The sequence below is a fragment of the Solea solea genome, chromosome 21 (assembly GCF_958295425.1).
Source record: "Solea solea chromosome 21, fSolSol10.1, whole genome shotgun sequence".
Taxonomy (NCBI): domain Eukaryota; kingdom Metazoa; phylum Chordata; class Actinopteri; order Pleuronectiformes; family Soleidae; genus Solea; species Solea solea.
The window spans coordinates 14,095,711-14,239,889 of record NC_081154.1 but is presented as its reverse complement, the minus strand read 5'-3'; the positions used below and the strand labels follow the sequence as shown (position 1 = coordinate 14,239,889).

Below are 144,179 nucleotides of genomic sequence, written 5' to 3'. Positions count from 1 at the left end.
GGGTAGAAATCAAATTCCACACTTTTCATAGATATTGTTCCCTCCTCCAAATGTTTAAAATATGGAGTGTTTTTCTGGCAGAGAAGTGGCTCATATATTACTTTGCATTAGAGTAACTTTTGTTTGGCCATAAAGCAGGAGAAAATGAAAAAAACAATACAGTATCTGTGTCCTTGGTTTGAGAAGGAATTGTTATCTAAGGTGTGGTTAACAACATGCTCTTATCTGTTTTTGGACAATTTATTTTTTGTTATTTCAAGGATATTGTAGACATTTTAAATTAGATTAATGTGACCCAGCAGGCCTGCATACTTATATTGATATTTACACACATGGACGTGGACAAATCGCACATTTTCTATTATTGTCTCTGGTTGTCGGAGGATTTTTTTTAGACCAAACTCCAACTTGACATCAAGGACGCTTTAAAGTAGACATTGTGAAGCGCAGTTGCTTCAATAATCGATAAATGTATGCCTTATTAATGCTGCCTTTTACGTATATAATACACTTGTGCATGCATGTTTGTTCTTAGTAGTTTGTTGTTGACATGATTGTCCAGTTGTGTTTGTGATGCTGTTAACTGTCTAGTCAGGGTCTACCTTCTAAAAGAGGCTTCATTCTCAATGTGAAAAAAAGGTAAAATAAAAAAAAATAAAAATTAAAAGGTACAGGGTGTAAAATTTAGCAACAGCTATTGTGAAGTTGCAGGTTAATATCCTGGTGTAAATACAGAGGTATTCTGGGTAGATTGTGCACGTATTATCAATTAAGTCAAATCATTTTATCGGATTAAAATAATTTCTCCTATATTCTACACACTGGACCTTTAAGCAGTTTTAAAAACATGTATTTAATTAAGCCAGAATCAGAATCCATTTTACTGCCACGTAGGTTTTAAACATCATTTCTTTCAGTGCACAACAAACAGCGTATAACAATAAAACGAGTCCCAGGATCAGTGCACATTAATGCAGATTGAGTTATCATAACAGTGACAATATAAAATAAATATTTCAACTTTAATAAATCATTTTAAATGACTTAAAACAAACACTTCTGCTGTAGCAGCTGGCCCACACCTGCTCTCTGCTAATCTCTTCATGATCTGCCTATAGAGGAAGATTTTCCTGAACACATAGACTCGAACATGTGAGAAATGAATGGATGATTAAAAAAAGACTGCGCGAGATGCACAGACTTCTCCACTCATTCCAGCTCTGAAGTCAGCCAGCCAGGTGTCGAGCGTTTGGGAGATGTCGTTTGAAAAACTTGTGAGAGACGGAGAGAAGAGGGAGTGTGACTGATTGAGACTCTTGAGCGATTATGAGCAAGAACAATAATGTGCCGCGAATAAAAACAAGCCCTCACATCTCAAAAACTGGAAGTCGGAAATGTTGAAACGTTTGAAACTCTCTTTTCTTTCTTTCTTATTTATTTATCCCCCCCCCCCCCCCCCATCAGTGTGGAGAGCATGTGTTTGCAGCATGTGTATGGGCTCAGACAGCCTACCACCGTATGCACCCTCTACCTACTCCTTTCTGTCCTGCCTTGCACAAGCGCGCCGATAGAAGCACCGCTGCTGTCTAAACAGAGGCATGCCAAGCAACTCGCTCTCCTTTTTCCGTTTCGTTTCATTTTGTGTTGGGCCAATCTGACCCCTGTCTTGCACCAGGTGTGCATTTCCTTGATCCTGCACTCCTTCAACCCTCCCCTTCATATTTACACCCCTGCCGCCCGCAATGAATGATTCACTTGGAGAGCCTCCCTTCCTCCATCAGAAAGCTTTGCAACCATACACTCCAGCCCAGCCTCCATTTCTCTGATCTTACTATGTTGTGTAACGCTTGAAAAACCCTTGCGTTCTCGTAGTTGTTTCTTTTTTTTTTTCCACGCTCCCTCTCTTGCTCTTTCTCTGAGTTACATTCAGTATTGACTGTTTATGCTTTTTAATGTTGTGGAGAGGGCCCGGGGCTTGCGGATGGGGGAAAAGCGCTCTTCTTGACACACTTACGCCCCCGTAGTGAACTCTAGCTCCCAGCACTCTAGCAAGTACACAGACCTTCTTCTTTTTCCTCTGCCTCCCTTCTCTGTCTCTCTCTCTCCTTCTTTCTTTCTACAACTGGGAGCTCCTCTGAACACAAGCACCCCGTGTTGCTCCACTCCAAAGATCACCTTATGGTAGATTAAGATGCTCAAATGCTCAAGCAAAATATTTACACAATAACCCCCCTTTTGCATCAAAGCGTAGGCAGCAGAGTTGAGTGGAGTGATCTCCGGGGGGTTGATGGAGGGCGCCAGAGAGTTCAACAGTCGCCTCTGTGCAGAGAAGGCCTCGGTCAAACCTGACAGGGAACAAAAGTGATCTCTCCATCTTTAGGTCCACCATTTGTCTTCCATCTGTCAGCCCACCTTCAGATCCCCTTTTGACTCATACTCTCTTTCACACACTTACTTTACCGATCGATGGGCTGAAATCTCGCCAACCCGCGTGTGATGAGGAACGACTACCGTAGATGATGCTTAATATGAACACGCACACTTTTATTTGTCTGCTGGTATATTTTAGTCACTTTTTCTCTTATCCGGCTGCCAGAATGTATTTCCTACTTTGTCAAGAAGCCTCATTTTGTGTGGGTATTCTCAGTAGAACATGGTAGAAATAAATCGCAGCATACGTACACACGGAGGCCAGACCAGGAAGCCATATGTTGACTGCTGTAGGCAGCATGGGTCAGCCAAGTGTCTTTTGTGAGTCTCTGGACTCCTGCACGGCTCCATAGCAAACAGGATCTCGATTCAAGGCAAACTGTCGTTGTGTGCCCGCAGCTAATACAAAGCGACAGCTAGCTGCTCGCTGAAAGGCTACTGTCTGCTCTTTGTGTTGGCACAGATGCTTGTGATGGCCATCTTAATAGTCTTCAGTGAGCGTGGGCAGCGCGTGCATCATCACTGGATTTCCTTGCGCGGCCCGCCGCTTTGATATCCGGTGATTGACTCCTTGCTGGCATTTTCAAGAAAGAAAAAGGAAAACTTCAATTCCTGTTTATCTTTCAAGTCCCGCTCATCTGCTTAAAGAGCATTTCATGGTCAAAAATTGCATTCAGGCGCCTCTTGTTCTGGAGGCAGCCACTAATAGAGTCGGTTTGAAGGCTGTTTGGAGTGTGTTTAATGAACACTGGTACACAGTCAGATCCATCAGCGCCGGCTCTTTGGCGGTGACAAGCAGATCCTGTAATGTCGATGTTTGGAGATAATGCTACAAATTAAACAGGCACATCTGTCCCATTGTGCCCACGGGGGAATATACATTACAGTTCACGAAACAATGAAACGCAACTCCATCCTAACATGTGACCAGATAGATAGCTATGATAAGAAACACTAAATGCGACTCTAATGTGAAAAAAGCTCAGGTCTGTTTCTGCTCCTTAATCATAGAGTCTAGTGACAGACCAAAGACGATACTTTCACCATCAGACAAAGGAAGAGAGAGGCTGAATCTGTGCTGGTTAGTGGAAGAGGGAGGGGAGCACTGGGCCCCATCCATCCTTTTTCAACTAAAGGAAGACATCATTATGAGTAAATGACATGAGGCGGTTGGTTCTGTTCCACTTTTGGCCCCCCAAGGACTCTCTTGCCCCACTGTGTAGCCTGCTCCCACCCCGGTTTGCTGCTGGCCACAGGCCTTTAGAAGCCTGGGCTCGGGCTGCAACTCAAAGAGATGGACGCTCGCACATTATTGATTGGACACTCGATAAAAGGTCAGGGGGGGCCCTTCTCTGCTGTGGGGTCCAGCTCTGTGAGTAAGCCCCTCTCCATCCAGCCACACACAACCACACACACACACACACACACACACACACACAGAAACTCACAGTCAGCACTGTCCCCTGCACCAGCCACCTGGGGGATAAGCAGAGCTTGCAAACAAGCTAATCATTCTGCCTCTTTCCTCACACAGCAGCTCCTGAGTGGCTAACAAATGTCAGAATGGCTTGTGTGGGATTTTTTAAGAAAATTATTTATTAATTGAACTGGTTAATTAGGTCCCTGAGGCTTGCACGCTAATTGAGAGCCACAGAGCTGGCGAGGCAAAAAAGCCAAAACAAAAGCAATGGCTCAAACAAACAGACAAGCGCTGGAGAGCTGCAAACTCTCAGACTGAAGACACACATACACAAAAAACATACACACAGTCGCCCATAAATTAACGAGAAAATAAACAAACAACTGTTTAGATTTTTTTTTTTCCTTCTTCTTCTCGGGCTTCCCCTTTCCCGTGCCTAATTTTGTGACCTGCCAAATGTTCTCCTCTTCTTGATGTTCCAGAGACGGAGAAATATGCGCAGCCACTGAAATCTGCCACATTGCACAAAGCATCTGTCTCCACACAGCACCCTGCATTCATTAAGTTTGTACCAATTAGCAGCCGCAGCTTATAGCGCAAACATCCATTTGTGTCTCCCACTTTGAAAAATCTTCCTAAAGTGAGTGTGTCCCTCAGTGTGCCCTTGTGTCACCCAACTTTATCTTCACAAAGTCTCTTCTTCTTGCATAATTAGAAGAAGAAATGGATTTCGTCTCTATCTTCTCCCAGGCTCCGTCTTTGTCCCCTTTTACACCGAGTGCACCTTGAGAGCGGGCGTGCTTTTGTCAAGAAATCACACCAAGGTTGTCTGAAAGACTTGTGAGATGGAGTCATAGGCGGAGGTTGGTTCGGGGACCAGAACACAGAGCGAGGCGCGCTGACGCTTCGACAGTTACACCTGTTTCGACAATTATCCCGCTCTCTGATAAGAGCTGAACTCCTTGGATTTGTGTTTCATGGCGTCAACTGAAAGTTTTCATTGGTGACGTGAAGTCTTGTGTATTATAACTTCCAAGCCCCAGTTTTGTAGCCTTTTTTTGAAGGTGAAGAAAAAAGTAGCTGATACTGAACATTATAAATAGATCTTTTTCGCATTTTAATTTAAAGTACAACCTCGGAATATAGGAATTTGATCTGTGTCGCTGACTTAAAAGACACAGAGCTTAATTGGTAACCTTGCAGCAGTAGTGATTCTCCGCGCCGGGTGACAGATGATTCAGTGACTTCTGGTTAACAGTCAAATTCCTGACTTTAATTGTCTTTTCTTTTTTTTTACGCCGTATATATTAATTTGGCACACAACATTGTTTCAAAATCCATTCAGTACATAAAAAAAAACATTATCTCAACACGAGTAAAAGGCAGTCAGGGGTTGTGTTCATGTTGCCATTGTCGAAATTGGCAAAAGCTCAACACATTGTAATTCTAATCATCATAGCATGTTGCGGTCTCCACAAAAGGTCAGTGTTTTATATCAGGGGTAATTTTGACGGCTTTTAAAACACTCCTCCTTAACATTCATAAGCATACATGACCCCAGCAGCTAGAGCGCTATCACATTATGATTACCGCTAAACACTATCGCGGTGTGGAAATTGCCCCCCGCCCCCTCCCCAAGTAAACTCTGCCTCTGACCTGCATTCCCTCAGTCTGGAGAGACCGCTTCTGCTCCGTCTCGGAAGGGAGAACCGGATGAAGGGGCACCAGGGGTCAGCTACTATTGAGCGGCGCTTCAAATAAATGTATGAATAAATTACTTGATAAATGAACAGTTGCACTGAAGTCACTGGAGAGAACCAAAGAATTTGTACTTCATCGAGTAGTTGTAGGGAAAAAAGGGAGAAAAAAAAAAAAAAAAAAACACAACCTGAAAGTGTTCTCTTGTCTGAGTTTGGACATTTATAACAAGTTAAGCATCTTATCAGGACAATGCAGATGTGATTGATTAATGGAAAGCTTTGCTGGGATGTGTTTTCTTGTTGTTTCATATACAAAGAATCAATACTGCAAATCTTAGCAGTATTGCAGCATTAGTGTGTGACCTCTAAGTCATGCAAGATATAATTAGGCCCATTCCACTGCTTTAATAACACGTCCAACTCCAGGAATCCAACACAGACTGATGGTGGGTTTCCCCACAGTTTTGGTAATTGTATATTTTAAAATGAGGTTTTTTTGAACCTGCAGAATGAAAATGAAAATGTTTTAAGGATGTGTTTAGTTCAAGCCAGCGTTTTGTTCCATAAAAGATCTGATGCTGACTACGGCTGCACAATTCACCGCAAAATAATCAAAAGTACATCATGACCAACGCAGTATCTAAACTGAAATACACTGAACTGAATGTGTGTCAAAAAACCATTGCTGTGTTTTAAAAGCTTGATCTTCAGATGAGGAAAAACTAGAATGCTTATAACATATAACAAATTATGAATTTTTACCATGTTATGCAGCTCTGATTCTGACCAATCTCTGTATCTTTCATTTATTATATTGAACAATTGCATATTAATTGAGTGTTCTTTGACAGATGCACAAACAATTGCAAAGGTCAAGCTCACCCTTAATTTACCTGCCACTGTTGATGATTTTGCATGGATTATAATACATGCGGAAAGTGTATAAAATAAAATCTTCAGTCCTCAAATCAAAAGATATTCAGTTTACTGTCTTAGAAGATCAAAAACAAGAGGCAATATTCACATTTAAGAATCATTAAAACAGTTAATTACTACTAAACTTATCAGTTTATTACTAATCAATGAATTATCGGGGCCCTACTTTATTTTTCATTGTATGGTTGAAATAATGATTTGATTTTAATGAATGAGCAATTTAGCAATTAGGCACCAATGTATGATTATTTTAAAAAGGTTTCAATTGTATTGTAATAAGAACTGAACGTGTCATCAAGACTTACACTGATCAGCCCTCACATTAATACTGACAACTGACTCTAATGTTGTGACCATTGGTAATGTCAAGTCAAACTGAAGTAAAGAATAAACAAAAGCACAACAGTAAAACCAGTTACTACTGCAAGTGTGTGATTGTGCTTCATCTTTAAATGATAAAATAAAAAATCCCCTGTACACAGCAAGGCCCTGCTGTCCCAATCCCCCTCAGACTGGCACCAATCGATCGCCGGTTGTTATTGACAAGTCACCCGCTGAGCTGGACCTTAAGCTATCGAAAATCGATGTGGCAGATCAAAAATAGGACGCCCGCTTTCATGTTTGTTAACAGTATCGATTTGCATAATAACCTTAAAAAAAAAATTAGTTCCCGGGATTAGGCAAGGACAAGCCAGTTTCAGCGTTTGTTATGATGCTTTGCAGCGTACGCCTAATTAGAGAAAAGAAGGCAGAGGCTGTGATCGGCCTGAAAAACAGGCTGTGATCGCCTTGACAAGTCGGTGTCATCGCTGTCAACACCTTTTGGTTCGCCACTGTTAATGAAAGCCATTTTTCCATGAAATAATAAAATAAAAGAACACCTCTAGACTCCTCGGCAGACAAAAGCGCTGATGCGATACTTTTACATGAATGCAAATTATTACTGCATGTCACAATCACTTATTCATGAGGGGGGGGGGGGGGGGGGGGCTTCTATCCTTCTATCTCTTGGCGGCTCTACCTGCGCCACAGAAGTGCACTTTCCTGCACCGTGCCACGGAGCTGAGAGAGATGTCAGCCTCGGCGAGTGACAAGGAATCACATGTACTGAGAAAACAACACGTGCGTCGCTCACTTCGCCAGACAGGTCCAGTTTAAAAGCAGTCAATTATGCATCTTAGCAGCTGACACAATCACAGAGTGACTGCTCAATGGTGAATATCTCCGTTTCCTGTCGCAGACAAACTGACCTTACAGGCGACCGAGGAGCACTGATTAGCTGCACATGCCTACAGATGTTCAACTAATGCCAATTATAATGACATTTACAGAGAGGTCTGGAACCGCTCGCGCCATCAGCTTCACGCTTGTGCCTTTAATAAGGACATTATATTCCAGTGTGTGCAATTAAACCTGGAGTTCCTACATATTTATGTATTGTTTTAGAATCCAGTGTTGCAGCACGCAGGCATCACAACAAAAGATGCTGCGAGGCAAAGATAAAGGAGCCTTCCATTTCAACTCCCAGCTGTGGACATTTTTTTTTGTATCATCCATTGCAACACCATTCCTGCAGCACAGATCCCCCAGTGGAAAATGCAAAAGATTAAATAAAAAAAAAATAGAAGAAGTTTATGGAAAAATAAAGGGCCAGTGGTATCTGACAAGCCTTTAAATCTAGGACAGGCATCCCAAAGAGAAATGCACATACTCATTGCAGGGACATAAAAGGAGATTTAACTGTGCTACAAGGGAGATGGAGATGACAGACCATTAGCTGGATGCCATTCTTATAGGTTTGTGAAGAGAACTTCAACGGCAACACTACACGTTTCAAAAATGTTGCACCACTTTTTATGAGAGACAAACACATTCATTCTGGACATGCAGATGTAGCTGGATGGTGTCAGGATCATAACCCATAATATAAAAAGTGGATGTAGTCTTCCAGAGTGTTGGGTGAAGCACTTACTTGTGTAGCGCAGAATCACAACATACATTATCTCAAGGCGCTGGATGTTACAGGTACTGGCTGGCCCCATGTAAACAGCTTATATGCTCTCTCTGGAAACAGGAGAAATAAGTGAGACAGGGCAAACTCTGCGTCCGTTTTTCATCTCACTCAGAAAGAAAGAGGGAGAGAGGATTTATTAAAACATTCACAATTTAAATCCTCCACTCAATGTTCTCTATGAAATAAACACAACTTCAAAATAAAATACAATTTGTCTTTTCTCAGCAAATACTGAGTTATAAGTTTTGTATGATTAAATAAATCAAAATGACAATAACCACTGTTACCCTGTAAGTTGTCTATTTTCAACTTAAAATAAAACAAAGCTTATGTTACGACTTACATATAAAACATAGCTTATGTTACCACTTACATATGGTTCCTAAATGCATTTTCCATTTTCAACTAAAATCATTTTACTCTTCCAAAATGCATGAGCTGACAGATTTTTAACTTTTTTTTAACCACTTTTAAAACATATAAAATGTGTTTTTAACATTAGTTTTTCACCGTTCTACAGTACATAAACTCAGTTTTTAACATTAGCTTTTCACATTTTACACAATATCATACATTTCATAACTATTAGACTTTACAAAAATGTTCAAGGAGCTAAAAATAAAACTCTGACCGGCGTGATTTGTGTAGCAACAGGTGACGTCATCAGGCGCGAAAATGCGACTACTGTTATATGTACATATATGTCCACATATTCATAAAACAGCGTTATTAGCGGACATTAAAACATTCAGCGACATGTCAATATATTACACTTCAGTTACTTAGCTTAATTTACTATTCCACCAACCTGGAAACAGGAGAAATAAGTGAGACAGGGCAAACTTTGCGTCTGTTTTTCACCTGGCTCAGCAGAAAGAGGAAAGCTGCAAAGCGGACCAAACTGACGTAAAGCCCCCGGGAGCACAAAAAACGCCACACTGCCCCCTGCTGGTGACCCCACAATTACTCCTGACATCTATATAAAATATTTTAGTGCAAGGATGGTGGAAACAGGTTGATTACCCCTGAACACATATTCAAAACATTAATTAAAATTACAGAAACTACCACAAATGTGATAACACTTTAGTGGGCATCACATGGACATAAACAACATCATCGAGAGCACGGAAAGGCAACAGTTCACACAATGAGCAAACATGACGCATTAGTGGAGAGAGAAAACAACATTTTGACAGGAAGAACCAGACTTAAACATGTGCAGCCATCTGCCTCGCCGGGTTGCGGTGAAAGGAAAAATTGAGGGCAACTCCACTGGTCGCAAAAACAACAGAATGGACTTCCCGCTTGATTTATAACCTCAGTTGACATTTTTCTCAGCAGTTAAATGTCTCGAACACTAGATTTAAGTCTTCTTTAATAGCTACATGATGTCAAGTTTGCAAATTATGTTCCAGTTTAGAGGAAATTAGATGACAAAGCACAGCATATACAGTGTGACTGACAGTTGACGTCTGTGGTAAACCTCAACGCGGTGCCTGTGAGTTCAGAATCTTATTAGTGACATCACAAACGGCCTCTTGGTCGGGACAGACTAAATCTGCATGTACAGTAGAAATATCATGGATTTGTACAGAAAGGGTTTCCTCACCATTCCTTATAAATCAAAGGTCAGCACTTGTGTGTTTTGCTTAGATAGATTCATGAAAGACAAACATGGACAGGTGTCCGCAGTGAGAGAAGAACACAATTGGACAGAAACAGCCCAATCAAGAACCTCATGGGTGGATGTGGCAGATTACTGCAACACAAATGGTTCTCCCAGACTCACCTTGAAAAACTATACCATATGTGCAAGCTTTATTTACGAAGTGCTGACACTAGGGCCTGAAAGAATTAGTATTCTGTTAGGTAAATGTTTTCCTCTGGGCTCCGACTCGGCAACAGCTTACAGATGTTTCAGCCATGCAGGGAGAGAGCACGGCTTCTCCCACCGCGGCGTGAATGAAAAAGCATGTTGAAGGTTTCGCCCCAGCCAAGCATCCGAGAGTGATCTACAACTTTCACTCGTGTGCACTTTGCTAAGTACTGCCCTCCCGCACTGGCCCCTCAGTCTCATCTGGCACAGACGCTGGTGGTTCTGCTGCTGCTGCTGCTGCTGCTGCTGCTCCTCTGAACGCCAGTGCATATTGTTCAGCGGAATCTCTGGCGACTCTCCAGCGACAGATGTACTGGCAGCAGAGCAGTAAAAACTAGCTCTTAGACTAGACTGCACAGAAGTGTTGAAAAAAAAAAAGAAAGAAGGAAAGTGTTAAGTGCATTTTAACAAGTATGTTCATAAACCTGTATATCTTCACTAATCTGTTTGGTTATAGAAGTGCTGACTGTAAAAAAAAGGCTACATGCTCTCATGCGTCCATCTCTTAACACCACTGAGGAATCGTTAAAAGCAAACAGAACCTATTCTTGTTTACAAGGAGCAGTGGAGGACCAGGTGACCACAACTGCTGCTCGGCCTCGCCTTTGACTCCCATTTAGTAGTGTAACGAAGCGCCGGGGAGAGGAGGGAGGTGGGGAAAACATTGTTATCAGCAGGCCAGATAAACCCCCTCCAGAGGTTGCGGTGATAGAAAGGCAGTCCCGCCGCTGGGCAAATAGAAAGATCCTATCTGTTCCTTGCACTGAGCCGCTCCAATCAGCCCAGCAGGAGGAACTGAGGCTTTCTCGAACAGGGGAGGCGTGTGGAGAGATGAGACCAGAGAGTGACCTGGCTCTAGCTCCTCTTTCTAGATGGACATTTTAGAGGAGAAGCTGTACCCTCTGGAAGAAGCTGTACCTCTGGAAGAGGCAGCTCAGCAGAGAGAGAGGAGAGTTTATGCTGGTGTGGGTCAGGCTGGAGTTGAAAGTGGTTGCTGTTACAAGCAAGTTTTTATGCTTCTACAACATTTCGTAGTTCATTCGGGCCATCTGCAGATCCACGACTGTACAATTTCACCCCGCTATGTTTTATTGACCGACTGTGGACGCGGGCCTCCGTAGGATCGATAATAATTGCAGGTCAACAACAAGATTTGATATTGATTTGCAGTATTTTTCAAAATCTCTGGATTTAAATAGACATCAGTGGCGATGAAGGAGAAATGGGTCCTATGTAATTATACTTAAGCGATTACAGTATTGGAGAGGAATCTTGACCTTTACCGCCAACAGGAGCCAAACCTCATACACATTGTGTGCATTATTTGATGAAATCAGTTCAAAAATCAATACTTTAGCGCACGACCTGTGGTGGATTATCAGTGCACTGCAGCGGCTCTCTCTCCTGTTAGAATACTTTTCAAGGCAGACTTTTCCCATCCTCGTTTGTCTTTTTGATAGGATTTTGACAGTGGGAATTTACTGCCCCTCAAATTTACGATGTTGTTCCTCCGTCCTTCGCTGTAATTGTCATTTTTCCAACTTCTCGCTGCTCGGTGGAATTTGTAGCGTGTATTTTTCATGTCTGAGTAATAGCTTTTGCTGATGTCCTGAAGCTTTTAATTTACCTAATATGTCTTCCCTTTCATCAGGCCTCTGTTTTTTTTAACCGAGCTAGAAAATACTTAGATTACACAGACCAACAGGGAATATCGTGGTTTTTGTTCCTGTTTATTTTTGCATCCTGTCCCCAGATTAGTCACATTTCAGAAATGTTTGTCAAAGGCAAGGCCATGTCTCCTTTATTCCTCCTTTCCTTTCCTTACGTGCCTCACTTTCCCGCTCATCCAGTGTGTATAAGACACACTCAAGACCAGAGGTATAAATTAACTACTTTCCATCTTGTTATTACGCTAGAGAGGATATATTGAGTGTAACACAACCTTTTTTTTTCTCCCCCTCAACCTTTAACTCCCTGTGATTTATTTTAAAAGCACGTTCCTGTCGTTTCGTGGCGCAGCTTCTGCTGCAAAGTCGGCTTCGCGGCACTGTCAGAGAGGGGCACTTACTGAAGTTGCAGTGATTGTACTTGAGTAAAAAAAAAAAAGATATATATTGCTGCACTCCTACCACCTCTATTCAGTGGTTTTGATATACTGTGTGTTAGCGGTGAGAGGCCGATCCTCGGCTGTGACGAGCAGGAGACACATTTCTAGAGGCAGAAAGGAGGGCTGCAGGGTGAAGAGGCTACAGCTGTCATTGCTCATCTTAATGGCATGCTGGAGTGCACACACACACACACACTCACACACACACATATATATATATATATATATATATATATATATATATATATATAGGGTAAATGAGGAAGCTTTAGATGCTTTTGTGTGTGGCCTTGCACACACAAACATTTCACACACACGTAGAATGTGCAGGAAATGAGGAGTGGATGTACACAGACAAATGTAAGCATTCACTCATGAATGCATACGACTGCAGACATTCAGATGCAGTCACATAAACGCACGCCGCACAACAGGCGAACGCGCTCTCGCACAACATGAATATGTATTCCTTCACATTCACAAGTGAGTACACACACAGCCACACACGCATGCCGTATAATGCACAGACACACCTTCACACACCCAGCGTTGCCAGTGACAGATGTTGGCAGGAATATTGCCAGGAAGAGCGCTCTTTCATTTCCTCTTCTTCTCTCTGTATTTTGGCATGCCTATCTCTGTACACAGTGTGGCCATGTCATACGAGTTGTTTATTTTCTTCCCCAGTTCCTCTCTGTGCACTGTTTCTGCCCCCCCCCCCCCCCCCACTCCTTTATGTTATCGTCACACAACTGAAGTCATTTGTGCCAAGAGAGATTAGAGGAGAGTCTGGGGAAGCGTGGGGGACATTAGCAAAGATTTTTTTTCCTTTTTTAAACTCAATGTAAATGTCATTATAATGAGCTAAGTCTTTGTTATGCACCAGGCTAAGGAGGTCTAATGATGACGTTTGTACTAAGAGGAAGAAACCGAGTCTCCAGAGTCCACACAGCCAGAAACCACAGGCTTTGGTGCAACTCTTAACTCTATTCAATTATGCAGATGAGCCCGTTGGGCGAGTGCTGGCCGTCACTTTAATGATGACGTGTATAAACACGCTGTATCCTCCTTTTTCCGTCTTTTAAAGGTCCCCCCCCCCACCCCCTCACTGCAGAACCCCTCATTTCTTATTTTGCACCTGCAAGAAAGTTAATTGTCTCAGTCATTAAAGAAGTATCAGCTGTCACGCCACTGACAAAAAGACGTAAAGAGAAGGGAAGGCAGAAGGATGAGAGGAAGTGAGAGTTGAGAGGTTTATGTTTTGCCTTCCAGGCTGATGGCAAACACTCCTCTAAGATGCAATCATGGTATCTTGATACAGCTCTGAGGATTGATCAACCTCTCCAGGCAACAACTCTTAAGAGAGGTTTCTTTGTTCTCCCCAGTGTCCACCGGGTGGCAGAAGAGCACAAGGAACACTACACACTCTTTGAGGCAGCTCAGCTTCACACTCACCAGAGACAGTACCCCTGCCTGCATGCGTACAAACAAAGTACTAAAAACTACCCCAGCAGCCTTGGATATGACTGTTAAACTTACAGCCAAATGTGCTGATATGCATCAGGATAACAGAGCGGGAGTATAGAGACGAGTGCATTAACATTCAAACCCTGTATCCCACTTAAAAGTAACATTTTGAATTGTAATAATGAACTACAATGCAAACGGAGACGATTGGGACTGAGATAATCAAAAGCATTAAGTATTTAAATCACATTCATATCCATAGCTCATTAACTTTAGGTCTACATATACAGTTCAGTACAGTATAGAGACACATGTATAGGCAGAAATACTGGGGGCTTGTAGGATTAATAAACGATATAAATCCATTAGTTAATCACATTTAAAAAAAAATAACTTTTGGACACTGAACTGTTTACATCTTAAATCCTTGACTAGATATTTTTGTTTTATATCTTAAGAGGATGTGCAAATGCTTCATATTGTATATTTTTCTGTTTTGAAAACTATACATATTATTGTTCTAACCAAAATTTGGACATGTTCTCATTGAAATACAATCTACAATCTGCTAGAATTATAGTTTATATTGACAATAAATGCAAAAACTGAAGACAGTGACATCAGTTGCCTCTCTAAAATCATTCTTATTTTGTTTGTAACTTATCCTCAGACAAAACTGACAGTAAAAATCATACTTAGTTAACAAACTGTTGCTGCTTCAAAAAACTGCTTGTTAGATTGGCGAAGTCTTCCCAAAGTTGTTCCACTGTTGTCCCCAGTGCACCTCTCTATTTTTAAATTCAGGTTATTGACAAATATTTTTCAAATCTGTTCCTTTGTATATTGAGGGAGATTCATGTGTCCATACTTGCTCAACGAGACAAACCATGAATCTTCAGGAGGTAATATTTGAAACATCTCAAAGTCGCTATCATATCAAATACTGTGGCGTGATCTTGTGGAATCAAAACCTGCAATTAATAGATTGTTTAGTGTCATTATCTGTGTACAAAGCAAGAAATGCTCCAAATATTGAGACTCCGTACAATATTGATGAGCACCAAAAGACTATTTATGTCACAATTTGTACTCCTTATATTTTATATTGTTTAATTCCATAGTTATTATATCTATAATGATTTATATATGATTTTAATTGATTATTCTGTCTATTTTTCCGAGTTTGGTTCATGTAAATTAAGCCCTATACTGCACACCCTCACTCATGCTTCTTCGTTTTTTTTAAACTTGATTTTCTTGTTATTTCACCTTGTAGTTGTGTGAAATAAATAAATAAACCGTTCCCCTTTACTGTAGACACCACTTTTATTCCGTGGTCATTTTGTGTATTCGTGTGTCCGGGAGTGCGAGAGTGCCGAGGAACGCCTGGAATAGACTGAACGATAACAGGCTCTGACTGATAAATTGTCTTTAACTTACAGTCTTGCCCTGAGGTGGTCACCAGCGTATCAAAGCAACAGAAACACTCTCTTTATTATTATTGTTTCTGTAGTATTTCTTTGTCTTGTTACTGATTGCACACTGGATGCCCTGAGCTCTGATAACTGAAGATAAATTAACTTGGGGCTGACGGTCACATCTCTCTCTCTCTCTCATATTCCTTGAAGTCGCTGAGACCAAAGTTGTGTCCCCAAAGTGAGAAAAATGGCATTAGCTCCATATTTCTGTTCCAAATATCTGTCGACTTTTATTTCTCACGGTTTGCTTTTCAAGAACTGAAGCCACAACAGTTCACCTCTTTCTCTAGTAGCCAAAGATCAACGCTCTATTGTTTTTTTTATGTGAAGGCATTGCACACTCGATGTGCTAACATGTTTCTGACACAGAGATTATGAGCATAATCAGCTCGTGAAAGAATAAAACACATGCATGTGGTTCACGCACAGGAACGCTACCTTTTATTCTATTCTTATTTTGTCGCTGTAGCGTCACACCTTCACCCGCATTTGCATGCCGCCACCACGAGTAGCCACACAACAAAAACAAACCCGCGTTTAGGGTTACATCTTCCAAATCAGAGCAACCTCCCTTCCAACTCCCTTTCATAAAAACAAGCCTCCGGGGAACAACAATACTAAGTGAAAGCGTGTCGCTAAGTGAGACAAACTGTGCAGGAGAGACGTGGCCATAGTGAGTGTTTATTGGACGCCATTTTCCTGTGATGTGACAGGGGGGTCCGAGTCTCATCTCTACATCGCGCATCTCGGTGCACACAGCGGGAGGCTCGCGCTCCCCATCTCCCCGGCGCCACTGCCAGCCGTCTCTGCCGAGGTGGTGAGCTAATCATTTAAAAAGCCCAATCAAAGGCAATGTGATGTTTCACACAAGGGAGAAAAAAGGAAAGGAGGAAAGTGATTATTAGTGTTTGGGAGAGGCAGCCAGAGTGATTGAGCTGAAGGGACTTTGATTTTGGGGCCTCTCGTTGTTTTTCACAATGACATTGGGTTTAGCCGCCAGCATTCAGGAATCTGGTGAGCTGTCAGCGTATGACGCTTAACTTTTCTTTTTTTTCTTTTTTTTTTTTCACAAACAAACTCAGAGCCACACACAAGGAGATTCACTCTTAACAGTTTATTGTCAAAAGCCAGTACCAAGTCTGTCCTTTTGAAGAGAAGAAATTAGGTTTTGTCTTTTAGGATTTTCAGTTAAAATTTGTATTTTTTTTCCCCCACTTGTTGTTGTTTGTTTTAATTCTGCACTGGTTAAGAGGAAAAGGAACATTTTGGGAACCAGTCTGAAAGAAAGGAAAGGAGTATGACAATCCCTTTTTAGAGAGTTGTTTAAACAGTGCTTTTAATGTTTGGTTTGTTGAAAAAAAAAAATGCTACTTTTAAATGAGTATATGAAATGAAGACATCCACACACTCTCTCTCTCTCTCTCTGTCTCTCTCTCTCTTCCACATGCAGCACAGTAGAGATGAATCACCTTGGCTTGTCAAGAGGTTGGCTAATAGACACATTTGATGTCATGCAAAGCCCAATGGTGTTGAAAGGGGTTTTGTTAGCACGTTGATATCACCTCCTGTGCGTAAAGCTCCACTTAAAACAATAAAATAGCAATGAGCGCATCCAAAGCCCCTGCAGTTTAAACTATATCCCTTTGATATGGGATACCTATTACTGTTGGCTTTATCTAATGGATTGGATTCCCACACCTCATCCCTTTTTTGGTTTCAAAGCTCCGAAACCTTCAAATGTAACGTGTTATCAGCACATTAGCTCTTCTAGAACGACTATCAATGGCTCGTGCTGCCGCGCGGGACCACGTAGCACATTCTACTAAAGGACGGTGACCTTTGAACGCTGCGTGGGACACTCACTGAATTCACATTATTGGTTATTTGTCCTTTATTTTGTCATTTCTAAGAACACATGCTTTTATTATTGCTCAGAGATGTTCTTAGTGCAAATGTCTCTTACATGAGATGACACAGTGCCTATTAAGCCTATAAGCTTTACGTAACTTCTCAGAGTAACTGTGTTTAGCATCGTGCATAATGCACACAGGAAGTGATTCATTTCAACGCCAAAAAAGACAGAAGCAACAGTAACATTGTGCAAGTAAAGTGAAATGACCACAAGGTTGGAGTTTGACTGAAAACACAAACGAAAGCGAGGAAAAGTTTTCAGAAGTGGATGCCCCTGCCTGCCCCTGTGCTGCTGCTGTATACACACAAACGCTCCCTGGGTCAGGTCTGATAGTAATGCTTGACAGAGTCTGTTTTTAGATGAAGGATGCAGCATACAAGTAACGTTACATCATTTCTGCTCAGGACGAAACAGAGGCAAAATCAAACAAAACAAAAACAAATCACTAGGAGTTACGCACTACAGCAGTATTTATTAGGGTAGTCATTTCATTGCTTGCATTTCTGTTCCTTTTTTCCCTAAAACAAGCCGTCTCTGTCTCATCATGTGTGGGTTGCCTCTGCCTGTTGTGCTAACCTTTTCTCCAGCTTCTCACAAAAAAAGGATGACTCTACCTGCAGGATACAGGCCATCGAAGCACACGATGTGATCAGACAGACCAAAGAGGGAAACATGTCTGAAGATAAATGCACTCCCTAAACAGCAGACTTACAAATAAACACACACATCTCACAGATGTTGCTTGCTGGCCGCTCTCTGCAGAATCGCACATACTTGGTTCGTCATTTGGAAAAAGATTGGGGCACAGTATCAGTCGATACGAGCGCCTTTGAAGCTGCACCATGAAATAGTTCATCAAATCCAGCCCTGTTTCTATAATCATATCAATTGTTTTTTCCCCTACCGCGCCCAATTAGCCAGACGCAGCTAATATGTCAGGATAATGGCACATGTTTGGACGAGAGCAGCATTCATTTAAGGAACTGACATCTGCAGGTTGTGTGTTTCCCTCACAGATCCTGTGGATTTACTGAGCAGCAGCAGTTTCTTCCGTGGTCATGTTTCTCTTTTCTCTTTGCTTGGTCAGATGGTCATTAGCCTTAACTGCACAGTTTGACAACCTGTTTAAACGCTTCTTATTTGTCAAGAGATTTTGAACATAATGTGTTTGCATAGATTTTAATTCCAACGCTGACTTAAATTTAACACGAAAATGTGGTTTGTTGTGAATCAATAGGTTTATGCATTGTGCAAACACTTTCAGACACTGTTTTACCTCAGGTTTTCTTTCAAAGTGCTTGTTGTTTTATGAGTTAATAACCACTATCAGTTGGTTTCTTCCACTTTTACTCAAGGGCAAAAATTCACAGCACATGAAACCTATTGCATTACTTAACAATAAACACAACACCTTCTTGGTTGTCTCACACAGTTTGGTTGTGTAGATTATTCCCAAATGTACACTTTTCATCTGTTATTTCAGACTGAGCGACGTGCCGACTTATCTTATTACCCCAGATTCCAGCTGTTTAAGTGCTGGGCCAATTTGAACAGTGGCGGCCGTTAATGACCATCTAAACTCCGTGTCATCTGCCGACTGCAACCTCGCTGAAGTTCCAGGGGCGCACACATCCAATAGTCCGCGTCCTGTAATTTTCCCTGCAGTGAGGCACATGTTCCGTATCTTGTCTGGTTTTGTAGCGGTGAACCACAAATATGTTCAGCGGAGGTGGCAGAGTGCTGAAATCTGGATGTGCTGCGTGTGTCACGGCGCACATTACTCTCAGTAACTTTCCCTCTCTGCATTTCATATTTAAAAATAGCGGCTGCAAACAAAAGGGCCCATGCACGCTCCGAGTTTAGCACCGCTCGGTACTTTTGGTCAGCCTCAGTGACTCGCTCATTCAATCCGAACTGTTCCAATTAAAATAAAAAAAGGGTTAACTGTTAGTTTTGATTCACAACCCCTCTCTGTGTTTGTGCCTTCTGTTTCATCAGGAAGAAAAATCCTCTCTGTCACATCCATAGGCCGTCGCTCCTGAAATTACATGTGTGTGCCTGGATGTATGGGCTCCGTATATTTATCCTCCTGCCAGAGTTGTCATTAGGAAGTATGCAGTGCATGTGAGGTCTTGCATGATAACAGGGTTAGTTGTCGTGCTGTCTGTGCAGAACACTCTATATAGATCCTGTGCTCTGATTGTGCCGGAGCGCTGCAGCGAAACAGGCAGACATCACCAGCGAGAGCCGGCAAACAGCTCCTGAAGGGCCGGTCAGGCAGCAGCTGTTTGTTTATTTAGATCTAACTTGTAATTATGTCTGCGAGAGACTGCACCGCGTAGAAAAGACATATTTGGCTCCGTTCGCCAGCCAATCATCGGAGGCCGCTCGCTCGCCGTCCCTCCTGATTACAGTTGTGCACTGTCGCTGTGCCGTGAGCCACCGGGAGCTCATTTAAGAGGCTGTTATGAGCAGTTCAACTGTTTTTGAGTGTGACAGTATTTCAAATGACAGAAGAGCACTTTTATTTCTGACCATTAAATACTCCGGCTGCTAAGTTTGTGCCTGCGAGAGAGGACGACAAAGCAGCAGAAACTAAAACAGCTTTAATGCTTTAATTTGTTTGCTAAACGGCAGAGCAGTCCGCTGATGTAACAACACTTTGTCCAAGGCGAGGAGGATTTTATTTTATTTCTTTTTTTGCTTGTGATACTAACTTTATGTAAATGTAGCTCTAGCAGCATGGATGCTCGCTGTGTTTCCTCATTTGGCATTCATAAGCAGTTGTGACGACCTCATCAGTTCGATGGAGCTGACTCCATGACAGAGACGACAAAACCGCAGACCTCAAAACGAGAGAAGCAGGAAGACAGAGACTCCACTTCACAGGAAGCATAAAAACTCAACCGAATCCTCCCTCTCTCCCTCTCTCTCTCCCTCTCCCTCTCTTCGTCTCAGCTTTTCTTCCCTCACTAGTTTAAAGTTGTCCTGGCTTTTATTTTGAGAAATATTAATTTGGTAGAAGAGTGGTGTCGTATCTGAAACACAACACAAAAGGAAGAAAAAAGAGAGAGAGAGGGAGAATGAGAAAAAAGGCTGAGGGAGAGAGGAGTGGGGAAAAAGAGGCGCACTGTGTGCACATTTCTCTCGCTTGACGTTTTGCTGAAGTTTGTACGCCACTTGAGCCCGCCGTTTCCCTCGCTAATGATACCAGCGGAGCCTCTCTGGGGAATGGCGTCCGTCGTGCGCCTGGCTTTCACATTTCCAGCACCAGGTATTTTGGGATACGCAAGCGGGGACTATGAGGCACATCATTCCAAGAGCTCATCTGGCTCTTTTTCTCTTCTCCCTCCCTCTCTTGCCTCCTCTCTCCTCTCCAATCGGCTTCACTCCTCTCTCCTCTTTCTTCTTGTTGTCGTTGTACTTCTGCATACGCAGACATTCTCTGTCTCACTCAAGTTCTTTCTTTTTCTTTCTCCCTCCCTCCCTTCTTTTTTTTCTCTCAGTTTTTTTTTTTTGATTTGGTGAGGATGATTTCAAGTGTGGAGGGGGAAAAAATGTGTGCACAGGAAAGGGAAAAAAAATCTTTTTATTAACTTATTCATTGTATGTGAAATCAAGAGAGGTTTTTTTTTCCCCCTTTCTAGGCTGCACTCCCTCTCCCCCTCTTCCTCTTGGTTAAGGCAAATTAATGTTTAAAGAGGTAATTTACTGGGCCCTGGCAGGATCCACATTGTGTATTACACAAACAGGCGGCAACAAAAGGAAATTCTAATCTAGACAGTAACATGACTGCACAGAGGATTCTCAGCAGGGGTCCAGATGAATTATACAACAATCTGTGTTCTCCCTCGTTTAATTTAAAGGTCTGTTTTCAAGGCTATTGCCAGCTCCCACTTCAGAGGAGAGACTTGGCCTGCTTAGGTCAAGCCCATATTGACAAATATCAAGAGGCAAGAGAGGATCGAGCGCTCCAAACGCAGATATGAATAAGTAAAGGCAAACAGATAAGTAAACATAAAGCAGTGAGGGAGAGGCGAGCGCACACACAACATCCCATTGGCCGTGAAGCGCGCGGGGCCTATGGCGAGGTTTTTCATGGAGACATGAAAACAAAGTATGCAAAGGCGCTTCTTTTTTGTTTTTTTGTTGTTTTTTTTTAAAAAAAAAGGGGGAAATAATCGTTTGTTTGATGGCGCTGCATAGCTGTCGGGGTCCTGCTTTTCACACAGACAACAGTTAATACGTTGTTGTGACTGACACTCCACTGCGCTCTCTGCACTTTGCCCGTGTGCTTTTATTGTTATCAGAGGTGGAACAAGGCGCGCACGTGCATACATTTGGTGAAATGATGCTTCCACAAATGGTCCAAGGCATTTAATGATTTTTTTTTTTTTTACTTTGTTACATAACAGCTATGTGATTGTGCCAGGAACCTCATGGTGCTTTTATTTTTAACTTCCACTGAAGTATTTTCAAATAACTCGGAAATGATGTCTGACGAAGTCTTTGAACTAAAATATTCCTGGAAAAACAGCCCCCTGCTGGACACATTTCCTCCTCCCTCTTTCTTTCCCATTCAGCCTTCTGTTTTTCCCTCCACACTCTGAGAAAAGAACATCAGGTGGTGATAGAAGTGCACGGCCACCCTGAGTCACCTCTTGTCGCTACTGATTTCCTTTCGAGCGCATGGGAGCCACACACTGCAGCCTCCCCCCGGTGGCCCCTCCTCTCCGCAGTCTGTCATACTTTGGACAATCAACAGGTCACAGGCCTCTGACCCCTCCCTGTGGCTCACCATCAGGCTGCTCCTGACAGGATGAGTTTGACCTCTGAGCCTTTGAGCTGACAGCTCAATCAGCTTTTTTTTTTATGGCACCGTGTCATAGCGGAGAAAGAGGGAGGATGCGCATGGATACGTGGTGTTTCTCAAAGTCAAGACAGGATGCAGGAGCGGCTGAATGTCAGCGACGTTACGTCATCAGACCTCACTGAAGAACTGATCCAGTGTGAAGGATTCTTCAAAGTCCTCCCCACTGAGATTTTACAAGGATGCACGAGGTATCCTCAGCCCAGTGTAATGTTTAAATGAGTGGACAGGTTATTGTAGAGATATGTATTGTATTATTAGGGCAATACAATTATTAATGATACCAATGATAATATATAAAATAAATATTACATTAATACATTAAATGAGAAGAAAAATATTATCCCTTTTTTGGAAGTTCATGTAGAGGTTATATATATATAAATACTATTGATTTTGATATACTTGGTCAAAAATATTGGCAGACATTTTACGATCAATTCACACCCTGCAGTCCAAGAATAATCTGAGAGTATGCAGCCACGATTTGGTTTACTGTTGCACAAATTACATTTGTTGTAAAACATATAAACATGTGAGATGCATGTTTTGCCTGGTGGAAGTGATGCACACTTCCTTGCATGTTCCAGATATTCCCAGATTCCCAGAAGTGATGGAGTTTTGCCTTGGAAGAATCTTTACCGCGGAAAGGATCCTTGACTTTGAGGAACGCCAGCTCCCTGCTTAGTCACATACGTTTGCTGTTAGTCAGACATCGCAAATCACTGTGGTTATTTACTCGATTACCCACTTTCTTAATGCGCCTGATTCATAATCATAGACCTTTAAAAATCTGAGGCTGAAAACAAACCACAGAGCTGAAGTGCAATGTGATTTAATCAAGAAAAAAAAGAGGAGAACACTGATGCAAATTTGGCCCCTGGTTCACAGCAGAACTACCAGTGATGTTTGCTCCCTAACGTCCTCCGAGTTCCACCGCTGATTTAACCTCCAGGGATGAGCACCAAGTGATCAGAACGCTCAGAGGAAGTTAGCGGCCTCCGCTCTCCAGAGGCCAGCACTTCCTCTTGATTTCTCCTGTTCTGTCAAGACAGAAAGGGAAGGTAAAGATAAAAAAACCCATCCCTGCTATGCCGTGTGTGTGTGGGCTTCACACAACTGTAAAACTGCGTCATCAGCACAAAGATGAAACTCTGAGTGAGTGTGTGTGCGCGCGTGTGTGTGTGTGTGTGTGTATTTTAGGCAAGGTGCCTGCCCTGGAGCTAGATAATGTGAACAGAAGCAGATGGGGAAACTTAAACGCACACCCACTAGGGTATAGCAGAGCTGGCACAAAGTAAGAAGAGGTCTTAGAACATCTCCCAGCCCGAGTGGATGCCAGCACACTTTCTAGCACTGAGATGGGATGACAAAGAGAGCGAGAGAAAGAAAATCTGTGTGTCAGTGTGTGCGTGTGCGTGTGTGTTTTGTACAGTACCTCAACTGTTTTGTTCTTTTTGCATATTTATTCTCGTCTGAAACTGCCGACCCGCTGTCCTTCTGTTTTGTATCTCATCTGTTGTGCTCCTCTTCCAAAGCATGTCTGCGTTTCACAAACACCACCCATTACAGTCCACACAGAATCACTCAGTGGATATTTAGTTAAAATAATTAAGATTTTTTTTTAAAAGGATCAAATAAAAACACAATGAGACCAATTTTGACTGTTCATTAAACAATTACCAAAGAATGTCTGGATAAAATGAAGTCAAATATTATATTAGCTGATGTGAACGATGTTTCAAACACATCATTCTTTGGCCTTGCTGAAAATTCACCATCTGTCATAAATTGTTTCACAATTATTCAATCAAAACATCCCCAAGCCCTTATTTCAGTGAAGAAAAACGTTGAAAAAGAAATATGTACTTCTGATTATATTTGCCCTTCAAAAGCTTAAACCTAAACCTGGCCCAGGTTTTACTGTGTAATGCGTTGGATAATTATTTATTCATCCAATTTACGTGATGATCTAAGGGTAGTGTTCTGTGTTTGCAGCTGCTGCTACAGTAGTGACATGAAACACAACACAACAATGACTTTCTCCACATTTGCTAGAATCACATCATCCCCAGTCAGACTTAAAACAGAAGAAAACTTAAATCACTCCTAACTGCCTCTTCAGCAATCATCCCCCAAAAAAAGCACTTGTGCCAGCCCTTAGTCAAGCGTCACATTTTGCAAAGCATCTGAGTCACTGGGGATCCATCTGTTAGGCCCATAAATCAGCTCTGGATCTCCACGTGAGCCAGCCGAGGCAGGCCGGGGGTTAAAGGGGGCCAATGATTCCTCCCACAATGAGATGCACATGTTGCTGCCTGGTGGGTGGGTGCTGCAGAGGTCAGAGGGGGTGTGTAGGTTAATAATGAGGTGAACTTGATCTTCTCCAGTCCCAGGGAAGACGGGTCGCTCCCCAGTGCACCCCCCACCCCCCCGCGCCCGACCCGACCCCAGAGGGAAGAAGACCATTAGCTCAACAATGTAAGAGGAGCAAAGTGATGAGGGAGAGAGTGGTGGTTGTTCAGGAAGGTCGGGTCAGATAATGATTGTGGGATTGTAAAGATAAATAGATTATCCGTAAATAACAAGTCTAGTAAGAACTGAAGTACATACTAACGTAGGGTTGCTTGTTAGGTTGCGGGTCGTTTTAAAAGGTTTTTAATAGCAGCGCCTATAGAACACAAAATATTGCAGTTTGTTACAGAAACAAACATCTGAACTGACTTCAAACTCAGTTAGGCAACACATTTTTTGAAGTGATCTAGTGACTTCTGGACTTCTGCACCTCCTCGACCGGAGCTCTCAAACACAAGGCCCACGGGCAACTTGTGGCCCTCCAATTGATTTCATGCGGCCCGCCAATTAAAATCAACGTTTGTTTCTGTATGTTTTTTATTAATAGATTAATTCGGTTTTTATTATCATTCCATTTGAACACAAAACACTTTTATTTTGGAATTCTGTATAATATCATCTCAATTATTCCCTTGTCATGGTCATGATTTAGCTCATATCTCTCGCCCCTACTGAACAGTTGCTTTTTCCGACAATGTTGGACTGTTTTTTCACTTGACTGGCCCCCGAGTGACCAGACCAGATACTCATTTGACTCATTTGAGTCCTAGGCCGTTTCTCAATATCCATACTTGTGCGTACTTGAGTGTACTTGCGTACTCCCGTACTTGTGAAAACGTCATCAGCCTCAGTCCAAGTGCTGTTCCAATTCTCAAGTAAGCGAACAGCGAGGACGGTTCTCAAACCCGGAAATGTTCTCGCTCCGCCCATTTTTACCAAGTATGCATCGGAGGTGACTTAAGCGTACTTGCGATGGCCATGTATCCCAGAATACATTTCGGCGGAGCATAGCAGCAGATAATAGAAATATAAATCTGAAATAAATATTTTTCTGTGTCCCGGAACAAAGTTTTAACATCATTTGAGGCGAGAAATAAGTCATATAGAATTCAAACATGTGGTTTGTGTATGAAGATATGACGTATTTATAGTTTGGCAGCGACGTTTGTCGGAGGTGATCAGCTCCGCCTCTGCGGGCGCTCGGCGCTCACTGTGCCCGGCACAGAGCAGCGTTACCTCGGCCTGTCCTGATGAAATGATCCGCTGGCTCAGACGTCGCTGTCATTAGATGCTCGGTGTGATCCATATATTTGTTGTTGACGTGTTATTTTGTTTTTAATGGAAACGTTTTGACCTGACAGTTTGAAGGTTTGTATATTGTTAATGTTTTATTTATTTTAACTTTGAATTTTAGATTTATATTAAAGTCGAGATTTATATTTAAATATAATATGTAAATATTAGATATGTATAGTATAATATGTAGAGTAGTATATATTTGTACACGTACATATATGTCATACATACATATATACATATATACTACTCTACAATGCTGTAATATATCTATTTTCCACATTGTATTATTTGTATTGTATATTTTAATAGAAATACATTAATAAATGAAGTTAAATATTTAAAATGTTAAAATAATAACAACATATATATGCATTTATTAAAAGTATTTCATATGTTCATTTATCAACACTGTAGGTGGCGGTAATGAGGCTGCAGCACTTGGTGCCAGCCACCATTCAAACAGCAGAACAATACATACATACTTGCATACTTGAGTATTGAGAAACAACCACATACTTGTGTACTCCCGTACTTGGCAAGTATATACTCCCAGCGTACTTCTCAAGTATATACTTCCCAAGTACGCAAGTACATACTTGCTTACTTGAGTATTGAGAAACGGCCCTAGACTCCTTTTCCAGCTTTAGGGAAAACACACCCTTGATTGCACTCTCTGACCAACCACAGAACAGTTCAGAGATGGACAATAATGACATTATGACATTATGAACCTGCACTGAGAAACTCAGCTAAAACCAAACAACAATGGAGGACAGTGTCATGCTCTAGAATCAAACTTCACCCACAAGTTTGCTGCGATAGATTCTGTTTCTGAATTTCCCCTGTGGAGGATCACCAGCAAATCTGATCCGATTCATTAATCAGATTTAATATGGAGCGGGGTAATGTGAATTTAGACTTGTATGGTGTGGATATGCTGTAAGTGAAGTACGTGCATGTTGTTTGCCCTCACATGTAGAACAGAACAGAACTGCATTGGGCTTTTCCCCAGAACCAACACCCAGAGGTCAGAGTGGAACATGATGTGGGTAACTAACAAAATATTGCCATGACACAAAAACAGTCAAAGCAAAAAAACGAAAAAAGAAAAACATGTTGGTTTTGAAAAGGTGGCAGTGAGAACAAAACTCCCCACAGACACCAACTGCTTTTATCAAGATGATAGAAGTATACAACGAGAGCCAGAACCACGTGCTCAGCAGGAGTCACTGGACTAGAGGAAACAAAAGAAACTCGCTCAACTCATCTTTCCACTCGTAACAGAAAACACAGGAGGACCAAAGGTGTTGACTCTGCAGAGACAAAAGAACAACGGAGCGCGGGGAAACTCCAACCTGCCCATGTAACCTCCCACAGCAGATAACCCTCAGCTGTGGAGAACAGCACAGTTGCAACCAATAAATCCTGATTAGAGAGGGAATCCTGTGATCCACATTCTGGATCCCTATCTATATTACGTGACTAATGAATATTTGCACTCATTTGTCACTCAACTGACAATTGTTGTCTCTGTGAATTGATTACTTTATTATTTTTGGTTCATTTAATAACAAGAGAAGGTGAAAATTGTTGATCTGTGTTCAGCAAACTACAAATTGTTTGTTTCGTCCTCAAACCAAAGATATTTAGTTGCTGTCATGAAGCAAATGCAAGAGGCTAAACTCAAATACATTATATTAATAGATGGCAGTTAATTTAGTTAATTATTCATCAAATGATTGCTGCAGCCCGAGTGTACACTCAAGTCATACTGTCACTAAACCTTTTTATATATCTGGAGTTTTCACATGTTGCTATTAAACTGAAGTGTCTCCGCCGTTTAGATCAAACTCCAGCTGCAGCGACTGTACTTGGCAAAAACACCACTGAAGCATTTTAATTCCCATATTAAAAAAACATGTTCAGTTTGAGTAAAGTTAAATGTTTTCCTCTGTGATTTCATGCTACCTGCCAATCTTTCTGTTGTCTGCTGAGATTCCCAGAGGCGTCTTTCTGCCATGATCAGCGAGGTTCCTGTTGTGAGCCAGTGGGCAAAGGTGATTCCATGGAGCTGGAGTTGCTTTTGGGAGAGCAGGCCCTGATCTCCTCGGGCACATTTGTTTCCCAGCTTAATGGTATACAGACAGAAATGACTTTTAACATCCTCGACCTTCAGTCTAGACTTTGGAATGACCAAAAGGGTCTCAGACATAAGAACTCAAACCCTGTACGTCTCAGATCAAATATCACTCTGTGATGCACAACATGAAACACAGGTTCAGTATAAAGCGCATACACATGAATAATTACACATTTAATTAACATGCAACACTTGATATCGACAAGATTTTCCACTTTGACGACTTGCTTCCAAAGATAAGACTGAAAATGTGCTGGAAATATACTTGTTAGAATCCAACATGGAATTTTAAAGGAGGAAAACGGTTAATCAGCAATTTCAGCAATCACAGAGGGAAAAAGAATAATCCAGCAATCTTAATCCCGTCTATGAACTGATTACTTATCACCTCTACATGCAAAGAGCGTCAGCCCCAAAACATTTCCATGGAGTTTCATGAGCTAATCCTTAAAAAATCGGAGTCATTTTGAAGCTTGCAGGACTTACTGATAATAACAGGATTGTGAATGAGATTCTTTTTTTTACAGCAGTCCAAATACTGCATGTCAGAAGTAGGAAACAGAAATGTGCAGAGCAGCTAAACAGCTGTTGATAATAGGTTTTTAGTTTTAGGATTTCATGTATTTAGGGAACTCTTTGGTGGAATTCAGCAGGACCAAGCAAAAGCCATGATCATACACACTCACAGAATTATATAAAATTGTCTGTTAGGGAAGACTGCCTTCTCATTTTTCGCACCTGACAAACAAAGCAATCTCCAGAATGTACTCAAACTAGACTGACTGGTCTCCACTAAAGGTAGGGTGGGAGATCAATTTCATTTTCTGGAGCATTTTTTTTTTTACTGTGTTGCTTAAAATCCTCTTCAAAACCCCCATTGTAAACAATTAATCTGTCAACGATCCCACACTCTCCTGAAGAAGACTCCGAGATACTTAAACTTCTCCACGTGGGGCGGGATCTGACTCGCCAGAGAGACATGTCTCTCTCGGTCGGCCTGGGAACGCCTTGGGATTCCCCTGGAAGAGCTGGACAATGTGGCCGGGATTCCAGGGTACACCCTGGACAGAGCGCCAGTCCATCACACATGTAGAGACAAACAATTATTCACTCTCACATTCACACCGACGGTCAATCTAGAGTGTCCAATTTACCTAATCCCCCATATTGCATGTTTTTGGACTGTGGAAGGAAGCCAGGGAACCTGGAGAATACCCACTCACACACAGGGAGGACATGCAAACTCCATGCAGACAGGCCAAGAGTGCTGACCACTACATAATACATGTATAAAGAAAGGTTAAATCAATAAAATAAAAGATAAAACCCCAAAGCCTGACTTCTTTTGCGTATAGTTTAAATGTTACTGTCTCATTTTAAACACCTGGAACTTTGCAGGGGGAAACATTTCATTCAAATTAAAGAGATTGTGAGTCTCACTCATGGATGAAGGTGCAGTGGAGCGGATTACCACACTGTGTTGATGCCACTTAATGCCCTTCAGGTAAAGGTCTGGAGATTGCCAAAGCCTCTCTGTCTCCACAAGACACACATACATAAACATGTCCCACCCCCTCATACAAATGCTCCAGTTTGATTGATGAGGAAATAGATGGTAAATTGCAGTGTCCATCCTGATGGATGACATCATTTGGCCTGATGTGCTGATCGTGTATGTCAAACCAGAACCGTGCATGCCCATCCCCCCCCTCCCTTTACAATTGATCAGCGGGAGTTTTTTTTTGTTTTTTTTTAAACGCCAACCTTGTTTGAATTTAATGCATGAGGAGGGAGAGCAGTTGACGCTGCTCTTTGCTGCCCGTCCCGGTCCCTCGGCCCCCTCCCTCCTCTCCACTCCCCCATCCATCTTCATCTAGCGGGGGTCCAAGCCATGACAGATGCAGTGGCGCTCTTGTTAGTTTACCCTTACACACAGACAATCACTCTGTGTTAAATGGCCCTTCCTGCTTGTAAATGGATTATTGTTTACACAACTTCAATTATAGCGGGTGTCTAAGCAGAGAGTTATTGAAGGAGAGACTAAGAAAGATGGACGGCGATTGTCACGCCTTGATATTCCCCCGTCAGTTTTTGTTCTCATCATCAAACCAGTGTAAACATTGTCGGGGCTTTCATGCTGAGCCACCGTGTTTGCCAAGGAATTGTGTAAAACCCCTCTCCAAACAAGGAGTTTCAACAACAGAGGCAAATACTGAAACTCATTGACTTGAAGAAAAACAAGATGATGCCATCGTGTGTAAATAAATCAGGAGAAGCACTTTTGACTGGGGTGAGAGGGTTTGTGGCAGAGCTCTGCGTGTTCCTCAATCAGAAGTCTTACACGTGTAAACAGCTATGCCAGGGCCTCTTGTTCTCCCAGAAGGCTGATTTTGAGGAAGCCATCCAAGCGCCACCTTACATTCAAATGCGCTGACAGGTGAAGAAGAGTCGGAGGAGACGGGGTGGGGAGGAGGGAGGAGGGAGGAGACGCCTTGATTGATGGGCCGACGGCACGCAGTGGCAGCCGAGTTTATGAGCCAGAGCAAATCTGAATATTGAGAATGCGGCCGTCGTGTCACACTCGCCGTATTAAGAATTATTTGACAATGCATTATGTTGGAGATGTGTCACGCAGAAAAGATGAGCGCACCGTCCCCTGTGGCTGAAATTACAACCTGTGGTAGCTGCCCCGCTCCACTTGGCCAGTTCTCTGTGGACAAATGTGACACGGGGGGCCATCGACATGGCTCCTCTGTACTTACTCATGAGTTAGTGACTGCCAAAATAAATCATAAAAAAAACATCAGTATGCATGGATTCCACTGTCATTTTTGTCTCTATTTTGTTTTCTTTCCCCCCATAAATCTGACTTTTGAACTTGAACAAGTAACGGACATGTTGGCACACACTTGGAGCCAGAAAGTGAAATGGTTCACCCCCCGGACTTCCCATTAATATTAGCGGTTGATTAATGATGCAAAAGTATTGTTGGCGCACCCTTGTTTTTGAGATTTAAACTGAGTTTCAAGTTCATTGTGCATGTGTAACATTAAGGAAGAAATTGAATATACAACCCGTAATTAAGTCCATAAACCCTTTTAATATAATTGATATAAATTTAACATATATATAGATTTAAATATGAATATAGGTCCAAATGAACTAATGCAGTGTTTCTTACCCCTGCTCCTGCATAGGGATCCACTGACCTGCATGTGTTGGATGTTTCCTGCTCCAACACACCTGATTCAGATGAGTCGTTATCAGGCGTGTGCAGACATTTGAATCAGGTGTGTTGGAGCAGGGAAACATCAACACATGCAGGCCTGTGAGTCCCTGCATGATTCAGAAACAAGGAACTAATCAGACAAAGTGTGTGTTTTGTGCAAATGAAGGTTAAACATCTTTTCTGGTAGGCAAAGGCCACCATAGTTCACTGTAAGGGCAAGAGACTTCCATTTGTTAGAACTTGCAGTGCCACCATTAGGTGTCACTAAATTTTACACATTGGACAAGTGCTTTTTTTGTAACAGTGTCCCAGAGTCATATTGGAATGAATATCATCCATCCATCCATCCATCTTCTACCCCTTTATCCTCCACATGAGGGTCGCGGGGGGTGCTCATACACCGTGGACAGATCAAAATAGGAATATTAATAATTGAATATTATGTTGTGATGAATTTGTCCACAATCTGACATTAAACTCTTTAGTCTTAGCTGGTTTGTCTGCTGCAGCCGATGCCCTCTCCCCTTACGTGCCTTACGATTCCACGGTAATTATTTGGACAATTAACGTGCCTCCCCAGGTCCATCAGCAGGTTATTATGAACGACATGGTGCTAACAAATGGCTCCCACCTGGTTCTACTGGGCTGCACCTCTCGTCTGTGGCTCTCTGTCGCCGTTAATCTGAGCCCTCTGAACAGCATGTGACTTATTTTCTTTTTTTTTTTTAACCATAAACGAGGCTTCATCTAGTTACAAGAGGCCTGCTCTAACGTGTATGTGTGTGTGTGTGGTTATCGCGTTACAAGGTGTCAACCTGTTCTGTATTTGGACGTTTTAATGAGAGAAATGAATGAACCCCGAGGCTGTTTGTTCAGTGTCCACCATACACACACACACACACACACACACACACACACATGAAAGGGAAAATAAAACTCTCTCTTTTTTTTATGATGTGTTCACCTTGTGGTGCGTGAAGTGAACATGACAATCAGGAGTGTGCTGTAATGACGTCCAGGTGTTAATCTCATTTTCATTTAGATGTGAGCCGCATTCCTCCAAACGGTGGAGGAAACAAATCATTGGCCCTTTAATAACAATAATCAATGCTTGATCCCCCCCCCACCACCACCACTGCTGTTGCTGCTGCTGTTGCTGCTGCCGCTGTTGCCGCTGCCACCCCCCCCCCCCCCTGCTTTCCCTGTGCATCATCTGGTGTGCTGTTTGTGTACGTGTAGATGGAATGGTGTGTGGTGTTTCTAGGTGTACTTTGTGAGCCAGGTTTTTTTCCTCTCGGGGTCTCTTTGGGCTGACCCCGTGACCCCTCTTTCTCTGAGGACGGCCAGCTAAGAACCAAGCAACATATCAAAGAGTGGGGGGGCACAGCCAGGCCACTGGGTTTCTGGCAAAATCATCTCAATAAATAAATATCACAAGACACCGCTGGAGGGGAGAGCTTTGATGTGAGGGGGGGGTTGAGCCCCCATTCTCTCTTTTCTCGCTCACTCTTTCTCAACCTCAATACCGGCAATTCTCCTCTGGTGTCTTCACTCACCACCAAAACCCTCAACACTTGCTCTGACAAAATGTCTTATGTGTGCTCCACTACACACATCTCAGCAGCACCAAACGTTCAGGGGCTTGTATTTTTCCTCTCTGAGGAGGTGAGATGGAGAAGCACCGTCTTGTTATCAATAGATCCAGGGCGTTGGGTTGGTTACGAGTAGTTGGCGCTGAAAGAGTTGGAGAGAAGCTTTTATTTTCTCCCACAACGCAAAGAAGCTCAGGTGAATAACAAGTGTTTTCATACTTTGAAGAGGTAAATTCAAATGCCTGGTTCACTTCAGGTTTGATTGTTTCCACAAGGTGAGATAAGAGAGGATTATTGTGTAGCAGCACACTGCATGGCTCAAAGACAAATGTGGGCACTTGGAATTGTACCGCTATGTCGTCATATCCTGGACAGAAGGCATTTTGTTGTGCTGTTATACTTTTGTGCAGATAATGAAGAATATTACATTTGTACAAAGTCAATATCCACATTTATGACGTCAGCAAAACCAAATGTTTGAATATTACATTTGACAAAATGTTTGATACTCAAGTATTATCAACCTCACAAGTATCGCCGCATCGCACATCCTCAATTTCCTGTTTTATTTTTTATATTCTGTATCTGTCTGTAGAGTGACTTCCTCTTGTGGTTCCACTCAACTAATGAAGATTACAGGCTCCATGTCTGTGGCACTTTTAAACAGCACTTTATCAAGTGAACAAACAAAAATGAAGCACAGAATCCAAATACAGAAATTGCAAATAAAATGTCATATGTATTTTATTTGTTTGAAAACACACTTTTTTGTTTGCGAAAATCAGAATTTTGTTTGCAGTCCCTCACTTGTTCTTTGTGCCGTGTTGTTTGTGATTCTGACCATGGGCGGGCCTTAGGAAGCTGTCTGCTGATTGGCTACTGAGTTGTGGAGCGACAGAAGTAGTGGACTCGCTGTCCATCTGCAACTCGTTCCCCAAGTTTTCCCCGTTCGACAAAATAATTATCTGAGTATCTAACGTTTATAATCTGACAAACAAATCGAATCACAAAAAACAAAACAAAAATTCCGATCATTGCAAACAAAAAGTGTAATTTCAAACAAATACAATACAATATTTTATTTGCAATTTGTGTATTTTGATTTTTTTTGTTATTTTGTTTATCACAGCAGATATTTCTCGAAAAAGCAGGACAAACACAGGTTTTGCCATTAATTTAGGGTTCCAGGAAAGGTCACACACTTAATACTTGACACTTTAACTTCACTTACACTAAGATGTTTGTTATTTTAAAACTGCATACATGCTTTCCCATATCTCCTGGATACACACACACACACTGGACAGAACTCTTGTGTTTTCCCTGGCAGAATTGCCTCATGCCTGTGTCTGCAAACACTGAACTTGAGCTCTGAAAATAGCTGACTACTCTCAAAACAATATCTGGTGAACTTTTCCAGCAGGAGATTTGAAACGGTGTGTAATGTCAAACACTGTCTGTGCAGTGAATGGCTTGAACGCATCGCTGACAGCAGCATTGTCAGGTGTGTGATCTGAAATGAATATACAGGAGTATAACAAGTGTTCTTAAGGACTCCAGGTCAGTGTTGTTGTTGTTTTCCTCCAGGTTTTCTGTAAGGATGACTTCTCAACAAAACTACTAACACTTCATCACTTACATTATTTATCAGCTTACAAAAGGGAAAATGAAACAGATCATACTGATCGATGAGTAATGTGTTTTTTCTCAGATTCAGAAGGTTTTGAACCATCTTGAAGCTTCAGAACTTGGGATTGATGGTGTTAATTTAATGCAAATACATATACTATATATATATATATATATATATATATATATATATATATATATATATATATATATATATATACACAATACTTGTTTCAATCCCAGTTGAAAACATTGCGTGAGACAAAAACTTCCATACTGGCATGACTGTTGCACACTCGCTCCATGCTTTTCAGTGCATCTCCACAGCAGAGGCTTGTGTTTTTCTTACACTCTGGTTGAGACATTTTTGAAAGGGGTACCAAGGTTTTTTAGGTCCAGTGTCTATTAATTGTTGTGCTTTTTTTGGGTGGGTCATGGTGGTAACAGACCAATACCGGACCGAAAATTTAATTTCCTTAATGTCTGATGGATCCATCCTATGTTTTATATCCATTTCTTACATTTAAAATCGGTTTAAATACTGTGTCGTCTGTTTTATGACACAAACCAAAGTCTAGTTAGTATCCAGCCGAAGCATTTCCTTGCAGGTTTATCTCTCGCGTTGGTCTGCTGTAAGTCAGACACATGTCACGGTCCTCAATCGCCGTCTATAGTCACCGAAAATGTCTTGTGTTGGAGCGACATGAATAAAAGACGAGATGACGAGACGATGAAAGTGTGTGGAGGAGGTGAGAGTGGATCGCTGCCCTCAGGGTGAAACGTAGGTACATTAAGCTCTGAAATTGGTCAATAATAATTTCCTTTCACTATTGAGAGGCAGCTGAGTGGAATGTGGATTTATGTGTGTGTGTGTGTGTGCGCACTCTAATACACTGAGCAGTATGGGGGTTAAACTGTGTCTCCAGGGACCGTGTTATTGACTGTTGACCAGCCCAAATTAATTTTCAACAAGCCTCTTCAGGGGAAGAATGGAGATGGATTATTGTTGCAAAAGGAGCTGCCTCGTGTGCTTTACTCCAAGGTCCTCTAAGTGGAGGACGGGCCTCTTAATAGGCCTCCACCTTAGCTGAACTACTGCTACACTTCTCCTGTTCTCAACTGCTCTCTGTTGCAGTTGCGCGCTAAGAGGCATGCACGTCTCCACTCTCTATCCAAGCACGGAGGTATGTTGACAGAAAGCAGCTTTGATTGCATCCTTTTCACCCAAATTCCTTTTTACCATGACACTGAGTGCAGTCATTATTTCCAAAGTCTCGTCCTCATACGGATTTAAATGTGCAGTTGATGTGCCACGGCTGAGGGAGTCAAGCAGCCGAGTTAACACAAGAGGCCTCATTGTTAATTTGAGCATCTTGGCTTATTAGTTTGGTTTTGATCTATCGGGAGGCGTCTGGGTGTCATCCCATCGCTACTTCTCCCCTCTCCCACTTTGAATGGTGCAAGTGACAAAAGGCCTCCCACACACAGGAGCCGGTGCAGTGTGATCAGTGCGCGCTGAGACACGGGGAGGTGTCAGCACTAATCTCCTTTAAAATGGCTCCTCTAGTCTTACATCCCGTGCTCACAGCGTATCCGCGGCTCTGTAATTGTGTCTACAACGACGAGACTCGCCGTCAGACTTTTACACCACTTTTCTTTCATGCGTCGAGCGCGCGCCACTGAAGTTACGACACATTTCACTTGACTGAGGAGTTGAAAATGTTTTTTTTTTTTTTTTTTTGCACCTGCTATTCTCAGGCACATCAGTGCGTCGTGTGCTTTCTAATCTTCTCAAAAGAGGTGATAAAAAGTAATATACAGTACAAAAACACAGTCTGCTCTCATTGTCAACCTCGGGAAGAAACAAACTTGTTAGATATACACTCAGGTAAAGTGATTGAGACTTGAATTTTACACAAACACGGGTTTATATTCAGGAGCTTGCAGGCAAATTGGATGATGTTTTATATTCGGGGCTTCTCTGGTTTTTAAGGATATTCTATAACCACCTATTCTTAATTGATTCCAGTGATTTTTATATGGTTTTTATTTGTTATTCAGGCTTCTACCCTAACCAGTGCGTCACTGAGTTACTCTCCTTACATCGATAGTCATTTGTCAGACAGCCTTTTATCTACTATGGATCTTTCATCCAATTCAACAGCCTTTATTTTGTGTAGTAATGAGTGAGTCACAAGGTTTGTCACAGTTCACCAGTATATGCCTTGAAATGATGTGCAGTGAATACGTGAACTCATCTCTCTGCCTTTTTTGTTATATGGCATGTTGTGCTCAACTATATGATTGATTAGTTTGGAATAGTTTGTGTTTGTATAGCTTTAATTCAATATAAGAATAAGTTACATACACACCTTTTTAAAGTAGTAAAATAATGACATTCAGGGAATCAACAGGTTTAGTATAACTACACTGAATACAACATAAAATAAAATTGTGCTTTATAAATGCAAGAATGACACTACATTAGTCGAATTAAATGATCTTAAATCACCGTCACTAATTATGTACCTGTTGCTCTTTCTGGTGTGACAGCATGTTTATATTTAGTGGTTATAATATGAGTTTATAATCAGATTTTAATGAATTTTGCTTACATTCCTGAATAATAATTGGTTTTAAAGCAAAGATGTCCTGGAGTTATTGTTCTGTATGTTTGCCGCGTGTCCTCTTGACCTCTCTCGTGTCTGCTTTTTGTAGATAACAGTCGATTGTTCATGTGACTGAGAACACAAAGAGGATCTTTGTGTGTCAACTTCGCTCACTGGCAGTGGCGTGTTATAGCACAGGAGTCGTCAGGGCCGGCTCGACAGCAACACGTCTCACTTAGGGAGAGGAGCGTTGCAGACAGCAGGACAAAAGCCACTCCATCAATTCAAGACTAGCAGAGGACGGAGATGCAGCCATTTGGAAAAGACGTTAGTTTCCCCTGGAATTGTCTGCTCCTAATCCCCCCGACAGTGAGTTTGGTTGCTGTGTTTCTGCACTGTTCTGTAAATATGAGAATGAGCCCACAGCTGAGGTAGATTTCCCAAGGTCACAGCCAGTGATGATGAGGAGCAGAGCTGACTTTATGCATCTGGACTTCATTATGAGAGGCTGGAACAAACTCCACTATCATTCCTGCTATCTGCCCAGGGAGACGGAAGACAGCCACAGAATCCAACTTAGCAGGGGATTGTCTTCCATCTCTCCTCATGTTTGGGGGGGTCCACCTTCCATCCTCCTCTCATTTCCCCCCCGTTTTTGTTATTGGAACAGCTTCATCTTCATTTCCACGTCTGCGTCTGAAGTGCTGTGTGTTTATGCGAAAGCCATGTTTGGCATACTTCGCCGAGACCGAAGTGAATATTGAAGCGCTTGTCAGTGCTTTAACTTCAAGTCTGCCTCACTTGGATGATACCCCCCCCCCCCCCTCCCATACCCTCACCTCCCAGCCCCCCCCCCACACACTTTCACTTTGCTCAGAAAGTTTCCTCTTCCTCCTCTCCCATGCCTCGTTGATGCCCCGAAAAAGTCAGAGCTCTGCCTGTCTCGCCCCCAGGACAGAGAGCACCTAGCCACATGCCTTGTAGGCTCGCCAGGAGCTCAGCGCCTCTGAACTGACTGATTGCCACACAGGAAAAAAAATCTCCCACACTGTTGCCATTTGCTGCCAATGCGAGGAAATATGAAGCACATCAAAGAAGCATATTCACTTACCCCCCATACACACACTCATCAAGCCATACACCCCAATCCCTGCATCCCCCCCCCTCCCACACACACACACACACACCTCCTCCTGCCTCGCTGCCGCTGTCTTTACTCTACTGCGATATTTTGCAGGTGAAATTAAATGGACTAATTTTTCATTTGTGTGTCAGAAGCAGTGCAGTGGACTGTGTGGCTGAGAGAGGGGGGAAAGGAAAAAATCAATGCAGCCTTAAGTGGGAGATCAAAGTCAATATGTAGGTTTGGATTGAGCCACATTGTGTCGACGTGTGCGAGGAAAGCATTTATTCACATTAGACGTGTGGAGAGTTACGCGTCCATTTCCATGTTCTCTCTCTCTCTCTCTGTGACACACACATACAGTCGTACGTTGTTGTGTGACTACGTTGGAGTCAATTAACATAATATTATAAAAAAAAATGTGTTTACTTTTGGCTTGCAGCTTAACGTCATGTTCCAATGTTGGTTCAGGTTATGTACATCTGTTTTATACGTTCATATATCGCCCTTTATCACACAAACTGCCGAGACCTTGCCTTTTAATTTATTTAGTTGTCAAGTTCACAAAACTGATGATGTGCTAGGATCGTCCCTGTCCTTGTCACATTATATCCCTGTTTGCTGTAATGTATGGAAAAGAGTAAAAGCAATTTGTTCTTCTTCTTTTTTTTTTCCACCCCTTCCTGCGCGAATGACACAAACAACCGCATTTCTGTCTCCATTTGATATGTCATTGCTGGACCTTGTACCACAGCGAGAAACAACGGGGATCCATTGTTGATATCTGGCAGCTAAAGTTGCATCACCTTGAGAGTTCCGAAGGTGAAAAGCAACACAGCACAACTGGGTGTTATTTTTTATATATATATATATATATATATATATATATATTATTATTATTATTTCTTTATTTATTTCTGTTTCCCTCTAGTGAGATGTCACATCAAAAACAGCGCGACCAAGGTGTGTTATTATGCTGAGAGAATGTCAGCCAGTTACAATAGGCTGCTTAATGAGGTAGTGTGGCAAACTTTCAGGCAGGCCATAATATGAATTATTTGTCATTGGCTCTCTCTCTCTCTCTCTCTCTCTGGGTGTGTGTGTGTGTGTGTGTGTGTGTCTTTGGAAAGGGCCAGTGTAAAGCAGGATGAAGGCAGACCTTGATGGAGAGATGTGGCACTAGCCTGGGGGCTCGCTCCACTGTGAGGGTAGTTAGCTCGCTGCACACCGCCATCATTAGGGACTAGGGCACTTGCGCTGGGAAGGTGACACACAGGCCTACATCCAGACAGCAGCACACACACACACACACACAGAACAGCTGTACGTACGCTGCATTCCTTCTCAACACCTCTTTTCTGTCGGCCTCGCACTTGCTCTCAAGGTGTTTTTGCTTTATTATGTCTGAGGCCTGAGGCCACCATATGAAGTAGTCGACTGTCTGTCAACATATTTAACAATGATCAGGCTGTGAGTAAACTTTAACAGCGCAATGATTAATATATGCTGTACACTACATACAGAATCAGAGTCGTCACTGGGACGTTATGTGCACTGCGGCCTCGCAGCGGGAAGGTTCTCTGTTCAAATCCCACTTAACCCACTTAACACCTGAGCCTCAAAATGTCCGTATGGACTTTAAGACTTATTTTAATTTTAATTTGTAATTAGAGCCAATACAGTTTTTGTAGTAGAGACTTAAAAGAACTCTGGATTTTAGAACAATAAATGAAAATTTGCTCGGGTTGATGTAAATGTCCTCCTGCCTTCTTACTGTATTGACGCAAATGCAGGGAATAAACGGCTGAGCCTTTCTATACTTAAGAAACATAAGTATAAATATAAATATAATAATAAATATAAATTTGAAGAACAAAAAAATGAAATTCACAGACACGAGAGAGGAGGAAATCATTGGTCCACAGTGATGGGACGAGCAGAGGAGAAATATCAGCGCACAAACAACGATATTTGTGAACACAACAGGCGGAAGCAAAGCTTCTTCTGCTACTATATCAGGAAAAACTCTGTCAACGTGTCAAAACGGTTTATTGATGCATGTCATAATTGGATTACGTCCATGTAAAAGGGGACATTGTTATTTCTAATCGGAATCGTTTTAACCAGATTGAAAAAACACATCTAAGATTGAAATTGTCTCCCTGAAATGATAAATACGATGAATCGTCCACATAGATATGAGCAGAATCTGTTTCTTCTTTCAGTTTGTCATCGTGGCCCCAACTGTTGCCTTTGCATGACCATCTGATTTCATACATCAGACGCTGTTGTGTTAGTTTCTGAAGGAAGACAGCAGGGTTAGACTCTATATTCTCTTGTGAAATGCTTAAATGTTTCTGTGACGGCGGAGCACCCCTGCTCATCCCTCCCCTCCGCGCACTCATTGCTGCTTTCATCGCTCCTCATCTCAGAATTCACCGTCGTGAAATACACACAATGTGGGCCTGAATGCATCCAAAATCTTCCTGATTAAAGGGTGGCCTTGTTCCTGGCACACTGTGCCATAGTCCTTTAGGGGAAGAATTGTGCACCAAATTGTACCATTTTTACTGTATTTGTTAAATAAGAGACTCTCATGTTGCAAGAAAGAAAATCTCTCAAATTGCCCACCTTTCATGCCACGCATCATTCCCTTCTTCAAGGACAGAGGACGATTGTTGCCGAATAAAGAGCAGAAGGATCCCTTCAAAATAACTAGGAAAGAGGAGTTTATTTACAAGTTACCCAGCGATACCGCATGTAGTCAAATGAAAATAGGTATAGACACGGGGTCGCGGGCATAAACGATGAGGACCCTTGAGAAGTTAATACATTTCTAAAAGTAGACACCGTCCTGGCTTCAGCCATTCAGGGTTTTGTTTGTTTTTTTTACTTGTTCACTTCATTTATCATAAACATGTTTGTTTGTTTTTCCTTCAGAGCGACATGCAGCACAGTCATTAGTATTCCTCAGGCATACAGCAACATATGGCAAGCATATAATCACAGATTATCCTTAATGTCATTTCCCGCAAGAAGATAAAAGACTGTGGGAAAAAGGATGTGTACTGTGCAACATCAAAAGTTCTAATTTAATTAGCAAAGTTCATTTAAATGAGAATCTCCTTTATATATACATTTATATATATATATTTTTTTAACCCTGACATCTACTGCCAATGTTTAAAACGTTTTTATGTTGTTGTTTTTTTTCAATTCTTCTTCACACTGATGAGGGCCAAAACAACATGGCAGCCCTGAGAATGCGCTTATCAAAACAACACAGCACGACAGTCCTCATTTATATTTTGCAGGATTTGGCCAGGTTCTGCACTTTCTGTCCGTCACATGGCTGTACTATTTTTTTTTTCTAAAAAAAGGGGACTTTTTTAAAAAGATTCCCAGGCCTTTTATCTGCACTGCACACCGAAATAATCACTGTTTCGGAGTACAACAAAGAGTTGGAGACTTGTTCCATCCAAACATCCATCTTTTACCGCTTTATCCTCCACATGAGGTTCACGGGGGGGGGGGGGGGGGGGGGGGTTCATGTGCCAATCTCAGCTGACATAGGGCGATAGGCGGGGTCAGATCGCCAGTCCATCGCAGGGACATATATGGAGACAAACAACCACCCACTCTCACACTCACACCTCAGTTTTAGAGTGTCCAATTTGCCAAATCACCTTATTGCATGTTTTTGGACTGTGGAAGGAAAACGGAGAACCCGGAGAAAACCCACGCACACACGGGGAGAACACGCAAACTCCATGAAGAAAGGCCCATGTTCCCACTGGGTCGTGAACACAGTGTAACAGGCCATAGTATACCCCCAGTCCAGAATAAAGCCGGGGTTAAAGCGGCATATGCTAGATTACACCCCAGGTATATTATGGCCTCCTAACCCTGGAGTATTAATTAGCCTATAGGCCAGAATTTACCCCTCTTGTGTTAAGAGGTTTTGATTGTATTTACAAAAGAATGACTACAGTTGTTCAAATTGTTATATGGGGTCCAGCTGTGTCATGTAAGTTAAGTGAGATCGCTAACTGTCAAGTGTGTTAGTAATCAGAGACTTGTTTTCATAAATGTATGAAACTTAGAGTAGTGGATGACTTCTATACCCTACATTTTGTTAGGGTTTTTTTTTATTTTCAGCTAAAATATAGATTATTCCAGGGTAAATACATGTTCCTGTTCCTGGTTATAAATATTAGTGAGTGAATATCTATCTATAAATTCCTGGAACGTCTGTGTGTGTGTGTGTGTGTGTGTGTGTGTTATTCGCATATCTCTCGAACCGATTGATTTCAAAGTTGACAGGTGTCTAGCTACGGGCACGAGTAAGCCCAGTGCCAACGTTGACGTTGTTTGGATAAGTAATGCAAGAGATATCGTTCAATATATCGTTAAAAGAAGCACACATTGGCCTTCGCCGCTCTACTGTAGCCACTCCCCCTCCCACTCACACGGCACTGTGAGTGAGACAAGATGCCGTGACGCTGAGGCAGACAACGGACGCAGTGCCCCCAACCACAGACTTGGTCAGGTCCCTCTGCACCCGAACCAGCAGGTTCAGAGGAAGCTTCTTTCCTGCAGCTGTCACCCTACTGAACTCTAGCTCTGCATCCCGGTGACAACCAACCAACTGTTATGCAACCATGTAGTTCAATTTTCCATATTTATTCTATGCCATTATGTCAGTATCAGTATTTGCTTTCTACCACACACAAATAAAAATGTCAGCGAACGTCTGCTGTGTCACAGAAACAATGAGCACTCAAACACAACAGATTTTGCACGTGTGTAAATACAATCAAAATATCTTTTTAAACATGGACACACGACTTCTATCTCAGTCCATGAGATGAGGTCAAGAACAACACAAGTTTCGGCTCATCACCAACTTATGAAGTGATGAGCGCACCAGGCGGGAATGAATGGACACGTGTGGACAGCCTCCGCGATGAAGGTCCCATCAGGGACTGGAGTTGATTTCAATGTGTTCTTTTGTTCTTTCTATCCCATGCAATGCAGGAGCATAGAAACCTGCAACTTCACATAAGACATAATTGGGGTGAAAATGGGAATAGGACTATAAAGGGACAAAAAGAATAGCAATGTGTATGAAAATATGTGGCATTGTCGTCCCCGGCAAAGGACATTGAAGATGTTTACGTGAGGCTGTGGCCACTTCTTCAGCTGTGATCTGGAGCAGCAGTTTACAGCTCCTTTTTTTTTTTTTTTTTACAATATCTTTGTATTTTTGTTTGTCGGAACCAGAGGACACATTTGATGTCGTGCATTGTTTTCGGATTTGTAGGCTTCGCCTGCAGAGATGGCCTTCAACACGTTCCCTCCTCGCCACAGTGACATCAAAAAACAGAATGTCTTTACTCAGGTACACAAAGACTTTCCTCCCGCTTGAAAACGTAATAGAAGCATCACAGATGCATCCATGTTATACGTCGCCAGTCCAAGTTCAAGGGTATAGCCCACACAAATGCATTAAGTGTGCACAATGCACACATTCACAGGGAACAAAGAAGAGTCCCACATTTGCTTGATCACAGCTGAACCCATCCCCCCCCCGGGTTTCAGTTCTTCACTTCCTTGAAGGGCGATCTGTACATTACAACAACGTTCAAGTGCAACATGCATCGTGTTTTCCAGATAGACTTTAATACCTTTTTCAATGCTTGCAGATTTAAACAGAAACAGAAATGTTTTTCTGTGAGGTTTTCTGTCCATGAGACACACACATGGTATGACTGAGTCATAGGATGTGCATCAATAACTTTTTCTTTGTCCTTTATTGCATTTTCCTTTCAGTGGCATTCATCCACTTTTCCCTATGCGTACACTGTACTCTTTAGGTGATTCCGTCTCGCTATGGTCTACGTATATGACGATACATATGAATTATTTATGATTTACCACAGCATTACCTAACAACTGTTCCATCTTCAAGGATAATATGGTTTCATTATATTATATTGTGACACAGTCTTTGTTTCTGTCTATGCTGTAGTGTTGACACAGTGAAATCCAACGCTTCTTAACAGTATAGGGTCCAAAAAAGGAGAGCCATTAAAGAATGACCCTGTCAGTTATACCAAGCTTTAAATCTTCAATTTCACAGGTTTGTCAAAGATGCCTGTTCTAACATATGTGTTTGAGAGGCAGACTCTTCTTACAAAGGGTTTCTCTTTCAGTAAACACGTACGACCTTTGACCCGGTGTCCAAACACATTGTTTATTAGAGGCAAGCGCGAGAGACTTATCAGAGTCAGTACCACACAAACATGTCTCAGACAAAGTAAATGGTCTGTGTGGTCAAAGATGCTTCACACTACACTTCTGTACCATTCACCCATTCACTCACACATTCATACAGCGCACCTATGTGTTTCACATCACATAAATCATGTGATATATATATATCTATATATATCATATATATATATATCTATATATATCATATATATATAGATATATATATATATATATATATATATATATATATATATATATATATATATATATATATATATATATATCTATATATATCATATACATATACCCATTCACAAGCTGCCGGCACAGAATCAACGCGGGGTTAAGTGTCTTCCCCAAGGACACGACTGCATGTAGACTAGCGGAGCCGGGAATCAAACCCCCAACCTTGAATGTTTAAGACGACTCGCTCTACACAACAAGAGGGATGAAGGGGTGCACGTTGCTAACTAGGAGTTGTCAGCATTAACGCATGGATGGTGATTAATTATGGGTTGACCTTAACATGACATACTGTTTCATGAGTTTATTTTTTTTAAATAATTCTGTTGAAGCATGGTTGAAAAGCAATGTCTGACTTTCAGTGGTTAAATTTCATAGAATTTTTATTTATTATTACTTTTGTCAGATTCAAGTTATTTCTGTGACCATTGTGAGTTTTTCTTTCATTAAGCGAAGGGTACCAACAACTTTGTATATATCACATGCTCAGAGAGAGAGAGAGAGAGAGTGAAAGACAGTTGGTGTCACTTTTAACAACAGCTTATGTGACAACTAGAAAAACCTGGAATATTAAAACCACCTCAGGGAAAAAAAGACTGCGGATTAATCGCTTAGTCAGTAAGTGAATAAATAAATAAATAAATGAATGAATGAATAAACAAATTAAGCTGGAGCTGAAAGACAGTGAGAGATAACTCACTGCTATTTCTCTGTGTCATAGAGTGACTCCGCCGATATCTACTGAGACTGTTTGCATACGTTAACACTGCGGCGCGGTTCGTTCATAACCCCAGCAGAGAAGGGCCCGCTGGTCCTTCCCTCTGGGGCCAGTGATTCTTTCAGTGGGGGACATTTTGGCTCAACTGATCATGAAAGAATCCGAGTCTTTTGTCGCAGCAGCAGTCTGAATTTCCAGCAAACAATCCATGATGATTCATCGCAGCATCGTCGTGTCTGTAATACATTTTATTCATCCAGTTGTATTTGTTTGTATTCTTGTGCATATGAGCTGTTTGACGGTAAATACATTTCCCCTCACTTGGAATCACTAATCTTTCTCTCATCCTTGATGATGGTTACATTTCCACAGACACAAAACCTGAGGGTCAGGGGTCACAGGTAAGGGAAACTTACAACTACACAGTGTCAGGACATAAATGGGTCAAAGAAGAAGTGGAACGTTGTGTTTCTAACCACAGGCCATCCATCCTCCACATGAGGGTCACAGGGGAGCTGACAGCTGACATGGGGACAGACTGCCAGTCCATTGCAGGGCCACACATAGAGACAAACACCCATTCACTATACCATCAATTTAGAGTGTCCAATTAACCTAATCCCTAGATTGCATGTTTTTGGAATGTGGGAGGAAACCGGAGAACCCGGAGAAAAGCCACGCACACACGGGGAGAACACGCAAACCCCATGCAGAAAGGCCCTTGTTCCAACCAGGTCGCAAACCCAGAGTCTTCAAGGCAAGCGTGCTGACCACTACACCAACCGTGTGGCAAGGGTCACACGTTGAAACAACACTTAATCATCTACTACATGAACTGTTTTGATCATCAGTTTCAGTGTTTTTCAGATTATTTACAACAACTTTATTTTCCGATATTCCAACTTCTTAAATGTGAATATTTTCTGGTTTCTTTGCTCCCTCTGACAAATAAATGACTAGAACTGGATCATTTTTGGACCAGACATTTGTGAATGTCATCACAAGAGACCAACGAACAAACAAAGTCATCTATAAAACAGTCAACAGATTAACCAACAATCATTAGTTGCAGCTTTAAAAGAAGAAGAAACCCTTCCAACACACTGACTAAGTAGATTCTCAAGCAAAACAGAAAGTCAACTGAAGCAGAGAGGCTGTAACTTGCCTTTGTAACCTCCCACAGCTGAGTGAGAACAACACAGGTGCAGCCAATCGCTTCTGATTCTGAAACTCTGTGTGTGTCACACGTGTCTCACGTTAGCGCCGCCTGTCCTCGCTTTGACATTATGCACCTTTCACACACACATGAAACTTGTTTGTCCATATTTAATCACAATGGCACAGCTCTCAATAAGGCTACTTAAAGCTGCAGTGCGTCAACTTTTTGTTGTCGTAAATGTTATTAACCTGGTTCTGTTTGCTCTTTGTGCACATAAAAGATGCAACATTATTTTTATTATATATATATTTTATACTTCATCTGAAAATGAGGGAGCATTTGTGTGCATACAGCGGCAGAGCAGGAGCGTTTATCCTGTCAAACTACTGAACAGTAGCAGAGTTCACATCTGAAACTTTTTGTCGGCGCTTCTTTGTATTTTCAGTTATACACTATGCTTTAGCTGCCATCTGTCCTGATATAAAATGAGAGTCCTATGGAGCTGAAAGACTTAATCAGCATTGTGTGAATTCATTTGACAATGGTTTCAGTAAAACAGGCATTTGTCTAGATTAACCCTTTAACACTTAAGCCTCTGCCTTGAATTTTTTTTGTTGCTTATTTTAACCACAAAAAGGTCAGAAAATGTGCTTTTGCCCATTTTTCCAGAATAACTTTCGATATCTGGCACTTATTTAGAATGAACTGCATGTTGAAATAGTGCATTAACAATTTCAAATGAAGAAAAACACTGTAGTTGTACATGAACACCAGATTCTGCATGTTCAATTTGAAATTTTAACAGTATCAAACATCATAACATTTGTTTGAGTTTTGGATAACAAATGGAAACTTATGTGCATGCGTTTTTCCAACTCAGACGCTGATTCACCGGCTTCCTGCTAGAGAGCGAGTTGAATTATCGTAATAACCACATATTGGCTTTAACTTGCAACTATCTCAAACTGTAGAGTAATTACGGTCATGCAAAAGTCATCTGCGATACGCTCGGTGTTAAAGGTTAAAAAAGGTTACGTACTACAGTTCTGAGACATGATCAGAGACGACTTGGAGCTAAGTCGCCGCACCTGCCGCTGGGTGTCGGAATGAACGGAGGCCACAGGTGTGCACATACTAAGTTGCTTTTATTAATACAGAACTGCATGCTACAGAGACTGTACAGCATAAACATTTATTCATTACAAAAAAACATGGTTTTGGAACCATTTAAAATAACAGGAAAAAAACAAACAAACAAAAAAAGATAAGAGCATAAAATAGAACAGGAACATCACAGCCGTTAAGGAAACATTCAAACTATTTATCATTAGCATCTTAATAAACCAGAGAAGAAATCGACAGGTTACAGTCGCGTCATGTCAACTACAATGGCACCGAGTGGATGATTCTCTTGTAGCTTTTTTTACAGCCTCTTGCAACATCAACATGCCTATTTTTTCTATCTACCTATATGTAGTAGTGTACTTAAAAGTGGCAGTTTGTGTATTTTTTTGTATTTAATAGTTTTTTTATGAACCTAATATACATAATTTGGCCCTTGTGGGTTTATACAGTATGATGTCCGTCTTTTTATTAAGTTTAAATTTTAATATTTGACAATTTTGCTACCAAACACATTTGTTATAGCAACATTTATACTACATACATAGCAATCTATGTAACGTCACAGCAAAGAATGGCATCGAAATAAAAATAAAAAACAAACAACAACAAAACAAAAACAAAAAAAAAAAGAGAGATTTCCCTACAGCATGGTTGGAGGGGCAGAAATTATCACAAATTTTGGCACGGAAAATCTGTACACGAATCTACAGTCTGAGAGATGTGACTGTGCAATAAAAAAGAAGGGCTTTAGACACTTTTTCCGACTACTGAAGACATGGTACCCTCTGTCTCTTGTTTCAAGTTTTCTTTTTCTTTTTTCGTTTTTTGTAAAATGGCTTATAGACGCATTTCTTGAAATGAAGTTGTGCATACTTCTGTTGGTGAGATCTACACAGAACACTGAGTGGAGTCCAGGTTTTCAGCGCGGAAAGAAATCATTAACAAAAGATTGTTGCCTTTTAAAACCTCCTTGTAAAAATGGATCATTCATATATAAGTCGCTTACCTTAAGAAAAAATATTTGTACAATGTATTAAGAAAAAAAAACGTCCAAAAGAGACACGTACAAGATACAACAAGCAATCTCTAAAGCAATAAATACTACTGGTCCTAGCGTTGTGACATTTTTGAATTTAATAACCCTCGTCCCTCCCACCCCGACCTCCCCTCAAGCCCACCCAACTTGCCTGACTCCGCCCCAAAGGTAAACAACAAAGAAAAAAAGACAACGCAGTGGAAGAATGCATATTTAACACAGTAATCCCCTCCCCCCCTTTATTCTGTACATTTAAACAAGAACAAGTAACATCACAATTAAAGTTGTTCCTCAGAGAGAGAGGTGTCACCGCTCGCCTCATGCCCTCCTAGATTTTGAACAGATGTCAGATGATTGGTTCGCAGGCTCGTATTTAATACAAATAAAGAAGTAGAACCAACTCTTTCAAGAAAAGGGCTCACTGAACGATCTAGCCTACCTTTTTATATCCGTCTTTTTAAACATTTTGAAGTTGAACTAGATATTTTTTCTGTTTTGCACTGTTGAACACTACAAAAAAAAAAGAAGAAGAAAAAAGACAAAGGAAAATTCATAAAAATTTTGGCAGATTCACAAAGCTATACTACAGCTCACTGTATCATTTCTTTATAATAATTAGATCTTTTCTGATAATGACGGGTCAAATATTGACCAATGAACCTTAATAAAAACAAGAACTAAAATGTCAACGCCTCGTGGCACGGGAACAGAAAAAGAGAAAAAGAACCGACGGAGAGTGTGTGATATAGCTGAGGGAGGGCCAAGAAAGGTGTGTGCGTGTGTGTGTGTGTGTGTGTGTGTGTGTGTGTGTGTGTGTGAGTGTGTGCAGAGCAACAACAGAGGAGAAGAATAGACTATTCTATAGACTTGGTCACTAGCGACAGAGGCTGGGAGGCCGTGGAGGGGAGCAGCGAGTGGGAATGACACAGCGATGCCGAGGGCCGGACCAGTGAGGACACCACAGAGGAGCCCGGCTGCCGCGAGGACGAGACGTCGCCGTGCTCCAGGGCTCCGTTGTGGGAGGAGGTGCCGGGCGTTTTGCTAGCTGCAGCGGAGTTTCCCAGCCGAGCCAAAGATGGCGGTGGAGGCCCAGCAAGGAGGTGCGGGTGGTGGAGTGGCTGGTGGGCCGGTTTCATAGTCAGTGAGAGAGGTTGCATTTGTTCAGTCTGAGGTTTGGACTCTTTTGAGGAGGGGGAGAGAACCACCGAGGAGGGGGAGGATGGGGGGGAGTCGAGTAAGCTTCCGTCCGTAGAGGGAGGACTGGCACAGCTGCCTTCACCTTGGATGTAGCGAATGCACTTTTTTTTTCTCCTGAGGGACAAGGCGGAGACAAAGAGAACGTCTTTTAACATCTTCAAACTGCTGCGCCTCTTAGCACTGCTGCTGCTGATGCTGCTGCACACTTAAATGCACCTTTGCCTTTTCAAATTGGGCAGAACCAGTGGTTTTCACTCCACTGGTCAGACTTCAAAGGTGCTTTTAAGTTGCATTTTAAAAATAAAGAGTTCCTAGCGTGCTAAGAGGAAAGGTGGCAGAAATGACAATCTCCAAATACTAGTGAAAACCAGTGGACAGGACAGACATGGAGATCACAGGTGAAACACCTGGACAGGAAGCAGCAGGGGAAATGTAAAGCACACACAGAGAAGATGAGGATGAGGATGATGATGAGATGTAGTGGTTGTTGCTCTCTGGATGTAAACCCCGCCTTTCTTACAGGCAGAGCTACAGCTGCGGACCAGCGTGTTCTCTCCAGCAACATGAAGCTAGTGGACCTGTCTCACTCCTGCACTTCAATCTGACTCTACTCTCGTCTCCTGAGGGGACAAAGTTTGGATATGAGGCGAAAAAAAAAAAAAAGTCAACAAGATCCACACTACCCTGCATCTGCCCCACGGACACAAGTGTGTGCGTGTGCGCGAGAGGTCAAGGCACTATGTTTGCATTCCTGCCTGGGGTCAAGACCCTCCTCCCCACCAACCCCCCCCACCCCCCACTGAATCCCGGGGCCAGACCCGTTGTGCTCGGTGGAACCCGATGAACTAACATGGGAGGGGAGGGGAAAGGGGGGAGTTAAAGGAGTGCAGGGGGATTGTTGCATTTATCTTTGGTGACTCTTCTGTGTTCAGATTTGGTTGAGGGGGAATCTTTGCCCACCTCATCTTTACCCTGACCCTGGCAGTGACCCCTCTCTCTGCTCTCCATTCTAATATCAGGATGCCTGAAGGTCTTGGAGTATTAGTGTTTAAGACTCACAGGGACAGGCAGTAGGTAAAAAAACAAACACGTAAGGCTGATCTGCTCTTTCAACTGTCATCAAATCAAAGCTTTTCCCTGTAATTCTAAAACAATCTCCATAAAGAGCACATTACGGGGAATGAATAAGAATAAGAAGGACAGCAACAAATCACAAAAGGAGCTCACAAAGTCTCGATCGCATGCTAGGGCTGAAAGACAGGCATGCAATTCTGATGAGCTCAACAGTACAACGGCAGACAGTGTAGCACACCGTCATCGTCCAGGAAGGAGCGGGGTGGAGGCTTTTAAGTACACTGAGAGTGTATCACTGGGTGGTGCGGTGTATCGACCGGCGCGTAAAAAGGTATCATTTTGCCACTACATACACATCCTGCTCTCGATAACTGTCTGTCAAACTGCAACAAATGAGCTAATATCCATTTTTTTATCAGACATATCGATCCATCGTATGTGCCTGTGTATGGTATTGATTTCCCTGTCTCGGGGGAAATTACACCAGATGCATCTTTTAGGAAACAGAGCCCAGAGAGAACTTTTAACCTCTCGGCTCCCTTTAACAAAAAAAAAAGAAAAGAAAGAAAGGGAAAAAAAAAATAAAAGATTACTGCAATATTTGTGTTTCCTGTCTCCTGAACTCATGATCCCCCTTTTATTTCTTAAGGAATAACGCACTGTTGGAGGGGAAATGAGAGAGGCAGATGGGAACACAAACAATGGCAGACTGTGCAGCTCTGGTGGGTGTGATGTCCTTAATAAAACATATATCAAATATCATTTGAAATGTGTTAATAACCTCACTAGACATCAACTATACGTAGATTTCTGCATAAAATGTCATTATTTTATTATTTAATTGTGATTAAATTCTCATTATCTTTATTGTAAACGGGGAAATGTCGGAATATTTCAACGCGAGTGAGTGCCACACAGGTCGTTTGAACCGAATCTTGTTTAATCAAAGATTCTCTCCTCAAAAGAAATCTTGTTTCTTGCCAAAAAAGTGTTGATGTACCTTCCAGCCCTTCTATGTACAACGATTAGGACGACACCAATGAGATGCGTGGTGGCGGTGGTGATGTGTTGGACATGTTTTGAGAGAAAGAGTGGGACAGGGTGTGGTGCAAGCCAGACACAGAGAATGCTATTACTGAGCAGAAACAAATACCTACCATGAAAATATTCCCAATTCAAAGACTGCTTGTGTCAGAACAGAAAGACAACAGGTAGGGACTAAGTAAGGGTTATTGAAGAGGAGTTTGGAGGAAGAAGAGGTGGAGAAGGAGGAGGAGGAGGAGGAGGAGGAAGAGGGCACAGAAAAGAGCGTCACTGAACAGGCCCTCAGAGAAAGCAGGGCTAAATTTGTAAGCATAACATTGTTATTCAAATGGAGCCAATTAGAACAGACATGACAGTTACGATGGGAGGGAATTATCCACTGCCCCCGGAGAGAAAATGGATTTCATGTGGAACAAGTCCAACTGTTCCTAAGACAGTTAAGAGTAAACAGAGATAAATAGTTTGTTTGAGATGAATTCAATAATCTTATTTGGAAATCCATTTTCTGCCACTGGGCTTGAACCAAGTTTAATGACGGAATATTGTGAGGGAATTTAGAGCAGGAAGCTCCTCGGTAAAGACAGGGAGCGGAGGAGCTCGCCAAGCCAAATAAACCAAGAGGAAGAAGCTGTTCATTGTGGATGTCTTCCTCCCATTGGTACTAGAGCAGTTATACCTGCATGGTTTGCACCATAAACTCAGCTGGTCAAGCCCGAACAAGGCACGACACTTCTTTGGGGTATTTGCATCTGTTAGCCAAAGAGGTAGACACAAACATACACACAGAGACAAAAAAGGGAACAAAAAAAAAAAAAAAAGAAAGAACAAAAAGAAAATGGACACGTCATTGCACGGACAAAAACATTTAGCCAGGGCTTAGGTTTAGGCTGGCAACACTGGGATGTCCTCCATTTTAACCAAACCATCAGGCTCCAGATCCTCCAAGCCCTGACCTGCCAGTTTAGGATTTTGACCAATCACAGTGAAGCTGACTGGACTGTACGTCATTTAACCCGCCCATCACCCCCGAATATTTGTCTTTATCAACACACACACACAAACACGGACACCGTTCATACAAACACTCTGCAGTTAATACCATTCTTCCCAAACAGGAGGTAAAAAAAATCAAATAGTGGAACCCTACAGACAGACCGGCAGGGCATGGGTGGAGGGAGCTGAGAGGTCACGATAGCTTGGCAAGGACACACTAAGGGAAGGGAGGCAAGGAAGAAGGAAGAAAGGGCAGCAGCATAGCGCAGAGGAGGAAGTCCCAGCGTAGAGTTACCCAGCCTTCACCTTGGCCCTGACCAGTGCAGGCACACATCATACACACCTGCACGGGCCACACCAGTTATTCTGTTGATCAAGCCCAAAGCGCGCTCGACACTTCTTAGGAGCGCTCAGGTCTGATGCCGCGACAGGGAAGGGAAGCCAGCAGAGAGGAGGAATAGTACCAAAACCAAAAAATAATAATCCAAAAAAATAAATAAAGGGAAACCAAAAGAAGGAGAGAAATGAGGAGAAAAAACAGATAACAGTGAATCTATGAAGCTTAGCAGTGGCTCATTGTGCAAGGAAAAACCCCCTAAAACCCACTTAAAGCCATTCCCAAATGTGCCCTTCAAGACAGGACTGATCATAATTAGTACGTTTCAGATATTAGTCAAAGTCAAAATACATGCAAAGATCAAATTATGATATTAATTAAGAAAAAAAAAAAGTAAAAGGAAACAAAACACTTTCCGTTGTGTCAATTTAAAGTCTGGCTCAAGCTTTAAGATAAGACGGGTCGTATTTAGGTTGAGAGGATATAAATGGAGCAAAAATGAAGATTGGATTAATTTGCTGCTCGGTGGAATTAGTGAACTACGCTTTCAAAAAAAAAGACAAGGTCAAGGTGGCAGAACTAGGCAGCAGGAGCAGATTGCTAAAACGGCACGGCGGTGAGTTAGCCCTCGCCTGGGGAAAGTTTAAAAAAGGCTGGAACCTGAAGAGGGAATCTACTCCTTAGACCTGGCTTCAAACACTTGACAGCTTTCCATCAACATTGGCTGTCACTCGCAGGAAAGCTGCCAGTCACTCGCACCACACAGTAATGGTGTCATCATCGGAACTAGAGCAGTGTTTGAGTCCAGGCCTCATTAGAGGAGACTCTAATTTAATGTAGCAGAAGGCCAAACTCATGCTGGCCTATAGGAAAGGCACAAGCGTGGCTACTGAAGCACACAGATTAAGGAGGTTTATCATCTGTCAGGTTATACTCCACAATCATTGTCTTATACTTTATCAGCTATCATTCCCTGCAGCGACTTTAACGCCATCTACGGAAAATTGCTCCAGACTAAGCAGCAAAGAAGAGTAAAAAGGAGGTCAATTACATGAAATATAATCAAGCTTGAAGTCAAATAAATAAATAAATAAAAAGAGACATCTTAAGAAAAGGAAAGCAGCAAACAAAGCAAACTAAAAAAAAAAAGGAAAACATATTTAAATTTTGAATTTATGCCTGACTCATATTGCACATTCATTGATAAATAAATATACATAAATCTTTACTTTTTTTAAAAAAAAGAAGAAGAAAGAAGGAAAAATAAAAACAAGTTAGTAATTTAATACTCAAAATGACATTAGCACCTGTAATCGGAGGGAGTGAAAGGCAAGGGTTTGGAAAATATTCTCTGTGTTCTGAAAAAAAAAAGAACAGATAGAGAGGCCTTCAAGAAGAGATCCGTCACCAAACCAGCCCAAAATACATGATAACAAGTCGGCATCGCTCCTCACAGTATGATCAGAAGCATATGGATAAAAAAAAAAATATTTAAATGGATAAATCATAGAATTAGCAAACCTCCTTAATTTTAGGGTGTGATTTTTTTTTTTCTATTATGTTGGTAAAAAAAAAAGAGCATGCATGAAAGCAAGCGAGGGGCAGCCCAACAAGCAGACACACACACACACACACACACACACATGCACAGTCACACACCCAGACACACAATACACACACGGTACAGTGGTGCAGTCTATCTGCAGGGCACAGGCATTATAACACAGGGCCACATACACAACACTGGCAAAGTTAATGGCTCTCACGATGCTTCAAGTTCACGTTCTCAAAAAAACACACATATAACAATACCAGAATGCTAGGGGGCAAAGTGGGGAGGGGAGGGGAGGGAGGGGGGGGGGAGTCAGGAGGGGAGGTGAGGAGGAGGAGTGTGGGGGGGGTCATGCATATTCAGTTGTTATTAGCTGGGGGAAATGGGTAAAGGGAGAATTACGAGCATCTCTACTATTTAAATATTGCACTGGGGTAGCAAACTATATCAAAATAATGATAATAAAATAAAAGCAGGCACAGTAACAAACATACAGACTAAAAAAAACAACAACAACAACACAACACACAGAAAAAAGACTAGCTTGACTTTTATCTTGCAACATGTCACATTTGCCTGACACATGATGGGGCTCTTCTAATATGAGACATAATTGCAGCTCACTTACCATTGCTCTCTGCTTGCTGCTTTTCCCTTTTTCTCTTCTTCCTTTTCCCCTGTTGGTTAGCCGCCAAAAAAATAGAAAGAAAAAGAAAAACAGACACAGACAGGAACCTTAGTTATTATATAGCAAAATGCCCAAAACATAAAACAGAGACTAGGACTCGTCTTTGTGTTTACTTATTTATTCATTCATTCCATCTCTGGCTTTTTTTTTTTCCCCTCCTGCCTCTGCCCTCCGGTTTGTAACAACCACTGCAGGCCAGACCCAAATTCTGTTTTTTTGTTTTTGTAATCTTTTGTCTTTATTCCTCTTCTTTGTGAACATCTAACAAAGTCTTGACGGGCCTCTGGTTTGGAAGGCAGATTTCTCTGAGGCGGCACCACTCAACTTAATCCCACAACTGGATGAGAATTCGGACACTTGTGCATCACTGAGGATTCCCTTTAATCAACAGCATGTCCAGGTCTGTCTGATAAACACTCCTGAATGTCATCACATGACGGGCTGAGATCAGGTCTCAAACACACCATCAACAGAACATTACAGGTGTAGACAGGCGCCTCAGGCAAGGTAAGAAACCAAAATAAAGAAGAGGAATGAAGCGGTCCTCGTCATGTGACCTACTGAGAGGGAGGGAAAGTCGGGCAGTTAACGACTTGAAAACTTAAAAACTTACATAGTTGTCTCGTGCTGACCAGCCCGGGTACAGCTGCATGTGGAGCTGTCGTTCTTTCCTGGCCAGCTCGTAGTACTTGGCCTGCTCCTCCCGCGATAGGGCGTGCCACTGTGCCATGGATGATGAAAACACAGGTATATGAGTTATTACGTCACCCAGAAAAGAAAAAAAAAGGTGAGGTTTGTCCCTGGAGTGCCACAATTTATAAAGATTGGTAAATCTGGACTCACCCTCCGCCCCAGGATCTGATTTATGGCAGCACTTTCCTTCAGTGTGCACTCAGCCACCACCTTGGCCCGCATTTCCTTCATGTAGAGCATGAAGGCGTTCAGAGGTTTCTTTATGTGGACTTGCTTCTTCTTCTCCTCTTCCTTTTTAGCGTCTGACTGTTTCCTGTTAAATGAGACAGAAAAGGATGAGCCCTGACAACAATTTGCTGGTCCTAAATAAAATTTAAAAAAAAAAGAAGAAAAAGATTCCAGAGGAAGTGGCTACTTACGAGCTGTTGAGAGAGCTGATGTCACTGTGGGAGGATTCCTGCTTGACGGTGGGTGTGACGATGGCTGGGTGTGGGATGCCCGTGGTGTGCAAACTGTGGTGAGGGGGCACCATGTGTGGGGGGAACCTAGAGGACAGAAGACTGTGTAAATCGTCAGAATGGACACGGGTGAAATGAGAAGATGGAACACATTTATACACAAGGCAGTGCAGCCGGGGCTGAATTCCATTCCGTTTCTTTCAAAAGGCAAATATCAAACTCTAAGTGCAGAGTTTCAGTTTTAGTCAAAGAAATGGAATTAGCTCCAAGACATAAATGCACACACACACACATACACACAAAAAAACTCCATGTAAAAGAGCCCAAGGCTGATTCCAGCATTAGTGTAATGACTGTGTTAAAGTACATTTTTCTCGTCAAAATAATTGTCAGGTCCCAATGTCAAGTGTCATATTATTCACGCAGAGAATCAAGCCAGGGCAGCTTTTCACACAGACATATTACATCAAATTACGACAAAAACCCTCAGTAAAATAGCTCTGAATCTATATTGTGTGCACAAGGACAAATCTTTTTTAACCCATCGTTATTTAATCGCGGCCTCACTGAGACTGATTCAATCCGTAAAGTGTCCCCTCATACAACTTCTTTTTGCACCTTGAACTTTTCAACTCGTCATGGCGAGTGTGTGCAGACTCGCGTGTCAGTGTCACGCAGAGCTTTTATCACAGCGGAGGCACCTCAGATCCTAAAGAAACACTCTCATTTCATAAGAAGTTCTCACCTATAACAGCCAGGGAAATTAAACATAGAGGCTCCGAGTTTCACTGATAACGCTATTGTGTTATCAGTGAAAAAACTATTTTTTTTTTAAATTAATTTTATAACTTTTAGTTAGGAGAAGAAAAGACCAGGGGTGAAGCACTGCCATTATCTCACACGGAGAAATATTGAAACTAGATTAAAATGTCGTATCAAAGTCCCAAACTAGTCGAGCACAATCCAGCAGAGTCAGCAGCTCTTCATCCCTCATCATCGCAGCTCCACGTCATATACGTATTGTTTCTAAATGTGTATATATGACACTTATGACTCGTGTGAGGTTATTTAAAAAGGTGTATGTATGTATTTACATGTGTGTGTATGTGTGTTTACCGTGTGACCACACACACACACACACACACACACATTTAAGAGAAGACGGAAGGATGAAGGGAGAAGGGAAAAAAGGAGGAATAATGCTTCTTCTTCTTCTTCTTTTTTTTTTAAAGCAGCTCATTATCCGGCTGTGTCTGGCTGCATGGCTCCGAGCCAGAATATAATGATGAGGATAAACTTGCCAGGAACAACTAGTTTCTGTTGGAGGCCATCTCAGGGGAGTGCCAGTGCGTTCCCCCCTCAAACTCTTTCCCTCTTTTTCTCCTTTCCCCTCTTCTCCCTTCATCACTGACACATTGGTGTTTGTGCCATGTCATCCGTTGATGGGGAGCTCGGCAGCAGTGGCTGCATATCGCCCATCATTAGGGCTGCTGTATTTTCTTCACTCACTCCCGTTTCCTCTCTCCCTGTTCACCCTCCCTCCTCTCTCGGTGCACTTGTTAAAATTTCCTCTGTTCCAAGATCTATTTTTCTCCTCTTCCTCTTCTTCTTTTTCTTCTCCTTCTTCTCCTCTACTCCTCCCTGTCCCCTCACCACCTCCGTGCTCCTTCCCTCCCTCCCCTCCCCTCCCTTTCCTCCTCCCGCTGCCACTGCATAGCCCAGGTTATGGTTTAAACATGACGGCCATCCCTTTGAAGCATGGGGGCATCATCATCATCATCTGAGCTCATCAGCAGCAAGCGGCGCCTTGGACCAATTTAACCAACAGAGACAGAGACACGGCAGAGACCCCCAACCCTGGGGCTCCAACGTCTCAATCTGAAAGGTAAGAATAGCTGGCGGTGTTGGGGAAGGCGTGAGGGGGAGGGAGGGGGTCACCGGCGCAGCAAGCCCAGTGTCAGCCAGTGCCATTTAATTGCCAGTGCGAAGCAGTAGCCCCCGTGCCTGTTTAATGTATAATGATCCGGCCAGTGCACTTCTCCTGTTCCTCGGGAAAGGAGAGGGAGCAGGATGACGGGGGAACATATCAAAGGGCAGGCTTAAGCATAAGGGGCATTGGGGCCTTCATATCCTCCCACCTGTCACACACACTACATTCACATACACACCATATGAGGGACTTGCTCTGGCTCCAACCCCATTATCAAAATAATGTCTTTCATTTGCTGCAATGACTGTCTCGTCTCTCCTTGGTCCCCCCCCCTCCCCTCCTGTCCAAAAACCATGTATTTTAAACAGGACACAGGTGTAAGGTGTTCATCACAGGACTACGAGGTAACACATTCATCCTCTGCATTCTAATTCGTCTCGGGCTGCAGCACTGGGGGGGGGGGGGGGTACTGATACCGCTGCACAGACCCAGCTTCCGACAGGAGTACAAGGCCACAGTGTCTTTTCTCCTCCTCTTCCTCCAGCCAGCCCGCGCTCTCAACAGTCTGCTCCTTTCTTTTAACAAAACCAACTCGCTGAAGGCGACGTACCAAAGGAGTCGGACATTTTGGTGACGCAATTAACACAATTATTTTTTTTCCCCCCCCGCCCTGTCAAAGTCATAATTTTGTTGGGCTTTTTTTGTATGGTGGGGGGGATTTTTTTTTGAGATGTGTTAACCCTCCCATTCTCCAGAGAGCTCCCAGAGCCCTCCATCTATTCAGTTATACTAATTCAATTAGGGGCCTCATCACAGGGCATTAGCTCTTCCCCATGACCAGTCCCCCACACACCCCTCCACAAGTATATTCAATTAGCTGCACTGGAAATAAGATGATCACAATGTAGAAGCTGCCATTAAGGGACCAAATTAGCAGTCACTAGAGGTCCAGGTTTAGTGGGTATTGTTGCCAGATGCCGATGTCTGCACAGACCCACCGCCTGACCCTTGCACCTGAGACTTCCTCTGGATGGGCTAAAGGGGAGGGCAGGAGTCTGGCTCTTATCCAGACACCACTCTGCTCTAGAATGACTTAGGGAGTAGTGTTTAAGGCAAGGTGGAGCATTGAAGAGCCGTGAAAACCAAACGGATGAGTGAACAAACAATTTGATCTAATCCTCTGTGCTATTCAAAAAAACTAAAAACAAAACCCAACATTATTCTCCCTTGTGATTTCCCCCCACTGCGTCTACATGATCCATCAATGTCACAGAGGTCTAAACATGCCGTCCCCAGGAGCTGCTTTTCCAATCAGGCTGTAATTAAACTGAAGCTAAGCCTCATCCCCAGACTCTAAACCAGCCCCGTCCTAAAGTCCCCTGCTGCAAATGTGGGTAAAGGGGGAGTGGTGGAGGGAGTGAGGGGGGAGGAGCAGAAGGCGTGGAGAGAGCGGGAGGCTCGTTTGTTTGTTTGTTTGTTTTTTTTGTTCTTCGTACAGACGCCACAAATCATGGGACTTTAAGCCTGTCTAAAATTAATTCTTTTCACTTCCCACACAATATAGAGGACATACATCCCTCAGGGGGCAAAATAAGCAGTTTAACACCAACTGACAAACACACAGACATGTATACAAGATGGCAACAAATACACAATCTCCCCCATGGGTGCATTAATGTCCCCGGCAGCACTTGAGCTGGACCCTAATGGTCTGGACCAAAGTACTAGTGCCAAGTGCCAGCCCCCCCCCCCGCTCACCCCCCTATATGTAGTTCCCTTCAAAGTGTTGCTGTGTTTGTTTATCCGTCTGGCAAGTGAAACTCAAAACGAGGACATGGCCCAGCTTATTTCAGATGTGCCTGACATGCAGCGGGGGTAAATGTTCTTCAGGGGCCTCATTAGAAAATGATAAATATAATTAATATTTGAGCATGCGAGCTGAAGCCCCACACTGGAGAATTGGCCTTTTGAACACAGAGATGGGGAGTGTGAGCGCTCCTTAAGGGAGAAGTTGCAGCTCTCCATCTCTGTGCGCGTGAGCGTGAGCGTGAGCGTGCATGTGCGTTGCTTGTGAAATGTCCTCACAGCCAACACAAACCCACACCAGTGAATATAGGAGAGACTGACAAAAGGTGTGCGTGCATGTGTGCATGTGTTAAGCTACCTAGGGCTCAACTCACCTTGACATGGATGCGTTGACAGTGAGCGCAGTTGGGTAGGGGTGTCTGAAACCCCCTGTTGTGATTGGATAAACAGGTTGACCTTGCCTAGGAAGTGGAGAAAAAAAAAGAAGAAAGACAAGAAGGTAAAGGAACACGGTTGATGGAGGAGGAGAAAGGTAAAGCCCTCTGTCTCTCGTCTCTCCCCACCGTGGGCCTCTTTATTCTCATTTGATCAGGACAAAAATCTGGGGGATTGCAGAGCGCGGATCAAAGGGAGGAAAACTCTGAACAATTTGAATGCCACAAATCTTGATAGCGATGGCTAATTAAATTTCATAACCCTTCGCTCTGTGTCGACAGAGTGGGGCCCTGTTCCTCCCCGAGCTGGAACTAGGTGTTTTGTTGTGATAATTAAAGACGAAGCGCGGGTCTCTTTAATGGAGCCATCACGCTAATTGAGGTCTACACATCCAAAGACAAACAATAATGAATGTAAATTTATACCAAAATAAAGTGCACCAAATCAAAGGGCGCCATGGCTGCGCTCGGGGCCTCTCTCGGTATTTAGATCGCAGTGAGAAAACATTAAATTAACAGAGCTTAATTTGTAGCCTTTTGTCATATTAACAAGTGTTGACAAGAGTTACCAAGGGAGAGCCCCCGTGTGGAATTGTGGGTAAAATACAGGCAATCACGGTTCATTACTCTAATTGGACCATACAGGCACATGCAAAACAGGATTTGCCACAAAGTCGCAGGTTGACGTTGGCGAGGAGCTGAGAAAGCTGCAGTGAGGCCGCTGTGGTCCACGAGTGAGTGCGACAGAACATTCAAAGATCAGCTTCGAGCTTCTGACTTTGTCTCACGTGTCTCAACAAGAGACAAAGACGGCCTCTAACGACTACTTTATAGCATACTAGTCGTCGATTGTTGAAACAACGGATCAGCTGATCGAATAACCACGTACAAGCAGTATGTGCAGGTATTTCTGGTTCTGCACCACGGATGGTAACATAATAAACAAATCTGCCGACCCAGCTGTTAACTAAGCTGTTAAATCCACCAAAACTAACTCCTAAGCAGTGGAATTAGTAGAGATAGAGCTAACAGAGTGGGTAGAAGCATCCGTCATCACCTCTATCACTCTCATCAGACTCACTTATCAATAATTAAGTTTATCTGCAACTACTATCAACTTATCGCTGCATCTCTAGCTTCTGTATGACTGACTGTCTTCCTATCCACCCAGTCAGCACATGCAATCGCTGTTGTTTACTTATTCTGATCCAATCTTTTCACACAGTTTAAATGACATTATGCAGTAAAAAGTGTAATAAAAAAAGGTTTCGCTTACTGTGGTACTAACCATCCTAGCGGATGGGGGATCTGGCCGACAGCGCCAGGTGACAGCGGGTAATAAGGGGATATATCTGGAGGATGTGGAGGCCTTGGGATTCCTGCGGAAGAAAGAGGGAGACAGGAGCGGAGAAGGAGGTGGTCAGACAAGATGATGACAGAGAAAGAGAATCTTTGTCACTGATGAATTCATTCTTTGTTGAGAGTTTCACATCTGAACACGGCCGACATCACAGGAGTGCAGATGGGAGGAAGAGGGCTTGTTGCTCGCGTGTACGCAGTGCTAAATCACACTCTCTGATCAAAGGCCTTTGAGGCGGCAGCGGCGGCTGCACAATGTGTTGGAAGAGGCAGAGGGGAGAGAGGTGAGGAGAAAACACCAACACGACTCGTGTCACATTTGTCTACTGAATCAGAAGATTAATGATATAAAATGACTGAGGTTTAGAAGTTAACGGAAACACAATGTGATTAGAGATTTCTCTGCGATCACAGCGCTTTCAACGTGGGACTACAGGAAGAATCTGCCTGTTAATTTACACTGGCACACTGCCTGGATGTATACGCAGTTCACCCACTATTGTATGCAAGTAAACCAACATAAGGACACTGCAGCTAAATCAGGGAAGGGTGATGTGGCCAAAACGTATCAGTTATCCGTTGCTGACTCGATCTATCAATACCACTATCTATCAAATGTAAAAACAAGATGTATGTCGTGGCTTATGCTCTCCATTCATCACGTAAATAAATGTAACCCCCTGAAGACAAACAAGGACATGGATTTAAGGAAAGCTCTTATTGAAGGTAACTGCTGGGGAATCACATGGTCCACGCCTTTGCTTTTACTTTCCGTGACAGCTGACAGGTGAACAGACTGCATCGTCGAGCTGCCCTGAACGAACACGAACGAAAAGGTCTTCGTACACCGCGCGTGTAAAAATAACTCGACGACACGACGAACTTGAAACGGGGAACACGAGACGTGTAGAAGCGCAGCAGGGGAGGTGTATGCGCGTTCCGTACACCAGTAACTGAGAGGACTTTTAATTTTGGCTGAGGTACGCTTCTTCCACACAGCTGGCCTGCACCCGTGCAGCTGTCGTCACAGATATAGTATTCTTGGCCGATGCCAACACGGCCGAAGACGAGCCAGTTCAGTCTTCACAGATTAGGACTTGGCCAGTCTTGGTGGTTACACCCTATGTTCACAGCTGATCCACGTTCTCCAGAAACAGACTCTTGAGAGGGATCCAGTTACTGATGGACAATGGGCTGTGCAGCCGTTTGTCGATACAGAAAACAAGACTGGTCTTGGAGTAATGTTGTAACAAAAGGAACACACTCACAGTATCCCATCGCCAGCCACTGCTCAAGACCTAATATAGCTCATTAATTAATCAATTTAACACTGAGCCCAATTAAGTGGCTTCATTAAGCGCAACATTAAACAGCAGCTGGTAAATTACTTCCCCCTTGTAAAGGCCATTATAATAAGGGGACATTATTACCTAAAACATTGACTGGAGCCTCTGGAGAGCCTTGAAAAGCATGAAATTATTCACTGCACCGAAAATGCATTAACCTGAAAGGACAGGCTGAATGAAAGTTACCAAAATGAAGTGGGTTTTTTTTAAAGATGCTTTTAGAAATGATGCACATTTGGCTAAAAAATGTACATGAGCAAACTCTGACTGTTAAACGTGGATAATCTGAATCCACAGGCTTCAAGTGGCCAGAGTGGATAAACAAAAAAAGCAGACACAATTTCTAAAAGGTGCTTTTCCACTAGTCAAAAAAACCAACTAAAAACGCTAACACCTGCAAACATCTGGAAATGGGAATTGACACGAGTAGTTTTCATTTCTGCGATAAATTATTGACTATTCCAGCTACTATCGAGAGTGACAACAACACTTTTCTGGTGACATTATAGCACACACGAGTTTGAAAAGGCGACTGAACAGAAAGATGTACAAGTGTAACAATGGTGCTTTCTTTTGTCGAGTGTCATGTTTCCTGCTCCAGCAGCATTGTTTTTCGCCAGTGCGTTGGTTGTTTACAGAGCATTTGTGACGTCAAACATAATTAACCAGAAGAAAAACTAAACCTGCACATGATCAGCCCTCACAACCCTTGTGTGTGTGTGTGTGTGTGTGTTTCCTGCTCTCCTGCTCTCCAGTAGTTACATGTGAGGTCCTCACACTACAGTGGCTGTCTTGTTCTGAGTCTTGGCAGTTGGGAGTTGCAGTCATAGGAAGGCTGGGGCCGTTGTGCTGGATTCCCATGTCTTACGAGAGGCTGGAGCGCCACTGTTCTGGTTCTCGTTCTCAAACTTAACGCCACTTTCCGCTGCTGCCAAACCATGCTATGCTAGCGACCGTGACGACTGAATCAATTAGTAACATATGAGAGCAGCAGTTCTCAACAATAAGCACTCGAGTTGACTTTGTCCGACTGTGACAATAATGTGAAACAGAAACGTGACCTCACAGAACACAGGGGTGTTATAGCACATCAGTTTAAACGGCAGAACACCTGTGCTGCAAATATGACTCGAGTTATGTTTGAATCTTGGACTTGTTTTCACTGGAATGTGTCCACAGACAGACAGACGCCATAAAGACAAACATGGAGAACCTGTACAAGGCAGGAGGGCATAAAAAAAACATTCACACGCCCATCAGTGCAAATAGTGTCAAAGACCTCAAGTGCCTTATCTGACACAAGCTGCTTCTCTGGTTTTCTGAACGACGCCACACGTTTCTTGCTTGAGAAATTCCAACCTGACAGCATGAACTAAACTGTACTATCTTGTGTTTGTGCAGGGATTACGTGGCGCGTTGCTAATCTGAACAACACATCTGTATAAATGATTCAAATTGAAGTGGTCAAAGAAAGTTGTGTTTTACCTGTTTTGGGATCCACGTCTGTCTGTAGGTGAGGTGGGGGGTTCCCCGGTGTGAAGTGCTCATTGCTGTAGGTGATCAGAGGTGTGAGAGGGTGCACATGATGAGGGTGCTGTACCACTGGAACCTTATTAGACTAGAAAAAGGAGGAGAGGAGAATGCAGATAGAGGGGGAGAGAACAAAAAAAAGGGAAGGCATTGGTGTTAATATTTGGGTTACAGCTCAGAGATTGCAGGCGCCGGCCACAGAATTACAACTTGGTTTGAAAGCTCTCAGTAGAAGAGCTCAAATGTTGGGTACTCTCGAGGCGCCAAACCACCAAGCCACAGTGAAAATAGTGTGGTTTGTAATTAAAAACACTTCTGCGGTGTCACCCTGGAATTCAGTAACACAATCTGAGAGGCTTGGGGGGTTGCCAGTTCACATTTGGGCCTGACGTGTGATGAGGCACTTTTAACCACGGTTGCAGCGGAGTAATCGATCATCTGTAACCACGAAAATCAAGGCAGCACGTGTAAATCCACAGTCATTAGCGGCACCAGTCAGCACTCTGCTCCGCTCTCCTCCTCCTGGTCTCCCCGCTTCCTCACTCCCCCTTTTTCACTTCTCGGCCCCCAAGGGCCTGATTCGTAGAGGGTAGGGGTGTATTGTAATAAAAGGGTTAGGAGAGAGGAGGTGGGGCTGAAAATCCATTTCTGCATTTTTGCCAAATTAGTTTTAGCTATGTAATCTTCTCTTTGTGGTCCTAAGTGGTGCAGGCCCCCTTTTTTTTCAATTACCCAAAGATTACAGTGGAGCTTTAGGGGTGTGCTGCCGTGGGCCCCTGCGTTAACTGGAGCTCAGACCCTCTCATCAGGATGGGCTGGGACGGACACACACACACACACACACACACACACACACACAGAGACACAGTCCCCGACCACTAGATAACCAGATTAGAGCTCTGTTGTAGATTAGGCTGGTAGCAGAGGCTGCTCCTCGCCTCTTTACCCACACATCCTTATCCTGCCCTCAGCAGTCAAAGAAGCAGCACTAATCAGGCTTATCATAACATGGATGATGTGTTCAGGGGGGAGAGGAGTGAGACACCACGCTGCTTGTGTGTGTGTGTGTACAAGTCAGCGCTCTCATAGGCCACACACCCTCATTAGTGACTTTATCCCATGCAAAAAAAAAAAAAAAAAACTCCACTGTGGCACATTTCCAACAGACTTTGAAAAACATTAATGGGACTAGATGTTGGTTTGGGGGGGTGGGGGTTGGGGGGGGGGGGGGGGGGGGGGTTGGTGCATACATACATAAGATGCTCAGTTGCCCGATGCTCATTGTCAATACAAATCCAAAGCTGTGGGCCCAGGGCGAGAGACAAATGTGAGCAGAACTTAATGCTGCAAACTCATCACCTGTGTGGGATGTTTGAGGGCCACGGTTAACATGAACACACCAACAGGCCACTCAGGCTACATTTTCACCAGGTAGCTAAACATGTGTATGGTCCGTACAGAAGTCTGGTCGACAGTGACACCGGTGAGGGAGCGGGGTGGGGGATGGGATGGAGGGGAAGGGGAGATGGGGGGGGGGGGGGCATTCCCTATTGCCATGGTCCCAATGAAAGATTAATGAACCCCAGCAGAACTCCAGGGAGGCCGAGAGACTCCTGGGACTCATTCACAGCCCTGAGCTGAAAAGGCTGGGGAGGAGAGGAGGAGAGTGGGGCGCTGGGGGTGTGAGTGTGTGTGTGTGTGTTTGTGTGTCGAGAGGTGGAAGGGGGCGGTAGACGGAGTGGGATTTGTTAGAAAGAAACACAAACCAAGACGCTTCTTATTGCATAGGGGTTTCTGATCTGATCTGCACATCTAGAAAAGAGAGGTAAAAAAAAAAGAAAAAAGAAATGGACGAATAACTAAGCAGGCGGGAGTTTACGCCGGCTGCCAACTGCAGCCTGATGAGTCGCCAGCTGAACGCTAGAAGATGCGGCCTCTGTCCGCTTTTCCTCTTCTTCTCTTGCCACCCCTCCCTATCTCTCACCTCTTAACCTCTCCCTGCTCCTCCCTCGGGTAATGATGTGAAAGAATGTCATCAATTCTTCATTTCTCCATGCTGAAAGGCTTTAGTGGCCATTTAAATGAGTTCTTTTGTCCACGGGCTCTGGTCATTGAGAGGAGAGTTCAAAATGCCCATCCACTGAGTCCACATCGAGACAATTTGGTGAGTGGGTACATATATGAGACTGAGAGATGGAGAGAGAGTCTGTCGTCACTTGTGGTCTACTGTACAGTGTACGCTTTTTTTGCCCCAAAGTGAGGCAAAGAGCAACAGGCTGGACTGACTCCTGCCTCCAATCAGTTCACTCCACTATAGACTGGCCAGATGTGACGCCATAGACTGTATATAAAATAGAGTTTACTGACGATAACTCAGTAAACATTGGCTATCTGTTACTTCCTGGGTTTCACTTTTAAAACATTTTAAATTTTATATATAGTCTTTGTGTGACTTTGTGTGATTTTCAAAAAAAAAAAAAAATGTTTGTATTCCTAGTATTACTCCATGCTACCATCCTAACATGCTGCACATCAAACTGGCACGTACAGTGTTGATCACTCATTCTACTCATGGTCAGGGAGACAGAGTGGTCTTTCTGTGGCCTCATGTCTTCAGCCAGCTCACACGAACACTCTACATGCCACATGAACATCGCCCCCACACAGCAGCAGCACTGACTTTGCCTCACGCTGACCCCAGCACAGGACTCGGTGGTCCCTGTGAAAAACGTGGTCCAACACCTGCCCCGTGGCCAGCGCGGGACAATACCAACCGAGGAAAGAGCCTGGCAGGCTGCTGGGTGCTTCAGCTGCACACAGCTCACACGAGCACCGAGGGACAAAAGCAGTCGACGTGGGAGGCTTTGCTCTTCTCCTGCTCCACAAAAGCCAGGGGAAAAGAAAAGAACACTTCCTGCCCCTACACCCCCGCTGACTTGCATCCTTCCCACCACCTCCATCATTTACAACAAACAAATATAGCAGAAGACAAACTGAGGCGCCGCTCTCCAGTCGTGATCGCCACATTTTTTTCCCACATTCAAAAGACCCTGAAGAAAAATGTGAGGGCACACTCTTGTAGGAACATCAATGAACACTGTGACTCCTTCCACATCCAGGACACATACAGTGCCTGCCACTGTGGAAGGCCAGCGCTGTGAAGTGCAGACAGCAGACACAAACAGTAGCTGCTGCCTCTGGTTATGTTATTGATTCTATTCTATTCTATTTTACTCTATTCTATTCTCCTTCTATTTCGCTTTTAGTCTCCAGCTACAAGGCTCATGTCCATAGAGTGTATGTTCCTAATTGTGTTTTGATGTCATTCTGATTACTTCTATCCCATTCACATTGGTCAAAAAAGATGAGTTTTAATCGGTTTTATTTTTTAACCAGTGCTGCTGAAAGTTTCTTTATTGTCATTATACAACTGAAATGGAACAACGCAATTGCGAGGTCAGGTGGAGGGTTGATTTTATTGGCTTTAGCTGCAATGCACATTCATTTTCCTGCTACTAGCATAGCCGCCAATCGCCAAAAACTCCTGCAACTCTTAAAACTCCTGCCTCATGCTGTGGTGCAGGTAAAATATATGTCCTCATAGTAACGGGTGACTAATGCTGCTGTTTTCTTTTTTGAAAAGAGCCTTTTGGGAGTGGACAACAAAAGAACGAGTTGATTCAAGTCAGACCTCAGGGGAGGGAGATGGTGGGGGGGGGGGTGTACAGCAGGAGGCAGAGGGGGTGAGAAAGTGACAGCAGGACGGAGTGAGACAAAGAGAGGCAGACAAGAGAGGTGGAGGCCGGACAGGAAAAAGCTGTTGGCCTTGCGTTTCTGCCGGGTGGCACCTTGCAGGGGCACTATGAACCCTAAATGTAAAAGTGGTGACCTCCCGGCCGGGAGTCAAAAGTGGGGAGAGAGAGAGAGAGTAAAAGAGAAGGGGAGAGTGTCAGAGGCTACAGCCTCTGTCTCTCTGCTTTATGTCATGATATGATGAGTTGTCACAACAGCTTGCGGGGCGCTAATGAGCTGTAGTGAGGTCCGGGGCAGGGGATGGGAGGCCAAGAGGAGAGAGGAGAGACAGAGACAGAGAGAGATGTGGGGGGGATGACAGTGGTGTGATGAATTGGGGTTCTCTCAGGCCTCCAAATTCCAAAGCAAGCAGAAAAAGATGCCAGAGTGCGCTGAGCCTCTCCCAGAAAACGTGCATGTGTGCAAGTGACACCACACAGAAAACACACACATGCAGCAGCAATGCCAAGGACCTTGAGGAGATCAATTTGTGCTTGTGTGTGTGTGGTGTGAGAGTGAGTGTGCTTTAGATTTGAGCAAAAAAAACACACAAGTGCCGCCATTTGTCTAATGAATCATCTCATGTTGATGTCCTCTTAAAATCTGTTGATGTACTTGACTGCTTTTCCCCCCTGTTTGTGGGCTATGTAGTGCCCCTTCCAGGCTGAAGACCTTCATCTCCAAGCAAATCTACTATCATACTAACTCATGTTCACACACACAGACACACACAGACGTAATGGTAACAGTCGGTCAAATCAATCCTAGGATTGAAGCAGACAATCTAAGGGAATACTTAGAGAGGAACAGCAATTGAATATGAAATGTTTGACATATTAAAGGCTTATCAGAGCCACAATCTTCTATCATACCACACTGTAAAAAAAACAAAAAATCCCGTTCTTGATTTCAGAAATATTTCTTTGTCAATAATTGGAGGTGAAACAAACTTACAATATTAAGAACCTGGGAATTGTCAGGGGGTAGGGTGGTTAAAAAGCAGATATGGAGGTGCTGATGAAGCTGCATCTCTGAGGGCGGGGCGGGGGGTGGGGGGCTCCTGAGACCACAGGATATTTAAAAGTTAATCTATTCACTTTGCTGCAGTGACATGCCGACTGCTTGATCAGAGCACTGAACAAAAATATTATGTGGGCCAGAGCCTTTGCTCCCCTTCCTCCTGCTCTCTTCACTTGCACTCAAGTCGTTCGTCACCATTTATTTTCGCTTCCCATCTTTGATAGTCGGCACATCAAAAAGAATCGCAGAAAGGACATGTTCTGATATGTCACGGATAAATAAAAGTGCGCACAAATAGCTTAAATATGAAGTGGTGTTTGGCAGAGCTGTTGTATTCTGTGAAGACAAATCACCTCTCAGACACTCTCGCATGTGCGCACACACACATAGCGTGCGTTAAAGCGTTTTTCTTTTCAATGTAAACAGCCTCTTGAGCTCTCGTACCTGAGTTAAAGGGGCTTCGCTGAGAGGTGATATTGTATCACGGTGTAAAGAGCGACACTTAATTCTGCCTTTTGAAATGCAATCAGCCCCTCACAATTTCAGCTGAATGCCAGGCAATTAAGAAATTGAACTGGATGACAACATTTTTGAAAAAAGAAAGAACAGAAAATGGGAGATGTTCATCTTGAAATCTTATTTGACATTTATGAGTTTGAGAAAAATCAAATTTTGTCAAATAATTATTACTTTTACTACCATCTTGTCCTCTTTTTAACTTGGATTCATCTTAAAATTTAGGCCAAAACTTAAAAGTTGGGCGATTTGGACAAAGTATCTAATATGATTGCAATAGAAGTTTGATTTGAAATAATAATAACATGTTCTGCATCCCACTGCAGGGAGGACAACTTCAATATATGAATGAAAGATGAATTAAATTGCAGGAATTTTCATTTCATTAATGTTAAAAATTGTGATTTTGATGTGGAAGTGATTCCTGATTCAACCCTTCTGTGTAAATACTGCAAGGTTTGAGCAAATTTATAATAATAACTTTATAATAATTACCACACATTTACATGAGCATACACAGGAAATGCACCACACACACACACACACAAGTCTTCAAAGTGGCAGATTATTATAAGGACTTCAGACCTCAGCTGACCATCACTCTGTCAACACCGCCCCCCCCTTTGCCAGCCTACTACCAACCAGCACCACGACGACAACAACAACAACAACATCAACAACCTGTCAGAGCAGAGCGTCAGTGGCAAGAAATAGCAAAGAAAGAAAGACAGAGAGAGAGAGGTGAAGTAGGGGAGCACTACCACGTTACTCACCCAGCTGCTCAGATTGAGGTGCCAGCAGCCCACCTGCTGGAGGAGAGAGAGCCCGTGGCCCAGGACTCCTGCCTTGGGCCCCGTCTCCTCCGGCCTGGCTGGAGCTCCATCCTGTGTGTACATGACCCCCTGTGTCCCACCCCCAACTTCTCTTCCACCTGACCCCCCCAGCTCCTCCTCCTTCCCCCCTCTACACTGTGGAGAAGCTTCTTCGCTCCTCTCGGCCGCTTCTCTTCTTCTCCTGCACCTCTCCTTCGTCTTTGTCTGTCTGAGCGGCCTTGGCTCCTTCCCTCTCTGTGTGCAGGCGCGTTTGCTGGCCATGTGTGATGTGTGGTGTGGATGCATGTGTCTTTATCGGGGCCGGGCTGACCTGATGCTCCCTCAGGTTTTCACATTAGAGCATGTGCATCTCCTGAGGCTTCTAGGGCTCTGAGGCCTCCGCTTCTCCATAAACACACATGCATGTACACACTCTCAACCACACACACAGTCAGTCACACACCCACCCACCCACATGCATAAAAAAAAAAAGAAAAGAAATATCCCAAAAAATCTTTCACACTATAACTATAACCACAGAGTCTCTCTTGCTCTGAGCTGGTAGCAGACTTCTCTTCTTGCTCAGTGAAAGTTTTGATGCCGGTGACAACAAGTACAAGAAGTGAGAGCCAGAATATGGACAGAGAGAGAAAGAAAAACGACTGTGAGCAGCTTTTCAGCACTGCAGCAGTCTTCCCACAAGCAATGCTCAAGAAAAAGAAATATACACTCACAAACACATACACACTCACTGAATGAAAAAAAAAAAAAAAAAATCAGTTATTACCCAAATCCCTGCTGTACTTTGGGTCTGTGTATGCGTTTCGCAGAGCATGTGTGTGTATGTGTGTGGGCTCTGCTGTGCCTCCAGGATGCCCAGAGACGAACTGGCAGCTTGAAAAGCTTTGGCTACAAGGTAAAGCGAGCAAGGCGAGAGATGGAGACAAAGAGGAGAGAGCAGGAGAGTGAGAGTGAGGAGAAAGAGAGAGAGAGAGGGAGAGGAGAAGAAGAAGAAGAAAAAAAAAAAGGAACAAGACACAACAACATCCACAAAGGGAGGGCAGGCTCAGCAAAGTGTGGCCAACAGTCACTTTATCTGTGTGATGCTGACAGTCCCCTCTTCATACCCACTTTCCACAAGGGAGAGAAAGTCCTCACTCTGACACCGATGTGGCACCTTTCGTCTCGATCCCTTTTTTTCTCCTCTTCCTCGCACCCTCTTTTCTAAACAATACCTCAGTGCAGAACAATCCTTTTCTCAACCCCCCCACCCCCCCCCCCCCTCCTCCCCACCGTCAACTCTGTCTCCATTCACGGTTCGTGTGAACAAGGCCTTGAGCCCCTCCACGCCGCCTCCTTCTCCCCTTTTCTCTCTTTTCGCCGCAACTATTTCACCTTCAAGCCCATTATGCTGTTGTCGAATGATAATCTTCCGTGTGGTCAAGACTTTTTTTTTTTTTTTTTCTCATTCCAACACGCACAAAGAAATTCAAGAGATCTGTCATCCATGAGTGCATTTACAGACCTGGTGCATTAAGAAGGGAACTCCATCAAATGCAAGCTTTTATTTGTTATTTTAAGTGACTGTATGTGCTCATAAAAATAGCATGTTTGCTTTTAATTCAATACATATTTAATTAATATAAAACAAATATATAAAATAACTTAAAATATTTATTATAAGGGGAATAATATTTAGATGCTTAACAAAAAATATAAGACAATTATTTTCAAACAAACAAAACATTTCACATAAAGATATTTTAAAGATGTTTTAATTTTCAGCTTAACGTCATAAGCTTATTACAAAATGAGTTTTTGTCATATGAAGATAATTTACATTTTTCTTTCGATCATTAACCACACACTTGTCATCTTTTAATTACCTTTTATAACCTCTAACAACCTGAACCTGACTAATAACCATGACAAATTAAATATTTATGGCATAAATTATTTCAAGCCCAGCTCAGTAACATTTAATATATATTGTATACAGGCTGGTGAAGATTATTGATGAAGGAAATTATCAAAACAAATTAACTAAAGCAAGGAAATTTAAAAAAATATATGGGAAATCAATTGGACAAAAATATATTTATGTGAGGAGAAATTAACAAAAGGCATTTTTTAATAGACAGAAAAGATAGACCTGTATAGACTTTTCTCTTAATACGCCTCTTTTTTTCCTTTCTGTTCTTGCTCAACCTCTCTGTCACTGTTGAGACCCTGCTCTTTCCTTGGCCTGCAGCAGGCAGTCCTGAGGCCCTTAAAGCCAAAACAAAGCCCTGGGAATGTCCTTTACACAGCTTCAACAATAGCGCCGGGGCTCCAGCTTGACAAGTAAAAGAGCCCCGACAAGGCGGTGGCTAATTGCCTGCCCTCCCTCCATTCAGGCCGCCTGCCACACTCCTGCCATCTCCTTTTGTCCCACGTGCACTTTCTTAAGTAAACTGCCAGCTCGCCAGCGAGTGATAGACAGCTCCCAATCACTCGGCCACAATAGCATCAACGCCACGACACAGGAGGAGCAAAGGAAAATACTCAGTTCCGCTAAGATATTCGTACGAGACCCCAAAAACGTGCAGGAAATGAAAGAAAGAAAGAAAGAAAGAAAGAAAAAGTTTTGCAAAGTAAAAAAAAAAGAACTACCACCAAAATGATTGTTTCCTTTGGTAACATTTAAAAGAATCAAATAAAAAAGCACAAGAGGGAAAAGTCCAACATACTCTACAGTATTGGTTCCCATCTTAGAGCATTTACAATAATGACTACAGTATAATTATGTCATTTGCAGAAATAATATTAGAAATTACAGCCATTAACTGTAATCTTTTTTAACCTTCTTCATTAAATGTCAACAGAACCACAGGAGGATCAGATGTGACAAATGATCAAAACTCCTCATATGTGAATAAATACACAAAAAGTATAAAATTGTCCTCAGCATAAATAATTGAATTTATTATATTAGATTTAATATAATTGTTCCACCGTCCAACAAACAATAATCACATTTAGCTTGATGTCTTAGCATAATAGAACCCTGTCAGGCTGTCAAGACAAAGCCATCAAACACTGCCTTTCATTATCCAAATTGTCAATCTGTCACTTAGCAACATAAGTGTTATAAATTGCCAAACGGAGCCCAGAGAAACATCTATGAATAAATTCAATCCAAACAAAATATTTAAAGCCAAGGCAAGCAGCAGAAAATAAACGCAGAGCTGTAATTAAGATGTTGAAAAGTCTTACCATTTAAAAGAGCTGTATTTGGGATGCTGCTCGGTTCCTGGTTAAAACAAGCATGCTGGCACTCGTGGTAGTGCACAGACTCCAAGCAGACTCCCACCACCATGTCAGCCACTAATCCACTGGGGGGCAGCACCTCATCTACGGCAGCCCCTCACTCACAGCCGATGGTTTAAGCCGATAAGAAAACGGCCGGAGGAGCGGGCTTGAGCCAAGGTATTCTGGAGCAAGTTATGGACGCCAGCTCTTCAGGTCCCAGAGCGGAGACGGCGTCTCACTCGCCGCCGCAGCGGAGAGCTGTTCACTCTCAGCCCCCTCATGCATTCACACGCACTGTATTCAGGCTGCGCCGCTCTTCTCCACATCTGACCGGGACTCCCTCTTTCCCCCGTGCCCATCTTCATATCCCCACTCACAAGCTCTTTTGTGTCCATCTCTCTTTCTTTGATAAGTTGAAAGAACAACAAAAAGACGGAGAGAAAGAGCGAGGCTTTCATTCAGCGCCTTGGCAGACATAAAGGTAGTGGAGTGCCGTCTATAGGAGTTGCCCTAACTTGGCTAAACTCAAGCAGCGGGGTGTCCCTCGTCATGTCATTAATCCCCAAAACTAGCCACGCTCCATTCACCGCTAGTCACACTAAATTAAATACAAAATCAAAAACACAAACGCCGGGGCAGGAAAAGTGTCAGGGGAGAAAAAGAAAGCCTATAGAAAGTGTTCCGATCCGGGGCAAAGGATGTGAGCTGCTGCAGTCACGGTGCACCGCAGTCCTGCCCGTCGGTAGACACAATTTTTAAAGTAGGAAGCACCGGAAAAAACAGCCGCACAAAAGACAAAAAAAACCCCCAGACATTTATCGGCAAAAAGAGCCTGTCACTGTGGAGCAGCTTTAACTTCGGCTTCAACTCTCCTCAGACTCGTAAAGAGGGGAAAAGGAAGCCCAACTCCAAAAGTCAAACCTGCCACAACAAGCCAACAACAGCGGTTAAAAACAATACCAAAAAAAATACCAATAAATATCTACAAGCCTCGTATAGTTTTCAGCAGAGCTGGCAAAAGAAAATTCAACCCGGCCAACTGGTGGCTTGAAGAGAGGAAGCCCACTCTTAAAGCCGTGATCCGACCATCCGCTAAACCACCGCTGTGAGCCTTTCAACCACAGCAGAAAAAAAATCACTATTGATCTTCAAATGGCGATAATTGAAAAGATCAAAAAGATTAAACACAAAAAAATCACAAAAGTGCTGACTTACCATGTTATGATCCCCTTTTGTTGAAAGTTTTTTTTGTCTAAATAAAAAAACGATATATATTTGCTCAAAGATGCAGCATCGGAGGTGTCAAATTTTCGTAGCCGTCTCTTGATCGTATTACTTCCACCGTCCTGGTTTCCAATGCGTCTGAACTTTTTCCCTTTCTCTTTTATTTTGTTTGTGGTACCTTGCCTTTTTCTCCCCCTGCTTAAGACTTTAAAAGCCTTCAGCTCAGCAAAGCAGCACAAATTATCTTGCCACCTTGCTCAGCTCTGATGCTTTGGCCGCTAACTTTGGAAGGCCCTTTACTACTGCATCAAAATTAGCATTGTCAAAGCAGTTAATGAATATTAATATTGTATTTGTCATTGGAGCTGGCCCATTGCTGAACTCCAAGTCATCCATCAGGGACAAGATTAAGCACACAATTATTTCTGACTGACAGGGACCAAATCTGGAAGATTTTTTTTTTTTTTCTTCCAACAATTTAAAGAAAAAGACACAACATCATCTTAAGGTACCTCCCATGAGACGAGACAAGATTAATACACTTTTAATGAAGCAAGATTTCATGGTGCACGAACAGCGGGAACCGCGGAAAAAAAGGGAGAGGAATAGAGAAATATTTTGAATCATAATTTTAAGGATTTTCTCTTTTTTTAAAGGATTGAAATCATAAATTAAAAATTATTTTGATCACGGCCAGACAAAATTTTAATTCAAAGAACAGGATTTTTCCTTTTCTTTTGATGACACACAACAAATGTATTCTGCTTGATTTTCATCTTCTTCTTCTTTTTTTTTTACAAGGAGATCGGGATTATTTTTCTCTTTTCACCTTTGTTGGAACATGATGGAGAAATAAGACATGTGTGAAAAGTGCTGCACAGCCAACAATGCCAGCGATAAATTTAACATGAAACATTCATTAGAGCAGCGTGGACCTCCGGCGCTCTCGGCAGAGCGCTGCAGAGCCCCGGCCGCTGCAGGACCACACATGCAGCCTCCATCAGCACCACCCGCCGCAGCCATTCAGCTCCATCCAGGAGCTCCAACACCCGCGTCCCACACAAACCGCTCCTCGCCACAAGCCGCGGCAGCTTTGCCGAACACAACAATTACCACAGCCGCCATCAAATTTGCCACAATTACAACAATAAAAAAAATAATATCTGGATACAAAGATGAAGCCCTTTAATATCTGAAGTGCACCTGTCTTGAGAGATTTATCAAAATGACATGCAACTTTCTATAAAGCTCTTTTTTCATAAAAGCAAATATTTTCTCTCCAAAGCAGAAAGATTCCATCTTTTTTTCTTCTTTCTGGGCAATAATCTGATTAATTAATTTCCCACTGCAATTATTTTCCTATTGAAAAAAGAATGGCTCCGAAACTTATTTGGGTCAAATTAAAGCTCATTTTCTTTTCTTTTTTTTTTGCACCACTATTAAATAAAATTAAAAAAAAAAGCTGCACACAAATGGCAGATGTGGGGCAATAATGCCAGCAGCCCAGTGAATTGGTGAGAGTGCAGGGGTCAAGCTGCGGGCTCACCTTGGAGCGCCGGGCCCCTGCTGACCACCCTGCCGGCTCCCTAATACCATTAGCAACCCTTAGATGAACATACTAAATTGCCCTTTTGTTCTCCTGGTGCTGATCCGATCACCAAAATACAGATGGTGTTGCTTTTTTATATCTTAAAAAATGAATAGCGCACATGAGAAAGCGGCGCTCTCTCCATTCGCCTGACTCTTCCGATCTCCGAAAGCCGTCGGCATTGTCGCATTTCTTTCTTTCTTTTTTTTAAACCACGCGTTTACGTTTGAAACTTAGTCATATAAAAATAAAATAATAGAAAGTACTTCTTGACTTAAATTCTTATGCCACAGATATTTTTTATAATAAACCAAATTTGCTATTAAATTTGAAGACTAATATTCATATATGAGGAATCTCACAATAAGAAAAGAATTAAACTTATTATTTTTTAACAACAATAATAATATTATTACAATTAAGAAGATAAACTGTCTGACAATTATACATAAACATGAAATAAATTTAATATTATTCAGTATGCCAGGAATACCAAATAATGTGCTCCTCAAAATAGAAGAGGAATAAAATACCACATATATAATACAAAATAAAATAAAAATGTAATATCTTCCTTGCAGCTCAGACTGCATTCATTCACATTTGTCTTCATAATATGAATATTAAATATACGGATGTAAAATGTGGATGTAAAATATTCAAAGTCCCCGTGCAAACGAACGCTGTAAATTGAATTGGAGTGAAACAAATGATCTTTTAATTGTTGTGACACGCAGCACAGACACTGATTAAGTGTTCACGCACGGCGTCCTATGAAAGCAGGCACCGAACACAAAATCCCATCGCGCCCTAATTCGAGTTGAGAGCCTGAAACAGGTCCAATCTAGGTGAGGAGGAGAGGAGGGAAGAGGGAGACAAGAGGGAGCGGCGCAGGCGGCTCTGCGGCCCAGCGTGATCACATCAGCGCTACTATCAAATTAACTCTGCGACTTTGAAACTTATTGATCTGCTATTAAGACACTAGTGAACTTGATGAAGTGAGTGCTGTAGGTGACTCCGGTGACTTCAAAGTCCCACACCAGCCACATAAAACAAGCCACTTTGATCCCAACTCCGTTACGAGGATCTAGAGAGGGGGGATTCAGAGGAACCCCTAATTCTGCTCTGCTCTCTTCTTCTCCCACTCACCCCAGGCCCTGGTCTCCTTCCCTCTCTCTCCCTTTTTCACTCCCCACATGTGCTGCTGCTGCTGCTGCTGATGCCCCAAGAAGCGACAAGGAAGCGGCGCCACACATTGTACTATATTTTACAGAACAGTCAGCAAGTTGAGAGCACAGTAGTGTACAGTGGTGCAGACAGATCTCCTTTCTGATTCACAGAAAATAAAAGGGGGGGAAAAAATAACCCAAGACACACACACACACACACAGAGAGAAAATGCAATATGATGTCAAAACAACTATGAGAATAAGGCGGCCATCTGCGCGTATTGGCATTAAAATTCAGTGTCGATAAGAAAGGGATTCTTCATGCCAAATACGGCATGTAATAAGGTCGGCGATGAGAGAGACAATGCAGAGAGGGAGATAGCAGCGCTATTGTGTGGCGAATACATCCCCCTCTTCGCTTACGGCAAGTCTTCCCACTACATTAAATACTGTGTGCTGCCAATCACACCTGCCTTTTTTTTTCATTTTGTGCCACTGGGTGGAGGTAGTAGTTAATGTTTTCAACATGCACCACATCACTGTAATACACCGAAGCAGGCACAAATCACCACCAGCCAACGTCTTTTATAACACAACTAGAATGGGAAACAAAAATAAAAATAAAAGTAAATATAGATATATATATATATATATATACACACAAATAACAAAAAATATTTCCTCCTTTTTTTGCTACAGGACAGACTGAGGAAAATCTCAGGTTCACCCACCAGTGAGCTGCTAAATTCACAGGGACTGAGCAAAATAAATATTAACGACTAAATTAATCATCGGCAGGACACAGGGTTTGCACTCAGGCTCCAGCGCTCACAGGCAGTGTGTGTGTGTGTGTGTGTGTGTGTGTGTGTGTGTGTGTGCACTTGGAGTGCCGGGGCTAAGCTGCGTCTGTTTAATTAAGAGGGGTAAAACAGATGACAAATGCGAGACAGTTAAACATTTAATGTGTGCTTATCTCCCCCTCATTTATTTAGTTGGGAGTGATTCAGAGTGGGTGGCGGTTAAGAGTGATGCGCCGGGGCGAAACACGGGTGGAATTAGAACGCCGCCTCGCACGCGCCGTGACAAGTCAGCAGGCAACACACACACACACACACACACACACACACACACACACACACACAGTCAGAGCCTGATTTCCTGACAATTGTTTTGACATTTTGGCAACTTAATTTGTTTTGATGAGGAAGAAAAAGGGATGATGCGATAAATCAAATAAACACAAACACGGATTCTGCTCCACAGCTGCTGGTGAGAAGCAAAATTAAATAAATAAATAAATAAAGAGACAGACATAGTTTTAATGTAAACGACACTTGATGACGTCGTATTTTACGCAGCATTGCCTAAATTGTCAAAAATAACACACGCAATTAAAAATGCTACAGCATCAAAGGCCCAGATTCTCCTTTATTTCACCTGACAAAGATGTTTTTTTTTTTTTCCCTTTTCTTTTTTCCTGAATGATTCCCATTGTATATCTGGTGCTGATGCTGATGCACATTGCCTAGAGTCAATGTCAAATCTCAGCTCCAATAGTCCCACAAAAAAAAATACAGAGGGAACAGTGCCCGCGGCGCGCACACACACACACACACACACACACACACACGCCTTTACTCAACCCAATATCTAACCCAAAGTTATCACTGCTCTTCCACTATGACAATGTTAAAATGAAAACAACAACTATATATATATATATATATATATATATATATATATATATTGAATATGTATAAATATACATATAGGGAAGAGGAAGAAAAAAATGGATGGCATGAATGAAGAAGAAAAGAGGAGCTCAAACTAAAAAAAGTAAAAAAAATAAAAAAAAGAGGGTGAGGGAGAAAAAGAAGAAAAAAGAGATGGAAGGGGGGGGGGAACCCTGTGCCACGAGCATATATAAGAGAAACCTTCACCAATTAGTGTGGAGAAACGGGAGAGGGAGCTGCCGCGGCGTCGGCACTCAAAGAGCCGGGCCTCGCGGCGAAGCTGTCATGTCGGCAGGATTGATCAACAGGCCTGCTATTTCTAATGGCATGTTGTCATGAAGCTGCAGCCATGGGGAGCCACCTGCCTCAGTCCTCGCACACCACTCTGTGTGTGTGTGTGTGTGTGTTTGTGTGCATGAAACATGGGGTTGGGGGGTACTGCAGCAGCCATACCATTCTATGCCCGTATATCTTTTACCAACAATTTGAAAACAGCCTGGAAGCCTCCTCCCACTCTCTCTACCTTGCCTCTTCCTGAAGGTGAAAAAAAAAAAAAAAAAGAAGTGCCATCCCCGAATTGTTCTTTATTCTCACAGAGCAGAAGCTATTGTAAAATACAACACAATAAATACAAATGTATATCGCGCCATGTGTGTGTGTGTGTGGGGGGGGGGGTGTAAAGGGGAGATAAAGAGGTTTAGAATCGTAATAATATATCAATGTGGCACAAACACACATCCTGGCTGTATTTATTCTCGTTTCAATCCATTTTTAGCACGTATTCACGAGTCATATTTCCATTGTTCGGCAAAGTGATTCCTCTGTCGTTCTGTATGTAACTGTACATTACGTGGGTTCAACTATTCTGAGTTATCACGTTAAAGGCGTTGCATTTGAGTATAGCCCATTCTCTTTTTATTATTTATTTTTTTTAAAAGAAGCTAATAAATAATCCGCGACAAAGGACAATGGTCGTATGAAAAAGCACAATCAAAAACAAGGAAATTGCTTTATGGAGAAAAAAAGAAAAAAATCAGTCACATTATTCTCGTTTTTCAACAACACCGCAAAAAAAAAAAAAACAAAGAAAGGAAAGGAAGACGAGAAAAAAACGCTTTGCTTTTTAGCCTCGGCAGCCAAAACAAGGCCGGCCTCGCTAACAATAAAAAGTCAAATAAAAGTTACAGAACTTGAGAGTTCAAGGTAGCGCGGGCTAGTTGGAGTGCGTGTCACGTACAGTTAACCTTTTTATCGAGCATGCCTGTGGTCTCATCAGTCGATGAAATTCTTTGCCCGCGGCGGTGGCTTAGCCGAGGGACACGGACCAATAGAAAAATATTTCATTGTGTTAGCATTTCAAATGGCGAGTGGAGGGTGGATGGGAGGGCGTTTGGAGGGGCGGTGGGGGGAAGAAGCTCGCACCGATCGTTGCCAGCGGAATTAATTGCCTATTCGGAGAATAATGTCCCTTATCCGCGATCCTCGGAGGGCCGAACGCTAGCTGAGGCCACTTTTTTTTTTTTTTGGTTTGGTGTCTTCAAAAAGAAGAGCGCTTTAGGGAACTGGCCGTATTAGGGGTTTAACTCAGTCCCCTCAAGGCCGGGAAAAATAATCAGAAGCACTGAACCAAACTTAACTAATCTGCAGCCCAATTAAAAACCTAAAACCCATTACACCTAACGCCAACGCGAATCAACATATAAATACTTTGTTTCAAAAGTTGCGCTTTTATTAAAAAAATCACAAACCCTGACAAATCATTCGATTACGAGACGATATTTAAGTTTAAGCTAAAGAACATGAGAAGTGAAACGGCTACGTTTGGCTTTCAGCCAGCGCTCGATAAATGGCTCAAGATGGAGCGACCCCGGTGGTGCTTCTATCCCTTTATTTAAGGGGATTTAAATTCAAGCTCTGTTACACATTGGCCAAACATATGCAATGACCCTAACTGATATCGGTGCATCTTTTAGCCACATCTTAATCTAACCTTTGTAAAGCTCTGTGGCTTTTCAGACTCAAAACAGCATTAAAAACGAGCATTGTTTGGAGCGGGGAAGGAGGCAGCCCTGGGAGACGCCGCCGCGGAAAAGCCGAGCCCGGGCCGGGGCAGGAGCCCTCTGGAAAAACAGCTGCTTATGCACTCCAATCAGTGGGAAAACAAAATCAAAACCCAACTGCTTATTTTTTTGGCCGGTGGAGGGGGGGGGGATCCCAAATGCTCCGTCCCTCCACATCGACCTCTACGGGCCCATCCGTGCTAGGTTTCGATTTCATCTCTCGGCAGATGGACGGGCGAATTCGCAGCGGTCCCCATTACACGCCTCTCCTTCGCTCATTGTGAATTCAGTCGGCGAAGTCAATCTTATTAACTTCCGCGCCGGTTCACACATGACATTTTCTTCAATTTTCTCGCCGACATCAAAAACATCAATTAGCAGCTCGAAAATGGGAAGGAGCGAATGACAGAGTCCGATAACGCCGACTTATTTGAAGCTGGGGATAAATCTATTCTCCGGTTTTGAATGTGTTCATTACAATTGCTTTTTCAAAGAAGACCTCCAAATAGCAAAGAAATTAAATTTATCTCCTAGAAATGTCCAGAATATTTTTTTTTCCTTTTTTAATCCAGTGTCTATCTCTCAGCCTCAGCGGGTGACACAAAGCATTGTGGCGCTGCATTTTCTTTCACTTATTAGAACAGATCACAACTGCCACAGAAGTTGAAACCTTTTACACTAACCTCCAGTGTAACCCGTAAAAATTACTTTAAAACAACGTTTCTTTAGGAAGAAAAGAAGCCGATAAAATATCCTAGCAGTTGAAATAAAACAGTAGATTATAATAAATGCAGCTTCACATATAAAGGAAAAATTTTCTTTTTAAATATGGTTTAATTGACAGAAATATGGTATTGTTTATAAAGTTATATATTACACATACGGTATTTGTGCTGATGAAATTATAAATCATGAATCTGTTTGTAAATTTAATTCAAAATACAAATAGTTTTTTCTTACATATTCTAGTTACTGACCACAATTCCTCTCCTCTGTCTTTTAAGTAAAATTAATGCTAAATAATCGGAGCAAAAGGACGTTTTAATCAGACATATTTTGTTGTTGTTGTTGCATAAAATCAACTCCCTTCTAACAACCATTTTCTCCACATCCTCATTGATCATTTCCTGCCGCTGCTGCACATCACGGTGACATGAAAATGTGAAACACAAACCTACACATTAATGAAGCTCTCGCTCTCTCAACGGCTCAACTCTTCTGCCTCCCGTCACTGATGAACGTGTAACTCAATAAACCTCGGCCCGTAACCTTTAAGTAAAAAGCTATTTTTTGTCGAAATCCAAACATTGTCAGGCGGCTTCCTCGTGCTTGAGTTACATCTCCGAGGGGGCGAACAAAAGCAACTTTAGTGGCTGTGGAAAGACACTCGTATTGCGATGGGGGGGGAGCGGGTGGGCAGAGCGGTCGCATACGGAGCCGCGCGGATCAAGTTCCTCCGGCCCATTGATTTCTGATCTTTTGACATTATTTAGCTGCTTTTTATTTGCTTGCCCGTCTTTTATTCCATGTCACAAAAGACAGGAATGTCCAAACAAGTGATGTTGGGAATATCTACTAACTGTCAAAAGAGCATGCTTTTCCCGGCATTAAAGTGACCGAATGCTCTGACGCAGTGCCGAGAATCGGCGGGATGAAAATATCACCCTTTATAATGGAGGCTAATCAGATTTCGGATGCCGTTTGCCTTCTAGCTAAAAGGAGATAGGAAAGCGTGAAGCGACGCGGGCTGTAACCAATACAGCTCCAACAGTTTCGCTGCCGTCCTGATCGCAAGACAAAAGGCCTGCTCTTTCTTTTCACGCGTCTTATCTATACGGCTCCCAACAGAAATAGGTCAAAAATTCATATGAAACTTTCAAGCCTAATTCCTGTTTTAAATAGAAATGGCTGCGATGACAAAGCACACAAAAGGATGAGGCGACACATTTGTAACTGCTGTCGGGTGAGCGTTGAACACACAGTAGTGATCAGTTCCATTAAGCGGGGATTTGATCATCTCCCCCGTGCGCCTCCACAGCCTGCCTTCAGATTAGATCACTGTGAAAATGGTCAAATGCTGTGTTTATCCCTCTGTAATTATTTCAGTGCAGATGACAATGATTGGTTGTTTGCATGCGGCTTGATGAGTGTGCAGAGTGTGAGCCAAAACACACACACACACACACACACACACGAGCAGTCGTGGGTGCACACATGGACACACGCTGGCGTGGAAAAGAGCTGAATGGTTCCTCTCAATGCCATTAACCCATTAGATAGCTTCAACTAAAGGCCCTGAAAATCAGGTTTTATGTGCAGGGAGGAGGAAAAAAAAAAGCACAGTACACATGTAATTACTCAGCCACAATCCTTAAGTTATGACTAATATTAATGTTCTTGTTGGGGGTGACACAAATGGACTTTCAATGAGATTGACAAAAGAAACAATGGAATGGTTTCTGAGCTGAGCTTACAGTTGCAGCCACGACTACATACTGTTCACCGGTGCCTTCACGTGTTATTTCGCCCTCTCGCTCTATAAATTAGAGAAGAAAGGCAACAACTGAACTTGGAAAGCCTATACCTTAAATCTTAAATCTATTTTCATGTTTTCTTCCTTTATAATAGTTGTTCTTTTGTGGCAGGGGCAAAAAAATCTTTTTGATTATTTTTCAGAGCCTACAAAAAAGTTGTTTTGCCTCTTATTCAACGACTTATTTTCCAGTAAACACACATTAGTGCTGGGTTCTACGAATTTCACCGTACTGACCAAAAACAATAAATCCCTCCTGAAATCATTTCTCCTGACCTCTCCTGCGCGGAGCAGATGTTTCTGTGCTTCCAGCTGTGGTGACCTTGAGTGAAATTGTCCTAATCTTGAGGAGTAAGCTCTCCTGCACACCGCTGCCCTTTCAGAGCTGATAATGAAATCAAAGCGTGCAATGGATCCGTTCTCTCTCTCCTCTCTCGTCCCGCTGCTCTCAGTAATCACCTCTTACTTTTTGACTTCACTCGAGTTGAGGCTGTGTCACTAGATTACTGGCCCCTTCGCAACTACCTTTCCAATTACTTTCAAGAGTTTCGGACGAACAAATTTGCGCTTTCATGTCCCGTGTTAGCGGATGAGTCGTTGCTTCTGGCCATGAAAGGCGAGTTTTTAATGAGCTGAGGTGAGGTTAATTGGTTCGCTAAGATCCTCTGAGTCATGTGCCTCAATATGAAATTAAGTTCATTTCCTCGAGTTTCCTCGGACGTATTTAATGACAAACACTTCAGCCCAATTTTAATTTCCCACTGAGAGGGAGTGAAAGATGTGTTGGTGGAGGCGGAGGAGGAGGAGGAGGAGGAGGCGGAGAGTTTGCTTGTTTTTGCTTGTGTTATTTGCCTCCGTCGCCCCAACACTGTAAAACGCAATCTGTGTTTGTGTTTCTTCAAAGACCTGAAGTGTGATGTGAGCTCCCGTTTAGAATGCTCCCAAATATCCACCTGTTTATTACGCACGGTGTTTCCTAAAGCTTCCTTAAGGCGTGCGTTTTGTATTGAAGTGGCTGCACATCACGCCGCCTGCTTTTAGTTTCTCCATCAGTGCAGAAGAAAAGGAGAGTCCATTATCTTTTTATATTTCTTTAATCACTTGCACAAACGGACTGCGACTGTAAGTGTATTCTTCATCTTCTGTTAGCAGTGATCCACACTGGAAAACAATTCATCTGTAGAATGCCCTTTTTTAAAATGAAGATTTTTTTTCGCCGCGTTGCAAAATCACAACGAAGACCAAAAACAGAATTTAGAGGTTGTTCCTTGTGGCGAGGACATAAAACAAGCCCATAATACAGAAGCTACTATTACCACGTTAACTTGTGGAAAACTATCTGTTTTCCACAAGTTTCTATGCAAAGCAGCTGCTGCTTAATGTGGTTCAGAGGAAAAATGTCCCCGTCTCTCTTTAAATGCCCCTAATATGTTATGAAGGCAAGTTTGGAGCTAAGATTGCTCTCATATGTTTTTGTTTACAATGGGACAATGAGACTTCTGCGGCAGGTTGGTTGATCACACACACACACACACACGCACACACGCACACACGCACACAGACCACGGTACACTAATCCTCCACAGATCACCAGGCCTTTCACTTGCCATTAGGAACTACATGACGTGAATCTACCCAGACTAAAAGAGCTTGTAATCAACACTGGTGCAAATGTGTTAAGTTCAGTGTCTCGTTGAGGGGGGGTTCAATGGTCCTGACAGTGTAATTACGGGTTGCCACCACAACGCAGCGGCCAGCGCACTCAGCGCTAATTCAATCCATCTTCATTTCCAAGAGCAACGCCCCCACCATTGATGGATAGTTATCATTAGAGAGTGACAAAGCACTGAAACTACTGAGGTGTGAGCCGCACAGTGTGCATCTACGTGTATGTGTGTGTGTAGATAGACTGGGTGTAGAGTCAAAGAGCAGAAAGATGTGTTCGCTCAGATGCACACTACTGCCCAAGACAACAGGAATATATATTATGACAGGGATGAATACAAGGAGAAGGAGGGAGGAAAAGAACACACACAAATAAACACATACACCCACACTGAATATGTGTACGTGTACGCATACACGCACAAACAGCTTGGCTCACTGTGACCCCGACACACAGAGAGGCTATGGCTCAACTCACCAGCCTTTTATAGCATGCTGTTCTGGCTGCTGATACACACACACACGCACGCATACAGATATACAGATACACAGATACACACACTTGCACCAGTCTGGGCAACGTCGGCAGCCAAACACTTAACCACAGGCTGTGACTGAGGCCGACTAGTCTGCTCCACTATATTTTCAGTGTATATATTCAGTCTATCCTGGGCTGTATGTCTTAATTATGTGCTGCGCGTCTTTCCCCGGAAAGACTTGACGGAGTCGGCTACTCAGTCAGGCACTGGAGCAACAGCAGTGGGCCAATGAAATGAGGCCCTTCCTTTCTTTATGGGTCCTCCAGCTCAGCCACTGCATCATTACATGACTGCTCAGCGCTGGAAAAAAAACAAAAAAACAAAAAAACAAAAAAACAAAAAAACAAAAAAACAAAAAAAACAGACAGACCACGTTCCTAACTTCTCTCCTGGCATAACACTCCTGCATGCTCTGCACATTAGAAATCATCCCGTTTGTGGCTCATCTTCGCGTCAAACCGCGTGCCTCGAAAAACAAACTGGATTTCCAGAACTTTTTCGGCACGACAAACACGCTGTGAAAAGCTGTAATGAGTAAACAACTCAAAGGGTAGGAGAGGGGGAGACGACAAATGGCCGGGAGAAATTTAGCACAGTGCTGTGCTCAATGTGATTATCTCTCCTTTTTCCTCGCGGGTCGCAGCTTTAGGGGTCACTGCCACCTCGCTCTCTCTCATACACACACACACAATCACACACAGGTTAGGCTTTGCCATTTCAATGACTCAATCGCATCTGGAGATCTCCATCGATTGTGCTCAGTGACCCAGCAAAGGCCCATGTGGTGAGTGCCCGCCCCACCTCTCTGAATTAGTCGGTGTTGGAAAAGGCGAGCCAGTATCCTGTCATCCCTGTCCATCAACCAGGAGGTGGTGCTACTGGGATGCAGAGTTACTCCATCATTTTGCTTATTCCGCTGAAAAGCAGGTGGGGATTTGTTTGGCTGGGGTTTTTCATAATAGCGGGGATTTAAAAGGCTTTTCGAAAACACAGAGTTGTAGACGCTTCCTCAAAGACTGAGCGGCGCAGACTGTTTTACAGTCGGAGTCGGTGCAGCGGCGGAGAGCACTCACAGGTTCACCGTCAGGTGATGCTGCCTGCGTGAATGCATAAGATTCTCAGACTTGTGAGCTCTTGTTGAGTTGGCTCGCTGTGAGGAATGAATGGTTTGCTCCATCCCTCCAACCTCACCGCGTGTACACCCACATAATTAAACTCGACGCTCGCTCATGTACATTCCTATTCACTATTAGAAACATAAATATATATATATATATATATATATATATATACACACGTGCAACCACGTTAGAGAGCTCAGCGCCCGATGTGCTGCCGTAGAATGGCTGGCCTGCTCGCAGACCCTGCAGTTTGTTTAGCAACACTCCTTTTGACGACGCCCGAAGGGTGCAATTAAGCCCAATTAGAGCCTGTCGGTTTTATTAAGAGCCACAGACTGGCCAGGCTTGGGGGCAGTGAGGGGGTAGAGGAGGGAGACGAAAAAGAGGGGAAGGAGGGAGGGAGGGAGGGAGGGGGGGAAGAGTCTGCAGCACCACGCTACAGCAGGAATTACAGAAAGGAAGCTGCTGTAATTGTACTGAATACCAGCTACACCATGACAAAACAGAAACGACAGCCGATGCAGTTGGACAAAGTGCAGCACACAGTGTTGGTCTTTGATTGCCAGGGTCGTCGGAACCAGGTAAAGCAGAGCAGATCAAGAGTGTCATATTTCTGATGCCACATAGACACGACTACTAAGTACAGTACGTACTGAGATCAGAGAACCTAAAGAAATCATTGGATGGCAAAAACCAATTGGGCTATAAATACTCACTGGCTACGGTGAATGCAGACATGTGTGGATGCAGATGTCACAAAGCATTTTCGGAAGGGGGTTAGGGGGTGGTGGCTGTGTCGTTATGTGAGCCAGCCCTGCTATATTAGCGTGGTTGTGAATAGAGCAATACAGCTGGCTTGGAACAAAAACTGCAGCATCTCTTTCATCATCAAATAAAAAAAAAGTACGCAAATGAATGTATCATTTTCCCCCCCTCACAATTCCTTTTCCGTCGACCCCTTGACAGAGATGTTTACAGATAGCTATCATTCCCCCTCTTTTTCACATTTGCGCTTGGACATGTTTCAAAAGACTGGGCCTTTTCATCTCCCCTCTCGCTGTGAGGAAATTTGCTCCTTAATGGCTTTCAAAACAGGAAGCACACACAATAAAAAAGGAGAAGTGAGAAGAACGCTTCGCTCCCCAAGTCGCCTCCCCCGCCCCCCCCACCCCTCACCCTCCTTCAGTCGACGCATCCTTTGCGGAGCCGAGTGCTGCGGCACGCTGCTGCCGTGCCAAGGTGCCAACTGTGCCAGTCACACTGACCTCCATCTGCAGGCAACTTGATACCATCTCTCCAACTGCCGCGCACTCCCACTGAATGGGAACGCTCAGTCACAGTGAAGTCTGAATGCCATTCAAGGCTCAGGCTCGGAATTGTGTTTCGACTTTTGTGTGCTATTGTATTCTTTGTTCACAGCTGTTGTGTAAAAAAAAAAAAAAAAAAAATCCTTTATCAGTAAACTGAATACTAAAAGGGTTGTATTGGTGGAATGCACAGAGGAATACATTACTGCCAATGTGCAAATCATTGCACTATCAGGAAAATTAGAGCGGATTTTTCACAAGTCTTTATCAATGACCCTCAGAGGAGCGAGGGTAAGAGTAAAACTGCTGTGGACCGGCTCAAATTACTCCTTAGAATGGTCCCTTGCCAAGTACTGAGCTTACTATTTTAATAGTATATGTAGGTGTCTGTTTACTCATGTAGTATTCATAATTCCGCCTCCTGCAGGGCATACGTGTCCACTGAGTGCCCTTGAACATGCCATGAGTAGTCTTTCTGCGCCTCAACTAAAAAGAGACCTGAAAGACAGCTACACACGCTTCCGCACAGTTGGATAAAACAAACCTTAACCACACAACTCAACCTCACCAAAGAAGTAGCTTTTTTTCAAAAGATGTTCAGAAGAGTGTTTTTCTCTCTCCGCATCTTTGCTTTTTCTCTCCCTGGGTAAAAAAAAAAAAAAATGCATAATTTTTCAGCAAGAAAAAAAGAAGACGAAAAAAAAACTTAACTCCCTCCACTCCCTCCCATTGTGCCATTTCCGTGTAAGGAAATGTTCCCTCCCATTGATTTTCTCCCAGCCAGGGCCCTACCCGAACACAAGATGCTTCCTTGCTGGTGTCATCTCCTTGTGCCTTTCTCCTTTTAACTGTGTTTTCCTCTTGTGGCATAATGTACAACTGCCAAACTGGCAGTGGGGAGGGAGGTGCGATGGGGAAAAAGGGAAAAACTGATACAAGCAGACTCCAAAGTTTGGGCTACTGATTCCTTTTTGATGCAGATGGGGGAAAAAGAGAAGTGTTCAAAGCTGCGGAGAGTGTTTTTGATCACAACTACAGTCGAGCCATTTGCTGATGTTGTTGGTAGTAAGGCTCCATGATTGTGCACCACATTGTTTTGCACTATGTTACGGTTCGGCTTCTGATCCTGTGCGGTCAGATGCCATTTTACCACGGTGGCCAACTTGTGCCGATTTGCTTACATTATTAATGAGCCAAATTGCCTGGAGAGAGAGTGTCAACTCTGACGGAGCATGAAGAAGAGGGCAGATTAGATTTACAGCTCGTGGAAAAACAAAGACAAAAACACAAGTATGGGCAGGAATACTCAGGGGACTCAGCGGGTTTACAGCGCAGAGGGAAAGAAAACATGTGCATGTGTAGCACAGTGAACGAGGGAAGGTGGGGGGAAAAAACAGTGAGGTCTGTCAGAAATATTTCTGACAGTATACTATTCCGTATACTCAGGACGCGTTAGTGAAATCAAAGTCAAGACGGAGCTACGTGCAAAGATCCAGATGGAGGGAAGAACTAACAGGAGTGTTTTGCAGCCTGTGCAGCGCCTCATCCACAGCTTCTGTTCACTGCTCCGACGGACCTCTGTGATGTGTGCCTGTGTCCACTGGGGGCTACAATTAGTCCATCAAACTCATTCCAGTCGGGAATCCACACTGCATCTCCAGTCCCCTTTGCTGGCTCTCTGCAAGCCTGGGTTCCTCTAAATAGACAGGCAACTTGTAAGACTAGGGGAGGTAGCCTTTGATGTACCAGGTCCTGTCAAAGCCTCCCGTTTGCACATATCACGACTGGAGAGATAGAACAATTAAAATGGTCGGAGAGGCAGGTTTACAGTGTGCCCTGTGTTCACCTGTGCACCTACAGGACACCAACCTTTACAGGTAGACACGTGGGTGCATCTATGACTGAGTCAATAACAATATCTAACAATGTAATGTCAATATGCTAAAGGTTCACCATGTATTGTGCAAACCCACTCTGAGACATCACATCACTTCAGGTCATTGTCTTGTTTCTTGTTTCCACAACTCTCAGTTCTAATCTGACATTTATTACGATAATTATCAATATTAACTGCGGCTGAACAAATTGGGGAAAATGTCTAATTGAAATGACAGATAACGCCTTTTGTGATGTTGATTGGCAAAGGCATTTTTAATTCAAACTTTAGTTCTGTATTCAGGTTTACAGATTATATCACTTATACTGATACCATAAAGATACATACACATATATATAATAATACAAACATCTAAAAATAATTTGATAGATCCTCTCTGTGAACAATATCTGATATTTGAATTGATAAAAGGGTCTGATATGCTGTATAACTTATATCCTAAATTGCAGCCTTTGCAATGTGTTGATTGCATTGTTTCAAAATGCAATTTTGATTTAAAAAACAAACAAACGATCAATTGCTCAGCCCCAATGTCGACGTCGGCCATATCACAAAGCCCTATAGTTGCAGCGTGTACAGAATCAATTCCCCGGTGCTTGACGAAGAAACAAGTCACCTGCCTGTTGACACATATGTTTGTGCCAATGCTATAAATCCATCCTGAGGTTTCTCTTGGCTTCTGACTGGCTGGCACTGTGTCTGAATGGTTCTGTCAGTTAAGTGCTTCGTACCCTGAAGGGTTCATGCAGCATTTCGCAACCTGTTCTGGCCTGTGGCCATGCATTGTCTTTGCTTTCAAAAAATATCTTACATACATTCATTTCATGAACTCAGTAATTCCCAAATAGATCCTGATCATTGCATTTGCACACTTTATTTTCTTTCTAAAACAATGCATATCTTTTTAATGTACAAGTCTTCAGAAAATGTTTCCACAGCTTTGCCAGCCCAAATACAAATCCCATGTTGTGTCCAGACCCCAAAGTGAATAAACTGCGGACGAGAGGTTCACATGTGCTGCTGTGTTACATTGTGTAAGACACCGTTTTCACTTCTGTCTCTGCTCCAGTGGCTCAGTGGCAGATCGCCAGGTCATTTCTCAGCACTGATTTCCTGTCCCACTACCACACATGCATACATAAAAAAAACACTCATTTGCACTCTCAGAGTACAAAAATCACACAACCCCCACCTGCACATACACAACATCTTCCTGCCACACACACACACACACACACACACACACACACACACACACACACACACAGAGGCTCAGCCAAACACGAGGACTCCATTATGTTGAGGAGGATAACAGTGACTCCAACCTGACCCGGCTCTGCCGCTGGCGTGAGTGTGCCTGAATTTACTGTTCGAGGTAATAGACGACTGTCCACAGTCTAAACAGGTGTGTACTTATGCAGATGTGTAGCTGAAAACATGTGGTTTGCATTAGTCGCTGCACCGGAGCCAAAGTGAGCTTTGCCTGGAGCGCTTGAGTAGAACATGTCATTTGAGGTTAGCAATCTATTCACTTTCAATTCACTGAGGTTTGGACGGGAATATTTCCACAAAATTCCAAAAGGCACATACATGAATAATTTACTTAGTGGTGCCATTACGCACAATTTGAATCCGAGTAAAATGTTTGTTTCGGTCTAACACTGAACGTACCGAAAGGAGAAGCGAAGGAAAAATAATATTGATCATGTTGAGCCTGCAAAGGTTCCTGCCTTCACTTTAAATGTGTTTAACTCGATTGCTTTAGGCCTAAATGCCTTCAAATGCAAGAGTTCACAAAGACTCTGTGATGTCCAAACACAGTGGTGTATAACAGAGTCATGACTGCCACATCATCTGAAGACACATCAAAAAAGTCACTTCAAAAAGCAGATATTTCAAATTATCTTCAGGACTGATTCCAATCTGCTTTTATTATGAATCCTTAATCCCAACAGGCTTATCTGTTTTGAGTTATTGGGATGTAAAATAAATCAATTATAAATCAACAGAGGACAACAACAATTCCATTATCGTATTGTAATTATTTCCATTAGTATCAGCACATTAGCTTTTCAAAACCGACAGATGAAGTTGTTGAAAGTATATGGCTGGAGTACAGTGGGCTACACGGGTTAGTGATTTCATTGTGATACTACACAAACCCCCAAAAACTGAGTTGGCATAAATTGCACCAACAAAACAAAAGGGAAGTCATGCTTCAGGGAAGAAGGAGGTATTCTCTCTCCCTTGTTGGTTATCCCAGACTTCTTCTAAAGGATCTGGCTTTAAAAAAAAAAATGTCATGGATTCCAGTGAATGCCACTGAGAATCAAGCGAGCTATTCATGCTGCCAGTTGATTTAGGCACGCCTCGCTACACACCAATCAGCACGGCCCCGGCCTCGCCAGCCACTCACTTGTCTGCCTTTCCAACACAAGATGGAGACAGTGCCAAAAGTTCCAATTAAAATATCCATTTGTGATGTCTGTGCAGAAAAAAAAAGAAGAACAAAAACAAGTAGCAGGCTTTTTTTTTTCGATAGCGTAGGAGAAAATACAACAAAAGCTGCCAAAATTCTGTGGACAAGCCATATACTTAAGAGTTTTCTGTCTACACAAAGTAAATAAGTGTGAGGAGTGTGTGTGTGTGTGTGTGTGGGCAGGATGTCTGTGCGCGAGAGGCAGAGACAGACAGAGCACGTGCGTGCGCGGGAGTGGGTGCTTCTTGTTATGGAGGAACAGAGCATGTTGCAGATAAGAGGGCATTGCTGTTCAAAGAAGGAGGCAGGCCGGTAAAGTGCGCGCCGATTCGACATCATTGCCTCACTGTCCCTTAATGAGTCTGGAGAGGAAGCCTGGTGTCCACTGAATCAGCTCCTGTCTCGCTCCAATCACAACTGCTGGGCTTCTTTTATTCAAATCTCACACCCAACTGTCACACAGCCAGTCTGGCCGCGCTGTTTATCTTACTCCAGGAGGATGTTAACAAGACAAATGAATGAATAAATACACAAATAATGCGTTTAGGTAATGTTAATAATGTATGAAATGGAAGCTGCGTTTTTGACAGTAGCGCCGCACTAAGGATTCGTCCCAACTCTGGTGACAGGCTTGTTTATTATTTTCCCAGCATGCAGTTCTGTCTGGCCGAGTGCTGAGCGTCTATAGCGTATCTCCCTGATGAGAAAAAGTGGTCTGACACTTTATTCTCTCCCATGAAAAGCAGCTCACATAACGTGAAGATTGAGCCAACTCTCCCTTCATCTGAAACCCAGAGTATGATGATCCTCTTAATCTCATGGAATCCAGGACTCCTTCTCACCCAATCACGCTTGCCTCCTGCTATGACATGACTGGTTTCAGTGACGGTTTAACAGGTCATTCCATTAGAGTGGATTTTTTTCTCTCTCTCTCTCTCTTTTAAACTGCTCGATAAATAAATACAAATGCATGTTCACACCTGTACAGGTATGCAACAGCAGCCCCGATCGCACCATCACCTGCCTCCAAAGAGTGTCCCAAACTTCCAAGACTATTAGGAAAAAAAGTCAAACAAAAACACACAAACAAAGAGAAAGAAACAAAACAACGAGAAACGAGGGGGGAAATGCTCAAAGAAACTGACTGGGTAGGAAAATAAGTCACATCAGATTCTTTCCCCGGGCCGAGACAAAAGCAGGGCCTGGCACTCAGACACCACCAACTACACAGACTTTAAGAACAGAAGAAGAAGAAGGAGAAGAAATAACAACATGCACATCAAAACAAGAGTCAAACAAATCCAAGAAAAGTTCAGATGGGTCTTCATTGGAAGTGCAGAGAGGAATGAAATCAAATAAATTGGGGGGTGGGGGTGTTAGTCTCGTTCAGGCTGGAATCTGAAAATGCTGTTTAGACTTTATAAAGAAGGTGACAGAGGACGATGCTAAATGACTCAGAAAGCAGATACCTGGTGTTTACCCCTGAAAACTGTGGAGAAAAGCCCCTCTCCTGTTATAACGTGGGTGGGAACAGCAAACTGAACTCAAGGCAGCTTAAGTGCTCTCTGGAATCACTCAGCATTCCATCGTCCTCTATGCACACACACACACACACACATGAACAGAGTTCAGATGTGACTGTGACAGTGCATTCATCCATAACTGTAAATTGTCCTTTGGGGAATTTGGCGGAGCTTCATATTCTCCGTATCTTTCCCCACTCTGGTCCCCGTCTCCCCTCCGTCTCCAAAAAGCTGTCTCCATCACTCTCAATCACAAGCTGCTCACACATACTGGATGTATCCAAGCTGACAGTCGCTCCAGCAACTGCAGGATCGCTCAACACCAAGTCATTGCAGATCCGGATAGATCTGCATGGCTGTTTGGAGGCGAGGAGAGCAACAATAACTTTGAATCGTACTTTGATTATTGACCGTGTGTCTAAAATCGGACGCACTGCGTTTACGCGATGTTTGTCCGACTAAAACCAGACTTTTAAAATAAATGTACACATTTAGGTCCGACTGAAATGGCACTAAGTCAAATTTCTAAAAGTTGTACTAACACACCCAGATAACTGATTGGGAGTTGAGTTACTACTGCGTGTGTACTTTCAGAGTGGGATTCAAGGGTCTGATATGCTGTATAATTCAATGGCTTGAATATAATGATTCAAGCCATTGGCCTGGCTCTGCACATCCACCACACCTCCCATCCTTGGCTAAATGTTGGAGATTAACAGGATTTTTAAGTCTTTTTAACGGATCTACAATTCGGCATTGTTTGGTTTGATTCCTGTGTTGGATAGCTTGGAACCTCACGGGAGCAGGTACTATCCCTAATGGAAAAGCAAGAAAAAAACAAGTAGAGTCGAGCCGTGCCATGTCGTTCTTGAACTGTTAAGTGGAAAAGCACCATAACAAGGTCTATGACAACAAGCTGAATATCTTTGATTTGTGATCATGCTAATTTCACTTTTTTCACCCTTTTATGGACCAAACGACGAATGAAAATAAGCCTCAGTTGCAGCCCTAATACATTTGGGATAATTAACTACTAAACTGGAGCATGATTAATTTAATAATCTATTAAAAACCAGTTCACACTTACATGTAAGTGGATAAGCAGGAAGAAGCAAAAACCCATGTCAGCAGTTTCCCTGCAGACTGGCTCTGGTGAACATTATCCTTACTCTCCACGTCCTGATATCAAACGGTGAAGCGTGGCATTCAGAGCAGTTCTTACACATTAGGAAGATCAGACGTGCTGCTACATTGTGCTAACTTTGCTCTGGAAGCCTGACTTTTATTTTGTTCTTATTAACACACATAACAAACACACAGAAATCACGCTCCTCTGGAAAGTACAACTTCCTGTCTGCTTCAGAGACGCTGTCAGATTAAAGGGAGCACAATATTGCAAAACACACCCTCACTATATTTGTTTCCAACTTTACTTTCATAAAGTGCTATTGTGTCGACAGTACGCGCACGCCACAACACTTGTGTATGTGTCAGTGTCATAACACCCAAGAGCCAAAAACTACTTGTCTAAATTCTGCAGGCCACCCCAGGGACTCTCACTAAGTCACTTCACCCCGTTCTCAAAAGTTCACTTCCAAACTTCCTGGAAAAGGGAGCTGATATTTCTGAGGAATAACAAAGAGGGTTAGTGCGAGCAATAACATCGTGTTTAATCCCACACAATTCTGCCTCGTACCGGAGTGAGAACTGCGAGCCAAGAGGGACTTGCAGCAAAAACAAATTAGCTCTCCTGCAGACGGATGCATGTTAGCGACGCATAACAACAGAATCAAGTGTCACGGGTTTATCTCTGGGAGGGGGAGAAAAAAAAAAAGAAGTCACAAATAACCAGCGCTGTGCTACAAGGAATAAAGGTAACCAGAGTGGAAACACAACACTGACAAATCCAGCAGAGCTGAGGTTGAGTTTTTAAAAACTTATCATGTATTAACATTGTTTCCCCCCCCACCACCACCACCACCACCCCTGCCCCCTTCTTCTCTCTCCACAAAGTTCTCCTCCTCTCCACACTCAGCTCAAACTTCAGCCTCTTCCATGCTGCTGCTGCTGGGAAAAAGAAAAGGGGAAAAAAAACCAGGTCACAGATCGCCTTACTCCAGCCTGCCTTCCTATGGTCGAAATCCCCCTCCTCACCCTCCCCCTCCTTTCCCTCTCACTCAAAAACCTCATTCCATTGCTGTGGCCAAGTCCCCCCCCACACACACACACACACCTCACCGCCACCCAGTTTAGTTCCTTTCCTCTCTCATTGCTCCTCCCCCCCCCCCCAACCCTTGCCGTGCCCTCAGCCCTGTGCTAATTGGTAAATCTGTTGAACCATGCCAGCCCCAACAATAAGACACCTGGAGTTCTGTCAAAACAAGTTTCTCTGTGAAACGGCCTCCAGTGTTAATACAGTAGCTCGCTGGGCTCGCTGAGTCTGTCGTCGCTCACGAGGCACGCCGTCCAGCGCGGGGGGGGGGGGCAATTCATCAGGGGCGAGCGCACTCGGCTGTCAGTCTGTGAGGACTGAGGAGTGATTCATCATAAATTAGATTATCTATCAATATCATTTCTGAACCTTGATCCTGGATGTTTGTGCAAATGAACTGTGACCAAATCGTGATTGCCGTATCGCTGCAGAGCACGCCGGCGCTCAGGCCTCGCCTCACTCGGCTCAGCCCAACAAGTCACATCTAATCAGTTCAAGTGACTGGATGACAAAGTTTTAACCTGATCTGACCTGGCTCTAACTGCCTGTCTTTCAAACCTCAGGTTACACCTTACATACAGGGACACTTCATACACTCGTAAAGACAAAGGTGTGTTTGTAAGACACAGACATGAACACACATACACGCAGAGAGACAGACAGACAGACAGGCACACCCAACAATGATCCTGCCAAACCTTGTCAAACAAGTTCTAGCAAAGGTGCTTGAAGGAGAGAGGAGGGGGTCAGGAAGTTGTAGCGAGGCATGTTTGTTGTTTTTTTGTTTAAATCCTCGTAGATTTCGCCATCGCATTATTAGCAGTTTGCACAATCAAGCATTGTTTTCACAGTCTTTCCTCCTTTTTTTTTTTTTTAAAGGACTTGTGTTATTTACTGACAACAAAGGCCCCGCAGAGAGCGAAAAATCAACAAGCAATTGATTAGTCAAACAATTCAAGCAGGCAATCCACAGAGCCACGGTCGCCTCAGAGGAGATTAATACGTTCCCCCTCTGGGCTTCGTAAAAGTCAGCCACTTTCTGGCTTCACAGCACTCGACCAAAACAAGGCCTGATGTTGTCCTGAGTGTGTTAACTCTGCAGCCAAATCAAGAGTGATTCTACCTTCACACTTCATTTCCACGCAGTTTCTTTCAAGTGTTCGACACAACAAAATGTATTCCTTTAATGGGCAGAGAGAGACGACCACTGCAGCCATACAAAGAAAATTGATCAGTATTGCTTTAAGACGAATTCTCTTTGCATTGTTTGTGCGTAGCTTAGCGTAACTTCCTGTCAGATTTGGGGAGGAGTCTCACAAAACATCACAGAGGGCAGATTCTGGGCTGGAACACTACTCTAGAATTAGAGGGGTGCATGAAGTGTTGTGGGAGACATAAACTGCGTGTCATTGCTCCATCCATTTCTTTGTTCTTACATTCAGGCCCAGATGTTGTGGATAAAGAGAACTCTTCAAAACAGCTGTGCAAAGAAACACAAACACGAGAGAAAGACTGCTTTCTCCTGTTCATAGATTGTCGGCTTATTCAAACCAAATACATCCACATTTTTCTGACAATGACATCCACAGCTAAAGAAAAAAAAGAATAATAATTCTACCGTTAAACCAGAACCATCCAGAAAGGCCCGTTAGGAAACAGAAGGCAAACAGAACCTCGACATATAAAGAAATCTGCTGCAGAGCAAACAAAGCTGCCCTAAGAATCTGCACCGTATTTGTTTAGCGTTCAGTCAAATGTACGAGGCACGTAACATCCAAACATTGCTCTGACAAATGTTCCACCTGAATTGGCATTTTAGACATTAAAAAAAAGAAAGAAAACAAGAAGCACATTAGCAGCAAAGCAGCAGCATCTGAATTAGCACAAAGCACAGCACAGCATGATTATCATCACCAGCAGGATTTGGGTTTTTCATTCATTCATTGTTTTGCTTTCAAATCATCAGTTATCAGTTGTTAATTGGTGTGTGGGTTGTGGAATCATCCAACAAAAAAAATTAAAATGATAGTATTATTGTAATAACCCACATAGATATTTTTGGAATTCAAAGTTCTCTCACCAAATGAAATTGGTGAAGGCTCAGATCTGACTGTCCAGGGAATTCCCAGCAGAAGGGCCCCTGAAAGGCAAAGATGGACGTTCCCAAGTCACACAATTATATCAGCTCTCCATCTCTCATTCACACTCTCTCTCTCTCTCTCTATCACACACACACACACACACACACACACACATATGCACACAATCCCTGCCAACCACATTTTTATGTAAAAAGCAACATGTTCTCCCAGGAAATAATGCTTCCCCTGGCTTTTTAGTTATTTAAACTACGAGCTCATCTCTGCTGGCTCAGCTCTCTCTTGGGTGCATGTTCTGCCCCATTATTACTTATTTTACACAGATTGAATAGACGAACGCTGGCTCTGAACTGGAAACATGGCTGTTGGTACTGGCTGGCTGGTTGTTTAAGCAATAATTCACTTTAGTAGAACAGTTAACATCCTTAGCAACCACACCTTCACAGATGTTCAGGAGCAATCAGCTGGTCTGGGGATCCACTGTCGCTGCTGAGGCAGCTAGATCAAGCACTGAGACGTACCACTAATACCACCTGAGCGCCAGAGCCATGTTTCTCTTCATTTTTGGGGCTGTTAAAAGCGCTGATATATAATAGGTTTCAAATAAGAGCTGGCTATGGGTCCCCAGAGCAGCCATCTCTAATATTCTGTATCACTTCACTGCATTGTGAGCCCTGAATCTGAAATTAAGAGCTGTCTCTTCTCATCTTTCTCACTGTTTAAATACAAATTTAACCTGATCCAGATTTGTATCCACTACCCCTCACAAAAAGGAAAAACATCTGATCTCTTTGGCAGATATTTGGAGATGACAGAATACAGGCAAGGAAGAAAGAGGGAGGAAAATACAGAGAGGGAGATATAGATTTCCTAAGGAAGAAAGGACATGCTACTAGATGTCTAAGAACATGCAGAGGAAAGCAACAGGGCCTTTAGTTTACTGAAAGGCACCAGGGCATAAAAGCTACTGTGCAGTTTGCTTTCTCTGCACCGACATCACTGGGTTCTATTTGTACATGTGCTTGAACCTGGGGCCAGCAAGATAACTTTTCATAGCAGCGAGACAGTGAGCACTGTGGTTACTGGTGAAACACACCACACACCACACAAACACATTCACACACGCTCCCAGATACAAATATGTATTCTCCTTTTAAATGTGCGTGTCCAGCATAGAGTCACACGTTCCCTAGGGTAGCTTAAGTTCACGGGGTTTATATATCGGTCAAATACCACAGCTGGGGGAAGGGAGGGGGGGGGACAACGACAATGGCCCTAGAGATATTCAGACACGCAGATACGAAAAGCTGCTGTTCACATACGCTACAATCACATGTAGTAAAGGGAGTGTCCTTCATAGCGTTCAGTGCAAATTCAATACACACAACTAGTTTGACTTTCTGAGTTCTGGACAGTTACGACTAACATCAGCGTCAAACCCAATTACCCCAATTACGCAGGTGCCCTTACACCTCAACATGTTTAAGTGCTGTGTTAAGTCAAGGAGGAGCGGGGACTCTTCAGCCACCGTTGTCGCATTGTTGCCGACTAAGCCAACACTAAGCAGATTGTCTCCGGGGACAAGCGTCCGTCCAGACTGCTGGACAGATACAATGACTGAGGTGCTCTCATTTTCATTGTCACAGCTCCTGGGCCTGACGCCATGTCTCGACAGCCTCGGATTTTGGCCCGAGCTGATGATGTCAGCGTGACCCGTTGAACGGACGACTTGTTTGCAGGAGAAGGCAGCAGACAGACAGCTGAAACACACAATGGTCTCTGTCTGAGGTTTGGATGGTGTTCAAAAAATAGAACCAAGCAACAGAGATGGCAATTTTTAACCTTGGTGTGTATGTCAATTAAAGCTGCAGTGCGTAACATTTTGGTGATTCTTTTCCTGGTGTTGATGTTATTCTCACTCTGTTTAGTCCGCGTAAATAGAAACAATGTCAACGACCTGACAGAGGGAGTATTAGTGTGTATACAGCGGCAGTGCAGGGGTTGGCTGTAACAAGAAGCATTTATCCCTTTAAACTGCTAAATGAATGGGTTTTTGAGCAGTAGAATTCACTTCTGAACTTCAGTCATACTCTGCTTTACTAACTCAATGTTGCCGTTGCCTCCATCTATTTTGAAATGGAAAGAATCACAACCAGTCATGACGTCAGAAGAAACTGAACTCCTGTTTTGAAGCAAGAATCACGATGCCATGTTTATGTATTGCAACCCAAGTTCAGAGGTGTCTCCTGCAACCAGGGTCTATTTTATTGTCTGTTTTCCTCTAAATGGCAACATGATGTACTAAATTGATCATCGTGTGCTATTGAAGACCCAAAATGAGTGATTGGTTATTCAATATATTTTGACTTCCTTCTTGGCTTTAGGAGGCACGCAAAAGATGACATTTTTTATATATAGTCTATGTAATGCTGCCTGGCAACACAACCTCGAAACACCGCTATACTGAGAGACACAGAGAACTCCGTGTGAAGCTGATAGGCTTAGTTAGCATTGTGTGAGCTCATTTGACAATGGTTAAAATGCAAAGGGATTTAAAGTGGATTTGTTTGTATCTTAAAATTACTCACAACAGTTTTCGGCACAAATCATTATATACTACAACGTATCAACATTCATTTGAGGAAGGATTTATAATAAAAGACCGAATGGTAAAATACGTTACATCACTCACTCCTAAACACTAAGAGCGATTTGCAACTCCGTATCGAAAACAACAATAAATAATAATGAGATCTGAGTGCTTTCCTTGCAGCAGTGGATGAACGTGGCTGGAGGGATGCATGCACACGAAGAAGACAAAAGGAGGCCAGAGAGGTTATTTGGAGAAGGGCTTGGAATGCAGAGGGAAAGAGCAGCTTAAGGTCGACAGGATAGTGAAAGCCTTCTAGGTAAAGCCTGTGGACAGTGTGGGTGGGTGCCTGCTGACCGTGGGGTCGCTCATTAACAGCTGAGGAGGCCAGGCCTCCCAGAGTCCGGAGCGATTGTTTGGCCGACCCAGGTGCACGGCCTATTCAGACCACAGGAAGGCCCTTTTATCCCTATTACTCCAAAATAGACAGAGAATTGGTCAAGGAGGGTGAATGTGATATGCTCTCTGTCTTTTCTTAAACTGACTGAGAGGAGCAGTCACATAGCCACCCAGTGCTTTGGCCCATTTTGGGCATCCACAGCCACAGTCTTTTTTTTTTGAGGCTAACACGATAAAAGAAAAATGTTCTTTTTATATAGTATCAGAAACATGTGTGTCTTTTCACACAGCCCTTTCCCAGTACACATTCTTCAGAGAAACAAGAGAGGCTGAATGGGAATGAAATAAGCATGTTCACTCGCTGTAAAGGCTCAGGTGGGAGGTCTTGCAGGCCGTAAAAATGGCCAGATTCCATCACTTCCTCCGCGCTAATTACCATACACTTGGAGCAAGTGCCCTCCCTCGCTTCATCCCAGGACCCATGCTTCACTACCTCTGACACACACACACACACACACATTCACACACAGACACACACGCACACAATAACAACACAGCGAGGTGCAGTTGGGAAATGGTTAACACTCCAGCCGTCCCCTGCTGCCAGTGAAAGCCTACAAAACAATGGAGTCATTGTTTGGCCAGGGCTAGGCTCTAGACTCTGAGGCTGTGTGTGTGTATGTGTATGTGTGTGTGCACTTATACAAATGTCAGGAAAGTGATTTGAGAGTGTAGGCCCTTCATGTGTACATGTTTCTGCCCCAGTTCTCATACAGGCTAATTCATCAAAACATAAATTGTGTCTAAAATACTGCATTCTAAACTCACTGTTGTTACAAGAGTGAAAACGAGATTGATAAAGTAAAATGAGATGCTTGAATTGCTTTCAGTCGGATGATGTCATGACTCCTGCTGAGAGCTTTACTGCATCACTGTTGATGTTATCACATTTAAAGCCGGGGCCTGTAATTTGTTTATAAAACAATTCTTGTGTTTCTTGTTGAAATCCCCTTCAGGTCTCGATAACCATCAATAAAAAAAAAAAAAAAAGGAGTCTTCACAACAAGAGAGGCGTGCACCACTGGTGCAGAGGCGATAGCCAGGAGTTAGCGAGTGAGGTGCGGAAAAGTGCCAGGGAAAGTGCAGCCAAAATTCACAGTTCCACTGCAGACAACAACTTCCTGTGTTTTGAGGGCAGCGCTTTGACAGGAGAGAGTGGGGTGTACCGTATGCATGCTGTTGCTTTATTGTGGGCTGCTATCGCTATCGCTTTTCCACAGACCATAGCTTTAACGTAGTGCATTTACAAAACAAAACAAAAAAACAATCTGTTGTGTTACTGGTTTACTGCAAAAACCACCGTCTAAATTACAGAAGTGAAAGTGGTCAAAAACACACACACACACACACCACTTCCTTAATTTATCCACCAGCTTTAAGCTGCTGCCGGCAGCGAAGTCTCTACAAATACTCTTCGAGTCTGCAATGTCAAATTAAACATCACAATAAAAGGCAAGTAGACAAAGCACAAACTGTTTGCGATTGTTCCCCCAGGAGCTGTGTGAGGCATAAGAATGTTTGTGGGAGTCTCTCTCTGGAACATAAAAAAAAACTACAAATACATCAATAGGTGGATAAATAATGAATAACTTTAAGCCAATGGCATAAAGGTTCAGCGGCGGCAGGTTTTGAGGCTGCCTGCGGGGTGGTCAGGAACTTCAAAAAGGTCCAGCGTGGCCCCCTCTGAGGGTGTGATAAACAGTGTGCCCTCAGAAGGACCAGCCTGCGTGAGGTCACTTCCTCTTCTTTTTTTTTGGCCCGTCATCCTGTATTCCATCTCGGCTGAGCCTTCATGCAGGAGCATCTGTCCGCATCGCCATCCCCATCCATCTCCCCTCTAGGCATGGGATGCTATAACTTAAAACCAGTAAGCAGCCCCTGCCTTCTATTCTCCATCCTTCTCCACCAAAAAACTTTCTATCAGGCTTTGCCATCTATATCCATCTCTGTATTTCGATTGTTGTTTCAACTGTTTCAGGGTCACCCAGGCCTCAGATCGCCATTATCTAGCAGGCGAGCCGACAGCTGCTTATCACTGCCAATGCAGCCTGCGAGCACTCCAGACAGTGAGAGGTCAAGGTGACAGAGTGTTTCTTCGCATTTGTAAACAAAAAGCAAGCACCGTTTACAGCCCAATTTATTGATAAGGGGATCACGTACTGCAGCATGCCGGCCTAAATCCTCTGGTTAAAAATAAATAAATAAAAAGCGAAACTTGATTGAGTGACACCAGTGGGAGTCCGTGTGGGGTTATCATTGGCATTCACAATGCTGTCCAGAGTAATCTGTTTTTTCTATATGTACGACAGCCAGTATGATGCAAACCAGGGAAACATTCAATCACACTTCCGTCTCAGTGAGAGGTGGATGCTGGAGCAGGATGGAAAGGAGTGCCAACAATACAAGCTGCATTTCACATTCAATTTCATCACTCGCGCTTAACAGCGAGTTGTGTGCCAATGCAGCGATGCTGCAATGCCTCTGATCTTAGCAGCCTGTGTACTCTATCAAACAGATCACACCAGGGCTGGGCAATATGACCACAAATATTACAATATATTCTCTCATATTGATCAGTGTCAGTGCTAATCATGATGCGCATTTAACAGCGCTCCCACTGCCTCATCCCGCTTGTTGCTTGGAAGTGAAGTTCCGACAAAAGAAAGAAAGCAGAAGGGTTCATTTGAGTTGCCGATCCTGGGATATTCATCATCGCGTTCAGCTGCTTTCTTGACCTTGCAAAGACGTCTTTAGAATTCAAAAGGGTCTGTTAACATCATTTATTTAATCATCTAAAATCCCATTCACAACCACATCATGCCCATGGTTCCTTGACCTGTCCGTGCCCAAACTTAAATGTGTTTTCTTTTTTTTTTTATCTTCATCCTGAATGTAATATGCATGATACAACTTGGAACACAAAAGCACTGGCTATATTCTGTTACTGTTGGAGCGTTGCAGATTACTTTGTGTTACTTTAAACTGAGCTTCAGCTTCATCTTATTCATTCAAATCCAGTTGGTTTTGAATGCTCAATGCCATTGTTTTCATCTTCAAGTCTCTTATCATTAACAACCAATTTTTGTAGAATCCTTTAACGTCAGTCATTCACTGCAGCCGTTACATTTTCTTGTTTTGAATGATCACGTACGTCAGTACATATCTCAGCGATGTGCAGGCTTATTTTTTCCATTTGAATGGTTGTCCATCGTTGTTGTTTCATGTCTGTTTTTGCCCCACAGCTAGTTTCTGCTTGGTGTTGCATTTCCTGTAAGCTTTTAAACTTGCCTTGTTTGTCTTCACAACTTTCCGTGTACGCTGAAAAGTACAGCCTCATATGTAGTGTCCCAAAATTAGTTGTACATCATTTACCAAAAGATATATGTATACTACTAAATGTATAGTCACAATCTTCCCTTAAAAGTGAACATATAGAAGCAGCTTGGATGGATGTAAGTATTTACAGCAATATGAACCTGAAGCATTTACCTGCAACTTTTGCTTCCTACCACCAGTTTAATGACTTCTTAGGAGCTGGGACTCTTTCAGCGTTTCCTAAAATAACAGAGCATGAAGAGGCCCCTGAACTCTTTGGTATAAAAATAACACCAGCATCACAGGGGAAGATAAGGAGGGCTTTAGCTGGGCTTGTTTTGTTCCGAATCACACTTGTCATCGCCACTGCTTTGTCTTAAACCTAAGATTTGACAAGGTGTCTGTTTCAAATAAACAACCCTGTTGACTCCTGCTATTTTGGGATGTGCTTAAATTAAATGGACAAAATAGCAAGGACGCTTTGACGAGCCAAACTTTCTGAGTCACTGTTCAAGGTGGTTTTTATTACAGATTGTAAACTGAATTGATTAAATGTCGGATGTGACTCAGGGGGGTGTGTGGTTTCTTGATAGTGTCATTTGCATGATAGAAATCGTCACTGTCTTCTCTGCGGGTTCCAGAGCCATGATGTCAGTTACGGTGCTGATGCACAGGGCACATAAGGGGTCAGCTGTGTATTATTAGCTGCAGCACTGCACTTTCCCCACAGGAGATAGTGTATTCACAAGCAAACACACTTGGAAGGCTTCTTCTTCAAGAATCATTGTTTTTTTCCTTTTTTTGAATTTTCATTTTCATATCAATATGCAAAATAAAGTAACAACTGTGCCAATAATGGCCTGGGGCATTCGTGGTCACCTTATTAATTCTGCTCAGTCCCCCACTCTCATTGATTTTCCTGGCTTGCTAACCTCATGACACATACGTACACTTCCCTATGTTCAACCTTTTCACTGACCTCCTGAAAACTTTGTGCCTTCGGCTAACTGCTAAGTTCATATTCAACTGTTCATTCTAGGGCCAGTCGCCTCTTAGATATCGACATGCCTACGGTGGATGCTCGGTTAAGTGCATGTGCTGCATGCGCCCCTATGGCTGTCCAGCCGACTCTCATGCCAACGTACTCCGCCAACTCCATGGACAGGGTAATCAATGCGGAAGAAACACCCACACTTTCCACAAAGACAATATGGCAGCAGCACCAGCAATAGCTCACTCTAATGGAAGTAGTCAAAATGAGACCAGTTGTTATAAACATCCAGCACAGTATGAGAACAACAGGGCAGGGAGTATCATATTCTCTGGGATTACAGGTGGTGTGATGGCAACACCCCAGAGAGCCACATATTCATCACATGATCACTTCCTCACAAACAGACAAAAGCTCCACTTTCTGCAACCAAGAAATCCTGCATTGTCAATATGTGCATGTTTAAAACCAGATGTTTACTTTAAGGTGACTGAGCTTGACTGCTAGTGTATGTGATTTAAGGGTAAATGCAAAGAAATGTGCATTTGTTTTTCCAAGTTTAGAAAAGAGGGGAAAGAAGTAAAAAAACAGGGTTTGTTTGATTGCCTGTCATAAATCAGGAGAAGAAGAGCTGGTGAAAGAGGAAAAGTGCCGAGCTGAGTGTTACTTACAACGATGTGTGCCGGTGACGGGGACCTGGCATCTTTAAGTGCTTGTCTACTCTGAAGACCTCCTTGTTGAACATCTAGCAGGGGCCATTTCATCTGTAGGTACTGAATGGCAGAAAGGGAAACAGAATGGAAAGGAAGAAACAAAACATGTTAACAATGCAGAAACCAAAAACCAAAACAACGAACAAATCAAAAAACAAGACAACGGGGGAGACAACATTTCTTGACGGGTGCATGGGTGTGGAGACTCAAAAACATGGAAAAGCAAATAAAGATCTCTGGGGCGGATGGTGGATGGGGTGAAGATAGCCTCAAGCATGCATCTGCAAGTCCTGCAGGAGTGCGTACAATGGTTGTACACATGACATGTTTTTCCACATTTCATTGATGTCATAGTCCTGCTCCATCACACTGGCCAGAAACTCTGGATTAAAATAAGATGTTTGTTTTATGTTTATGAAGTAGCTAAGGAGAATCTTTGGATGAGGTCAGTAAATTAGAGTCTGCTGGGGGGAGTGAGGGTAGCACTGTAAACAGCTTATGACTTTAAGATGACCTTATGTCATAAATGTGACTGTTGTCACCGTTTTATTGGAACTCATAAAGAGGTTCAAGTGTGGCGTCTCACCATGCGTCTCTGAGGCGAAACCTCCTGACTGCCCTCATAAATGATTGACTCGGTCTCTATCAGAAGTCTCTCTCTTTCTTTCTTACTCGCTCTCACAGTCACATACATAAGCACAGAAAAAAAAAGATAAGCAGAATAGCTAGGGTCATGAGAAACATCTGTCTGTTATAAACTGGGTGGAGTTCTTTTTTTTTTTTTTAAATTTGATGACATGTGCTGTGTTGACAATTCTGATGTCTACTTTGTACCCTCTAAAAGAAGCAGGAAAAGCTCCTGTCCGTGTCTTTGTAGTATATTACATAATAATCAAACCAATACATATTCCAAAGATACAGTTCCTTGCACACATCTGAATGAAAAACAGCAAATACAGCAAATGCCCCTGTGGATTCCAGCCACTCACTGTCCTTGATGCAGTGTGTGGTCCCAACATTGCTTATCAATGTCACAGTCACCTAGTTCTAGGGAAATAGGTCAAAGTGAGTGTTACTACTCTGAGGCCTATGTAAAGGCTTTGGTTAGGATGTGAAGGAAAGGATTTAAAAACTGGAAAAGTAAAAATTGGCATAGGGCTCAAATTCATGGGCAACAGCTGTGAACAGTACAAAACCAGAAGAACTGCATAAAAAACACACACACACTGCAGTTCCATTAGACTGAAATATCAGCCTCAAGCTGCTTTTGGAAATCTGAAAACTTCTGAAGTCCAGACATATTCCTGAAACGGTTCCGTGGGATTGTAGGTGAGAACCCAAATATCAGCAAAAGTTACTCCGGACGCTCTCTATTTAAATGTCTGTAAGCCAGTTACCCCCCCTCGCCTGGATGTTCTGGACATTCTCCCGCTGTTGTGAATGCGTCTGACTCTGACAAAGTAGTTGTCATATGTGAACAGACCTACTTTTCCAGGCATTCTGCATTCCACAGTTTGTGTCTGGAAATGTCTTCTTATTTCCAGAATGTCCATATGATAGGTTTAAGTACCAAATAATCACCAAGTATGATGCCTTTAAGTACAAAAGAGACAATGGGTTAACTCGGCATTACCACACTTGGACTAAAAGATGTCAACATTATCAAGAAATATTCTAATTTCATGGTTCGTTGTTTCACTTTGGCATCCTGTCGAAATTAAATGACATTGAGATGCATGTAATCCTCTAGCATTACATAATCATCAGTGCAAGATCACATTTTGGCACTTAGTAATAAGACGTTTTGCAGTGAATGAATTATAATCATTAGCTAGTCCTTGTCTATGAAGTGCAGCGATGACCCTGCTACGGTTCTCCGTTTGCAGGCTGGCTTCGTGTATCAGGATGCAGGTACATTCATTCAATTTCTTTGTGTGTTGTCATCCAGCAAGGGGTGACCACTAGTTTGTATGCATGTCTGAGAGAGGGAGTGTGTGCATGTCTATGTGTGTGTCAGTGCTGGGCAAAGAGTGAGTGTGTCGCGACCCTTCCTGAGACTGTGTCTAAATCAGTGGTAATTAGCGAAGAGTTCACTGCAGGGTGCCCGCCAGTGGTAAACGCTGGAGGGAGTTATTGACTCCTTGTGCTCAGTTACAGCCCCTGCAAGGAAAAAAACACAGTTTGCTGCCTGGTCTTTCTCCACCGCTACCACTCATTTATAACCCCAAGATGGCTTTTACTGCTAAAAAAGCTGGGTTTGTTTGTGCTTGTTTGTATGTCCCTGTGAGAGGAAAAAAAGACAGGTTGTAAAAACTCCAGAGTTGAGATCTTGTGGGTTTTTATGGACCCTCCACAGAGGGTATTAATTGCCATGAAGACTAGGAGGAAGAGACTCAGGGTAGTGTTGTAACAGTAAATGAAGAGGACGAGAGTGACAGCTCTGCTGTCATGTATGAGACAGTAATTCAAGACGGTGTCCATTGATACCAGAAGGGCTTGAAGACAGGGCAGTGTTGGAGTGAAAGGGGTGGGGGGGGTGGGGGGTATATGTGTGTGAATGTAGTCCATGGGAAAAATCCTGCCATTGCTTGTGCACACATGTTCATACATGCAAATATTCAGACACAGCTGCAGCCGGCAGAAGGGTCGAGAGGACATTTGGAGGAGGTTGGTAAGAAGCGTGAAGGTGACACCCCTCAGTGTGGCAACTGGGTAAAGAGACTGGAAGACTGCACAGAGAGAAGGAGGGTGCCGGAGCGCATGCCCTGACAAGTGGCTTCTCTTCAGCTCTGCTATTGCAAATGTTCTCACACACTAATCTCTCAGGCAGGTTTTACAAGCATGCCAAGGAAAACGAGGCCCTGGCAAGGCCTGGGCTTTCCGACCACCCCCTCCTTGGCCTCCTTCCTCTCGCTCTCGCCACCCGTCCGTCTGCCCCACTAACGGACGCACTGCCTGGCCTTGAGTAGGCCCGTGGCCTCTGACCCCTCTCTGCTGCTCCAACCCCCTCCCTCTTCCCCACTCCGCGACCTGAAAACTCTCCTGCTATGAGGGGGCCCCCCGGGTAACTCAAGAGCCATTCCAATGTGACAAATTGCTCTGGAGTTCCAGGATAACTCTCTCTTCTCCTCTTCCTGCCCCCCCTCCACACACACAAACACTAACCAGCCCCCCTTGACAGACCCACCCTGTAAGAGCCACCCAGTGGTTGTGCTCCGACTCTGGGTTGTGCAGCTGAAGGCTGTTCCTTCGCCTCACCCGCCCCACATCCCTTTTCCCTAGCCTGCGCCCCTCCTCGCCTGGCCTGTCCCACAATGGGAGCTGAATGACTCAATTGTCTCTGATGAAGTGAAAGACAAGAGAGTCCTCTAAACCCTTACAGAGGGATGAACTCACTCTCACTGTCCTGATTCCCCTGTCGACTGTTTTCCCAGCAGCAGAAGGGGGTTGGTGAAAGTGTGCAGGGGGCGGGACTTGTTTACAAGGGCTACAACAAGTAGTTACTTTGGTTATTGATTATTTTGCCTGTTTCGATTAACCATTTAGTCTGTAGAACCAGCCAGCAAATGAAAAGAGCCTGAGCTCCTGATGTGATCTTTAAATGGCTTGCAGCCTATAATGCAAATTTACTGTAGGCGTAAAACCAGGGTTTTTTTTACCTTAGTAATTCATTAAAACTAATTACAGAAACTTCTTTACCCTAAAATAACATCTTCAAAATAATTTTGACTGATAAATGACATGTAAAAGGGTTAATGCTCCCCCTTTATTCCCAATTTGCACCTGAACCTATGCACTGTGTAAGTCTGGCAATAGGCCAGGATCCGGCCCAGCAAGTTCAAGAGTAATGGTCTGAGGTCAGTTTAAAAGACTTAGAAATCATCAAAAATCTGCATTCACAGACAGATCGTCCAGCAAAAGTTACATAGTGTTGCTTAAATGTCCAATGGGTTTCAGCACCATTTTGCTTCTAGGCTATTTTTAAGCAGGTGCTTCCTACATTCTGGACCAGTCATCCATACATGAGTGACTTCTGCTGCACCAGCGTTTGGCATGTTATGAACTACAGAGTGTTAACCCAGATCCACACTGACTGTCATCGCAGTGAAAACAAGCTGGGGCCCTCGTCCCTGTGTCACAGCTCGTGGCAGAGGGGAATCAGGCTGAAGACAAATGGAAGGGCATCCCGAGCACTCGCACATCATCCTCACACGTCCACACACCGGCCTTGTAGCCTTCACCACTGTTGTTACTAATTCAACAAGCTGCCACAGAGGCTATTTGGCCTAAAACATTACTTCCTGGGTCCAGTGCTCGACTCTGATCCTCCCAAAAACAAACGATTTTTTTTCCACATCCTATAAATCATTAACCAAATGTCAATATGGACCATTGACGAAAAACTGAGCAATAGTCTGACTCATATATTTTTTAGGGTTATGACCGACACATAACGTGCAGAACTTTTCTGGTCAACAACCAGCAAATTTTCCATCAAGCCTCCATCTGATGTATTAATCACACACGGCCCTGATGGCTGGAGCAGCAGCCACCACGCAGCATGTTCGTTTTGTTTTGGATTAAGAGCAGAGGGCTTTGGAACCAATCAAACAAACAGAGCTTTTATGTGCCAATATGGCTTCCAAACACTGGTCCATCATCCAGCAAGGGACCAGGGGCCAAAGATGATGAGGACCACTGGGGCTCCATCAAGCATTCCAGCCATTTGAGCAATGTAAAGGAGGGGTGACAGATAGCAGCTTGGGTTTGGAGGCAGCATATGGATGCTGGGTGTTGCTCCAGCAGATCTTCAGCCCATCTGTGACCTCCTCATATCATATCCATGACATAGCTTTACTTGCATATTCAAGTCAATTTGTATATTCAGAGTGACTCCGCCTCACATACTGTGCATGCGCACCTAAACAAGAACGCTCACCCACATTTGAACATGCTCTGGTCGACAGGCCTAGCAGCTCCTCTGAGAGAGTCCTCAGATATGGGATTGACAGCTTGCAGATTAAACCAATCAGACTGCTACTATAAAGAGCTTAATTTAAGTCTGAAATGATCAAGGCTAGTAAGAGGAGCCCATTCAAAGCTCTGCAAGTAAACTGCACCAAGCTTAAAAGATTAGTACATCCAGTTTGACTACAATTTTATCCCTTTAAAAAAGCAAGATCTGAGCATATTGTCTTGATCTGTTGCAGATATTGCCTGCAGTCTTTGTCCTCGCTCACAGGTGCAGCAGAAGTAGCCAACATGTGGTTAAACAAACACGTAAATTGTTAAGGAGGGGCGGTAATTTTCTGTAATTGAGGAAGGGAGAAGCTTAATGCAACGCAGGCCCTTTGAAATCCCCTGGGTGATAAAAAAAAAAAAATACAAATCACGTGCCCTCTCAAGAAATTCTGAGTACAACGTAAACAAATATATATACTGTATATATTTAAAGAGAATGAAGGTAGCTAAAAAGAATTCTCAACAAAAGTGGGAGAAAGTTAGCAGACACAAGAGGGTCCATCATGGCTGCTTTGATACTACTAATGCACATTTTATGAGTAAATATATATATATATATATATATATATATATATATATATATATATATATATAATATATATATATAAAAACACCCCACCTGCTCTGATAGCCAGGGGCATTTTGCAACCAGGAAAATAAAAGTGGAATGTGGGAAGGCCTGGGGTTTGAGTGCCCTGGGGCGGGATAGGGTCCGCTGGGCCCATATTTACTCTAAAGCCAGAACACCTTGGGGGTTCCACTGGCCCTGACAGCACTGAGGCAGCCGACCTGATCCAAAACCTCCCCTCTTCACCTACTACCCTTAGCCCGTTTGCTAACAATCTCCTCCTCCCTCTAAAACTCACTTTCTATTCCTTTCTTGCTGAAAAACTCAACCTGACACTCAGAAATAAGCCCTTTTCCCCACATGGACAAAAACTGTGACCTCTTCATCATCTTCAAGCAGCACTTAAGATTGAAGCTGTAGGCTTATGGAATACTAATCGTGATAATGTCTCAGAAAAACTATTTTAAAGTGACTTTTAAAAAAGTGAAAACTCATTAGTTTTCACCAGATCCACTTTATTTCCATGAACACTTGACTTTTATCTGGCCTGCTGTGGAAGTTATTTCCACTCACTTAAACACTGCCTTATGACTATGGCTTTGCCCTGACGCTGTTTGTTTAGCAGGTGTGGGCAAACGTGCTGTTTAAACACCAGCTGACTGACCGGAAAGTTTTAACATATTGCGAAACATACAGCTGAAACTAATTCTACTGCAAACACAGGAACATAATTGGCCACTAGCCCTAAGTTTAGCAAAAACAGAGATCGGCACTTATAATTAAAGTGATTGGTGGATGACAGACTGTGACAAGTGATTACACCTGAATGTACACACAACAAAGTGTTCTCAAAGGAAGTGCGGGGGTGTCATAATTGTAGTCCAAAACACGCCAGTCTCTCAACCTCAGAAAGTAAACACCATTCAATTTCTGACTTTTGCACCCCCTCCACTCCTCACCCACTGTCCCTCTCCCTGTGTCATTAAGAGTATCTCTTGGCTGCTCTATAAATAGTGGCAGGGAGGGTGAAGGCCAGCAGGGGCTGGCTAGTCTTCCATCAGCCTCGCTAATGAACAGGCGCTCTGGCACCTTTAGCATCGGGCTCTGCTGCAGAATGCCTCTGCTTTAAGGTGGTTTCTCCTGCTTCACAGAGCAGCAGCGTCTGCTCTTCTATGTGACTGACATAGAAGAGCACTCACATACACAAATATAACTTGGGCATTTGGGCACTCTGTCTTCCTCAATCACAAACTCAGTGAGTTAAATGCTAAACGTTACGAAGCAGGAAGCGAGGATCATTGCGATTTTAACTGGCGTGTCTATAATAATGGTTCAATTAGTCAATCAGCAGAGTGGGGTTACTAGTACATTAACTGCTCCCTCCTCTGCTGGAACTACATTCATTTTTGTCTTAAACAAAAAAACATTCATATTCAAGCAAACAAGCAAATGATATAAGGGAGCCCAATCTATAAATATACTACATAGAATATACTGTAGAATTATAAAACTTTATAATGCACTTCAGCAGAACAAACACAAGTTTCTTACAATTTTCCCAATTAATGAGAGGTGTCGTCCAACCTGGGAGTCTAAGGATATAGGATGCGAGTAAAGCTTCTTTAAGCTAAAGGATATGTCGTAGCTTAGGTACGTATATGTGTAAAATATTATTTAACTTTACTAGCTTTACTTTCCCTGTCCTGCCGTTTGTCTACTGTAATACTGTGCAATCAACTGAAGTGATAAAATAACATGTTTTCACAGGCTGTGGCAATTAAACTAGAAACAACTGAATGCAAAGTTGCAGCCATGAGACAAATGCTTCAAATGTGGACTTTGGTGAAAAGAGACTGCAGATATAGATATATTTCTACAACGATCTCTACAGTTACCACAGTTTTAAGATGAGCAGCAAATATTTGCTTCATGAGTTCTACATATTGACCAAATGTGTCACAGTGAGCCTTTCTGATCTGGTCTGAGGTCAAAAAAGGTACCAATATGATGTCACCTTAATAATGAGTCCAAGTGAAAATCTCTACCAAATTTGAGGAAATGACTGGACTGCATTCCCGAGATACCACATTGACAAGAGAGTGGTACATAAAGACAAACGGTCTGAAAACACAGTGCTTCTGGCTACAGCTGTATCACTGGCACAGAGGCATAAAAATACTTGGATGCAAAGCACTGAAGGATGTCAAAAGTCACAACAGCACAGAGTGAAACTGCTTCTTAGTTGCTGCTGACGCCACAACTATAGACTTGTAATGTAATGTTCTATTAAATGATGAACATGATAAACAAGTCGCTCTGCTTTCTTGCCCATAGGTGTTTTCATGCATGCAGCCAAGAGAATGTCTCGAATGTACCAAGCCAAATGCGACAGGATTTACTGGTTGTGTCTGAAGGATGTTTAGTCACTTATCACTTGGATGAGAGATGAAACATTAAGGTTGAATCAGCTAATGACATTGCCTTTAACATGGCGTTTCTATCGTGTTAGTTAGTTTTGATGTTGCTTGAACTTGTGTAAACATCTGCTTAATTATAGCTGATATACTTTACTTTGCATTCACGTTGCACTTAAACCACAGTTATTGTGATTTAAGTGCATTTGATCAGCAGGGGACCCACAGCTCAGGGAAAATAGGCTGCTGGTTTGACTGGACAAAGGTCAGGTGCAGGACTTCCCTGGCTGGAATCTCATACACAGTGACCTACTTACAGGCTGCATGGAGGTGAACAGGCACGTCTGCAGGCCTGGGTGTGTCTAAGCCCCTTATGCAAGGCCAGACCAAGAAGAAGGTTGGGCAACTTGTGCTCTCCCAACATGCTTACCTTTGCTTGCAGGAAGCAGGGTTACGCTGTGTGAAGGGTAGAGTTAAAAAGGTGAACAGCAGATGAGCTTTGCTGCGAGAGAAAAGCAGGCTGATTGTGGCGCCCACATTCTGCTGGAGAATGCTGTATTTGGTATTACGCTGGAGGAGAGCTGAACGCTGCCCTTGATGTTGGGTGTCTGGTTTTGTTCTGCGAGAGTTCACTATGAATTAGTTAAACGGTAGACTGGATATAAGGAAGCTGTGAAACATGCCTCAGAGGGAGAGAATGTGTACACTCACAGGCTTCACAGAGACTTCCGATATTCTGAAATCACTACACACTATCACACAGTTCCACCTACGCATATTCATCAATCAGAAAGCATTATGTCGAAGGCATCACACACACTAGAACCAACAGGCAATTAATCTTCACAAAAGCATTGTACCAAACCAACAAACATACAAGTCTGTGTTGTTTCTCTTTCACACTTGCACCTTGAAGCAGTTCAGCCTCCATATTCATGAGGCCGACTCCCTCAGCATAACTGAAGCGCAGAATTTTAACGGTTTCAACTCAAATCTAAAAGATAGTTTCAGGTATTATATTTGCAGTCTGATCAGCTAAACTAATACATCAGCTTTAAGCTGTTTATTTTAGGTTCAATTAGCTTTAACCTAAGCCAAGATTGCCGTCATAAAAGTATTCACTGTGATATTGTGAAGGGACGAAAGAGGGGGAAAAAATCTCACACAAGCAATTACATGCACACTCACACAGCAGGGTACTGCCGCTTTGCCACAGTACCTTAATGAATAAATAAGTAATAAGGGCTTGGTTATTGGAGCTCATTAAAATGGGAGACGCTTCCAAGACAATAAGACCTCAGGAAGGTCAGGGGAGGCCGGATTGTAGCCAGGGTGGATGGCTCCCCCAAGCACCCACCCATCCTCTCCTGTCCCTCCCTTATCTGACCACATTGCCCCAGCCACCACCTCCAAATCATCTCTTGCCAGTGATGCACCCTTGCTCGTGGCCTTCCCACCTTTGCCTGACACGCAGGCACCACATGCATCTTCACGCTCGTGCGCACTGGGCTCCAAAACTCACACACCTCTCTCATGGCTAATTACCGCTTAACTCAATCACACAGAGCTCCGTCCAAAAGGGACAGGCATGCCCCCTCCCTCCAATCCCCACAACACAAACAGAAGCACACATGCCAATTATTGATGAATCTTTAATATGGCGTTTTACAAAGTCTCCATCTCATTTCCTACCACTGAGCACATGAATACCAATAGGACAAGAAATATAAATGGAAAAGAGGCTTTGGCATCTAAAGCATTACGTGCACGAGTAAGAATGAGTTATCTTCACATTAATATCATGGCAGGATTCAAATAAAAATGGCTTGAGCCATTTGGCTCAACTTTTTGTTGTTTGTTCCTCTTGCCTTGCATCTAGCTTGCTCTGTATAAAACCCCTGGACAAAAATCCCACACTGCAATAACATGTCAATAATGAGCTGAGGCCATCTATTGATCAGCTTAATTTTGCATCTATTAGCTAGGGAACGGCTTGCTCCGGGGGCGAAGGAAGCCAGGCGCTAACACGCACCGACAGGCTGGATGGAGATCATTACAACTGATGTTCACACACACGCTGTGATTGACATGGAGATAAGGCAGAAGAGAGCCCGGGCTCACACGCCTCCCCGCACACTAAGCTAATGATACACCAAACGTGAAACGTGTGCTTGCTGTGTGTGTGTGTGTGTGTGTGAGGGAGTATGTGCAGTGTGAGCGTCAATCTGGAGCGAGAGTTAAAGCAGGAAAGAAACAGAAGAGAAAAAGAGGAGAAGAAAAAGCAGGCCACACGCCTTTGCTAATTGGCACAGTCAGACAGGAAAGCTCATAAAAGACGAAAAGGCATTTATTGGAGCACCTCAGCTTTCTGCATCGCCTTATCAAGTCTGTGTCATTTAAATATGCCACAAAAAACCTGGCTATGACCCGGGAATGGTCAGCTTCATCTGACACTTCCTTAATTTAGAGAGTTTGCATAATAAACTCAGTGGAGATGCTCGTTATGGGAAATCGTTTGTTTTCACGAGAACAAATGATTGCGAGCTATATGTGCTCCGTGTCAACACAGCAACCAACGCAGCTGAAAGAAGCAGAGGGAGGGTCTTTCTGGCTGTCTGAGCATTTCCTGATTCTGTCTTTTTCTTACATTAAGAAGAAGTGATGTTGGATGGATACACACAGGGAGGGTGTGCAGAAAGAAAAAAAACAATAAGTTGTGATGCCTTTTCCTCCAGCCAACCTTTCCTCCACTGCTGCGGCAACTGGCCTGGCTAGGCATTGATGCAACCAGCCGCAATATACAGTAGGATGCTGCGTGGTATCCACAGAGAGGGAAAGTGAAGGGCTGGGCACTGGAACTGCACCTTTTACGACGCGGTCAAAAAGAAAAGAATGAATCTTTGTGCTTGCAATCTGTATATGTGAGATTTTTGGGGAGGAGGTCTTGTTTTATGCCAGATAGGTTCTATGAAGGTGAGGTCAGAGGCAGGGAAAAAAAAAAAACCTTGGCTGCAAACTGTGTGTTTTTGTCAGCTGAGGGATGCAGCGAAGGGATCGAGGGAGCAGCGGGAGGAGGTGAGGGAGGGAAGCGAGGGAAAGGGGGGGGAGGGAAAAAAAGCCCTCAGCCAAGCCATCAAGTTGAACATTGAACTTCACAGTAGTAGCTGCCTTTCTATGCCTCTCCTTTTGATGTTACCTCCAAAGCAAAGGATCAAAGGCTTGGAGTGTGGCGTGGGGAAGTCCCAAGCTCTTAGCCTGCCAGCCTGTGATATATGCAAAAGTCTATGCCAAAAGAGAGAGAGTGGAGCAGAGAGGGAGAGAGCAAGGCTGGAAGTGGAGGCGAGAGAGAGAGAGAGAGAGAGACAGAGGGAAATAAAGGAGGAAGCTTGCATGGAATGTGGTTAAACAGTGTGTTTTATGTCTAATGAATGACAAGGGCATGATGCAATCAGCCACTTGGTTACTGTATGACGTAGAGGAGGATAAAGTGCACACACATGAGTTTCGGAGAACAGGCGTTTGACACAGTATGAGAGGGCTGGGCAGGAAGACGGGATGGGATGAGATGGGGCGGAGTGAGGGAGGGGTACTGGCAGTGTTTGTTGCCCTCATAATTTCCTCTTTGACCCCCCCCCCTTCCTCAACCAGCAATGCGGGACAGATCCCCCCCCCCCCCCACACCTCACCCCGCTTCCACCTCATACCAAACCCCCGGTAACCCTCCAACATCAAGGGCAGTGAGAGTCTGTGTCGTCTCGACATAAATATACAGTGTGCCGCTAAAGCGAGGACTACAGTAAACACAGTGCACATGAGGCCCTGGTTGTCTATCGTTCAAACACATACAAACACCGTGGGCTCAGCTGGGCCAAAGAGTGGAGCAGAGGTGTGCTAAAATTGACAAATCTCTATGAGACAGACACACACACACACACACACACACACCCTTTCCCCAAGGCTGTAGGATTAAGAGGTCCAGCTGGCTGACAGCAAGCCCTTCCTTCCCACGTATCCCGTCGACAACCCCCCAATACACACACACACACACACACACACACTTTCACACCCCAGAACCCATCGCACACCTCCAATCCCAAGTCTCCGAGCCATCGAGCTCACCACGCATGCCAGAAGGACGCACCTGAAGTTGACATCCATCTACCCTGATGCCCTTTTCACCTTCCTCTATCTTACACACACTCACAACATTGGAAAATCAGACTATAAACTCTGGATGTCAGACAGGAAATCCCTCAATGCCACCAACTCTTGCACTAAAATGTTCAAAACATATATGCCTTATCGAGTTATTGCTTCTGCTCTATGAGCCATATTCCTTCAAAGTCAAGGTGGTGGCGGGGGAGGATGCAGGAGACGACGTATGCTGAACCCTGGTGACGAAGAAATTGGAGAGAGTGACAGAGAGAATGGAGAAAGAGAACCGGAGTAGGTCGAAGTATAAACCTTACCAAGCTCTCTGCCCTCCCATCCTCCCCCTCTTCTCAACAGCTGCCAGGTCACCTTACAAAAGTCTGGGAGAAAATATGTGGTAGGGTGTTGTTTGAGTGTTATATCATTTTGTCGACAGGGAATTATGTGCACTTGAATGTGCAAGAAAAGAAGTGTTCCAAAACGGGAGACAACTAAAGGTTCAAATTATGCTATTGTTATCAGTTTAGCACACACGTTCTGTTTTGTTCTTGCAATCGTGAACTCCCTTTTGAGGCGGACATCAATCAAAACCTAACATATCAAATTCTTAGTACTTATAGTCAGATATCTTCATGTCAAGCAAATCTACCAAAATCTGTCTCACATGCACCTGTAAGCACTCCCACTCTCCTGAAACCAAAGAGGTTTAAAAGCATTAAGGTGCAATCTGATGCCGCTCTGTTGATTTTGTGGAAGCACCAAATTTAAATGTGCTTCATAACTTCAGAGCCAAAAAAAGTTCCCTCATCATATGAACACTCCCGCGGGTGCTCTCATATTCACTTTCCTCGGCATTGCCATTTCATTTGTGATCACTAATATTTACACTATGAAAAAATAGCATAGTGCTGGAGGTGAGTGGCAGGCCAATGTGGAGATAAGACAGGTTATAAGTTTGGGTGAAGGCTAAACAGGAGTGGCAGCAGCAGGGTCTTATTTCAGTTGTGATCACAACCAGAGGATGCTCAAGCCAGGCTTGGTGCTGACTCCTCCTGATGGATAACTAATGAGAACAGAGAAAAATCTATCTGGTGATTCACCATGATACCATCGACAGAGGCAGATAGTTGCCACAGAATGGGTTGGGTGGGGTGCGGAGGGAGAAGGGTGGAAAAAATAATAATAAATAAAAAAGAGACAAGAGAGTGGGGAAAGAATAAGAATTAGGGAGTGAGAATTGAAGAAAGGGGAGCGCAAAAGATAGAAGGGAGGAAAATAAATTCACTATGATGACACACGTAAGTGCAAAGAGCGATTAAGGATTTACTTTCAAAAGGACTACCATTGATCTTTTTTGATAGACCTGCAATAAATCAAACTGGATTGACTCGCATGAGAACCAAGTCTAATCCTTTAGTCAGATCCAGAAGAACTCCAACCAAACCAGCTGTTAATTTAGGCTTTACAAGATAAAGCGGGAGAAATCCAACCTGATGTACCCTAGGGCAGGGGCTTACATCATCTCTGTAAAGCAATCAACTTATTGCCAGTTTGGAGAGGTAATCAGAGCACATACTGAGAGGGAGAGAGGGGAGGGATTTCTGGGTGGAGAGAGGGAGGAGGTAAAAGAGAAATGAGAGACGAGATGGCTGGAGAGGTTAGAGAAAACTAACCTACGTGAACACGAAAATGAAACTTCAAGTTTCAAAATGGAATTTAAGAAAGAAAAAGAAATAGTTTTCTGGGTGTGAGTCAGATGCACCGGCCATCTCATTGAAACTTTACTATGAAACAAAGAACATGTTTACACAGAGTATATCTCCAATTATCTCCACAGGGCAGAGATGAAACAGAGAGGAGCTAGCTCACTGCAAACAGTAGCTCTCTGGACTGACAGCAGGGAGTGGAGGCAGGCTTCATCGCTGCTGCCATCCCCTCTCCATCCACACCACCCTGTAATTTCCCTGGAGGCCGGCCCAGGCCTCATCCCCATCCCCAGTGGCCGTTGCCACCACAGCATGGCTGGCGGAACCCTGCTGAGGTGGCACCGGCCACAGCCATAGTAATTAAAATGGTTATTTTTGCTTTTTGGGGGCAACAACGTTTTGTTTTTTTTCTCAGCTCTGGGTGGAAGTATTGTAAGACACCATCCAGCCCACACAGAGTAAACTATGCTGATGTCTTTTTTCAGTTGCATATTTTGTGCATGTGTATATCTTCAGAGTTAGAACAAAGGCTTTGGTTATTACTCTTAAGTGTGTGTGTGACTACAATGGAGGAAGCATGAGATAGAATTTGAAAACCACACAACACAACACCACACACCCCCCAAATCTACACACTGACTCAAAGACTCATTAGCTGCTCACCATCTACCCAGTCTTTAAAGCCATGTTTACAATGCAAAACAACCAGATCAGGACTGAAATCCAATCACAGCAGCTTTGCAAGACCCTTCACGCCGGCCTCGCAGGAGAACTGAGGCTACGCAGGCCTTGTAGTCTCTGGACACTGTCCAAGGGAAACCAAATCTCAGAAGTCCAAATAAAACCACACATAAAATCAGAGGTAAAACAGCGGTTTCTTTTCAGCCGATCATGACCCCACCAACAAGCACTCACACACACGAACACGCACTTATTGGCCCCTGTTTCACGATCCTCTCATGGTTACACTGTATGCACACAGGGATCACTCAGACTTCAGCAGGGCTCCTCTCACTTTCCCAAATTGACTGGGGCCCGGTGACTTGGGGCTTTGACACGGGCTGCTTAGTGTGTGTGAATACACAAACACACACACACAAACACTACACATCCATGTAAAGGAGACGGCCACTTAAGGTCGACTCACATCAGCCTGTGCTATCTTTAGTAGCTGGGCTAAACTGTTAAAACCACACAACAAGCCACCACCACCCCCCTAATAAGATGGCCTGGCTGACCACTAGCACCTCCCTCCATGGCCACAAGGTCACATGTTTAATTACACAGAATGTAGTAATCTCACCAGACAGATGGCAAGCAGGCTGCCACTCAATCACTTTATGCCAAATTGAATCATTACTGATGTTATTTGCTACATTAAGGCACAAAGAAAAAAAAATCACCACAAATACTGGATTTGTGCTACAAGTGGGGGTGGGGAGGGTCCACGGCCATGGCAGCGTTAGAACAGTGTTGTAGATGTGCCTCTTGCCGAGTAAGACCGAGATCAAAAAGGTGTGAAAAACACAAGCATATGACTGCTAGCTTTTGGGGGGGAAAAAATGGAAGTTTAATACCACAGTGATCAGTGCCAGATAAAACAGCCCCTTATTTTTCTCCAAACCAAACCTGGTGCTGAACCTCGGCGGATGTGGAAATAGTCGGCTCCCGGCAGCCCAGTTGAGGAAACCGCACGACAAGGCCAATTTAAAACGTGAAGAAAGTGTCTGTCTCTTCTAAGTCAGTCAAGGGAGAGGGCAAAAAGTTGGGCTTTTGCAGAGTTATTGTTCTTTATGGACAACCAGTTTTGTCATCTGAGATCGTCGCAGTGGGTTTGACTTGTCTCCTGTAAAAACCCAGAGCGGCAAGTGTGAGCAATCTGGTCTCAGCGTCCGTCCCCGTTGATGCCTCACTCATCATTTCTCAGCTCCTCCTGCCAATAGCTTCTGTGAACAATTAGAGGTCGACTTTCCCAGAGTCTCTGACCACAGCATCTCGATCTCTGGCCAGGGAACTTCAACAGTCAGAGCTTGCCAACAAGATTGTCTTCAGGTTCAGGCCTTGGGTTTACCATTTATTCATGATTGGCTGTTCGTAAGGCCTCTCCTCCCTCTGTCTGTTTATGATTTAACATGACCACAGAGATAAATAACGGCACATTAACTGAGCTGACTGGCCTCATTAATGTCAGGCACAAAATGATTTGAGTGAGATCACTTATAAATGTGCCAAGCTGAACGATAATGTTAACAACAAAAACAAATCTCACACCTAGAGGTGTTGTGTTAAACCACACATTTATTTTTGAGGCAAAGAGTAGCCAACGTTTACGTCTAAATTTAACCAAAGCATAAGAGGAGCAAGATTAACAGGATGGTTGAACAGCTTCATTAACTTTACAACCAAGCCACGGCGTATGAAACGGCACACAGCAGTCATGAAAAGCATTTGTCCCACTGGTGGCCACAAGAAGACTGGCAGCTCACCACTAACTGGGAACAGTTGTGTTTGAGAGGCACGTCTAAAGATGTAAAATGATCTGTGGGAGCATATAGAAAACTTCCATTTGTTTTTTTTTTCCCCCTCAGACAGGGTGAAGGGTTTTACTAGCCTATAGACGGCAGCCAGCAGTTGTTCTCCCAGGAGGGTGAGAAATACATGAGCGGGCGGATCAGAAGATCATGACTAGATCTGCATATTTACAGCACAGGATTTTAGATTGCAGGACTCGGGGAAAAAAAAGTGATCCCAAAGGCAAATGTAGAAAATGAGAAGACAGCGTCCATGGAAGTTCCCCAGAAGGCTCAGAGGACTTATAGTAATGGCTCCCAGGCACATCTACAAGCTCACTACCCTGAGAGGACGGGGGAGGTTTTCCTGTTCGTCTTCTCACCCATGCCATTCCTCTGCCTGTGAGAAAAGCTGGACTCTTGTTTAATACTGCAATGTTCACAGTACTGATGGAAGTTGGAGACATAAAAACATTAACAGAGGAGGTTTGAAGGGGGATTTTCACATGATGATTTTGTTACCAGTCTGCATTCCTAATACTGTGCTGGTTAAAAAAAAAATGAACTTTTGAATCCGGCTGAACCAGCAGTCAGAAAAATCACACACTGAAGGCTAAAGCACAGTTTCAACTGAATCAAATCTGTGGAAGTCCTTTCATTGACCTTTTCTTTTTATATGAAGGCAACAGATCAGTAAAAAAAAGAACACGTTGTTCCTCACATCTGCAATGATGTCATCCTTGTATGTGCAAGCATCTAAAAATAAAAGATAAACCAGTACGATAATAAGTGTGGGTAATGGTGTAATACTGAAAAAAAAATAAATAAATAAAATCCAATATGAGCCAAACATCCTAAATGACTGCAAAAATGTAAATAAAAAGAAAAAACAGAATTTAAACTAAATTATGCTGTTCTTTTTAACGGGAGCAGAATATGTATAACACAGTGGGAGCATTGTGTTTTTAAAATGCATCGGCACAAATCAGTTGTTTAAAAGATGTAAAACAACGGTGTCAAACTAATATCAGTATCAGACATTAAGAGTGATATCGAGCCATCTATACTAAAATTCAGACGTGCATGACTAGGTGGAGTCAATTCCATTTTCTTTTAAATGCACCTGCAAAACAAAACGCGTAAACCAAGTTGCAAACAGCCCATGTGCAGGTCGGTTCATTATCACACTGCAATTTAACCTACAGCGAAGTATGTATGGTATTCCCTGTGTCTGCACAGGGCTCATGCACCGGGGCATGTTTGAGCCTAATGCCACACAGTCCTGTCCATTAGCCCACCAGCGGAGAATTCTAGGTGATGTTGTCTCCCTATGGCCTACGTTTGACTTGACCATGAGCCTTGCAATCTTTCCCCCAGCTGCTGTATGGCAGGAATGGGCAGTAGCGCTGGCACCTGTCTTTGACAAGCCCCGGCATTCACACTGACTCTGAGCTCCCGATGGCGGCTGCATGACAGTCAGGTGACAAATGCTAGCACACGCCGTCTCTGACACAGGCTGCAAACATGCATGCACACAGGGAATCAAAATCTTCTAAACCAAGAGGCACTTCAGTATGATCCCAACCACTTAGAAGGACGCGGCATCACATAGAGAGAGGTCTTAGCCTCTCGTGTCTCATCGTCTGATGGCAAACCCAGCTCTGATTCAGGCTGTGGCTTGAAGCTGTAAACCAAAGCTTCCCTCAACGCCTCCAACCAGCCCGGCTATGCTCTAACCACTGTTTTTGCATACCGCTCAGCTTGTGTAACCGTTGAGTGGTTTTGCTCCACTTAAACAATGGCGGTGTAGCAGACTAAGCAGAGTGAAGCCATTTAATGTCAGTGCCTTTTCAAGATTTGATAAACACGTCAGTTCATAGAATGTAAGAAACCCAGCGAGGAGTTTCCGTGCAAACAAAATAAAAGCAACGCTTGGGAGTTTGCCAGTGGCTGAGGCCAAAAGGAAATAGTTTTCTCAGGTGAGTGAAGCAGATGCTGTGCTGACAGCTTTGCTTAGCTTCACAAAACCACTGGCATCCACAATTAAATCCCCTGATTTTCTACATCTCTTATACTGAACCCTAAAATGGGCAGGTAGACGCAGTGTTTTTAACATGGGTAAAAAACAAAAACTCAGTGTGTGGTGTTTTTTCCCCACTAAATTCACTTTCACAAGAGCACCATAAATTTACATGTCAGATAAGACAAACCACAGAGCCCAGTGATGATGTTACGGTGGTTAGCCTTTTATGACTTTCACTCTCTTTCACATTCTGTGGTGACAGAATGAATATTGATCATTGTTTGAATCACATGTCAGCGTCACGTCGGGACACATGCACCGTCAGCGATTGGAGCTGGAACCAATCAAAAATCAACATCTACCACAGAGTTATTTGACCCAGGAGTTAATGTCATTTGTATACATTCCCATGCAGACAAAAGCCAGATGTTAGAGGGTGTTAGTGGATTTTTATCAGTGGAAAAGAGCATTAGAGTCTGTCTGGGTCATCGCGAATAGTAACCCCATCAAGATTTCAGTATTGTTTTGATTCTCTTTTATATATTCAGCTTGCTCTTCTATATATTATATTTCTCTCACGTCTAATTCCAGAGAAATGTTTGTGAAAACACCTCTTACACTGACACTAGAACCTGGCATTAGCTTACGAGTCTGCTCTTTTACAGCATTTTAATTACAATGACTGGTCACAGTGTGGCCAAAACTGCTGCTTAAAAAAGGGCAGTGATTTATCACACAGGATATGGAGGAGCTGGCAGAGCAGGATTGAGTTCTCAACATTGCACAGCATGTTGGCACTACACCGCCCAGCGAACCACGGCCACGTTTCCCCACCTCATTTGCAAAGCAATCCCTCTCCCCTCCCACTCAGTGCATCTTTTGTCAATTCCATGTCCTGGCTCCACTTGTTTTGTCCACTAAGACGGCAAAGGAAGTGAAGAGAAGTCAGCGACTAGGTCTAAACAAGAAGACTGCCTCTGCAACCGAAGAGCATCATATTCACCTCGAGCACCCCCAACTCCAAAAAGAATACACACCCACATCCACTCAACCCACACTCACCTCCCCCCCCACCCCGCCTGACTAATGTGCCCTGACACTCGTACATCACCCGTAAATTGGCCAAATGAATTAACCACGGCCCCTGCTTAGCTTTACGGGTTTTAAATGGATTTTCTCCTCTCCATGTCTGCCCAATAATTGCATTTATCCATCTTGTTGAAGCCAGGTTTACACACTCACAAAGATCATGCCAATCCCCGGATACATTTTCCACTCTGGTGGCAAGAGTGTGGGAGATTTGTCATTGAATCATAACAAGGTAATTCACACAACAATTAGCTTGACCACTCCGCCGTATGTCAGTGTCTGACTGCTTGTTGGACAGGACCTTCGTGAGAGCAATGAGGTTCTATCGCTTCATCTGTCTGTATATCTCCTGCCCTTCCCTCAGTGTGATAAATTGAGCTGTGTAATACTTTTTTATCTATCATCCAAGCCTCCAGGTTAAAGCAGCAAACACCCACAGTAGGGAAGAGAGTAGTGGCTACGACTCTTCATTGTTCACACACACTTTCAGACAGAGAGCACAGGCAGGGTGAAGGCAGAGCTGTGAACACCGGCATCAGTGGGGGTCATCTACACACTTGTGAATGTTTGAACAGAAGTGCATTAGACACTGGGGGGGCCCAAAGGACAATTCAGCTAAGTAAACATGCAGCAACTTCCTTCCCTCCGCTTCTCCGGGGCCCGTACTGAGACAAGCCACTGTTTGAACAGCACACACAGCATTCCTGTGCCGGGGCCCCAGCCAGCTGCTGCATCCTCACTACAGGCCTGCTTGCCTGCCGGAGCAGAGACAGATACGGGCCTTACAAGACCATGGGTCATCCATGACACACAAAGGGCTTTTATAGACATGCAAAACTGAACTCATCTTCAAGAAATGCTCCTTAGTTTGACTCTGGCTTCTTAAAATCTGACAATTCTCAGAGAGATTAGCAGAAATGACCCCATTGCTGAAGGATTCACCAGGAACTCTCAACTACTTGTAGCCATCTGCAATCATAAAGCTTAAAATTTATCTTTATTGAAATTCAAAATATGCAAAGTGTGGATGCCAATAAAGATAAAGGTGGCAATAAAGTGGCGATAAAGAGCGTCCTGATTCCAAAGGGCACACTGACGTGCATCACATGACACAAAGGCCAGTCCTGACGCCAGTCTGTTTAACTTTCATTATGACTTAACAGGTTTCAGGCACACAGAGGACATCTGAAATTAACTTCTGGCCAAGATAGCAGGGAATGAAAATTACCATTTTAGAATACATAGATAGTAATACATGTATATATTATACATTATGTACACACACGTGCCCACACACACACACACACACATAAAACCAAGACGTTTAAATGCTATTGGCAGTAAAGTCTGGTTTATCCACCAAAGACAAACTCTGGTGTTTTGTGGTGTTAATATTGGACTTCAATAGTTTGCTCCATTCACTGGCTTCCAAACCAAATAAGAAATTCTATCTCTGACTCTAAGAGTTTTGAAAAGAGCCTGCCACAGGGGAACCTGCTGGAACAGCGCCGTTCTGGGTCGAGACCCATCATCAGACATACAACAATCGTCTTGTGAGCACGCTGGCGCCAAAATATGTAAACTGTGAGCACAGAAACTAAATCGACATTAAATATTTAACACAGAGATCCACTAAACTCCCTCTCATTCAGGAGTTCTTTTATTATATGAAGATTACAGCAATCAGGGCTTCTTCCTGGTGTCAGCCATAAGAACTGCCACTGACAGTGAGCAGCGGGTCATTATGTCAATCAAACAGTCATTTCAGGGCGACTAGATTGCGTTATTTTCCACCTCACCAGTGCCACATTCCCTCTTGTCTCTCTGTTTGCCTGACAATTCATTTGGCTTCTCCTGCCTGCCTGCCTGCCTGCCTGCCTGTCTGTCTGTCCATCAGCCCCTACCCTCTGGCTTAATGGTAAAGGCCACTCATCTCACTCCAGGACAGTTGTCCAAACAAGACACTCCATTCACTCCGACCCCTCAAGGGAGGAAGGCAATTGACAGTTCACTCAGTGCTGTAAGTCAATTTGTTCACTTTTGGAATTGACCCCAAACACCGCTGACACACCGGCTTCGCACTGGAGTGGAATGAATACATCGTGCTCGGGACGATAAAGCGGCGGAAAAAAAACGTGCGATAACAACGTCCATGTGTGTGTCTTGCCTCATCAGTCCTAAGCATCGAATTGAAAAGATACATTTAGGGGAAATAAAGCGAGTAAACATGCAATCTAAAATGTAATTACATTTAAAAGTATTAGGTCGATGAAGAGCGAATGAACAATTGATAATTAAAAATAAAACGTACACTGCAATCTACTTAACTACCAATCATATTGTTTTATGCAGGATTTTGGAGCAGAACAAAAAGCACTTCGTGCCAAACATCCCATACACTAACACCTGCACAATGGCTGGCAGTTGAGTGCCCATGTGCAAGGCGGAGGTCATGTGTGGATGTGACAAGCTGTTCACATGAAATGTTATCTAGTGCTATACACAAGTTGACAGCTGTGTCTTTACAAAAGGCGCATTATTGTTGTGTGTAAATAGGTTTCTAACAGCTGGTTAAAGAGCCAACGCAGGAATTTACTCTTAATCTGTTTTCCACTGGAATTGGTTCATCAGCTAGAAGCGAAAAAATAAAACAGAACTCCGTTCCATGCTGCAAGTCGGGGTTACATTTTATTAGCCTTGTGCATTTCTGAGTAATCTCGCCGACATTTCTTTTTTTCCCCCACCCAAATCCTACCATAATCCGCAGATTAGCAGATGAATTCATTTCTGCTCAAACTCTTAAACCCCCCCCCTCACCTTTCACAGGAAGCTATCAACCGGGTACCTTTAATGACAAACAAGCAGATGATCACCTCATTAGTGGACTCACTCCTGCTTCCCAAACGCACACGCAATCGCACACACACACTCCTTAGAGATTATCCAGCTACAATTAAAAGTTTAATTAGTAGATTAAAAAAACAGCGACTGGTGTTTTATCACCTTAAACTCCTCCATTATGTGTTTAGCACACGTACAGTGTCTCCTTCCCATCAGAGCCATTTTGACCTGATTATCGGTATAAAATATATGAAGCCTGGAGATATAAAATATCTGCTTAATAAACTCATTTTGTTTCCACATATAGATTTTGATATAATTTATGTTTAATGCCCTATTTATTGTTATAAATACTGCAAATATGAGAGCTGAAACTATCACAACATAGACGGCTCTATGTTCAAAATTAAATTAAATTACCTCATGAGGGAATAAAAAAAAAAAGTATGTTAAAAACATATTACAACAACATTCTGTGGTGCGTTCCAGAGCATTCTACCACATCCATAAAAGGCTGGTGTACCACAGGTGTTCCCTGCACACTGCCACGGCTGGTCATTATCTAGCTCGACATGATCATTAAGAGCTGTGATGGCAGAGCTGCACCTCCTCCCTGCATGTACACACACACACACACACACACGTATATATACACATCCACAAGCTGGGGAAAAAAATGGAGACTGGAGTGCTCCCTGTCTAGTGCTGTAAGGGGGGGGGGGAAGGGTTGAGAGGAGAATCTCCTTCCTCAACGAAATGCATGTCAGCGCCGGCGAACTTTGACCCTTCCCAAACACACTCCACAATCTAAACAGAGGGTCGACACCATGAGAATTCCTCTGGCGTCACAGTTGGCCTTCTAACCCCGGAGCTTTTTCAGGCAATTTTATTTCATAACAATGAGGGTGGAAGCACTGAGAACATACACATACATGAACATATGCATGGTCATCAAATGCAGAAACTTCCCTGATTCTGCACACGCCCCTGCTGTCTTTTCCAAATAGAAAGTGTGAAGCCTTGGGGCACTATTGTTTGGACATCTAACCAGGAACTGTCTCTGCTCTCATTGCCCTGGCATTAACAGCAATTATGCGCTCTATTCAGAAGGCTTTTGTGTGTCCGACCCCGGCTCCCTCGCCGTCGCCCCCTCCACTCACTCACTCACTCACACACACACACACACACACACACACACACACACACACTCCCGAGTCCGAACACACATTTCCCGCTTTTCTCTGCCCCCTCCCGCCTCGTCTTTTCCCTCCCACTCGGCTACTGGTGAACTCATTTGGCAAGTGGAGCACTCTGCTCCCATTATGAATGAACTTACAGAAATATGCACATTCAGACGAGGGAGAGAAGAGGAAGAAAAAAAAAAGAAAAAAAAGGAAACACACATACCAGAAGTATTTCTGGAATGATACCTTTGTTGAGCTCAACTCTTTCTACCATGAAAAATGCTCTACTTTACATAATTAGATGCACATTTATGGCATAAAATCAGTCTTCAAAACTTATCCGCTTTAATATAAAATAAATGACAAGTGAGGTCTAAAAATATAGAGATTCTAGGTAATCGTGTTTTGACCGTCAGCTTTATATCTAAAAGCAATCAATAGTCATTTTAACTGAATGTAAGCTCACATTGTTGACTGCAAAGTGAGTGGCGACGAAACAATGTCAGCACCTGTGTTTGTGCTTGTGGCCGCTAAGGACCCGGGTCATACTTTCCACGTCTGCGTGTGCACTCTGCGTGTCGGTCCCTCTGCGAGAGAATGATTCCGCGCGGACCTACTGCGCATGCTCCATGCAGCACAACACTTTCCAGCACAGCTAGTGGCTCACACTCTTGGTTTGGTCAAAAGAAACGGCGAAGAAGACAGTAACCATGGAAACTTGCTTGAGGTTACATGAGGAAGTCCGTTGGTAACCGCACATGCACGAGTCAGCATTCAGAGAATACAAGGAAATACAAATGAGGGTGAACTTCTGGTGAGGAAATCACTGCGAGTGCAATGGGATATGAGATGGAGGACGCTTGAACGCTACACTGACGTGGGACCCCCGTTTAGGACGGACAGAACCGCGGGTTTGTCCACGCATGGGGAAATGTGAAGCGGCTCTCTGCAAGTGCAGAATGCGTTGAGTATGACCTGGCCCTGAACAAAGACGATACGCACGGTCCGTTAAGAAGAGTTTCCAATGTATTTAAACTACAATATTTTCATTGTTATGAGAAAATGTTCAAAAACAACCAAAATAAAATCTGCTTCCATGCATTCACTGCTCCTAAAATTAAAAGTGACCTTGCCAACAATTCTAGGGGGGTCGGAATTGTGCTGCCTACACAGGGAAAATATAAACAAACAAATAAAACAAATAAAAATAAAGCAACAAGCTCTGTAGAGTGATACACATTTAACTGGTGGCTACACACGCACACACACACACACACACAGAATAATTTAATTTCCATGTTTCAGGAGCCCCAAGCCCTGTGGGCCGGGAGCAGAGCTCGCCTATATTTAACAGATGACAAAAGTTGCATTCCAGATGTACAGTACTATCTTTGTGTTGAGCTCTATAGAAATGCATGGGAGAAAGAGGGAGCGAGGGGGGATGTGACTGGGAGAGGAGGGGGTTACACTAAGGGCTGAAACTTGGGGGGGGGGGGGGGGGGCACCAGTGCACAGCTGCTAAACTAATGCCTTTTTTTTTCCCCTTTGCTCAGACACAGAAAAGCAGAGTGTGGTGGCTCACTGACAGAAAGAGGGAAGGAGGTAAAAAGTGGATGTATCCATCCTGAGAATTGTTGACTTTATAAAAAAAAAAATATCCAGGCTGTGCTGCGACTTAATGAGTAACAGGTGTAATCTGTCACGCCGCAGTCAAAGCGAGGCATCAGATTAGCGATTATTACATTAAAAACATTGGACGCAATGATTTAATTAAAAAAAATGTGCAGCTCCAAACCAGACTTGACTGCAGCTGAGGGTTAGCTACACCCAAACCCAGCTCTCACTGCCACTAGGGAACCACTGCTCCCTTCACACTGGTTAAAAATCTGATTAGAAACACACCCACAAATGCACTGGGGGTTTTTTGTTTTTTTTTCCCCCTCTCTCTTTCTGTGGCGTTTCAAGCAGAGTGACAGATCAACGGGTGCATAAGCTCTCACACGGCTCAGCCTGCCAACATCATCAGCATTAGACAATTAAGCCAAAAAAAGCTGTGACGGGGGGGAAAAAAACAAATATATGTGTATTTATATCCTATAGTAAATATTTACTGCACAAATCTTTTCCATTTATTCGCCAGGCACAAACAAAACCTTACTGTATTCCCTCTCCCTTCTCCTTCTGAGTCCCCTGCACTTACACACACACACACACACACACACCCTTTACATCTGCGATTCATTGACTTTACAATTTACCACATGTCGAGATGGGAGAGGTCGAGCCTCCATCTGAATCACGGCACAAATATGCAAGTGATTTATTGTTTTAAAAACCCCGGGCCGATTTAGTGCAACTCCACTTTTCCTGAGCATTACTCCTATTGGCAGACCATGAACAATTACAGTTCGTACTAATTAAGCTCCGAGAATGTGCTGTGCACCGCTAATGTCTAGCAGGCCTCAATTTTGGTTTAATGGTGCCAAACTTTGCTTCCTAGCTACCCCACTGCACCCCCCACCACCACCACCACCACCACCCCATCCAACTTAACTCCTCAAATCCAAAGCAGATTGTACTTTTTTTATGACTGTTTATTGAGTCAAAGAAAAGAAAAAAATATAAGGATCTTTTCTTTCACCTCCCCTCGCCTGGGATGAGAGAAAGAGCAGAGCGAGTGGGGGACAGAGGGACAGAGAGAGAGAGAGAGAGAGAGAGAGAGAGAGCACAAAAAGGAGTAGTGGGAGGTAGAGAGAGAAAGTGCAGGAGCTGCTTCTGCCATACTTTGTAAACAAAAGTGATTTGCAAGACAAAAGGAGCACAACCTTCCAACTAAATTCAGAGTCCATTTTGCGGCTGGAGGCACAAAACGCAGCCGCGGCGTGCCACCAAACCCCCCGCGGACACCAATTAGGCCAGATTAACATGTAAAGCCAATTTGATAAGGTGTGGGCCCTATCCCACATAAATCCGTATTAAACCATCTTTCCTCTTGTCACAGCCAAAAAAAAATCCGTTTACAGCAGCCCGAACACACATAATCCATATGATATACCATTGTTATGCTTATGCTGCTGCCACGTTTGGGAAAGATACTGTGTGTCTGTGTCAATTACAACAGATAAGGCCGCAGCAATGTGTGCACGTGAGCACAAAGGAGCCAGTGTTGCATTCACTCCTGCATGTTCATTACAATAATCAGAGTAGAAAATCCCCTATTATTTCCTCCTAAAATAAAAATGATAAAGGAAGGAGTCAGTCGGTATGAAAGTGGATTTTCTTTCTTTCCTTTTTTTTTTTTTTTAAAGGTGAAGCTGCGGCAACACGAGCACAACAACACGACTGAAACAAAAGCGGGAAAAGGGGAGAAAAGCTATTGTTTCAAACACACAAAGCCTTTTCCACCCTCTTTTAGTAGAATCGCCACAGGTACTGAGAGCATCTTTTTTCACTCCACACGCAGCAGTGGATGCTTGGAGTTGTGTTTTCACCCCCCCCCCACCCCTGCATCCCCAACATACACACACACTTTCTTGTTCTTTTTAAACTACTTGTAATTATACGTCGAAACTCAAAACCTTCGCCAAAAGTCTCCAGGCCCGAAGAATTATGGGGCCAGGGGTGGCGTCAAATATCTTAACATTCATAAGTCCGAGAGGCAGTAAATAAAGCCAGTGGATTTACGGCCCTACAGCCCCGATGCAGGAGAGCTGGCCGCCCAGATCCCGTTCTCCCTCCCTCAGCCTCTGTGTCTCCAGACCTGTTGAGGTGTGATGTTAGCCCACAGCACCGGAGTTAACCCGTCGCCTTTTTTCACAAGCCCCGTGTAAGCATCGGCAGGAAACAAAAGGTAGACAGAGGGAGGAAGAGACGTAGAGAGAGCAAAGGGAACAAGGGGGAAAGTGAGAGGAGACAGAAAAGCTGGGGTGAACTGGCCAGGCCACTTCTCCAATTCAACCTACACACACACTGATCCAGCAGGCCTTTGTGTGAGGTTTAGGGAGGAGGGAGACAGCAGGGAGAGGAGACGGGGGCAAGAAGGCTTTTAAAGCCCGGGCACAGCGTCATGTCAAATTGCTAAATGATACTAAATTGTGAGCCTCCTTGGACTTAGGTGGTAGGAAAAACAAATTCTCGATGGTTATGGCTCCCTGAGGTTCAACAAATTATGGTAACCACCACATGCAGGAATTTTTTTTTCTTCCCTCTTAAGTCATGCGTGCAACAGAAATCACATTAAACAAGGTAAAAAAAAATAAAAATGTAAGCAATAGAGCAGAATCAGCGTCAAATGAATAAATTAAAATCTTGTTCTGTAAAACACTTAAATATTCTACATTTAAAAATTAAACTGAAAGCATAAATAATATTTATTTTAATTTTTTTTAAATGCACAAATTTAAAAAAAGGCCTATGTGATGAAATCCACATCTGGAAAAAAAAAAAAATCACAGCATCGTGTAAAGTAAAAGGAGCAGGTGAAGAGAAATGAAGGGGGAAAAGCAGCAAGAATCAAAGGCTTTTGTGACAAGACAGAGGAAGTCTCAATGCAATAATACTCACAGTCATATTCAGTGACGTGTTAGGGAGCGAGACAGCTAATCAATGTCCAGGTGAATTATTTATGCCAGCTTTAAGTCTAATACATTTATATTACAGCGACCACTGAACTTCAAAGCTGTGATTGCTGGACACACAGGACGCTGCAGAGAGAGGGGGCCGAGAGTGTTCAGTAACAGAGACCACCGCAAACTGAGAATCACGCTCAGGTAGACGTGTGAATTACACTGGAATGAATCTCAGTGAATAAAACGCTACGCCAGTTTTAGTCACTTTAGATGTTTTAACGACTGAGGGGGAAAAAGGTGGCAGTGAGAGAAAAAAAGAAGCAGGGAATATGAATTTATAAATAAAAAAATACTACATTTTCACTTGTGAAATATGCATGAAAACTGTATTTCAGGGGGGGATTCAGAGAGCAAACGTCACCACTGTCTTGTTGCAGCATCCTTCAGCCACACCACACAATTAAATGCCTTTCTCTAACTGCTGCATATGAGCACAATGAAAAAAAGAAAAGAAAAGAAAAGCGCAGCACGGAGCAGTGTACAGGGTTGTATAGTGCAGCGATGCTCCCAGAGAAAACTACAAACCGAAACAAGGAGCTGCTTCAGCTCAAAACCACGCGTGTTCCTGTGAATGTGTGTTTGTGTCAACGACGATGAGAATAATGGGCGACTAATTCCCACATACCAGCCCGTAGAGTTAACAAGGCCGGCTGAGTACAAGGCAATGAATGGCAAAATGTTCTCACATGTGCCGGCAATGATAGAAAATAAATATCCTTTTACTCTCTAAAAAGGCAGAAGAGAGAAGTGTGCAAGCAGCAAATAGGACAACAACAAATAATGATGATAATAATAATAATAATAATAATAATAATGAATGATAATTTAAACATGAAACCCTGAGGTGATCATGTTGAACTCAGAAGTAGAAATTGTGTCAAACACAATAAGAAGCATTATGTGTCAGGTGTGCATTTATTTTCAAGGTGTGCACTTAAAAAAAAAAGAAAGAAAGAAACGCAGATAACAAATATCAGTTTCGTGAGGCAGAGCTGAGGTGGTGGTGTTGGTGGTGTTGAGGTGGAGAGGGTCATATTTCCTAATGCCTGGTCTTTGCCTTAACCTTGTAAAATGAGATGACAGGTCCTGAAGCGCAGACTTGTAATTGCAGCCGTTTAAAATGGGGGGGGGGGGGGGGGGGTGCAGAGAGAGCAAGAGACACCCATGGTTGGAAAAAAAATTATGCTGCTTAAGGATCGCCATTGCCCAGTGGGACCAGAGAGGTGCTGAGCAAATGAGCAAGTGTGCATAATTATAGCACGGCTGATTGTGTCTAAATAAATAACAGGAATTTATTTTTAAACATGGGTTTACGTGGCACAAAGCTTCTCTTTTTTTTTTTTAATGCTGAAGCAAAAGCGGTGCACGTGCAGAGACTGCCCATCCACTTTTAAAATGTATATGCAAATATAGATCAAGGAAATCATTCTTTCATGTTTTTTTTTTTGTCTTTTTTCTAATGCACGTGCAAATCACTCAGAGAAGCACATCTGAATGTTGATTTTATTTGTATTTTATTTAAATCTTTTGTTCATTTGTGTGGATTTACTTTACGCTTTACACTGCACTACGCCGTGTAACAGGGAGCCAGTGAGCAGGTCTGAGGGCTCATAATATGCAGCTTGTGTTAGGAAAAAAGGGCATTTTTGATGAGGCTGTGGCAAACAGCAGCCAGCTGCATTATTCAGAGGGCCAAAAAAAATGTATATACACATGCACTTGTAGGCAGGAATACAACACTACAATTATTCAGTGACACATAATAATAATAATAGTAATAATAATAATAACAATGATAATAATAATAATTATTATTATTATTATTACCATAATAATGTTTAATTAAATGTATAAGTTGAACACGTCAGTTTCAATGTCACATGCAAACATGACCTGCCATTGAACCACAATGTCCTTTTTTTCACTCCACTGAGTCTTAGCACAGTTAGCATGTTAGCTGCTGCTGCTGCCGCGGACACGCAGGATGCCATTGTACTGTACACTTCACGGGGAGTTGGAAAACTTGGCTCTGGCGTGTTTTAACTGCTGTTTAATCACGCTGCACGTCTGAGTGACAACACGGGGAGAGTGTGTGTGTGTGTGTGTGTGTGTTTTTGACAGTGTTTATAATGCGCGTATAAGCGTGAGAGAGTGTGTGTGAGTGTATACGAGTAGTAAATACGTGAACTTACTGTGCGTGCTGTTGGAGAAAGTGATCCATTGGGAAGGTAGGGGCTTGTGAGATCGGGGATCATTATAAATGGATAGCCCGGGTACGGTGGGCTCTTGAACAGCCCTCCATCTTGCCTTTTCGCAGCTAACATGGCGGGGGGGAGAAGAGAGGAGAAACTTTTTTCATAAAGTGGCCTTGAAAAGTTCCCTTTTTCATAAAAAAAATGCATTTGAGGAACAAATATGAAGAGGGGGAAGCCCCCTCCGTCAGACACAGACAATGTCATGCTGTAGAATTGATTGTATTTGTGTGGAAAAAAAGCAAACGTGAGTGGAAGAATAAAGGCAGACTCACCCTCCTCTAAACTTTCTCTTGTTTTGTCTCTGAAAGTTTCAGATCTAGGCGGAGGCCGTCTTTCCGCCTTCAAATGCAATGAAACACAGGGATTGCGTTCAAGTTAACTTTCTTTTTGTGCAAGTGTGACAAACGTAGGCCTCTAAACTTACAACACAACCAAAGGAGAAGCGGGTTATTTTTTTGGATTTAAAAACGTGCAACTTACCTCCGAGTCCGACGAGCTGTTCTGATTCGTTTCCGACTCGTTTACGAGAGAAGATTTGACATCTGCTAAATCCCTTTCTGCCGACGAGTTCTCCAAAATCTTCTCTTCCTGCTCCCCTTCGTCTTTGAAGGCTATCATTTCATCGTTTGCGCCCAGATCGTCCCCTCCACCGCCGTTGAGCTGCGGCATTTTTCCCGTGCGAAAATGTTTGTTTGTTGGTGTGTGTGTGTGTGTGGCGTGTGTGTGTGTGTGAGGAGGGAGAGAAGAGGAAAACAAAAAAAAAAAAAGAAAACAAAAGTTTTCACAACACCCTTGATGTCGGGTGATCGAGGAAAAGTCCGAGTGTGGAGTTTGCGGGGTCTGCGCTGGCGTTTCCCAAAGCTGAGGCGGTGGAAAGAAAAGTAAAAAAGAAGGGAATCTTGGCAGAAAAAGGGGGGAAGCCGGAGAAGGAGCCGAGCCGCTCGGATTGAGTGAGTTGAAGTTGGTCGGAGTGGTTTTCAGTTCAAAGGCGGCGCTGATTGACAGATAGAGAGGGATGGAAATAGAGAGAGTCTGGATTCAGGATTATTGACAGGGAGAAACACACAAGAAACTAATGAGATTCAAACAGGGAGGGACTTGAAGTGACGTTTTCATAAATAGGAGGAAAAAACACAGGGAGAGAGAGAAGGGGGGGGAGAGATAGAGAGAGGAGGAGGAGGAGGAGGAGGAGGGCTGGAGGAAGCCGGCGGACGACTGCAGTGAAAAAGCATGAGAGAGAGAGAGAGGAGGAAAAGGCAGTTTTGGGGGGAAGCAGGATAGTGAAGGTAAAAGAGGAGGAAGAAGAGAGGAGTTTGGATTAAACACACACATATGGGCGGTCTCTCTCTCTCTCTCGGTGAAAGAGAAAAAGGAGGAGGAAGGGAGGAGGAGGAGGAGGGAGGAGGAAGGAAAGAAAGGATAGAAGAAATAATAAAAAAAGAGGGTGCTTCCTTCCTCAGGCTGTTGTGCAACCAGTTTGACAAGTTAATGTTATTATATTATATCATATATACATACATATACTGTATTTAAATATGTTTTCTCTCCACTTATATTTATTTATATTATTAATATTCTATTTATTTCTATATTTAAATGGAGCTGACCAACACAAGCCTTTGACACAGTGGAACAGCTGTGATAATGAAAATCCTGAATCCTCACTAAGGCCTGTCAACATCACACTGTTCCCCCCTTTTATGTAAATCTGCTTTGTCAGGTTATTTCTTTTTTTATTTTATTAGATAATGATAGTCCGATAGTTATTATTATTATTATTATTATTATTATTGTTGTTGTTGTTATTGCATCCTGCTCTCTTGGCAGGTGTGGTGTCCACTGGGACTAACCTGTATTCCTCATTGTCCACACACACACACACACACACACACTCTTCCTCAGCAGAGAGACTGGACACAAATACCTAATGCATATTCGGACAAAGCCCTAAAATTCAACCTTTTTTTTTTTAAATAAAAACAGACGATAATGTGAGCTGTTAATAGTGGAGGGGGAAATTTAAACAAAGGGAAAATGTTGAAATGTAAAATTAAACAATGTCCTCTGTAAAAAATAAAAAAAAAGAAAAAGACATACAAACCATTACTTGCATGAAGTGTATAAAGAAGCAATAGCAGGGAGGGGGTGGGTGGTGCTCCATCTGAACAAGGGGATTGTGCATGTGTGTGTGTGCACATGTCGGTGATGAGCTCAGCGCGGCTGATTCTGTAAGCTTATCTCATCAGCTCAGGGAAAATACAGTTTCTATTATATTTGATGGAGCAATCACAGAATCAACAATGAATTTCAAATGCAACTGCAGGAAACAGAGCTGTGGCGCACACACACACACACACACACACACACACACACGCATGCTCAGGTGACACTTTACACTCTGTTGCAACATGGTTGGCTCCTCTTAAGCAAAATAAATCATGTGCGAGATCAAAACAAGACACAGGAGTGCTGATTAGAAAATATTGTTTCATGTCATCACGCTGTTAGACGCATGAAAACAAACATTATGACACTAATTTCTCTCTATCTGCACCCGAGCACTGTTGTCAAACAGCAGCGAGGAGGGGGAAATGTGAACGTGCCTACCGATGCACACCCAGACCAGGCGACACCATGAAAGCACATTTCTGCACAATGATCACTGATGTGCTTTCTGTGGATGAGGTGGAGGCAGGAGCGGGGCTTGTGTGGCTACAGAGAGCCGTGTTGGGGGGGGGGGTAGGAAAGGAAAGGAAAGGAAGGGAGCTCGTCGCCTCTTGTTCTCATTCAGTGTGGAAGGAGAGACACCCCACAGCTCGGGGCCCTCCAAACCTGAGCCCACACAGACCAGACCAAAGCAGAAGAAGCTCCAAGCCGGCCTCTCCCTGGATCGCCTCAGCAGGCTCCTGAGAGTTTACTGGGGGCTGGCGGTGTGTTATCATTCCTGCCGTGCACGGGGACACCTGCCTCTGATGCTGCCCAGTGATTCTAATCTACAGGACCCTTTAATAAGAGGATGATAGGCCGCGCCGCTGCCTCTGCTCTGAATGATGGAGCAGAAGCAGGCAGACAAACGGCCCCGATGATGACATTTATTTTGTGGGCAGGTTTTTCTGCGTCCTCTCACCTCCGCTGCTGTGAGTGCAGCCGTGGTCTGCGTGATCACGTAACGTCAGCTCTCTGCTGCAGTCGTCATCAGCCTCGATGATGAATCCATACGCTGCCCTCAGCGAGTTCACGTCACACGGGGGCCACAATTATTCGTATTTCTGCCCATGTAGTTCACGCTATAGGAAAAAATAAATCACATTGAACAAAAGCTTGTTTACTGTTGCATTCCAAACGTCATAATGTATTTTCTGCCTCTGTAAAGCCTTATGTATGAATGATGCTAGATAAATAAATGTGCCAAATAAATAATTTATGTCTCAAAATTGCTCACAGAAACATATATATATATATTCATGTTTGTAGTTTTTTTTTTCTTTTTAAGGATTGCACGCTTATAGGTATCTGGGAAGCTTTTTGCATATTTTAGTTCTAATCAGTTTTGTATTTAAAAGGATTCCCGAGACAAATGGTGAATAATTAAACAGCTGCTCCATAGTCAATAACCACTTTGAATATTATTGAGGGAGTAAATAGAGCTTTTATACGAGGGGTTAGTGTTCAGTATTGATAATCTCTTGATTCTTCTGATTCCCACTGCACATGTTTTGGGGTTTACAAATAAAAGAGGGGGAATTGAAACTGAAGCTAATAAAAAAACATACATGTAGTCTGTAGTCAGTATAGAAATAATGTTTAATAGCTCACTACGTTTGGATTCATTTCTTCTTTTATAAAAGACTTTAAAAAACAACCACACAGAATTGAATTGAATGTTTAGTAATTCTGATTTAACATCTTTTCAACTCCACATTATGTGGCCAACTTTGTCCACTACAAGTGGGAAAACAAAAAAAGTACAAAAGCTGCTTAAATGGAGTCCACATCCAAACTCAAAGACAAACAAAATTGCAAAAAAACGACTTTGAAAAAAAAAAAATCACTTCTTTTTAGACGAACACTCGCTTGCACCGTTTCATCTCACGTGGGGGAAGCTAGCGGTGGCACGCGGTGCACATCGTCTGTGTTTGCAAACAGTTAATTACCCATCATGCATTCATGTTGCCAGCCATGCCAGCTAAAAGGTCCCTCACTGCTGATTAACACATTACTGCTGCTGGTCATTTTTTTTTCTTTCTCCCTATTCTTTTAGTTCTGCCTCGCAAAAATATGCTGGTTTAATGCCATACCTGTGGACTGATTTATTCCGCTAATGAAGTTTGTTCACTTGATAATAAGAGAGAGACTTAACATTCAACTTCTGTTCAGTGCAAATGTCACACGCTGTTTAGCATTTTGCAGTTAATTGTCCGCACAGCTCGTATTAATTCTATCAGCGCGATAATACAGACCACTAATGGTCCTCCTACTTTTTTTTTTTTTATTATTATTTTTTTGGAATAAACAGGACAGAGAAATACATGATTTTCTTGTTTCATGCTGCACAGATGCAGATATCTAGATTGTGCTTGCATTGGCGTGGCAGCGGTTAGCCGTGTCCTTATTGTTCCGCTCGAAATTTGTTTACCAGTCAATCTTTGTTGCTTTGTATAGGAAAATGGAAGCTCTGGATGTATACAGCGTGTATGCTGTGGATATATATGTATATATATATAATATATATGAAGGCATATACTTATTTTTCCTCCTATTGTACTTCCTATGAAAAGGAGTGCCCGTGCTCCCTTGCCCCTCAGCGCTCTAATCATCTGACTCTTGAGGAAAATTCGCTTGAAAATAACAGCTTCGCGTGGAGCAGCAGCATTTACAAGTCCTTCAGAAAAAACATGTTATGTACGCACACGCACACACACACGCAGTATACGTAGACAAACAGTAAGTGTTTGCTGAACGGCTGAGTGCTGGAGACACCTTTATGAAAACAGAGCAGATACATATCTTCAGTGTTTATCATCTACAAGTCAGGGTGACGAGGGCAAAGGTGTGGAATAATAGATTAATGAAGAGTGGGACTCATCTAAAATCAATAGAACCCCCCCCCCCCCCCCAGAGATGTTTCAGCTAATATAAGAAAAAGCTCAATGAGCGTTTCATTAGGTTAAAAGTTTATCAATCGATAATCAAAAATACATCAAACCGGATGCAGAGTTTTATTTCCTACAGGGAAAATCCCAGGGGAGGAGTTAGCAATGACCTTGTGGACAGCGTAGACACTCGTGATTAATGTAGGCCCACTGTATTGCATATTGCATAGCGTCTCCACAGCACAACATCGTGGGAACCGCGGGCGGGCCAGCTTACGCGAGCTGTCTCCCGTCGCCTCCAAAACAAACAGCCCAGCGTTTTTCAGCAATGGACGCGACAGCCATTAATCAAGGTCCGAGGCAGGTCCTGAACTCTCCAAACATGGAACCCACCTGAGAGACAAGGTGGCCATGTGTACTCGGTTGTGGCACATGTGCAGACGGGCACGCACCGCTCACCTGTCTGTCACAGCCGCATCTCACAGGGAGAGGTGAGCCAAGCCGCCGCTGGCTGCTAAATGTTACTTAAAGGTCATTGGTACACATGCCAGCAGGCTGGTGGCATGAGTCTTATTCTCACACTGGATTTACAGTGCAGGCATCAGGTAGCCAAAGGACAGATTGATATGCTGATTCAGGCTTTTTTTTCACTGCACATGTTAAATGCCCAGTTATCCTCATGCCCTGTCACATGACTGAACATAAAGATGACGTTCTCACAAACAGACTGCAGAAAGGGGAGTCATGGATGGATAAGCACATGTTTTCTTCTTAGGACCATGTTCTTATGTAAGGAGATGGACATAAGCTCTCGTCCATGGGCTTCAGTTTTTATTGCAAGAGCCAAACTAAAGTCAGA

General features: G+C 43.2%; 1 protein-coding gene across 24 annotated transcripts; it reads right to left on the bottom strand.

The window, feature by feature from the left end:
• Positions 1-47,711: 47,711 nt before the first annotated feature.
• Positions 47,712-139,499, bottom strand: tcf7l2 (transcription factor 7 like 2). Of its 24 annotated transcripts, none has more exons than XM_058620432.1 (16): positions 138,708-139,499; positions 138,500-138,566; positions 138,165-138,289; positions 107,794-107,895; positions 99,749-99,808; positions 65,143-65,275; positions 62,229-62,331; positions 60,893-60,979; positions 56,744-56,884; positions 56,475-56,637; positions 56,245-56,352; positions 55,572-55,635; positions 54,699-54,749; positions 53,398-53,470; positions 52,175-52,235; positions 49,958-50,057 (listed from the first exon to the last, which is right to left on the bottom strand). In XM_058620432.1, the coding sequence occupies exons 1-15, from the start codon at positions 138,894-138,896 to the stop codon at positions 52,193-52,195; spliced, it is 1,509 nt and encodes a 502-aa protein (XP_058476415.1). In that variant the 5' UTR covers positions 138,897-139,499; the 3' UTR covers positions 49,958-50,057; positions 52,175-52,192. The 24 variants fall into 24 exon arrangements, with proteins under 24 accessions (XP_058476398.1, XP_058476401.1, XP_058476397.1 ...); XM_058620434.1 differs by having other exon boundaries at positions 49,969-50,057; positions 52,175-52,199; positions 138,708-139,498; XM_058620415.1 differs by lacking the exons at positions 52,175-52,235; positions 53,398-53,470 and adding an exon at positions 52,738-52,810 and having other exon boundaries at positions 47,712-50,057.
• Positions 139,500-144,179: the final 4,680 nt, after the last annotated feature.

What these genes read in the sequence shown, in the direction of transcription:
- tcf7l2 (XM_058620415.1), bottom strand. Translation starts at nt 138,896, where the DNA reads ATGCCGCAGCTCAACGGCGGTGGAGGGGACGATCTGGGCGCAAACGAT. An exon ending in AGACGTGGATCCCAAAACAG is followed by an intron (nt 62,332 to 65,142) that starts GTAAAACACAAC and finishes TTTCTTCCGCAG; the next exon opens with GAATCCCAAGGCCTCCACAT. An exon ending in CTAGGATGGTTAGTACCACA is followed by an intron (nt 60,980 to 62,228) that starts GTAAGCGAAACC and finishes TCCACTTCCTAG; the next exon opens with GCAAGGTCAACCTGTTTATC.